Source organism: Oncorhynchus nerka, linkage group LG7 (assembly GCF_034236695.1).
Source record: "Oncorhynchus nerka isolate Pitt River linkage group LG7, Oner_Uvic_2.0, whole genome shotgun sequence".
In the NCBI taxonomy this organism is placed as follows: Eukaryota; Metazoa; Chordata; class Actinopteri; order Salmoniformes; family Salmonidae; genus Oncorhynchus; species Oncorhynchus nerka.
Window position 1 is genome coordinate 38,778,725 of NC_088402.1, and position 102,130 is coordinate 38,880,854.

The 102,130-nt window shown below is 42.7% G+C and overlaps 2 protein-coding genes and 1 long non-coding RNA gene across 6 annotated transcripts; 2 read left to right on the forward strand and 1 right to left on the reverse strand.

Annotated features, from left to right (window-relative positions):
- Positions 1-10,316: 10,316 nt before the first annotated feature.
- LOC115132742 (uncharacterized) lies at positions 10,317-16,064 on the reverse strand. Its single transcript, XR_003864109.2, has 4 exons — positions 14,772-16,064; positions 12,945-13,015; positions 12,469-12,509; positions 10,317-10,864 (listed from the first exon to the last, which is right to left on the reverse strand). It is a non-coding gene; the product is annotated as an uncharacterized LOC115132742 (long non-coding RNA).
- A 32,282-nt stretch (positions 16,065-48,346) lies between these two features.
- On the forward strand, positions 48,347-56,167 carry LOC115132574 (chitin synthase chs-1-like). The gene is made up of 14 exons (XM_029665321.1): positions 48,347-48,399; positions 48,501-48,659; positions 49,406-49,580; positions 49,766-49,867; positions 49,981-50,122; positions 50,554-50,754; positions 50,851-51,135; positions 51,286-51,465; positions 51,646-51,975; positions 52,844-52,908; positions 53,093-53,203; positions 55,429-55,643; positions 55,827-55,908; positions 56,057-56,167. The coding sequence occupies exons 1-14, from the start codon at positions 48,347-48,349 to the stop codon at positions 56,165-56,167; spliced, it is 2,211 nt and encodes a 736-aa protein (XP_029521181.1).
- Positions 56,168-61,223: 5,056 nt separating this feature from the next.
- LOC115131606 (retinoic acid receptor RXR-beta-A-like) lies at positions 61,224-95,950 on the forward strand. 4 transcript variants are annotated; one of them, XM_029663438.2, is made up of 13 exons: positions 61,224-61,341; positions 61,873-62,018; positions 72,903-73,132; positions 78,294-78,441; positions 79,198-79,377; positions 79,988-80,011; positions 82,713-82,879; positions 83,135-83,264; positions 86,325-86,457; positions 88,190-88,231; positions 88,851-88,942; positions 89,057-89,162; positions 89,263-95,950. In XM_029663438.2, exons 2-13 carry the CDS (start codon positions 62,003-62,005, stop codon positions 89,408-89,410), a joined length of 1,416 nt encoding a protein of 471 aa, XP_029519298.1. In that variant the 5' UTR covers positions 61,224-61,341; positions 61,873-62,002; the 3' UTR covers positions 89,411-95,950. The 4 variants fall into 4 exon arrangements, with proteins under 4 accessions (XP_029519298.1, XP_029519300.1, XP_029519299.1 ...); XM_029663439.2 differs by having other exon boundaries at positions 61,225-61,341; positions 82,713-82,873; XM_029663440.2 differs by lacking the exon at positions 88,190-88,231.
- Positions 95,951-102,130: the final 6,180 nt, after the last annotated feature.

A 102,130-nucleotide genomic window follows, 5' to 3' on the forward strand; every position in this document is an offset into this window, starting at 1 on the left:
GAGGGTGGGGGCGCATGCGAGGAGTCTGAGCTAACACCACAGTACGGGCTGTGTATACAAAGATAGAAATAAACACCACACAAAGGACTGACTAAAACTTAGATAAACGCATTATACACATTATCAGACGACTTAGATAAAATGTCTGCAGCCACCACGCCCAAACAAATGATTGCAGTAGAAACTCAAGACCAAGGGGAGCAGCCAGATAACACTCAGATCGTAGCACAGACTGTCTCTCAGATGATCCAACAGCAGGCAGCCCCACCACCCCAATACCCTCCCCCACAGCGGTATATCCTGCAACAGCAACGGGCTCAACGAGGCCCCTACACTGGACCATACAGAGGGGGAAACTACCAGTGTTATAACTGCGGAATTCCTGGTCACTTTGCCAGAGATTGCAGGAAACCACTCTCCCCGCAGCAACAGCAATGGAGTGAAAGAGGAGGAGGAGCACCTCCGTCACACTACAACCAACCAGGACCTCAGCAGTCAGCACCTGCATACAACCACCCCGGACCTACTCACATGCAACAGCAGCAGCCAGATTACAACCAACCACAGTTCCAAGGCATGGCAGGGAACACCATGCCCTGGCCATAAAAATGCCCACCACCCACGGCAGGAGAAGAGAGACAACACTTTCAACAGCACACTGAACCAACAATGATGTGCGAAGTTGAGGGTGTCCCCCAGACACAGGATGCACCTATTCTGCTATCAAGTTCCCCCAAATGCTGTCATCTGTTTCCATATACGTTGACGATCTACTACTAGGCGCTCCTACATCTGACCTCTGCCTAAAAATAACAAAAACACTGCCAGACTTCCTAGCCACCAAGGGCTACAAGGTCAAACTGAGACCAGACCTGAAGAATGAACCACTGACCAATCCCGACCAATGGCTGTACACTGATGGCTGCTGCTACAAAGGAAAAGGAGGAAACATAGCAGCCTATGCGATGGTGCAGCAACTCCCAGACGGCTCACAAGTTACCCTTGAATCAGCCATCATCCCTCAACCAGCACCTGCCCAATTAGCTGAAATCATCGGATTGACGCAGGCCCTCATCAGAGGAAAAGGAAAGACTGTGAATATCTATACAGACTCAGTCTATGCCCATGGACCAGTCCACACTGATGGACCCAGAACTTTTACGTGAAGCACATAGCCACACACACGAAGGCAAACTAAAGTCCCTTCAAAAGGTCTCGCACATCTGGTGACACCCTCACATGAAAAATAACTGATTTATTTTGTAACGAATGCAACATATGTGGCAGCCACAACCCAAAGAAACCATATCAAACACCAATGGGCTCATACCCATTACCTAATGCATGTTTTCAGGATATTAGTATAGACACCGACATGGGCCCCGACAATGTAATCTAAAGGCAAACACTATCTCCTAGTTATGGGAGATAGGTTCTCCAAATGGGTAGAAGCAATACCAACAGCGAAGGAGGATGCTAGGTCAGTCGTTAAGTGGCTACAAACCAAACTAATACCCAGGTATGGCATCCAAAGAAAAATCAAATTTGACAAATGGCTCACATTTGAATAACAAACACCTGAGACAGGTGGAAGAAAGATTTGGCATAACACACAGATTCGGTTCTGTGTACCACCCCCCGGTCCCAAAATCTGGTGGAACGTTAAACCAAAAGCTGAAAGCTAAGATAGCTAAAGTATGTGCAGGTACGAAGTTGACATGGGTTGAAGTCCTGCATCTGGTGTTGATGGCCATGAGAGCCTCACCAGGAGCAGGCACCCATCTCTCTCCTCATGAGATAATGACTGGTAGAGTCATGCCTGGTCCACCAAGGGAGGGAGGTCATATGCCCGCCCTTGATGTACAACAAATTGTAATGTCTAATTATGTGAAAAAACTGACGGTTCTCTCTGCAGCACTCTCTACCCAGGTTCACAAGGTCCAGGAGGGGGAGCTGCCGGGGGACACGCCACCACTGAAGGTAAAGGTTGGTGACTGGGTGAGGGTTAAAGTCCACAAGAGAAAGTGGCTGGAACCCAGGTGGACTGGACCGTACGAAGTGAAGGAGGTTACTTCACACTCAGTAGTCCAGGTCAAAGGTAAATCAGGCGCACCTTGGCAGCACCTTACACATTGCACCCCAGCCCCAATTCCTTCTAGAACACTGACTGAAATCAGAGCTGATTTGAGCGGCCTAAATTCGATTCCAAATGAAGACACTCCTTACTCAGGTGATGCTGAATCAAACTCCGCCTCCCCTGAAAAAGGAACCTCGCCCAGTTAGAGGGACATTTCACCCTCTCTGGGTGAGGCTGGGGATATCTGGTCCCTTATTTGTGATATTCCTACTGATATTTGGAGTAACCCTAGGACTCTCACATGGTTAATTGAACAACTATCTCACCCTGCCACATCACGTACACTTACCCCTACCCATGTCCCTAACTCCGTTCCTGATGTCACTCACTCCAATCACTCCCGTCCCAAAACGCAGCACTACACCTACAGACCCACCATGCACACCAGACAAGGTTAGGAGCACCACCTTATGTATACCCACGAATGCAACCGCCACCATTATGCTATAGTTTTCACGTCTTAAAAGACGTGAAGAGGGGGACTCAAAAATGTGGTTCCTACCAAATTGTTTGTTTTGCTTCATATTCTAATTCTATAGTTTTCACGTCTTAAAAGATGTGAAGAGGGGGACTCAAAAATTTGGTTCCTACCAAATTGTTTGGTTGCTTCATATTTTATTTCTATTGTTCACGTCTAATAAGATGTGAAGAGGGGGATTTGTTATATAAATAATCTAATATAAAGCGTTACTAGCAGACCAAAGCTCTGGTTAAACCGGATGCCCTCAGATAACTCTGGGCCCAGTGTCCTCAGTCAAGTCTAGAGCCTGTGTGCAATAACATGATTATCCGAAGGACACACAGCTGCCATCACGCAAATATACTCCCCTGTAAACTACAAAGAGCAGCCTGCAACACTAACGAGCTTAGAAGTGCCAAGCTATCTCACTGACATTGACCCTTGCATGCACTCCTGCAAAGACAGGAAACACCTGAGCCTAAAGCAGACATTACCAATATCCACGCTTCCTTGACACACATACATCTCATGAAGCACTGTACACTCACACTCTACCCCCCCCTACTGGTCGGGTGCCAAGAGCAAAGGACTTTGCTGTGCACCAATGGGGCCCGCTCTGGCTAGAGCTTCCGGCGCCGACAGAGATGGCCGCCTCGCTTCGAGGGAAACGTAGCGGTCTTCTGGTCAGACTCCAGACAAGGGCACATCGCGCACCACTCCCCAGCATTCTTCTTGCCAATGTCCAGTCTCTTGACAACAAGGTTGATGAAATCCGAGCAAGGGTAGCATTCCAGAGGGACATCAGAGACTGCAACGTTCTCTGCTTCACGGAAACATGGCTTACTGGGAAGACGCTATCCGATGCGGTGCAGCCAATGGGTTTCTCCACGCATCGCGCCGACAGAAACAAACATCTTTCTGGTAAGAAGAGTGGCGGGGGCGTATGCCTCATGACTAACGAGACATGGTGTGATGAAGGAAACATACAGGAACTCAAATCCTTCTGCTCACCTGATTTAGAATTCCTCACAATCAAATGTAGACCGCATTATCTTCCAAGAGAATTCTCTTCGATTATAATCACAGCCGTATATATCCCCCCCCAAGCAGACACATCGATGGCTCTGAACGAACTTTATTTAACTCTTTGCAAACTGGAAACCATTTATCCGGAGGCTACATTCATTGTAGCTGGGGATTTGAACAAAGCTAATCTGAAAACAAGACTCCCTAAATTTTATCAGCATATCGATTGCGCAACCAGGGGTGGTAAAACCTTGGATCATTGTTACTCTAACTTCCGCGACGCATATAAGGCCCTGCCCCGCCCCCCTTTCGGAAAAGCTGACCACGACTCCATTTTGTTGATCCCTGCCTACAGGCAGAAACTTAAACAAGAGGCTCCCACGCTGAGGTCTGTCCAACGCTGGTCAGACCAAGCTGACTCCACACTCCAAGACTGCTTCCATCACGTGGACTGGGACATGTTTCGCATTGCATCAGATAAAAATATTGACGAATACGCTGATTCGGTGTGCGAGTTCATTAGAACGTGCTTTGAAGATGTCGTTCCCATAGCAACGATAAAAACATTCCCTAACCAGAAACCGTGGATTGATGGCAGCATTCGCGTGAAACTGAAAGCGCGAACCACTGCTTTTAATCAGGGCAAGGTGTCTGGCAACATGACCGAATACAAACAGTGCAGCTATTCCCTCCGCAAGGCTATTAAACAAGCTAAGCGTCAGTACAGAGACAAAGTACAATCTCAATTCAACGGCTCAGACACAAGAGGCATGTGGCAGGGTCTACAGTCAATCATGGACTACAAGAAGAAACCCAGCCCAGTCACGGACCAGGATGTCTTGCTCCCAGGCAGACTAAATCACTTTTTTGCCCGCTTTGAGGACAATACAGTGCCACTGACACGGCCTGCAACGAAAACATGCGGTCTCTCCTTCACTGCAGCCGAGGTGAGTAAGACATTTAAACGTGTTAACCCTCGCAAGGCTGCAGGCCCAGACGGCATCCCCAGCCGCGCCCTCAGAGCATGCGCAGACCAGCTGGCCGGTGTGTTTACGGACATATTCAATCAATCCCTATGCCAGTATGCTGTTCCCACATGCTTCAAGAGGGCCACAATTGTTCCTGTTCCCAAGAAAGCTAAGGTAACTGAGCTAAATGACTACCGCCCCGTAGCACTCACTTCCATCATCATGAAGTGCTTTGAGAGACTAGTCAAGGACCATATCACCTCCACCCTACCTGCCACCCTAGACCCACTCCAATTTGCTTACCGCCCAAATAGGTCCACAGACGATGCAATCTCAACCACACTGCACACTGCCCTAACCCACCTGGACAAGAGGAAAACCTATGTGAGAATGCTGTTCATCGACTACAGCTCGGCATTCAACACCATAGTACCCTCCAAGCTCGTCATCAAGCTCGAGACCCTGGGTCTCGACCCCGCCCTGTGCAACTGGGTACTGGACTTCCTGACGGGCCGCCCCCAGGTGGTGAGGGTAGGCAACAACATCTCCTCCCCGCTGATCCTCAACACGGGGGCCCCACAAGGGTGCGTTCTGAGCCCTCTCCTGTACTCCCTGTTCACCCACGACTGCGTGGCCACGCACGCCTCCAACTCAATCATCAAGTTTGCGGACGACACAACAGTGGTAGGCTTGATTACCAACAACGACGAGACGGCCTACAGGGAGGAGGTGAGATGACTTAAATGTAAATGTAAATGTGAGGGCCCTCGGAGTGTGGTGTCAGGAAAATAACCTCACACTCAACGTCAACAAAACTAAGGAGATGATTGTGGACTTCAGGAAACAGCAGAGGGAACACCCCCTATCCACATCGATGGAACAGTAGTGGAGAGGGTAGCAAGTTTTAAGTTCCTCGGCATACACATCACAGACAAACTGAATTGGTCCACTCACACTGACAGCGTCGTGAAGAAGGCGTAGCAGCGCCTCTTCAACCTCAGGAGGCTGAATAAATTCGGCTTGTCATCAAAAGCACTCACAAACTTCTACAGATGCACAATCGAGAGCATCCTGGCGGGCTGTATCACCGCCTGGTACGGCAACTGCTCCGCCCTCAACCGTAAGGCTCTCCAGAGGGTAGTGAGGTCTGCACAACGCATCACCGGGGGCAAACTACCTGCCCTCCAGGACACCTACACCACCCGATGTTACAGGAAGGCCATAAAGATCATCAAGGACATCAACCACCCGAACCACTGCCTGTTCACCCCGCTATCATCCAGAAGGCGAGGTCAGTACAGGTGCATCAAAGCTGGGACCGAGAGACTGAAAAACAGCTTCTATCTCAAGGCCATCAGGCTGTTAAACAGCCACCACTAACATTGAGTGGCTGCTGCCAACACACTGTCATTGACACTGACCCAACTCCAGCCACATTAATAATGGGAATTGATGGGAAATGATGTAAATATATCACTAGCCACTTTAAACAATGCTACCTTATATAATGTTACTTACCCTACATTATTCATCTCATCGCATACGTATATCTCATCTCATCGCATACGTATATACTGTACTCTACATCATCGACTGCATCCTTATGTAATACATGTATCACTAGCCACTTTAACTATGCCACTTTGTTTACTTTGTCTACATACTCATCTCATATGTATATACTGTACTCGATACCATCTACTGTATGCTGCTCTGTACCATCACTCATTCATATATCCTTATGTACATATTCTTTATCCCCTTACACTGTGTATAAGACAGTAGTTTTAGAATTGTTAGTTAGATTACTTGTTGGTTATCACTGCATTGTCGGAACTAGAAGCACAAGCATTTCGCTACACTCGCATTAACATCTGCTAACCATGTGTATGTGACAAATAAAATTTGATTTGGACCAGTCAGAAGACCAACACGACGAGACTCCACCTACATTATTCTGTGTATACATTCTGCTGTAAACTCTGGCTGAGCAGCCTAATTATTCTGACTCTTCACAGAGTCGCATTGCTTAGGTCCGTGCACGATAAACGGCAGGACAAGATAGCTTTGACCAATAAACTGCCTTTTTGATACACCTGATTCCACTCTGTCCAGCGTCGTTGTTTTGCATTCCCTCTCCAGTATGAAACACCAACAAAACCGGAAAAGTTGTGAGCTGCAAATGTGGCGCCATTTTGTACGGTTTGTTCTTTATCAATATCTTCGCCGATATCATTCTAATTGATGTGTAGAATTATATGTACAGTCATTGGGACATACATAACGCTGTCCTGCATCAGCAAATGCCAATTCAATGTCTGAAGTACTGCACTTTTTTAAATGTGCTTTTCGTCATAAATAGTTAAGCTTGACATGTGTGATTCTTTTGATTTAATAAGGTCCCCTTACTAAACCTTAATGTCAAATAACGTTCGGATATGTTAATCTGTTCTTGAATTTAAAAAATCATAAAAGTTTGGGGAAAAGTCTACTGTTGGTGGCGCCACTGAGCCCCCCATGGCCACCAGGGGTATGAGATTGCATAATTATGTCTAATTCATGTAAAGGATTATTTGTGCCAAGCCATAAAACTGAACTACATAAAACAAAAACATATTTTTGGGGAGTCTATGACCAGACCTGACCTCTTACAAAGGTTTCCTAGGGTTGTATAAAGGTTAATGGCAGAAAACAAGTGTATGTATAGAAATGCTTATATAAACGTTGTTACACCGATATTGACGCTTCTAGAAGTTCAAAAATAGACATTCAACAGTCTATATATGTGGCCTTTCAACCCATATACCCATTACCCACATTGCCTTATAACCGCACCTCTATTGCCATGGTCCCCGGCACATCATATTCCAGATAAGCAACATGAAAATGTATTCTCATTGCCTATTCAAAAAAAGCATTTGTGGAATGATTTGGCTTTCACCCTCATTAAATATTTCCCGCGGACAACTAGCCTAGAGCCCAAGCAGATAGACGGTCTGCCTCTATGCGCTAAACATGCTGCGTGTCAATATGACTCGAGGGTAGGTCTATATCCAACAGACAAAATGCAGGTAAAGTAATATAGGTAATAGCATTATATATACTAAATATATCATATAAATATATCATCGTGATATCATGTAAGCTATGTTGATATACACGTAGGCCTATGTATTATAATATATAGCCTAGCTACGTCAGCCTAATGGGCCTATAATAAACTTGGATATGAAGGTCAGTCGGCCAAAATGCAACATTCTCATCACTTTGATGATTATTTTCTCATTATTCATAAGACATTCACTAAGTACTAAAGTTGATCAGCACAATCCACTGCTCATAACTAATATATCAACATTGTACTATGTGCCTAGGCCTCTGGTCAAAAGTAATGCACTTTCAAGAGAATAGGGTGGCATTTGGAAATAAATTATCCAGTACCTTTATCCATGGAACTAACATTCTTCCAGTAGAAAGACAGACGGAAACAAGTGACCTTATAGTCTCAGATTTGCATTCATTTGTTCCAAACAGAAAGTTGTAGCTTTACTATATAGGAAAAGGCCCAGGTAACATGAAGAACTGTGTATGTTAACCTGTGCTCTTTTTCTAATAGTGCGCCGTCGTTTTATTTCAGGACCACGGACAGCTACTGTTAGCTCGTGCGGGAGAAATGCAAGGCATGCCGTGGCGAGTTCAGGACCACGGCAGTGGAGACTGGAGAGTGTGACTAACAACAAATACGAAGACCAGTACCTCCAGGAAAGAAAAATATATATACAGTGCCTTGCGAAAGTATTTGGCCCCCTTCAACTTTGCGACCTTTTGCCACATTTCAGGCTTCAAACATAGATATAAAACTGTATTTTTTGTGAAGAATCAACAACAAGTGGGACACAATCATGAAGTGGAACGACATTTATTGGATATTTCAAACTTTTTTAACAAATCAAAAACTGAAAAATTGGGCGTGCAAAATTATTCAGCCCCTTTACTTTCAGTGCAGCAAACTCTCTCCAGAAGTTCAGTGAGGATCTCTGAATGATCCAATGTTGACCTAAATGACTAATGATGATAAATACAATCCCACCTGTGTGTAATCAAGTCTCCGTATAAATGCACCTGCACTGTGATAGTCTCAGAGGTCCGTTAAAAGCGCAGAGAGCATCATGAAGAACAAGGAACACACCAGGCAGGTCCGAGATACTGTTGTGAAGAAGTTTAAAGCCGGATTTGGATACAAAAAGATTTCCCAAGCTTTAAACATCCCAAGGAGCACTGTGCAAGCGATAATATTGAAATGGAAGGAGTATCAGACCACTGCAAATCTACCAAGACCTGGCCGTCCCTCTAAACTTTCAGCTCATACAAGGAGAAGACTGATCAGAGATGCAGCCAAGAGGCCCATGATCACTCTGGATGAACTGCAGAGATCTACAGCTGAGGTGGGAGACTCTGTCCATAGGACAACAATCAGTCGTATATTGCACAAATCTGGCCTTTATGGAAGAGTGGCAAGAAGAAAGCCATTTCTTAAAGATATCCATAAAAAGTGTAGTTTAAAGTTTGCCACAAGCCACCTGGGAGACACACCAAACATGTGGAAGAAGGTGCTCTGGTCAGATGAAACCAAAATTGAACTTTTTGGCAACAATGCAAAACGTTATGTTTGGCGTAAAAGTAACACAGCTCATCACCCAGAACACACCATCCCCACTGTCAAACATGGTGGTGGCAGCATCATGGTTTGGGCCTGCTTTTCTTCAGCAGGGACAGGAAAGATGGTTAAAATTGATGGGAAGATGGATGGAGCCAAATACAGGACCATTCTGGAAGAAAACCTGATGGAGTCTGCAAAAGACCTGAGATTGGGACGGAGATTTGTCTTCCAACAAGACAATGATCCAAAACATAAAACAAAATCTACAATGGAATGGTTCAAAAATAAACATATCCAGGTGTTAGAATGGCCAAGTCAAAGTCCAGACCTGAATCCAATCGAGAATCTGTGGAAAGAACTGAAAACTGCTGTTCACAAATGCTCTCCATCCAACCTCACTGAGCTCGAGCTGTTTTGCAAGGAGGAATGGGAAAAAAATTTCAGTCTCTCGATGTGCAAAACTGATAGAGACATACCCCAAGCGATTTACAGCTGTAATCGCAGCAAAAGGTGGCGCTACAAAGTATCAACTTAAGGGGGCTGCACGCCCAATTTTTCAGTTTTTGATTTGTTAAAAAAGTTTGAAAAATCCAATAAATGTCGTTCCACTTCATGATTGTGTCCCACTTGTTGTTGATTCTTCACAAAAACATACAGTTTTATATCTTTATGTTTGAAGCCTGAAATGTGGCAAAAGGTCGCAAAGTTCAAGGGGGCCAAATACTTTTGCAAGGCACTGTATATATTTTTGCCTACTGTAAACATTGTCATTTCAAATCACGATATGAATCTGTGATTTTCAACCATCTGACCTAATACTGTCTGATTCATATAGCCTGATTTTTTTATGTTTGTTCTTTATTATATCAACTGATTGCTTCTGTATGTGGTGCTTTGGCTGAAAGACCAACACGTTTGATCTGGAGCCCATAGACTATTAAACTTGCAAATGAACTGTGTCTTTAGTAAATATAATTGTATCTACTCCATAAGATAATCAGCTATGTGCATTGTTATAGAAATAGGCATAGACTAAAGGTAAACAATTAGAGGGTGAAATTAAATGTATATATTTAATAACATTGTAAAATGAATCAATGCAAACATAAAATACAAAAATACTCAACTTCTGACTACTTTAATACACATATAAATGAATATCACAATACTTTTGGTCCCCTAAAATGGGGGGGCTATGTACAAAACGTGCTGTAATTTCTAAACAGTTCACCAGATATGGATGAAAATACCCTCAAATTAAAGCTGATAGACTGCACTTTAACCTCATAGTCATTGTATATTTTCAAATACAAAGTGCTGGAGTAGAGATCCAAAACAACAACAAAAACGTGTCACTGTTGCAATACTTTTGTAGCTCACTTTATATCAATATCTAAATGTATATTCTCATGAAACTGATTGAGATCAAATGGTTGGCATTGTGATGCTCCATGAATGTTTCAATGGTAAATCATGGCGAATTTGGCCAACCATTTATGATTAACAGGGATACATGTGAAGGGAGAGTGAGGAATAAATTTGTGCATAAAGTAGGTTAAACTGGAGAAACCTGGTCCTCGGCCTTGATCCAGTCACCGTCCCATTTCTTGCCACTGTAAGACAAGAAAGAAAACATGAAAAGGAATGTCATGTTTTTAAGCAGAAATAGAAAATAAATAATTCACTATATAATCGTGAGCAAGGGTTGCACCTATATTCCTTTAAAAGGGTTTTATGATTTTTGGTTGCACCTAATCTCACGTTGGCCTTCTCATCTCAAATATAATATTTCAACTACATAAAGTACCTTGCAAAAGTATTCATACCCCTTGGATTTCTTCACGTTTTATTGTGTTACAACGTTGGATTGAAATTGATTTCATTTCGATTTTTTTTGTCAAGTAACTCAAAATGGTGTAAATGTAGATTTTTTTTATAAAGGGATGCCTAAATTAGTTCACGATTTAAATTTGGCTTAACAAATCACATAATATGTTATATGGACTCAATAGGAGTTTACATTATTTTTGAATAACTACTTATACCTCTGTACCCCATACATAGAACATCTGTAAGGTCCCTCAGTCAGGTTTTGAATTTCAAGCACAGATTCAACTACAAAGACCAGGGAGCTTTTCGAAAGCCTCATAAAGAAGGGCTGTGATTGGTAGATGGATAACAATAACAAATCAGACATTGCATATCTCTTTAAGCATGATCAAGTTGATAATTATGGTGTGGATTATGTATTAAACCACCCAGACACATCAAAGATAGTCATCCTTCTGAACTGAGCTGCAGGACATGAATGCAACTGCTCAGGTGTGTCACCATGAGGCCATTGGTGATTCTACAGTTACAGGCTGTCCTGGTAGAACAACTGAGGATGGATCAACATCATTGTAGTAACGCCACAAAAATGACTTAAATTACAGTGAAAAGAATACAAATATACAGAATAAAAAACAATCTAATCATGCATCTTGTATGCACAATCCTGGTGTGTTAAGCTCTAAAATACTTACCCAAGAAGACTCACGGCTGTAATCACTGTCAAAGGCTTTTCCAAGGGCGATGACTACTTTTGCAAGGCACTGTAACGTTCAATACCAAGGTACAGCCAAAACCATATGTATTTGGAGAGTGAAGCTAAAATGTTACATTTGGATCTATACTCCAGAATTTCGTTTTTTAAATAAAAGGTTTCATGTACTATAACTTATACACTTTAAGTGGATTTGTCCAAATACGTATGGCTTCTTCAAATTGGGGGGGACTATATACATAAAGTGATTTTATTTCTAAATTGTAAAAAGGTGACCTGTACTATTGTCTCATATGAAACATTTGATCTCAAATCCAAAATGCTGGAGTTTAGAGTCAAATTGTACATTTTAGCTTCACTGTCAAAATACATATGGTGTTGAGTGTACAGCATATCCTCAATACATATGGTGTTGAGTGTACAGCATATCCTCAATACATATGGTGTTGAGTGTACAGCATATCCTCAATACATATGGTGTTGAGTGTACAGCATATCCTCAATACATATGGTGTTGAGTGTACAGCATATCCTCAATACATATGGTGTTGAGTGTACAGCATATCCTCAATACATATGGTGTTGAGTGTACAGCATATCCTCAATACATATGGTGTTGAGTGTACAGCATATCCTCAATACATTCTAGGAGATTAGTTGAAGTAAACATACCACCCAGAGCATGGCTTCCACCTCACTTTCTGCTCCTGACCCTTTATTACACAACAAACACAAATGTATGTTTTATTTTAAAGCTGCACTATGCAGAAATCGCTCTGCTAATATCAGCTGTTTGAAGCTGTTGTACAAAACCAAAGTAAAAGACTCAATAACAAAACTTAGGAACGGGAAGCATAGAAATAACGCAAACTGTAGAACAGATCTACAGCTTCTTAGACTTGCTTTCAAGTATAATGATGATCTGTAACTAACATTTCTATGTGAATTTGGTCCAATTTGTAAGTCGCTCTGGATAAGAGCGTCTGCTAAATGACTTAAATGTAAATGTAAATGTCGGGCCACCGAAAAAGTTACATATTGCTACTTTAACTACAAGGTCTATGCACTGCAAGTTAACTACAATCGGTGTTGCACTATGATTAGCCTGTAAATACAGTCACAGGAATTTAAATGTTCTGCAGATTTACCTCCTTTGAAGTTCTATTGGCAAGAATCTTGAGAATAGGGAAAATCGTTTGCTCCTGGTGCACTGGACACTCTGAAACAATAAATGCATGTATTTATTTAATCACCACCCACCAGAACATGAATAAAGTCAAGTTAGCGGGACAGTCATTTGAATTATTCAGTTTACATCTATACTTAGCCTTAGACGACACTCTTATAAATCATTATTTGGCTGTCACCACAGGAGAACCCTTTTGGTTCCATGTACAACCCTTAAGACAAAGGGTTCTACATGGAACCCAATAGAGTTCTACCAGGAACCAAAAAGGGTTCTCCTATGGCGACAGCTGAAGAACCCTTTTGGAACCCCTTTTTCTAAGAGTGTACAGTATGCCTGCCTCCTGAAAAGTAGGGGACCATCAATCACTGGAATTGTTTTATTAATTTATGAAAAACATAATTTAAGTTATTGACATCATTAACATTTATGAATAAACAATATAAGTTAGATACTGATTTACATTTTTGCATGTGGTCATATTTCCTCTTCCTTGGTCGGGGTTGGATGGGGTTGGCTATTTCATACTCAGCGAGTTGGAGGGTTTTTTGAGGGTGACAGGACTTTCTCCCCGTCTTCTTTGGTTTGGGTGTAGCTGGTCTTCTGGGTGGTGGGGATTATTGGGGGTTCAACTTGGTTGAGGATGGGGGTGTAGCTGGAAAGGGTGTGATGTGTGAGTATGTGAGTGAGACAGCAGGTGAGTGAGTGAGCAGGTGTTGCGTGTATGTGCGAGTGTGTGAAACAGAAGAGGTGTGTGTGGGAATGGTGGAGGGGGAGGTAAGGGTAGGCCATGGTGAAGAGGTGGGTTTTTAGGCAGGACTGAAAGATGATGATGGAGCCAGGAGCCATTCTGCATGAAAGGTGGATAGGTGGGCCTCCCGGGTGGCGCAGTGGTCTAAGGCACTGCATCGCTAGCTGTGCCACCAGAGACTCTGGGTTCGAGCCCAGGCTCTGTAGCAGCCGGCCGGGACCGGGAGGTCCATGGGACGACGCACAATTGGCCTAACGTCGTTCTGGTTAGGGAGGGTTTGGCCGGTAGGGATATCCTTGTCTCATCGCGCAGTGCACACTGACCAGGTCGCTAGGTGTGCGGTGTTTCCACCAGCTTGGTTGGGTTGTGTTTCGGAGGACGCATGGCTCTCGACCTTCGTCTCTCCCAAGCCCGTACGGGAGTTGTAGCAATGAGACAAGACAGAAACTACTAACAATTGGATACCACGAAATTGGGGATAAAAAATAAATACAACAAAAAACAAAACAAAAGGTAGATACGAAAGTGACAGAAAGAATAGTCCTATACACATAACATTGACTGATGGAATGCACCAGGGAGGTCCACTCTGGCATGGGGCTTGAATTGACAAGAAGAACTAGAGATTGTGATATAAAAACTATACTAACAATAGCAATTAATAAAGAGAGTTTGGACAACTAAGGTGCTGACGTTGAGTTCACATTAAACATCAAGCCCTGACCCTTCTCAAACCCACTAAAGAAGTGCTGTGTGTGTGTTTGAAGGTGACATGGGTTTCAATGACTCAATCATATGGGTCAGATCTGATAACTGTAACGTAATGTGTCATACTAACAGTTGACTACTATTGTAACCTAGATGTAGGCTACCTGCCATAGGTGCACAGTACCTGAGCCCGTGGGATTTGCTTACGTATTTTAAGCTACAATTTTTAAATCATTACATTACATTACATATCATCTCCTCCACTTTGATTTTTGAAAACACAAGAAATGGGAAGAAAGCTGAATGAAAAGAGAAAAAGTTCCCACTTACTTAAAATGCAGCTAGAGGATAGATCAAGAGATCTGTATCAAGAGGATGGAGAGAAAGAGAGAGAGAGAGAGAGAGAGAGAGTAACGGTGTCAGCCGTAGGTGTAGGTCTGAGTGGTCTGAATAGAAAGGTGGTAGGTGTAGGTCTGAGTGGTCTGAAGAGAAGGGTGGTAGGTGTAGGTCTGAGTGGTCTGAATAGAAAGGTGGTAGGTGTAGGTCTGAGTGGTCTGAAGAGAAGGGTGGTAGGTGTAGGTCTGAGTGGTCTGAATAGAAGGGTGGTAGGTGTAGGTCTGAGTGGTCTGAATAGAAGGGTGGTAGGTGTAGGTCTGAGTGGTCTGAAGAGAAGGGTGGTAGGTGTAGGTCTGAGTGGTCTGAATAGAAGGGTGGTAGGTGTAGGTCTGAGTGGTCTGAATAGAAGGGTGGTAGGTGTAGGTCTGAGTGGTCTGAATAGAAGGGTGGTAGGTGTAGGTCTGAGTGGTCCGATAGAAGGGTGGTAGGTGTAGGTCTGAGTGGTCTGAATAGAAGGGTGGTAGGTGTAGGTCTGAGTGGTCTGAATAGAAGGGTGGTAGGTGTGAAGGGTCTTATTTGGAGCTGCAAAGTAAAGAGAATAGAACAAGTTTAGAATTGTATTTCACCGCTGTATATGTAGGATACTTATTTTAATAAAACATTTTAACTGAGCCTTAAGATGTACTTCATTTGTAAGTGGATTACATCACAAACACTACAGGTGGTGTACACAAAGGTAAAGAATGTGAATGATGGATAATAAGATGACCATTGGATAGATACACATTCACTGTGGATGGGAGCATTGCTGTCTGGTGGTCCCAACTCATCCATTGTTCGGAATTGTTTTCTCCACAAGATCTAAAACAGTCTTTGGAAAGGCTTTGCAAAGACAAGTTGAACTATCTCTATTAGGCAGGGGTGTCAAACTCATTCCGCAGAGGGCCGAGTGTCTGCAAGTTATTATTATTATTATTTTCATTTCAATGAACATCTGGACAACCTAACCAGGTGAGGGCATTTCCTTCAGTCATTTGTGACCTTCATGTATCAATCAAGGGTGGAGAAAAAACCTGCAGACACTCGGACCTCCCATGGTAGGAGTTTGACACATGTGGATTAAAGTAATTAACCACTCAAACTAGTTTAATCAGGGGTGAAGATGTTGCCCAGAACAAAACCCTGCGCCCACCATGAAACTCCATAGACTGTAGCCTAGCTCGCTGCTAGCTAGCTAGCTGAAACTGTTGAGTAGGCCTATAGCTACGATTTTCAATTGAAAACCTTGACAGATTAGTGAAAATGTATAGTGGTTTGACAAATGTCGTAAAAAATATATAAATCAATCTCCATAACATTACATACTAGCGATTACAACCACATTGTTTTATTGCATACTTCACTTACCGGGAAAGAGAATGATCGCATGGGAGGATCGGGTACGGTCCAAGTTGCCTTCTTTGTTGAAGTCATAATGCGCATTTGTGTTGTAGGTCAACATACACAGATTCTGCACAGAATACGAATATACATTCAAACTGCATGGAAAAGCGTTTCTTAGATTAATTTAATACTCTAATATAAACCGAACAACGCAGAAAGTAACCTCCCCTTCAGCCAATTGTGTTGACGAGCTGGAACGCGCTCCGCATTACATTGTGTTGAAGTTGCCTATCTACAGTACTGATCTTGGGTCAGTTTTCCGTTATTTTCTCGTACGACTTGGGGAGAGAAAGCAACATCACCCGCAAGGGTTTTGATCGGCCAACATATGTTTTCTGACTGCAATGAGCGCAACAACACCCACAAACATTAAGTGAAATCAAGCATAGAATACAGTATTTGCCATTGACAATGTATTTAAATGTTCCCCGGCAAAGAACCCAAAGAGTGCCATTACTTGGAGTAATAAAATGCCTACCTGTTGCCTATCTGCAGCAAATAAATGTATTGGATGAGTGGAGTGGAAGATTAAATTAAATTTCTTTCAATGGAAAAATCACCCATAAAATACATCTGAAGACAGATGTAGACTATGTATGTAGGCTAAACATTGGAACCGCTCCAATATTATTGTGTAGACATACCAACGCTCGTCGGATGTGGCATGGCTTGCAAACTATTACAGACTACAAAGGGAAGCACAGCCGCGAGCTGCCCAGTGACACGAGCCTACCAGACGAGCTAAATCACTTCTATGCTCGCTTCGAGGCAAATAACACTGAGGCATGCACGAGAGCATCAGCTGTTCCAGGCGACTGTGTGATCACGCTCTCCGTAGCCGACGTGAGTAAGACGTTTAAACAGATCAACATACACAAGGCTGCGGGGCCAGATGGATTACCAGGACATGTGCTCTGGGCATGTGCTGACCAACTGGCAGGTGTCTTCACTGACATTTTCAACATGTTCCTGATTAAGTCTATAATAACAACATGTTTCAAGCAGACCACCATAGTCCCTGTGCCCAAGAACACAAAGGCAACCTGCCTAAATGACTACAGACCCGTAGCACTCACATCTGTAGCCATGAAGTACTTTGAAAGGATGGTAAATGGCTCACATCAACACCATTATCCCAGAAACCCTAGACCCACTCCAATTTGCATAGCGCCCAAATAGATCCACAGATGACGCAATCTCTACTGCACTCCACACTGCCCTTTCCCACCTGGACAAAAGGAACACCTATGTGAGAATGCTATTCATTGACTACAGCTCAGCGTTCAACACCATAGTACCCTCAAAGCTCATCACTAAGCTAAGGAACCTGGGACTAAACACCTCCCTCTGCAACTGGATCCTGTACTTCCTGACGGGTCGCCCCCAGGTGGTGAGGGTAGGTAGCAACACATCTGCCACATTGATCCTCAACACTGGAGCCCCCCAATGGTGGAACAAACTCCCTCACGACGCCAGGACAGCGGAGTCAATCACCACCTTCCGGAGACACCTGAAACCCCACCTCTTTAAGGAATACCTAGGATAGGATAAAGTAATCCTTCTCACCCCCCCCCCCCCCCCCCCCCTTAAAAGACCTAGATGCACTATTGTAAAGTGGCTGTTCCACTGGATGTCATAAGGTGAAAGCACCAATTTGTAAGTCGCTCTGGATAAGAGTGTCTGCTAAATGACTTAAATGTAAATGTGTGTGCTCAGTCCCCTCCTGTACTCCCTGTTCACCCACGACTGCATGGCCAGGCACGAGTCCAACACCATCATTAAGTTTGCAGACGACACAACAGTGGTAGGCCTGATCACCGACAACGACGAGACAGCCTATAGGGAGGATGTCAGAGACCTGGCCGGGTGGTGCCAGAATAACAACCTATCCCTCAATGTAACCAAGACTAAGGAGATGATGGACTACAGGAAAAGGAGCACCGAGCACATCCCCGTTCTCATCGACAGGGCTGTAGTGGAGCAGGTTGAGAGCTTCAAATTCCTTGGTGTCCACATCAACAACAAACTAGAATGGTCCAAACACACCAACACAGTTGTGAAGAGGGCACGACAAAGCTTATTCCCCTTCAGGAAACTAAAACGATTTGGCATGGGTCCTGAGATCCTCAAAAGTTTCTACAGCTGCAACATCGAGAGCATCCTGACCGGTTGCATCACTGCCTGGTAGGGCAATTGCTCGGCTTCTGACCGCAAGGCACTTCAGAGGCTAGTGCGTACGGCCCAGTACATCACTGGGGCAAAGCTGCCTGCCATCCAAGACCTCTACACCAGGCGGTGTCAGAGGAAGGCCCTAAAAATGGTCAAATACACCAGCCACCCCAGTCATAGACTGTTCTCTCTACTACCGCATGGCAAGCGGCACCGGAGTGCCAAGTCTAGGACAAAAAGGCTTCTCAACAGTTTTTATCCCCAAGCCATAATACTCCTGAACAGGTAATCAAATGGTTACCCGGACTATTTGCATTGTGTGCCCCCAAACCCCTCTTTTACTCTGCTGCTACTCTCTGTTTATCTTATATGCATAGTCACTTTAACCATACATCCATGTACATACTACCTCAATTGACCCGACCAACCAGTGCTCCCGCACATTGGCTAACTGGGCTATCTGCATTGTGTCCCACCTCCCACCAACCCCTCCTTTTACGCTACTGCTACTCTCTGTTCATCATATATGCATAGTCACTTTAACCATACCTACATGTACATACTACCTCAATAAGCCTGACTAACTGGTGTCTGTATATAGCCTTGCTACTCTTACTTTTATTTCTTTACTTACCTACACACACACACACACACACATAACTTTTTTTTCGCACTATTGGTTAGAGCCTGTAAGTAAGCGTTTCACACACGTTTCACAGGTTGTATTACACCTGTTGTACTCGGCGCACGTGACAAATAAACTGATTTGATTTGATTAGTCTTAAAGCAACCAAACATTTGCAAATGTTGTATTTTTTTTGTTGCATTTATTTCATTATTACTTTATTGACTTTAGTGTCTTAATTCTATAGTTATATTGTTTGTTGTATAGCCTGTATCTCAGACGACCAGAACCTTAATAACAATCCCCATACTTATGTCACAAACAATAATTACACGAGTTGACTGCACGGACACATAGCAGGATACTGACACTCACTACGCAGTGGTCGTGAATGGGTATGCGGGCTGGACACGCCGCGAACCAGACCCTACTGTTGTCTATTACACATACCAATGCCTCGTTCAGGTGCTATCAGAGTTCTCGGGAAATTCCTAGTTCCGACTGGGAATTTTCACTTGAATGACCCTCCAACTAGGACTTACAAGTGGGAAATGAGAAAATTATGTTGCCTATCTTATTGGTTTAAGAATTGTTCCGACTTCAAAAGCACTTGAACACAATCATGTCAGAGTTCCAACTTTCCATTTTCCCATTTCCCACGAGAATGTGAAGCCAGCATAATACTGCATTCAAGTGATATTCGGTACTAGGAAACTGACATTTCTGACTTGCTAACTTGTCGAACGCGTTACAGTAGCCTAAGTATATAACATGATTGACATGACTGTAATAATCATAATGGAAAGGCCTTGGAAGTTCCATAAGTGTAAGCCAACATAATTCATTATTTTACATTAACCTGTTTAACATGTAATAAATGCATTATGAAGAAATTGTGTAATTTAGGCTACACTAAATATGAAATGGGTTATGAAGAAAATCGTGAACTGTTGCCTACACGACAAAAAGGCCTTTCTGATTACAAGTGCACCAGTATCCAGTATTAAGCTAAATCAAGCACAAACAACAGCATTGGTATTAATAAAACAATTTCTTCACACGAATTAAGTCGCACATAAATGTGTCCCTGTACTGACGCTTAGCTTGTTTAATAGCCTTGCGGAGGGAATAGCTGCATTGTTTATATTCGGACATGTTACCAGACACCTTGCCCTGATTAAAAGCAGTGGTTCGCGCTTTCAGTTTCACGCGAATGCTGCCATCAATCCACGGTTTCTGGTTTGGGAATGTTTTTATCGTTGCTATGGGAACGACATCTTCGACGCACGTTCTAATGAACTCGCACACCGAATCAGCGTATTCGTCACAAACAAGACCGTACGCTACGTGTAGGTATGTACGGCAGGACCAAATCAGAAAGATAGGTAGGAGCAAGCCCATGTATTGCTTTGTGGGTTAGCAGTAAAACCTTGCTACATGTGTGATGTGTGATCAATTGTTGTATCTTGTATTCTTCAAACCAATACAGATTTCGATACAATTTTAAAATCTATTCTACAAGTGACTGTTTGCCAGTTTAGAAAAGGTAATATAGGTGTGATAGTTGTGAGGGAAATTTCTGTTAAACCTTACTGACGCTTGTGTACTAGAAAATGTTTCCTTAAGCCTAGTTTCTTAGGCATTAAGGTTGAGATTGTTAAAGAAACTAGATCATATGAGATGGAATTGTGCGTGCATTAGTATAGGCCTGTTGTAACTGTTTTGTGTGTGTAGCATGAGATGTATGTCCCATTATGTTCTTGGGACACAGACAAGAGCTGACAGGTGAGACCAATGGTTTCCTGTTAGTCTGAAGGGAAATAACTGGTTCTTCTTAATCAGGGTTATCATGTAATCAGGGTCTAAATGTAATCTGTTACAGTTACTAGTTACCTGACAGAAATTGTGGATTACCCAAACTGAGTAACGTAATCTGATTACACTCTGTTACTTTTAGATTACTTTCCCCTTAAGAGGCATTAGAAGAAGACAACATGTTACCAATTGAGCGACATCTATTGCAGGGTAAATCAATGTTAAAGTTTACATAGCTGGCCATATATGGATGTTAAATGTTACTTTATGGGTTGGTTATTTAGGCTTCTTCTAACCCATCGCTGTCATATTCTGACCTTAGTTCCTTTGTTTTGTCTTTGTTTTTGTATGGTCAGGGCGTGAATTGGGGTGGGTAGTCTGTTTGTTTTTCTATGTTGGGTTTTGTGTTCGGCCTAGTATGGTTCTCAATCAGAGGCAGGTGTCGTTAGTTGTCTCTGATTGAGAATCATACTTAGGTAGCCTTTTTTCACCTGGGTTTTGTGGGTGTTTATTTTCTGTGTTTGTGTTACGTGTGGATGTCACCAGACAGGACTGTTTCGTTTTGTTCGTTCATTTTGTTATTTTTGTATTGATTCAGTGTTCAGTGCTTTCTTTAATTAAAATTATGAACACTTACCACGCTGCGCTTTGGTCCTCTCTTTCTCCCGAAGACGATCATTACAATCGCTTTCTACTACATATAATAATAATATTCAATTATATATTTACGTTAAAAAACAAAGTCTATCAGAATTCCAGCCATTTCAATAAATGTTATACCCCCTGATCTTCAAGAATAGGACTTTGAAATATGGATGTATAGGTTAGCCAAATTGTTTTACCTGAGCATTACACAAAAACGAAGGACTTATTAGCCAGCCCTATTCTGTTGATTATGATTTTGTTGTCACGGAGGACTAGTAGGGCTCATTGATTCGAGTTGAAAAATACATGCTGAGCTCATGGAATGGCATGCTTTAAGCACTACTGAAAAGTGCTATTTACATGTGAAAAATGAATACCATATGCCGTATTTTATATAGGCCTTTTAGTTGGTGACACTTTATCTTGATAAAAGGCAGCTGTTTAAAGGGCAAATCCACAGATGAAACAATAACAAAACGGACTCCCCGCCTCTGTTTTGGTAAAAAGCTGAGGGATGGGCCTGGAGAAATGTAACCACTCTCAGATTAATAGACAGAGCTATGCATGCAAGGACGGACCATCCATGATACCACAATTATTGTTTTAACCATGTTATGAAGCTATACAGTGTTAGTTTACAATTACAATGTTTAAGAACATTGGGGGAAACTAGCTTAAATTTTGGGTTCTCATGGAGTGTGACAGTCGAACTATAAGCTCATAAGGCATTTATACGTTGTATTCTTCAAGAATCAATATATATATATATGTCACCCATTTATGTGTCACACATGTCACCCATTGAGAATGTTTGGGATGCTTCCAGTTCCCGCCAATATCCAGCAGCTTCGCACAGCCATTGAAGAGGAGTGGGACAACATTCCATAATCAACAGCCTGATCAACTCTGTGCGTAAGAGATGTCGAGCTGCATGAGGCAAATGGCAGGCACACCAGATACTGACTGGTGGTCTGATCCACACCCTTACCTTAGAAAAGGTATCTGTGACCAACAGATGCATACAGTTGAAGTTGGAAGTTTACATACACCTTAGCCAAAAACATTTAAACTAATTTTTTCACAATTCCTGACATTTAATCCTTGTAAAAATTCCCTGTCTTAGGTCAATTAGGATCACCACTTTATTTTAAGAATGTGAAATGTCAGAATAATAGTAGAGTGAATGATTTATTTCAGCTTTTATTTCTTTCATCACATTCCCAGTGGGTCAGAAGTTTACATACACTCAATTAGGATTTGGTAGCGTTGCCTTCAAATTGTTTAACTTGGGTCAAACATTTCGGGTAGCCTTCCACAAGCTTCCCACAATAATTTGGGTGAATTTTGGCCCATTCCTCCTGACAGAGCTGGTGTAACTGAATCAGGTTTGTAGGCCTCCTTGCTCGCACATGCTTTTTCAGTTCTGCCCACAAATTTTCTATAGGATTAAGGTAAGGGCTTTGTGATGGCCACTCTAATACCTTGACTTTGTTGTCCATAAGCCATTTTGCCACAACTTTGGAAGGTTGCTTGGGGTCATTGTCCATTTGGAAGACACATTTGCGACCAAGCTTTAACTTCCTGACTGATGTCGAGATGTTGCTTCAATATATCCACATAGCTAGCATTAAAGCTAGCTAGCATTAAACTTATCTTATAAAAAAACTATCAATCTTCACATAATCACTAGTTAACTACACATGGTTGATGATATTACTAGGTTAACTAGCTTGTCCTGCGTTGCATATAATCAATGCGGTGCCTGTTAATTTTTTATCGAATCACAGCCTACTTCGCCAAACGGGGGATGATTTAACAAAAGCGCATTCACGAAAAAAGTACAATCGCTGTACGAACGTACCTAACCATAAACATCAATGCCTTTCTTAAAATCAATACACAGAAGTAAATATTTTTAAACGTGCATATTTAGTTCAAATAAATTCATGTTAGCAGGCAATATTAACTAGAGAAATTGTGTCACTTCTTTTGCATTCATTGCACGCAGATTCAGGGTATATGCAACAGTTTGGGCCGCCTGGCTCGTTGCAAACTAATTTGCCAGAATTTTACATAATTATGACATAACATTGAAGTTTGTGCAATGTAACAGCAATATTTAGACGGTTCCATATTTCACTGAAAGAATAAAGGTTATGTTTTCGAAATTATAGTTTCCGGATTTGACCATATGAACGACCAACGGCTCAAATTTCTGTGTTTATTATATTATAATTAAGTCTACGATTTGATAGAGCAGTCTGACTGAGCGGTGGTAGGCGGCAGCAGGCTCGTAAGCATTCATTCAAACTTTACTGCGTTTGCCAGCAGCTTTTAGCAATGCTTGCTTCACAGCGCTGTTTATTACTTCAAGCCTATCAACCCCTGAGATTAGGCTGGCAATACTAAAGTGCCTATTAGAACATCCAATAGTCAAATGTATATGAAATACAAATGGTATAGAGAGAAATAGTCATAATTCCTATAATAACTACAACTTCTTATCTGGGAATATTGAAGAACTGGGAATATTGAACTAACAGCTTTCATATGTTCTGAGCAAGGAACTTGAACGTTGGCTTTTTTACATGGCACATATTGCACTTTTACTTTCTTCTCTGTAACGGTTTTCATATAGTGAAGGAGAGTCGGACCAAACTGCAGCGTGTCGATTGCGATCCATGTTTATTTAAACAAACGTAAACACGACTAAACACGAACACTACAAACAATAAACGAAACGAAAACCGAAAACAGCCTATACTTGTGTCAACTAACATCAAACAATGACATCAAGACACTCAGGACAATCACCCACAATACAACCAAAGAATATGGCTGCCTAAATATGGTTCCCAATCAGAGACAACGATAAACACCTGCCTCTGATTGAGAACCACTCCAGACAGCCATAGACTCTGCTAGATAACCCCACTAGCTACAAACCCAATACATACACACCAAAACCCCCAGACAAAACACACCACAATACAAAAACCCCATGCCACACCCTGGCCTGACCCAATACATAAAGATAAACACAAAAATACTTAGACCAGGGCGTGACATTCTCCAACACTGTGTTTTGCATTATTTAAACCAAATTGAGCATGTTTTATTATTTATTCGAAACTAAATAGATTTCATTTATGTATTATATTAAGTTAAAGTAAGTGTTCATTGTTCATTCAGTATAGTTGTAATTGTCTTTATTACAAATATATTCACATATCTATATATATATATATATATATTTTAAATCAGCCTATTAATTGGTACAAGATTTTTTTGGTCCTCCAATAATCGGTATCGGTGTTGAAAAATCATAATCAGTCGACCTCTATCTCTGAGCCTCTCTCCGTTCCTGGAATCCACCAAATGCTGCACTGTGTTTTCCCCCACATTTACAGCACTTAAACCTATACATTGCTTCCAGATTCACCATAATCATGTGCCCCTCCACACTTGGCACATATTTTATTTCCTTTACACTGAGAAGCTATGTCCCATTCTTTGGTATTTAAAACACCACAGTGCATATGGGACAAATTCTCAAACATTGAAAGTAAGGAATCCTATCTGTACTTTTCCCAACAAGACTTTCTCAAACCTCAGCATCACTGATAAGCTTCCACTTCTTTGACCCTCTTTCCTACTGATGAACCTTTTGGCCTCAATCACTCTGCCTCCCTTCACATGTTCTTTAATATCATCCGTTGACATAGATATGGGGACCCCAGTGATCACCAATGTTGTTTCATGATTGTCAGTTGGCAAATTGCCACCAACTGACAGATACATACACTGCCACGTACTGGAGTGTGAGGCAGGTCACCACTTCTCTATACAACTAAATTCTCTTAACTGACCCTGAATTTCTAATAAAATAAAATAATAATCTTTACCCCTGCCCAAAATACCACCCACTCCCCATTCCCATCCGACCTCTGACCCTATCAAACAACCTCTCCCTTTCCACAAAATAATAATATGTGTTCAACTGTTACCTCAACCATACAGCCATTACACATTCCAGTACCATGTTTCAAATAGGAATTCAATCCCAGGATGCCCTAATCTCATCCTACACAACAACCTCCTCCCCTCTGTTCCAATTATATGACACCCTCTCCCGTACAGATTTACTTGTACAAATCCTTTTTTACCCTTACTACTTTCATCCCATTGTGTCAAGGTGTGTGCTACTGGTGGAGAAGTCAGGTGCAGGAGAGCAGAGAGTTGTGAACAGGCACACACTTTATTAGGCAGAGGCAATAAAACAGACATACGCCACTCCGTCAAAAAAAAGTGAAAGGCGTGAAACAGTCACAAAAATGTGCAAATGTTACAATAAACATCCTTCGTGAAAATCCATGGAAATAACGGTGAAAACCCCAGCCTGGCGCGTACACACGAAACAACAACAAAAAACTATTCCACACAAAGACATGGGGGGAACAGAGGAATAAATACATGCAGTGTGATTAGGGAATGTAAACCAGGTGTGCGGGGAACAAGACAAAACAAATGGAACAATGAACAAATGAGCGGCGATGGCTAGAAAGCCGGTGACGTCGACCGCCAAACGCCTCCCGAACAAGGAGAGGAGCCAACTTCGGCGGAAGTCGTGACACATGGTCTCTGCCAGCAATCTAACCCATTTCTCCAAATCCTTTTTTTTCTCGACCTGACTGCACCTGTATATCCACAATATTCCTTTTCACAGCTCTTTTTGTTATTATATCTGCTATATCATTTCCATAAACACTTGTATGAGCCGGAATCCAACATAACTGAATTTCAATCCCATTTCTTTGTAACCCTAACAACAGCATCATTCTTTCTACACATAAATCATCACGTTCTGACGTTCCAGATCTTAAACTACACTAAACTGATACAGAATCCCATCATATTAATACTCTTCTTGGTTGCACCTCCTCTATCCATTGCAATCCAACAATTATTGCAACCATTTCTTAACATCAAACTCAGGAATAAATACACCTGCTCCTGTCTTACCATTCATTGGATCCTTTGAACCATCTGTATACGCTGCAAGACAAGAATAAAACATAAAACAAACAATATAATATATTGATCCACTATTATTCCTACTTTCTCTTCTTCACAACAGTTTATTTTCTTCTATCTATCAGGCTAAGGTCAACATGTTGTCACGCCCTGACCATAGAGAGCCTTTTTATTCTCTATTTTGGTTAGGTCGGGGTGTGACTAAGGTGGGTAATCTAGGATGTTTTTTTCTATGTTGGCCTGGTATGGTTCCCAATCAGAGGCAGCTGTTTATCGTTGTCTCTGATTGGGGATCATATTTAGGCAGCCATTTTGCCACCGTGTTTTGTGGGATCTTGTTTCTGTGTAGTTGCCTGTGAGCACTGCTTGAGTTTCACATATTATTTTTTTAGTTTGCGTTTTGGTCTGAGCATGATTACAACGACGAACGTGACACGTGGTCTTATAAAACCACTGTGGCACATTTCCTATATTTCCATATTCATCAACCCTTTTTCCAATCTCTGGGCCAAAACCCCTCTTGATATTGTTCCTATTCCCAGCAGTCTTCCATTATTGTCAGTGTAGGATGATCTACCATACTACCCTTCAGTCTTGCCCAGTATGCCAGGGCTAGTGGCATTTCCCCAGCATCTACTTGTAAAACCTCAACCTGTGTTGTTTTAATGCACCATTGCACATCATGAGTGCCCTCACTTGCATCCTATCAAGGCGCAACAGTGATGTAAAAGCTGCAGAACCATACACAAAGCACCAATAATCTATGGATGATCTCATCAAAGTACAATAAATATTCAGTAAAGATTACCTATCTGCCTATCCCCAATCATGACCAACTATTATCCTCATAAGATTGAATACTTCCTTACATTTAGTCTCAATACATATAATATGTAAGTCTCCATGTAAGCTTTTCATCAAACAATAGCCCCAAATACTTCAATTATCTTACCCTTTCCAACCTGAGTGCAATTTTAGACAAATAGAAACGTATATTTGAGTTGTGTCACGCGGAACAGGTGAACCCAAGAGCAGTCTCAGTCCGGAGGGGAATCCAAGGGAGCGTAGAGTGGGTAATCCAGGACAGAGTAGCAGGACTGACGAGAAGTCGGAATGGAGACAGGGACCAGAGTCAGAGTGGGCAGAACTGTAGCGGAGAGGAAGACAGGCACAACAGGAACAAACGGCTAGAAACATGGACTGACTGAGCAGAGATTACGATCTGGCAGTGTGGAAGTGGCAGGACTGAGTATTTATAGAGGTCTTTATTATGGAACAGGTTGCAGCTGGTGGGGATGTGCTCTGACTCCAGCACACCTGTCTCCGCCCACACACACACACACACACACACACACACACAGAGAGAGAGAGAGAGAAAGAGAGGGAGAGGGAGAGATCACTGATGGAATGGCGGAAGGTCAAGGAGAAACCGGATGAGCACTAGAGGGCGTGGCAGGAGCAGATGTGACATTATGAAAGTATTGTATACAGCCTAATATTTCCAAAACCGTAAATCAATCGAAAATCAATTCACTTTTTGATGAAATAATAAAAATAATAATAACTTTATTAGACGATGGAGAGATTTCTGACTGAGATAGGTATAAAAATACTTACAGTAATCTAGGCGTGAGGAAATAAAAGCATGTATAAGTTTCTCCAGATCAGTGACTGAGACAGAAGACTGAGATGACTTTAGCTATATTTCTTGGATAATTAAAGCAGGACTGGAAAACCTTTTTTACATGCAGCTTTTGGTCAGGGTCAAATAAGACAAAACGGTTTCTGCCCATAATCTTTACATTTGTGGAGAAATTACCAAAGTTATCTACAATCTGAGTTTCAGCAAGGTGGGGTTCAAACACAACAACACCAGATTTTTATCATTGAGCTAGAGGCAATTGTCAGACATCCAACATCTGATGTCAGAAAAACACTTGTGAAGGGAAACTACGCTAGCTTGGTCACTGGGTCTGATTAGGAAGCAGAGCTGTGTTATCCGCATAGCAGTGAAACTGAAAGCTATGATTGAGGATGATGTCACCAAGGTGAAGCATATACAGGGAAAAAGTCACATTGCTGCATACTTTAGGGGTGAGTATGCCAGTAACGCATTTGTAATTAGTGAGTGTGTGCTCCTACCTGGAAGACATGTAATGTCCTGCCATGGGAGGGTTTCTGGGGAAATCCTCACCTCTCTATTCCTTAATATTTATCACTGCCTACCTTTTGAGTTGGGTGGATATAATAATAATAACTTTATTTGTATAGCGCTTTTCAATACAAGTAACAAAGTGATTCACATCATAAAATAACTTTTTTAAATGTATTTTGTATTTATTTCACCTTTATTTAACCAGATTAGCTAGTTGAGAACAAGTTCTCATTTACAACTGCGACCTGGCCAAGATAAAGCAAAGCAGTACGACACAAACAACAACACAGAGTTACACATGGAATAAACAAGCATACATTCAATACCACAATAGAAAAAAGAAAGTCTATAAACAGTGTGTGCAAATGGCGTGAGGAGGTATGCAATAAATAGGCCATAGTAGCGAAGTAATTACAATTTAGCAGATTAACACTGGAGTGATAAATGAGCTGATGATGATGTGCAAGTAGTGATACTGGTTTGCAAAAGAGCAGAAAGTAAATAAAAACAGTATGGGAATGAGGTAGGTAGATTGGGTGGGTATTTACTATGTACAGCTGCAGCGATCGGTTAACTGCTCAGATAGCTGATGTTTAAAGTTAGTGAGGGAAATATAAGTCTCCAGCTTCAGCAATTTTTGGAATTCGCTCCCAGTCACTGGCAGCAGAGAACTGGAAGGAAAGGAGGCCAAAGGAGGTGTTGGCTTTGGGGATGACCAGTGAGATATACCTGCTAGAGCGCGTGCTGCGGGTTGGTGTTGTTATCGTGACCAGTGAGCTGACATAAGGCAGAGCTTTTCCTAGCTTAGACTTATAGATGATCTGGAGCCAGTGGGTCTGGCGGCGAACATGCAGCGAGGGCCAGCCGACTAGAGCATACAGGTCACAGTGGTGGGTGGTAAAAGGGGCGTTGGTAACAAAACAACATACAAGTACTAACAAAGAAACAAAAACAAGGGGAAAATTCAAAAAGATGGCTAATTAAAACCATACATTCAAATCATACATTAAATGCATCTGTATAAAAGTGTGTCTTCAGCAGGGATATAAAAAGAGGATCTGAATCTGCAAGCCTGATCTCCTCTGGCAGACCATTCCAAAGTCTAGGGGCCCGAATGGCAAATACCCAGGCTCCTTTCGTTTTCAACCTAGACTTTGGAATGGTCAACAGTGCACTGCCAAAGGATCTCAGGCTATGTCCTGGCTTTTAAAATATATTCTAAAAGTCCTGGTGTCGAGCTGCAGCATTTTGAACTAACTTTAGATGATGGAGTGATTTCTGACTGAGATAGGTATGAAAAGACTTACAGTAATCTAGGCGTGAGGAAATAAAAGCACGTATAAGTTTCTCCAGATCAGTGACTGAGACAAAAGACTTAACTTTAGCTATATTTCTTGGATAATTAAAGCAGGACTGGAAAACCTTTTTTTACATGCAGCTTTTGGTCAGGGTCAAAGAAAACAAAACGGTTTCTGCCCATAATCTTTATATTTGTGGAGAAATTACCAAAGTTATCTGCTATCTGAGTTTCAGCAAGGTGGGGTTCAAACACAACAACACCAGATTTTTATCATTAAGCTAGAGACAATTGTCAGACATCCAACATCTGATGTCAGAAACACACTTGTGAAGGGAAACTACGCTAGCTTGGTCACTGGGTCTGATTAGGAAGCAGAGCTGTGTTATCCGCATAGCAGTGAAACCGAAAGCTATGATTGAGGATGATGTCACCAAGGTGAAGCATATACAGGGAAAATGTCACATTGCTGCATACTTTAGGGGTGAGTATGCCAGTAATGCATTTGTAATTAGGGACTGTGTGCTCCTACCTGGAAGACATGTAATGTCCTGCCATGGGAGAGCTTCTGGGGGAAATTTTCTTAAAACATTTTGAAAAATCCAACCAGGTGTGTTTCCATCAAAATGACTTGTTGCAGATGAAAAGCTGGCACGTTATGAGTAGGGTGACCACATGTCCCGAATTGTGTGTGTCAGTACCACATTTTGGCCCCTTTGTTCAAACACCACTCATTTACGACACCGATGGTTCTGCTCACACTGCCCTACCCTGTGCTCTGACCTCTTTCTCCCCTCTCTCTCCAGATGACATCTCGCGTCTTGTGATGGCCGGCCGCCCAACAACCTGCCCGCTTGACCCTATCCCCTCCTCTCTTCTCCAGACCATCTCCGGTGACCTTCTCCCTTACCTCACCTCGCTCATCAACTCATCCCTGACCGCTGGCTACGTCCCTCCCGTCTTCAAGAGAGCGAGAGTTGCACCCCTTCTGAAAAAACCTACACTCGATCCCTCCGATGTCAACAACTACAGACCAGTATCCCTTCTTTCTTTTCTCTCCAAAACTCTTGAACGTGCCGTCCTTGGCCAGCTCTCCCGCTATCTCTCTCAGAATGACCTTCTTGATCCAAATCAGTCAGACTAGTCATTCAACTGAGACTGCTCTTCTCTGTATCACGGAGGCGCTCCGCACTGCTAAAGCTAACTCTCTCTCCTCTGCTCTCATCCTTCTAGACCTATCGGCTGCCTTCGATACTGTGAACCATCAGATCCTCCTCTCCACCCTCTCCGAGTTGGGCATCTCCGGCGCGGCCCACGCTTGGATTGCGTCCTACCTGACAGGTCGCTCCTACCAGGTGGCGTGGCGAGAATCCGTCTCCTCACCACGTGCTCTCACCACTGGTGTCCCCAGGGCTCTGTTCTAGGCCCTCTCCTATTCTCGCTATACACCAAGTCACTTGGCTCTGTCATAACCTCACATGGTCTCTCCTATCATTGCTATGCAGACGACACACAATTAATCTTCTCCTTTCCCCCTTCTGACGACCAGGTGGCGAATCGCATCTCTGCATGTCTGGCAGACATATCAGTGTGGATGACGGATCATCACCTCAAGCTGAACCTCGGCAAGACGGAGCTGCTCTTCCTCCCGGGAAGGACTGCCCGTTCCATGATCTCGCCATCACGGTTGACAACTCCATTGTGTCCTCGTCCCAGAGCGCTAAGAACCTTGGCGTGATCCTGGACAACACCCTGTCGTTCTCAAATAACATCAAGGCGGTGGCCCGTTCCTGTAGGTTCATGCTCTACAACATCCGCAGAGTACGACCCTGCCTCACACAGGAAGCGGCGCAGGTCCTAATCCAGGCACTTGTCATCTCCCGTCTGGATTACTGCAACTCGCTGTTGGCTGGGCTCCCTGCCTGTGCCATTAAACCCCTACAACTCATCCAGAACGCCGCAGCCCGTCTGGTGTTCAACCTTCCCAAGTTCTCTCACGTCACCCCGCTCCTCCGCTCTCTCCACTGGCTTCCAGTTGAAGCTCGCATCCGCTACAAGACCATGGTGCTTGCCTACGGAGCTGTGAGGGAACGGCACCTCAGTACCTCCAGGCTCTGATCAGGCCCTACACCCAAACAAGGGCACTGCGTTCATCCACCTCTGGCCTGCTCGCCTCCCTACCACTGAGGAAGTACAGTTCCCGCTCAGCCCAGTCAAAACTGTTCGCTGCTCTGGCCCCCCAATGGTGGAACAAACTCCCTCACGACGCCAGGACAGCGGAGTCTATCACCACCTTCCGGAGACACCTGAAACCCCACCTCTTTAAGGAATACCTAGGATAGGATAAAGTAATCAATACTTTCCATTATGAAAGTATTGTATACAGCCTAATATTTCCAAAACCGTAAATCAATCGAAAATCAATTCACTTTTTGATGAAATAATAAAAATAATAATAACTTTATTAGACGATGGAGAGATTTCTGACTGAGATAGGTATAAAAATACTTACAGTAATCTAGGCGTGAGGAAATAAAAGCATGTATAAGTTTCTCCAGATCAGTGACTGAGACAGAAGACTGAGATGACTTTAGCTATATTTCTTGGATAATTAAAGCAGGACTGGAAAACCTTTTTACATGCAGCTTTTGGTCAGGGTCAAATAAGACAAAACGGTTTCTGCCCATAATCTTTACATTTGTGGAGAAATTACCAAAGTTATCTACAATCTGAGTTTCAGCAAGGTGGGGTTCAAACACAACAACACCAGATTTTTATCATTGAGCTAGAGGCAATTGTCAGACATCCAACATCTGATGTCAGAAAAACACTTGTGAAGGGAAACTACGCTAGCTTGGTCACTGGGTCTGATTAGGAAGCAGAGCTGTGTTATCCGCATAGCAGTGAAACTGAAAGCTATGATTGAGGATGATGTCACCAAGGTGAAGCATATACAGGGAAAAAGTCACATTGCTGCATACTTTAGGGGTGAGTATGCCAGTAACGCATTTGTAATTAGTGAGTGTGTGCTCCTACCTGAAAGACATGTAATGTCCTGCCATGGGAGGGTTTCTGGGGGAAATCCTCACCTCTCTATTCCTTAATATTTATCACTGCCTACCTTTTGAGTTGGGTGGATATAATAATAATAACTTTATTTGTATAGCGCTTTTCAATACAAGTAACAAAGTGATTCACATCATAAAATAACTTTTTTAAATGTATTTTGTATTTATTTCACCTTTATTTAACCAGATTAGCTAGTTGAGAACAAGTTCTCATTTACAACTGCGACCTGGCCAAGATAAAGCAAAGCAGTACGACACAAACAACAACACAGAGTTACACATGGAATAAACAAGCATACATTCAATACCACAATAGAAAAAAGAAAGTCTATAAACAGTGTGTGCAAATGGCGTGAGGAGGTATGCAATAAATAGGCCATAGTAGCGAAGTAATTACAATTTAGCAGATTAACACTGGAGTGATAAATGAGCTGATGATGATGTGCAAGATAGTGATACTGGTTTGCAAAAGAGCAGAAAGTAAATAAAAACAGTATGGGAATGAGGTAGGTAGATTGGGTGGGTATTTACTATGTACAGCTGCAGCGATCGGTTAACTGCTCAGATAGCTGATGTTTAAAGTTAGTGAGGGAAATATAAGTCTCCAGCTTCAGCAATTTTTGGAATTCGCTCCCAGTCACTGGCAGCAGAGAACTGGAAGGAAAGGAGGCCAAAGGAGGTGTTGGCTTTGGGGATGACCAGTGAGATATACCTGCTAGAGCGCGTGCTGCGGGTTGGTGTTGTTATCGTGACCAGTGAGCTGACATAAGGCAGAGCTTTTCCTAGCTTAGACTTATAGATGATCTGGAGCCAGTGGGTCTGGCGGCGAACATGCAGCGAGGGCCAGCCGACTAGAGCATACAGGTCACAGTGGTGGGTGGTAAAAGGGGCGTTGGTAACAAAACAACATACAAGTACTAACAAAGAAACAAAAACAAGGGGAAAATTCAAAAAGATGGCTAATTAAAACCATACATTCAAATCATACATTAAATGCATCTGTATAAAAGTGTGTCTTCAGCAGGGATATAAAAAGAGGATCTGAATCTGCAAGCCTGATCTCCTCTGGCAGACCATTCCAAAGTCTAGGGGCCCGAATGGCAAATACCCAGGCTCCTTTCGTTTTCAACCTAGACTTTGGAATGGTCAACAGTGCACTGCCAAAGGATCTCAGGCTATGTCCTGGCTTTTAAAATATATTCTAAAAGTCCTGGTGTCGAGCTGCAGCATTTTGAACTAACTTTAGATGATGGAGTGATTTCTGACTGAGATAGGTATGAAAAGACTTACAGTAATCTAGGCGTGAGGAAATAAAAGCACGTATAAGTTTCTCCAGATCAGTGACTGAGACAAAAGACTTAACTTTAGCTATATTTCTTGGATAATTAAAGCAGGACTGGAAAACCTTTTTTTACATGCAGCTTTTGGTCAGGGTCAAAGAAAACAAAACGGTTTCTGCCCATAATCTTTATATTTGTGGAGAAATTACCAAAGTTATCTGCTATCTGAGTTTCAGCAAGGTGGGGTTCAAACACAACAACACCAGATTTTTATCATTAAGCTAGAGACAATTGTCAGACATCCAACATCTGATGTCAGAAACACACTTGTGAAGGGAAACTACGCTAGCTTGGTCACTGGGTCTGATTAGGAAGCAGAGCTGTGTTATCCGCATAGCAGTGAAACCGAAAGCTATGATTGAGGATGATGTCACCAAGGTGAAGCATATACAGGGAAAATGTCACATTGCTGCATACTTTAGGGGTGAGTATGCCAGTAATGCATTTGTAATTAGGGACTGTGTGCTCCTACCTGGAAGACATGTAATGTCCTGCCATGGGAGAGCTTCTGGGGAAATTTTCTTAAAACATTTTGAAAAATCCAACCAGGTGTGTTTCCATCAAAATGACTTGTTGCAGATGAAAAGCTGGCACGTTATGAGTAGGGTGACCACATGTCCCGAATTGTGTGTGTCAGTACCACATTTTGGCCCCTTTGTTCAAACACCACTCATTTACGACACCGATGGTTCTGCTCACACTGCCCTACCCTGTGCTCTGACCTCTTTCTCCCCTCTCTCCAGATGACATCTCGCGTCTTGTGATGGCCGGCCGCCCAACAACCTGCCCGCTTGACCCTATCCCCTCCTCTCTTCTCCAGACCATCTCCGGTGACCTTCTCCCTTACCTCACCTCGCTCATCAACTCATCCCTGACCGCTGGCTACGTCCCTCCCGTCTTCAAGAGAGCGAGAGTTGCACCCCTTCTGAAAAAACCTACACTCGATCCCTCCGATGTCAACAACTACAGACCAGTATCCCTTCTTTCTTTTCTCTCCAAAACTCTTGAACGTGCCGTCCTTGGCCAGCTCTCCCGCTATCTCTCTCAGAATGACCTTCTTGATCCAAATCAGTCAGACTAGTCATTCAACTGAGACTGCTCTTCTCTGTATCACGGAGGCGCTCCGCACTGCTAAAGCTAACTCTCTCTCCTCTGCTCTCATCCTTCTAGACCTATCGGCTGCCTTCGATACTGTGAACCATCAGATCCTCCTCTCCACCCTCTCCGAGTTGGGCATCTCCGGCGCGGCCCACGCTTGGATTGCGTCCTACCTGACAGGTCGCTCCTACCAGGTGGCGTGGCGAGAATCCGTCTCCTCACCACGTGCTCTCACCACTGGTGTCCCCAGGGCTCTGTTCTAGGCCCTCTCCTATTCTCGCTATACACCAAGTCACTTGGCTCTGTCATAACCTCACATGGTCTCTCCTATCATTGCTATGCAGACGACACACAATTAATCTTCTCCTTTCCCCCTTCTGACGACCAGGTGGCGAATCGCATCTCTGCATGTCTGGCAGACATATCAGTGTGGATGACGGATCATCACCTCAAGCTGAACCTCGGCAAGACGGAGCTGCTCTTCCTCCCGGGAAGGACTGCCCGTTCCATGATCTCGCCATCACGGTTGACAACTCCATTGTGTCCTCGTCCCAGAGCGCTAAGAACCTTGGCGTGATCCTGGACAACACCCTGTCGTTCTCAAATAACATCAAGGCGGTGGCCCGTTCCTGTAGGTTCATGCTCTACAACATCCGCAGAGTACGACCCTGCCTCACACAGGAAGCGGCGCAGGTCCTAATCCAGGCACTTGTCATCTCCCGTCTGGATTACTGCAACTCGCTGTTGGCTGGGCTCCCTGCCTGTGCCATTAAACCCCTACAACTCATCCAGAACGCCGCAGCCCGTCTGGTGTTCAACCTTCCCAAGTTCTCTCACGTCACCCCGCTCCTCCGCTCTCTCCACTGGCTTCCAGTTGAAGCTCGCATCCGCTACAAGACCATGGTGCTTGCCTACGGAGCTGTGAGGGGAACGGCACCTCAGTACCTCCAGGCTCTGATCAGGCCCTACACCCAAACAAGGGCACTGCGTTCATCCACCTCTGGCCTGCTCGCCTCCCTACCACTGAGGAAGTACAGTTCCCGCTCAGCCCAGTCAAAACTGTTCGCTGCTCTGGCCCCCCAATGGTGGAACAAACTCCCTCACGACGCCAGGACAGCGGAGTCTATCACCACCTTCCGGAGACACCTGAAACCCCACCTCTTTAAGGAATACCTAGGATAGGATAAAGTAATCAATACTTTCCATTATGAAAGTATTGTATACAGCCTAATATTTCCAAAACCGTAAATCAATCGAAAATCAATTCACTTTTTGATGAAATAATAAAAATAATAATAACTTTATTAGACGATGGAGAGATTTCTGACTGAGATAGGTATAAAAATACTTACAGTAATCTAGGCGTGAGGAAATAAAAGCATGTATAAGTTTCTCCAGATCAGTGACTGAGACAGAAGACTGAGATGACTTTAGCTATATTTCTTGGATAATTAAAGCAGGACTGGAAAACCTTTTTTACATGCAGCTTTTGGTCAGGGTCAAATAAGACAAAACGGTTTCTGCCCATAATCTTTACATTTGTGGAGAAATTACCAAAGTTATCTACAATCTGAGTTTCAGCAAGGTGGGGTTCAAACACAACAACACCAGATTTTTATCATTGAGCTAGAGGCAATTGTCAGACATCCAACATCTGATGTCAGAAAAACACTTGTGAAGGGAAACTACGCTAGCTTGGTCACTGGGTCTGATTAGGAAGCAGAGCTGTGTTATCCGCATAGCAGTGAAACTGAAAGCTATGATTGAGGATGATGTCACCAAGGTGAAGCATATACAGGGAAAAAGTCACATTGCTGCATACTTTAGGGGTGAGTATGCCAGTAACGCATTTGTAATTAGTGAGTGTGTGCTCCTACCTGGAAGACATGTAATGTCCTGCCATGGGAGGGTTTCTGGGGGAAATCCTCACCTCTCTATTCCTTAATATTTATCACTGCCTACCTTTTGAGTTGGGTGGATATAATAATAATAACTTTATTTGTATAGCGCTTTTCAATACAAGTAACAAAGTGATTCACATCATAAAATAACTTTTTAAATGTATTTTGTATTTATTTCACCTTTATTTAACCAGATTAGCTAGTTGAGAACAAGTTCTCATTTACAACTGCGACCTGGCCAAGATAAAGCAAAGCAGTACGACACAAACAACAACACAGAGTTACACATGGAATAAACAAGCATACATTCAATACCACAATAGAAAAAAGAAAGTCTATAAACAGTGTGTGCAAATGGCGTGAGGAGGTATGCAATAAATAGGCCATAGTAGCGAAGTAATTACAATTTAGCAGATTAACACTGGAGTGATAAATGAGCTGATGATGATGTGCAAGTAGTGATACTGGTTTGCAAAAGAGCAGAAAGTAAATAAAAACAGTATGGGAATGAGGTAGGTAGATTGGGTGGGTATTTACTATGTACAGCTGCAGCGATCGGTTAACTGCTCAGATAGCTGATGTTTAAAGTTAGTGAGGGAAATATAAGTCTCCAGCTTCAGCAATTTTTGGAATTCGCTCCCAGTCACTGGCAGCAGAGAACTGGAAGGAAAGGAGGCCAAAGGAGGTGTTGGCTTTGGGGATGACCAGTGAGATATACCTGCTAGAGCGCGTGCTGCGGGTTGGTGTTGTTATCGTGACCAGTGAGCTGACATAAGGCAGAGCTTTTCCTAGCTTAGACTTATAGATGATCTGGAGCCAGTGGGTCTGGCGGCGAACATGCAGCGAGGGCCAGCCGACTAGAGCATACAGGTCACAGTGGTGGGTGGTAAAAGGGGCGTTGGTAACAAAACAACATACAAGTACTAACAAAGAAACAAAAACAAGGGGAAAATTCAAAAAGATGGCTAATTAAAACCATACATTCAAATCATACATTAAATGCATCTGTATAAAAGTGTGTCTTCAGCAGGGATATAAAAAGAGGATCTGAATCTGCAAGCCTGATCTCCTCTGGCAGACCATTCCAAAGTCTAGGGGCCCGAATGGCAAATACCCAGGCTCCTTTCGTTTTCAACCTAGACTTTGGAATGGTCAACAGTGCACTGCCAAAGGATCTCAGGCTATGTCCTGGCTTTTAAAATATATTCTAAAAGTCCTGGTGTCGAGCTGCAGCATTTTGAACTAACTTTAGATGATGGAGTGATTTCTGACTGAGATAGGTATGAAAAGACTTACAGTAATCTAGGCGTGAGGAAATAAAAGCACGTATAAGTTTCTCCAGATCAGTGACTGAGACAAAAGACTTAACTTTAGCTATATTTCTTGGATAATTAAAGCAGGACTGGAAAACCTTTTTTTACATGCAGCTTTTGGTCAGGGTCAAAGAAAACAAAACGGTTTCTGCCCATAATCTTTATATTTGTGGAGAAATTACCAAAGTTATCTGCTATCTGAGTTTCAGCAAGGTGGGGTTCAAACACAACAACACCAGATTTTTATCATTAAGCTAGAGACAATTGTCAGACATCCAACATCTGATGTCAGAAACACACTTGTGAAGGGAAACTACGCTAGCTTGGTCACTGGGTCTGATTAGGAAGCAGAGCTGTGTTATCCGCATAGCAGTGAAACCGAAAGCTATGATTGAGGATGATGTCACCAAGGTGAAGCATATACAGGGAAAATGTCACATTGCTGCATACTTTAGGGGTGAGTATGCCAGTAATGCATTTGTAATTAGGGACTGTGTGCTCCTACCTGGAAGACATGTAATGTCCTGCCATGGGAGAGCTTCTGGGGGAAATTTTCTTAAAACATTTTGAAAAATCCAACCAGGTGTGTTTCCATCAAAATGACTTGTTGCAGATGAAAAGCTGGCACGTTATGAGTAGGGTGACCACATGTCCCGAATTGTGTGTGTCAGTACCACATTTTGGCCCCTTTGTTCAAACACCACTCATTTACGACACCGATGGTTCTGCTCACACTGCCCTACCCTGTGCTCTGACCTCTTTCTCCCCTCTCTCTCCAGATGACATCTCGCGTCTTGTGATGGCCGGCCGCCCAACAACCTGCCCGCTTGACCCTATCCCCTCCTCTCTTCTCCAGACCATCTCCGGTGACCTTCTCCCTTACCTCACCTCGCTCATCAACTCATCCCTGACCGCTGGCTACGTCCCTCCCGTCTTCAAGAGAGCGAGAGTTGCACCCCTTCTGAAAAAACCTACACTCGATCCCTCCGATGTCAACAACTACAGACCAGTATCCCTTCTTTCTTTTCTCTCCAAAACTCTTGAACGTGCCGTCCTTGGCCAGCTCTCCCGCTATCTCTCTCAGAATGACCTTCTTGATCCAAATCAGTCAGACTAGTCATTCAACTGAGACTGCTCTTCTCTGTATCACGGAGGCGCTCCGCACTGCTAAAGCTAACTCTCTCTCCTCTGCTCTCATCCTTCTAGACCTATCGGCTGCCTTCGATACTGTGAACCATCAGATCCTCCTCTCCACCCTCTCCGAGTTGGGCATCTCCGGCGCGGCCCACGCTTGGATTGCGTCCTACCTGACAGGTCGCTCCTACCAGGTGGCGTGGCGAGAATCCGTCTCCTCACCACGTGCTCTCACCACTGGTGTCCCCCAGGGCTCTGTTCTAGGCCCTCTCCTATTCTCGCTATACACCAAGTCACTTGGCTCTGTCATAACCTCACATGGTCTCTCCTATCATTGCTATGCAGACGACACACAATTAATCTTCTCCTTTCCCCCTTCTGACGACCAGGTGGCGAATCGCATCTCTGCATGTCTGGCAGACATATCAGTGTGGATGACGGATCATCACCTCAAGCTGAACCTCGGCAAGACGGAGCTGCTCTTCCTCCCGGGAAGGACTGCCCGTTCCATGATCTCGCCATCACGGTTGACAACTCCATTGTGTCCTCGTCCCAGAGCGCTAAGAACCTTGGCGTGATCCTGGACAACACCCTGTCGTTCTCAAATAACATCAAGGCGGTGGCCCGTTCCTGTAGGTTCATGCTCTACAACATCCGCAGAGTACGACCCTGCCTCACACAGGAAGCGGCGCAGGTCCTAATCCAGGCACTTGTCATCTCCCGTCTGGATTACTGCAACTCGCTGTTGGCTGGGCTCCCTGCCTGTGCCATTAAACCCCTACAACTCATCCAGAACGCCGCAGCCCGTCTGGTGTTCAACCTTCCCAAGTTCTCTCACGTCACCCCGCTCCTCCGCTCTCTCCACTGGCTTCCAGTTGAAGCTCGCATCCGCTACAAGACCATGGTGCTTGCCTACGGAGCTGTGAGGGGAACGGCACCTCAGTACCTCCAGGCTCTGATCAGGCCCTACACCCAAACAAGGGCACTGCGTTCATCCACCTCTGGCCTGCTCGCCTCCCTACCACTGAGGAAGTACAGTTCCCGCTCAGCCCAGTCAAAACTGTTCGCTGCTCTGGCCCCCCAATGGTGGAACAAACTCCCTCACGACGCCAGGACAGCGGAGTCTATCACCACCTTCCGGAGACACCTGAAACCCCACCTCTTTAAGGAATACCTAGGATAGGATAAAGTAATCCTTCTCACCCTCCCCCCCCCTTAAAAGACCTAGATGCACTATTGTAAAGTGGCTGTTCCACTGGATGTCTTAAGGTGAAAGCACCAATTTGTAAGTCGCTCTGGATAAGAGCGTCTGCTAAATGACTTAAATGTAAATGTAAATGTAATTTAGAAAAAGGTTCATTTGTCCCATATTTCAGTCAGTCATTCCAACCAGACTCATTAACTCACATTGAGCTTATGAATATATACATATTCTGTATCGTAAGGATGTGGTACTGGTGATGTTGAACTCTTCATTGAGATCTGATATTCTGCGAAGGCGCAAGACAAAATGTACTGTAGGCCAATATCATAGGCCTAACTTCAACAAATCATACATTCCAGTCAAACTTGGAGAGGACAGTTAGGCCTAACTACATACAAAAAGAGAGTGCTTCTGATAATAAGGGGGCCGCTAATGGCCTGGTACTCAGGGCTCTATTGTCCCTCTAACCACTCTGACATCAATTCTGATGCAATCGAAAATCACATCAAACACATCATCAAAACAGTATGTGCTTTTAAAACTCACCTCACTGTGATTGATCAATTTTGAAACGGGTTGAAACTGAGTGGAAAACATAGTAGTTGTGGATGTAGTTTCAAAGCCTAACACAACTAAATGGACAGTGCTTTCTAAGGTGATGATTAATTCAAAACACCCATATGCATAGGCCTATATATGAACCCAAGCCCAAAAAATAAAACCTGAATTTAAATAATGATTGTGCTTTTATACAATACATGGCCTACCTTATATTACAGATGGCAGAAATACATTTAAAAAAATACTGATTTAAGATATCTTTGGTACATAATTGGTCTAGCCTAAATTAAACATATTCAGTTAGCCTACAACTATAGTGAATTTGTATTTGATTTTTAGCTACAATATATCTCACCACCGTGCATTTCCATCTCCTCCCCTCTCTCCTTCATTCCTTTCTTCATCGTGCAGAGAGAGGGGCTGTCAACAGTTTCATGAAATATGTTTAGTTGACAATGTTCCCGAACAGTTTTCCCAAATTTAGCACTGGGTAGCTGCAGAAACAGGGTTGAAGAGCCCATGGCATACAGAGTCTTGGTGGAATCAGCTGTCGAGCAGCAAAATAACCGGAGTAACCTACCTGACATCAGTAAAATGAACCGCAGACCCCATTCGCTATTCGAGTGCATAAGGATGACATGTCTTTTTACTCTTGCCCCTGTTCCTGCCCATTTGATAATGGGCCATTCTAAATGTAAACTAATTTGACATATTATATAGTAAAGATAATATTAAATTGAGAATAGTCTAATAGGTGTAAATATGATCACTTGATAAGAGAACAGCTTGTTTAAAATGATCACGTTTACACAACAAAGCCACTTCATATGCCTCCAGAATGGGAAATATATCCTTTATATTTTATTCAGCAAAGTTAAATTCTATTCTTCTTACTATAAAATTATAGTAAGAATTATATAATATAAAATAATGGTACAGGACTTAAAAGCATATCTTGTCTTTAAAAAAAAGTACTTTTATTTAACTAGTCAAGTCAGTTAAGAACAAATTCTTATTTAGAATGGTGGCCTACCCCGGATGACCCTGGGCCAATTGTGTGCCGCCATATGGGACTCCCAATCACAGACGTTTGTGATTCAGCCTGGAATTGAACCAGGGTCTTTAGTGACGCCTCTAGCACTGAGATGTCGGGAGACCAAAATATTGTCTTGTTAATTAACAGTGAATTACCGTGAGACCGGCAGTCTTTTGCATGACAATATCCGGGTGGCAACATTTCAGTACTGCCAAAGCCATTCCTGAGATCAATCAGAGATGTTGGCCATATATTCCCATATTTTAATTTATACAGCAACACATGTGGTCTCTCATTTCTGCATCTCCAAATGTTGCACTAGGCTAAAGAAAAGGCTAGGTGCGCTTCAATTATCTCATTTGGTGCTATTCCTACCACAATGGGGAAACCACAATTAAACGTTGTTTCCTGCCACATACAATTCTAGGAATTGGCGATGAGACATTCTAGTCATTCCACTCTTCTGTGTTACCTATTGGGATACGGCCTGGACCGGTCGTTACTCACCCACTAATGTTCTACTCAGTGGAATGCTTTGGATGTCAAGGAAGATTATGAGCATGCATGCATGATGATGCTGATCAGAGGCTGCTTCATCTGTTATCAAGAAATACTAATTAGGTTTATTTATCCTAAATCATCCCATTGAGATGAAAAACTCTATTTATGGGAGACGTGACAAGATAGCATCAAATCTTTACAATAAGCAATGGTGCAAAAACAACTGTGGTGGTGCACTCTAATAGGTAAAAACTGTGAGGCCATGTAGACATGGTAGCTCTTTGAAAAGGGTAGGCTATGACTGTCAGAAAATAGACAAATGTCTACCAAACAAACACCAATGCATTTCGGCTGACTTCATCAGGGGGAAAGGTTTGAATACAACTTTTACGTCCTGATGTAGGCAGATACCAAGCCAAAACATGTCGGTGTTTGTTTTCCATGTTGTTTAGATTTCTACCGAAATGCCAGGACAATAAAGGCTTTTTACATCAACCAGTTTATCCCTCCATTTTCTTCAGGAGTGCATTGATGCGAAAAATAAACCTCACAATAAATTGTTCTACTTGTTTCGATAGAAAAAGGGTGGCCATCATCCCTTTTGTTTTAAATGGTGGCCATCATCCCTTTTGTTTTAAATGGGGGCCATCATCCCTTTTGTTTTAAATGGTGGCCATGATCCCTTTTGTTTTAAATGGTGGCCATCATCCTTTTTGTTTTAAATGGTGGCCGTCATCCCTTTTGTTTTAAATGGTGGCCATCATCCCTTTTGTTTTAAATGGTGGCCATCATCCCTTTTGTTTTAAATGGTGGCCATCGTCCCTTTTGTTTTAAATGGTGGCCTTCATCCCTTTTGTTTTAAATGGTGGCCGTCATCCCTTTTGTTTTAAATGGTGGCCATCATCCCTTTTGTTTTAAATGGTGGCCATCATCCCTTTTGTTTTAAATGGTGGCCATCATCCCTTTTGTTTTAAATGGTGGCCATCATCCCTTTTGTTTTAAATGGTGGCCATCATCCCTTTTGTTTTAAATGGTGGCTAACCCTACCACTAAACCCTTCCCACACTCTACTGCTTAAACCCATGCACCTGACTCATGTCCTAACCTTACCTAACACTCATCCCCTCAATAAGGAAGTTGGAAAAGTTCAGCTGAAAGTACCTTCACCCTGATGACATGCACATTTCTACCCACACCCAGACTGCACTATAAATATAAGCCTGGTGGCTTCTAATGTATGCATGCATACAAACAGCACAAATATGGATGAGATTAACATGGATGAAGAGCATGTTCTCAGGTAATTCACCATAGTATTAATTGTTTTACTCTGCTAAATTGATGCTCTATCTAAATGTAATTAGTGATTTTAAGAAAGTATCAAGTTTGAGTAGGGTTAATTTTGAGTTAAATAATTATTCCATCACCACAGTTAATTTTCAACATTCACTTTTCTCTCTGCCTTTTAGGAGATCTTGGGATGTGGGAAAAGATGTCCCTGTCATCCAGGATGAACAGACATCCCGAAAACTAGTGAAACTTCTGCAATGGCTTTCCTTCTTCATTGTTGCCCTTCTTGTATTTGCTCTTGCGATATTTAGTAAGGTAAGATGTTTTGGTTTATTGTTAGGATATCTGTTGGTAACTATTGGTAAAACTTCACATTTAAGGAGCCTTTAAGAGGATTGCAAAGGATTTAGAAGTAGTTAGAACAGTTCATTATTACATAATATGTAGCTCATATATAATTGAAAACAGTTACACTGTAACTCATAAACACGTCAATTGATTGATTGAGTTTATTTGCCAGTAATAAAAATCCATATACACACAGAACATGCATTTTAAAAACATGACAGCGATAGCACAGTGCTTGTTGCAAAATGTATTACATACATACATTACATAGATACAGGTATGAAAATGGTTCTATTGTTCAATCATAGTCAGCTTTTGACATAAAAAAATAAATAAATGAAGTTATGGTCAGAAAAGCTTTAAGTTGCTGTGGTAGTTTGTGCCACTCAAAAGCACTGGTATATAAAAAATGTTTTTTTACCAGAGTCATCATCCAGTCTCTAGCTCTGGTGTTGAATTGTTGGACATCTCTAATAAAAGTAATTGGATAGGTACCTGGGCGCTGAGTCAGTAATAGTTGGGTACCATACCAAGTTGGAATTAATACATCCCTTATCTCTACAGACAGCCAGCCTAGATGATTAAAACGCTTGGCCTGCTGATGGTGGAATTGTCATTTGGGGTGTTTGTCAAGAGTGAGCTTTATGTGCTAAAGCATACCTTTTTGTAAATTATTCATAAACGACGTATTAACTAAATAATAACTGGCTATAAACTGGTTTATAAAGCGGTCTCACAGATCTATGTCTACACATAGATGTAATCTATCCACCTATTTTTATTTAACCGTTGTTTTCACAGGGAAGTCCCCATTGAGACCATGTCTCTTTTGCATTGGAGCCCTGCTTCACGCAATCTTGTCAGATTACAAAACTGTGTATTTATTATCTTTGTACATGTTTTTTAACAACTTTTTTGACTCGTAAATATCAAGTCTTGAAGACTTACCAATACTATCCCAATTTCATATCTCTATTATTTTTTTGCAGGGATCCTTTCTGCTCCTGATAACACTGTCAAGTAATGCCACCTATACAGTCCCAGATGACCAAAAGCCATGCGCCCTCCTCAGTGTCAGCTGTGCAGTGATTGCGCCAAGTGTCTTGCTCCTCGTCAAAAGCGTGTGGAAAATATTCTTCAAAGACTCAGAGAAACCATCAAGGAAGACGATTGTGTGGGTAAGCACCAGATGTTCAACATTTTCATGATTCATTAATTGTTCCCCTAGATGACGTATCAGGGACAGATCTGTTAACTTGTTTTGTCTTGGTGAGCAGTGCCAGTAGATTGAGCCAGGTTCACGCCCTTTAGTTTGGGAATGAAGATTAGATGCTGCAGGGGAGCGTAGGAAAATGTTTCCCTTTTAAAGCTAAAGGGATAGTGTGCTGGGTTTTTACCGCTATCTTAATCATGTTCTTACCTTGAGAGACGTTTTGTTTGTCCGTGTGCTTTTGTAAATGGCTTAATGATTACATTTGTATGTTAAAATACTGACAATTTGTGAAAACACTGTCGTCAAGTTTCGGCTTAAAATTACAATTCATTGTATGTTATGAAAGGGGAAAAGCATCGGAGGGGTAACATCTCCAGCCCTGTCATAATTTTTTTTTAAAGTCTACACTGTTTTAAGATGGTCAAAACATGGATCACATTTAGCTATTTGATTTGGATTTTTAGGACACTTTAGGCATAATTTTTAAATGTATTTATTTATATATATATATATATATATATATCGCTCTGCCACCTTCCACTGCAGATGTGTAAGAGCGATATCGGTGTCAGGGCTATGGGTACTGGTGAAAGGAGTCAGGCGCAAGAGAGCTGAGATGTGTGGACAAGGTGAAAATACCGGTACCACTAAACACACGGGCATAAGAACACAACCCGGCAACAAAATAACCAGCCGTCAGTCACAGCCTGAACATATCAATAAACATGCACACAAACATGTGGGAAACAAGAGGGTTAAATAATGAACGTGAAATTGGGGAATAGAAACCAGGTGTGTAGAAAACAAAGACAAAACAAATGGAAAATTAAATGTGGATCGGCGATGGCTAGAAGACCGGTGACGTCGACCGCCGAACGCCCCCCCGAACAAGGAGAGGAGCCGACTTCAGTAGAAGTCGTGACAATCGGTGGATGCGGTGGATTGAGATCCAATGCAAAAAAACTTAACTGTATCTCTAGTTTAAACTGACAGATTTTTATGGGAATTGTTTTACTATGCTAATTAGATTTCCGCAGGCGTGTACATTTGGGTTTAAGCCCAGATCGTTGTATTTCCTTTTTTGTTTTTTAGGAACAGTATGGGTTATATTATGTTAGTTTCCCTCAGAATATTTTTCATCCTTTAGCATTACATTTGCTTGCATTTAATGATACTATTGTAATTCTGATAATGTACAATTTTCCAGGTGCTGTGTGTCGAATTCATGGTGTCGCTGGGGACAGCGGTTCTCACTATTGTTGCCATGCCATTCTTCGGCATTGTGACCAATGTGACGATGCTGAACAGCATCAGCATCCTGTCCTCCATCTTCCAGGTGGGCGCTCAGTGCATTGCGAGGGAGAAGAAGCGATTCATAGTGCCCCCACTCATCTCATTAGTCCTCATACTGTCAGGCTACGTGCTCTTCATCCTCAGTTACCTGCTGAAAGAAGATAGGGGGATGAACGTCTGGATCGGATTGGCAATAATGGGGACCATCTTTGTCTCGCTGAACTGGTGGGAGAACTACAGCACCCTCTTCAAAAGCTCCTTCCTGAACAGTATATCCGAAGACATAGCGAGGTGCAGGAATGTGGTGAGCATCCTCTCTAGTCTGGTCCGGATTATGGTCACTGCAGCCGTGGTCGGGGCATATATCCCTCTGTCTGGCAGAGTCTGGTCGTCGGTGACATCAGTTCCAGGAGATGTGAGGTTGGTGATCCTGATCTTGGTGGCCGTCCAGATAGTGTCCTCCGCTCTGTGCCATTGGTTCGTGGTGGTGGCTTGCAAAATGCACGCCATGCGGCGAAGCTTCCTGTTACCCATGTACCTGGCCTCGTTAGGTGTTCTGGCAGCGTTCGTCGCTCCTGTCATTATCTTCTTCCAGAATTCAAGTGACTCCAGAGGTGCTAACTACACCATCACAGAGTACTGCAATGATATCACATATGGCAGGGGCCTAAGCGGCGATACTTTCTGGTTTGAGAGGCTAGTCAGGGACATCACCCATACCCTCTGTCCCCAGCACATGACCGACCTAACAGAAATGGGCCTCTTGGGAGGCTCTGCACTCTGCTGGTGGTTGGGTTGGATGCTGTGCACAATGCACATCTGGTTCCTCCAGCTTCAGCGCATCGAGAGGACACAGAATCTGTTTGTGCGGAGGATGTACGAGGGGCCCTTTCTGGAGCAGTCCATGCTGCTCAACATGCGTTTTGAGATTCAAAGGAAGAAAACAATGTAAGATTATTGCAAATTCTGTGGAGGGTGGGTAGAGTTTTGTATGCATGTGCATGAGAGAAAGTGTCAAATTACGATTCTAACGTTTCCTCCAGCCACAGGCAAACTGACCCAGTCACAGTGTACCTGTGTGCAACAATGTGGCATGAGAGCTATGACGAAATGATGAAAATGATCATCTCAATGTTCAGGTACAGTCTGACGTTTTTACATGGTTGAGAACGACACAATTGGCAGAGTTAGCAGCTTTTAAATGCAAATGATGTGTTTTTAAAATGTGTTTCTTTACCAGACTGGACAAATACAGGCCAAGGAAAGACACCAACAATGATGTGAGCTTCGAGTCTCACATTTACTTTGATGATGCTTTTAAAGACGTGAAAAGTAGTAAAGGCCGGCATGTGAACGAATACGCAGAGGACCTGGTGGAGGTTATCCGAGAGGTTTACAAGTAAGCAGCGTAACAAATGTTCACAAATGATGATCCAATGCGCACAAAATTAACTGCATATATACTCCATGTAATATTTAATCTGTAAAGAAATGAATACACAATACGTATGATATCATAATATAGATGTACTAGAAAAAAAACAAGACATTTATCAAGAAGAAGTTTTTTTTAAATTAACCACATATTCCTCTGAAAACCACCAGGGGATGCTCTACCCACATTCTCCACCATTTGTAACAAAACGCCATCAATGTCATTATTTGTTAAAGTGTGTGCCTGATAAATAAATACAAATCAGGAGAACTGGAATGATGGCCAAACTAAAGATTTTAATAACTCTTACGCAATCAGTAATGTCATTTTTGTCCAAGTAGAAAACAAACACAGACAGTAGGGAAAAACATGTTTTAAAAAAGGGTCAAAAGTTGAGCCTTAAAGTAAGCATAAAAACCTAATGAGACTTTCCATGGCAATGTCATCAGGGTAAATTGTCACTTCAGGGAACTCACACAGTTGACATCTCCTCTGACAGCAGACAGGTGCTGGATTGAGGCCAAAGCGCATTTGGTGTAGTGAAAAATACCTCTGCATGCGTGAAAGCAGCGAGTTAGGTCCCCACTGCTGGGGTGCTCAGTGTGCTAATGTAACTCAATCCCAGCACTGCTAACCTAGTGTACACTGCAGATTTAACAGTATGGGTGAGGATAATAATGTACATAAACTTTCCCTCATTTCATCCTCAGTATCTTCAATGAGAAGGATTCATGCATCTTCAAAGAGAGCCCACCCCTTCCATGCCAGAGGATCCTGCACACCCCTTACGGAGGTCGACTGGAGTACACCCTCCCTAAAGGCAACCTGCTGATGGTCCACTTTAAGGACAAGCTACTGATCCGCCACAAGAAGAGATGGTCTCAGGTGAGACAACGCTGTCAATGTACAGTTCACCACGTGTCTGTGAAAGGTCTAACACTATTTCAATTGTGATTGTACAATCACGATGCTACGATTCCATTGAAAGTGATATACCTGAATTAAAGTCGGATGATGAAGTTGAATTAGACATGAAACCACAGACTTGATTAGTTCACTCACTGTTACAGATTATGTACTTGTACTACATTCTCGGCTGGCGACTCACCAGGAAGTATTTCGAGAAGTTTGAGCAGGGTGAAGATGAGCATGAGTTGAGGGAAAAGATGATGGTAACAATTATTTATTATAATTCTAGCATCCTGACTTGGATAAATTGTTGTTCTATTATTGTTATACTGTATATTACATAAGAAATGGGACTGATACTCTTGTACTTTGTTAGAAAGAGAAGGACAATACCTATCTCCTGGCTTTGGATGGGGACACCGACTTCCAGCCCTATGCTGTAATGCTCCTAATAGATCGGCTGAAACTTTATCCACGTGTGGGTGCGGCATGTGGGAGGATTCACCCGACAGGCACAGGTAGGTAAAGCTTTCGTGTGAATCGTAATAGGAATCAAATGATTGTTCGGGAGATGTCATATCTCATAGACAGCCACAACTGAACAATGTACCCGGATCATCTTTTTGGTTGAATTGTTTATTGGATGTACTCACCAACCAAGACTACTTAAGTTTAAGTTTGAGTGCAATGGTACCTGCTTTTTTCACTATATGTACCCGGGCCTAAATCAACATTGTATGTGAACACTATATGTACAGTTAGGGTATAATATACATCATTTATGGCCCCTATTATACAGATATCTACTCAGGTTATATGGTCGAATGGAATAAAATGTGTTTAAAGTACATTCATAACACTTTTTACAATATAACACTAGACATAAAAGGCAAGAATATACCCTATGGTGTGCTATCCCACGTCGGATCATTCTGTTATATTGCCCCAGGTCCTATGGTATGGTATCAGAAGTTTGAGTATGCGGTGGGCCACTGGCTTCAGAAGACTGCAGAGCACGTGTTTGGTAGCGTGCTCTGCAGCCCCGGTTGCTTCAGTCTGTTCAGGGGCACAGCCCTCATGGACGACAACGTCATGAAGAGATACACCACTAAGGCCACGGAGGCTAGCCACTACGTACAGTACGATCAAGGTAAATCTTTATTCCTGGACAACAGTCACTCGAAGAACAGAGCTACTTGTCTGTGTAGTACTCTCGTCTACAGTACCTCCCTCTGCTCTGTTACAGGTGAAGACCGCTGGCTGTGCACTCTCCTGCTGCAGCAGGGCTGGAGGGTGGAGTACAACGCTGCGTCCGACGCCTACACCAACGCCCCCCAGGACTTCAAGGAGTTCTATAACCAGCGTCGGCGCTGGGGGCCCTCCACCATGGCCAACACCATCGATCTGCTGGGCTCAGGGTCTCTGACCTCCCAGAGGAACAGCTCCATCTCCAAACCCTTCATCCTCTACCAGATTCTCAGCATGGCCGCCTCCATCCTAGGCCCGGCCACAATTTGCCTAATGATCTCAGGTATCCACGGCAACCTGCCTGTCAGGGGCCTCATACAGCTCTAGCTTTGGGGTAGTTTGTTGTTGGAATGTAACAGGATACAAACATTTTGTAAACCGAAGGAAGAGGAATATCGTTCATAATAGTTCTGGTCCTTTCTCTTTTTTTTAGGAAGCTTGTCGTTCATACTAGACATCAATCCCAACGTTGCTTTGGTCCTTGCAACAGTGCCCCCTGTGGTGTACCTGTTGCTGTGCTTCAAGCTGAAATCGGACACACAGATCGCCATAGCAGCCGTCATGAGTGTCTTGTACGCTTTCCTCATGATAGGAACCGCTTTGTCCATCGTAGGTAAATGATGACACTAGACTAGGACTTCATCTCAATCAACATAAAGTAGAACCTCAAGAATACAAACCTCAGCGTTACGGACTGACCGTTCAACGTAATGGGCAAGATCAAACTGGGACATTCATTAAATACAAAACGTCAATTCTTTGTCATTATGTTAACTATCTCTGTTCATCTCAGGTGCTATGGTTGAGCAGCAAACCATTTGGACTCCTAGCGGCCTGTTTATCATAGGCCTGGTGCTGATGAACATCATCACAGCAGCGCTCCACCCCAAGGAGTTCCATCTGGTCGTCTACGGCCTCCTGTACTTCATCTCTATCCCCAGTGGCTACCTCCTGCTGACCATCTACTCCATGGTCAACATGAACAATGTGTCCTGGGGCACTCGGGAGACAGGTGTCCAAGTCGCTGCGCCACCACCAGCCAAGGCCATCACACAGCGCATCTTACAGGCCAAGTGCTGCAAGTTTCTCTGCTGGGACAGTGGAAAAGTGGCAGACCAGAATGGTCAGTTGCCAGAAACAGTTGTGTTGGCTAATGAGCCAAAGGTGAACCCTAATCTGACCACTCAGGACAATAACAGGTATTTACATTTTGAGTGTCTGGAGTGTTTACATGATTTCTCCACTTCTGTGTAAACCGTAAGCATAGTATTTGGATCTGTATTTTTTTTCTCGAAGCATAACTCCAATATACTGTACTACGTTCTAAGTAAAATAATTGACAGGTACCAATTCAATGATAAGTCTTATACTCCAAGGCTATATGTGGCATTCCACAAGGCTCCGTTTCGGGAGTCATTCATTATTTCCATACACAATATATTTTCATCTAATGCCTTTAAATCTTTCTCTTAAAGTGTGTATTCTTCATTTTCTCCTATTTTGAGGTGTGTATTGAGAAAGCAGTGTGGAATGCACACCAAATAATGTTTGATTTCTTTCAATCTAGGAATGTGGAATTCTGTTCTCATCAGTCTACTGAACAAAGTGAGTATATTTTTTAATAGATCTATTACAATCTTTCCACTGTGTGACTTTAAAGATGAAGACATTATGATATTATCTTACAAACGTGAGAAAGTAACACACACATTTAGACTTCACCTAGTAACCTCTGCTCTGCACACTGTGTTAACTATGTCCCCTCTTCATTGTACTGGTACTGATACTCCCTGTATGTAGCTCAATTTTAGTGTATTTTATTTTGTTTTTCTTGTGGAAGTTACTATTTTATTTTATATATATTTTTTTTAACTGCATCACTGGGAAAGGTTCATAACCAAGCATTTCTCTGTAAAGTTTACACCAGTTGTAATTCGGCGCATGTGACTAATAAAATAACTAAGATTTGATTTGATTCTTTGTATCTACAGACTTTGTAACACAACTGCAGAAGAAGTCCTATGACTTCCCTCTAAATGAAGATTTTCTTGTGAAGGTAGATTTCCTATTCTGTTACCAACATAATATTATGAATGACATAAAAGCTACAGGATACATATAAAGTTGTCTAACCGCTTCACGTTGTTGGTATGTCACTACATCCAGAATCACATACGTTTCACTATACACTGAAGATATCTGACTTGACTATTTAATAAGTGCCTCTTGGTGTGCTTCAGGAAGAGGAGGACTTTTGGAGAGACCTCCAGAAGCTCTATTTGGAACCTCTGGCTGAGGATAAAGAAAAACAGAAAAAGATCACAAATGACCTAAAGGAACTGAGAAACAAGGTATGCTGTGTATGCATAGCTCCTGTTTTGAGTGGGCGGTGCTGGGGGGGGGGTCCCCTTTATGATAAAGCATTGCATGCATCTATAAATCACATTTGTGTTACGGCATACAGTTTAGAAGATGCGTTTTTAGGATTTCCACATACAGCTGTATGGGCTTTTTTGTTGTTGTTGCAGGGTCTGGGAAGAAATTGACCTTTTTATAAACGCATTTCAACATTTACATGAAATAAGACATTAGCATTATCTTTTTTAATACCACACAAAAGGCAGAAATGAGTGGCTACTCTGACAGTGTCAAACTGACAGCAAGATGCTTTTGTGAAACTGGGTCTAGATTGCAAACAGTAGCCCAGGCCAATAAAGAGACACACAGATTGTACAATATTAATAGCAATACAAATAAAAATTGGAAATACCTTATTTAAATAAGTATTCAGACCCTTTGCTATGTGACTCGAAATTGAGCTCAGGTGAATCCTGTTTCCATTGATCATCCTTGAGATGTTTCTACAACTTCATTGGAATCCACCTGTGGTAAATTCAATTAATTGGACATGATTTGGAAAAGCACACATCTGTCTATATAAGGTCCCACAGTTGACAGTGCATGTCAGATCAAAAACTTAGCCATGAGGTCGAAGGAATTGTCCGTAGAGCTCCGAGACAGGATTGTGTCGAGGCACAGATCTGGGGAAGGGTACCAAAAGAACACAGTAGCCTCCATTTTTCTTAAATGGAAGAAGTTTGGAACCACCAAGACTCTTCCTAGAGCTGGCTGCCCGGCGAAACTGAGCAATTGTTGGAGAAGGGCCTTGGTCAGGGAGGTGACCAAGAACCCGATGGTCACTCTGACAGAGCTCAAAAGTTCCTCTGTGGAAATGGGAGAACCTTCCTGAAAGACAATCATCTCTGCAGCACTCCACCAATTAGGTCTTTATGGTAGAGTTGCCAGACGGAAGCAAATGACAGCCCACTGGGAGTTTGCCAAAAGGCACCTAAAGGACTCTGAGATTCTCGGGTTTGATTAAACGAAGATTGAATGTCAAGCGTCACGTCTGTAGGTAACCTGGCACCATCCCTACGTTTACTACCCTGCATGAATCTGTAGCTAGAGCCAACCAACTAGGTTCAATGTCAGCCAACTAGCTAACATTGTGCTATATAACTAGAAATGCAAATGGCTCTGAGATACAAATAATATTACTACACAGATCATACATCTAACATTAGCTAGCCCTGCCAGCCAGGTAACGTAAGCTTTAAATTGCAATGAAAATTATTTTCGGACAAAATTAGAAACGTATAATATCTGAAAATGTCACTAGCTAGACTCTCGTACCCATATACTCGGATGAATGCTTCTCCCTCTCTGTCACAGATGCCATGGTTGCCCTTGGTTTGAAGATGTAATCTGGAGTCAAATGTTTTATACAACAGCTTTCTGTGTGTTCTCTTTTTGACTCCCTCCACATATTTGCAATCCAACGCCATACTTTTCTTCATCTCCTTAGCTATCGTACTCTGCTTCCACTGGGCATTCCACTGATCTCAAAACTGAGTCCTCCAGAAAGTGGAAAGCATTAGAGCTAGATTTTTGCAGTTGTTCATGTTTTTCAAAAAAGGTGGATTAGAAAGGATTACCTACACATACTGAGCAGCTCATGTTATAGACCGAATCTTGCTACATGGCAGACCAATCCGAACTCATCTCTCGGCATGTCCAGCCCATACATTATCTCAGCCAATCACGGCTAGCGGGAAGGTTCCTGACTTTTTCCTTGGCTAAACCAACTAGGCTCGTAATTTAACAACTTTCTTAGTATTTACAAAATGCATACAAGTTTGTTATTAAGGCACATTAAAGTTCATATTCTGCCACAAAACACATTTTAGTAATGATGCGCAACATGACCTCCTGTGAAGTAATGATGCGCAACATACGCCTTGTTTCCTGAAACAAGTTTTTATTTTATTTTAGCTAAATTATTTCAATTTATCAGCGGGTGCTGCAACACTTCTACTTCCCTGTGGCTATGGCTATGGCTGTATGCTGTCTTTTCATGTCAATGTACATTATATTAGCATGAAGTAGAAGGTGAAGTACTTTGTCTGTCTCTGGTATTAAAAAGATTGTTTCAATAGCACTAAACTATCACTAGTTGGAGAAATCCAAATGTCTTGTTCATATCCCTTTAATTGAAACTCATCTCCTCTTCATACAGGTGACTTTTATCTTTTTCATCTGCAATGCCATGTGGCTGGTGGCAACGTTCACTCTTCAGGCCATTGGAACCTCAGTCACCATCAAAATCCCAAAATCCAATCTCAATCTGACTCAGACTAGAGAGTATCTATTTATCGATCCAGTGGGACTGATGTTCCTTTTGGGATTTGCATCCTTACTGCTGATCCAGTTCTTTGCCATGTTCTACCACAGGTGATTATTTAAATTAATTATGTATTTATTTATAGGCAGGATCACCAAATTCTAAACCACATTTTCAAAAGACTATTTTCTTAAAGTAATTTAGTTTGCCTTTATATTATGATAAATTAACCCATGAAGTCGTACCCATTTTATAGCTATTGCATGATTATTATTTTATTTTTGTTCCTTTAGAATTTACACTCTGATCCATTTCGTGGCATTTGTGAACACGGAGTCCAAGACTGAGAAAAGACAATCAGACGATGGCATGCAGGTAAATTAACATAATCTTATTGACGATGAAGAGGAAACATCTCGAAGGGCACAAAAGGAACTAACACTTTGTTTTCATTTTATATCATATCAATGGCGTTCCTGTAACTAAAGATGTGTCTCTGTACCTTCTGACTCCAACTTCACAGATTTCTGACATGCTGGAGATTGAGCTCAAAGACGACAAATACTTTGACACATTTCTGTCTATAGAGAATCCAGCAGCAATCCAGCAACAAGGCCAAGAAACTCCAGTGTGAGGTCTTACTACTGAGTGTCCCTTAGTGGTAGCAGTTGCAGCTAAAATAGTAATAGGAGTCGGATACTGCAGTTTTGCGTTAGATGTTGCACAGTTAGATATAGTAGTATTGAGGGAGAATGTTCCAAATAGTATAGATTATAGAGAGTATTTATTGGATTTGAAAGAGTTAACCTTCGTTTAACCAGAAAAAGACCCGTGATGAACCTCTTTTGCGAGGGCAGTGTGAACGTACAATACAAGAGCAAAGACGGGGACAAAACGTTAAAAACATTTGCAGCGGTCAACAACATGTATTATAGCATAACGGAGTATAACAATTGAATGTGAGTTAAATCTCAGGGAAATGTGATATAATGTTCTCATATTGTGCTATTTCATGTGTGATCAATTGTTGTAGCTTGTAATCTTTGTTTGCTCTTTGTGTGCTTTCCCTTTTTTTAATCAAATGCTTTGTTGTGAATCACTTCCTATTAGTATTTTGGTTAGCAGTTATACATTTCCCTTTTGAGTGAAGCACTTTATCTGTATATTGCACTGATATATTGAGATTTTTTTAGTGGAGTTTATGTGTGCTATGTATTTATTATGTAACTGAATAGAATGTATAATTAGAGTATTTTTTTGTTATTTAAGTAGGCAAGACAGTTAAGAACAAATTCTTATTTACAATTTATAAGCCCTCTCTACCGATAACATTGTGCTTTGTTTCATTCTGGTATCTGTATTCTAATCCATGCGTAATACAACTATATACATACTGTATTACTCTCATAGTTTCTGTGTACGTCTGATTCATTTGATCAAAGTTTTGATTGAAGACAGATAACACCCGTGATGAGGGCGAATAGAATCGGATGCATGCTGGGGAGTAAGAGGATCGTGTAAAACCTCTCTGGGATATGTGGGACGGTAGCATCTCACTTGGCCAAAAGCCAAATAAATTCCTGTAAAAATCTAACTTTCATGAAATCACACATGTAAGATACCAAATTAAAGCTACACATGTTATGAATCCAGACAACATGTCAGATTTCAAAAAGGTTTTTCAGTGAAAGCAAACGATACTATTATCTGAGGATAGCACCATTGTAAACAAAAGAGAGAAAACATTTAAACCCTGCAGGTGCAACACAAAATGCAGAAATAAAAATATAAATCATGCCTTACCTTTTTGACAAGCTTCTTTTGTTGGCACTCCAATATGTCCCATAAACATCCCAAATGGTCCTTTTGTTTCGATTAATTCCGTCCATATATATCCAAAATGTCAATTTATTTGCCGCATTTGATCCAGAAAAACACTGGTTCCAACTTGCGCAACGTGACTACAAAATATCTCAAAAGTTACCTGTAAACTTCGCCAAAACATTTCAAACTACTTTTGAAAATACAACTTTAGGTATTTTTTAAAGTAAATAATTGATCAAATTGAAGACGGGATGATCTGTGTTCAATACAGGAAGAAAACAAACTGAAGCATGCTTTCTGGTCATGAGCCTCTATCAAACAGTACACATGAAGTGACCCTCGTTCAAGATGGCCGTACTTCTTCATTACACAAAGGAATAACCTCAACCAATTTCTAAAGACTGGTGACATTCAGTGGAAGCGGTAGGAATGGCAAGCAAGTCCCTTAGAAATCTGGATTCACAATGAAAACCCATTGAAAAGAGGGTGACCTCAAAAAACGGGGTTTCGCCTGCTACATAAGGTCTGTTATACTCACAGACATGATTCAAACAGTTTTAGAAACTTCAGAGTGTTTTCTATCCAAATCTACTAATACTATGCATATCTTATCTTCTGGGGATGAGTAGCAGGCAGTTGAATTTGGGAAAGATTTTCATCCAAAATTCCAAATGCTGCCCCCTATCCTAGAGAAGTTTTTAAAGGGGAATTTCACCTGGTGGGATCTGGGCTTTTATTTACATCATGTCTGAAGCATTTCTTGAACAGTGAGGGGGTGGGGTCTAAAAAATACATGTAGTCCTGCTTTGTGGCATTTCGTGAAGGCTATATGTTATACTGATCGGATTATACATTTTTACGGGTGTAGATATGGTTGTCCTTGTTCGATAAAGCCATTGTACGTCTTTCAATTATGTTCCTATCACTGGATTCATTGCTAAATATACAAGCAGACACATTTTACCCAGTCTCTGAAACACTACAACTTGGGATGGTCCTTGTTCTCTGTCCCCCAAGGCGGGCTTTTTTGAAAAGGAGGTGGACACTAACAACAATCCTTTGGGCACAACTGAAAGAACTGACCAGACGAAATGGCTTCAAGTGATTCCTCTCATCAACACATCTTGGACGATGGAACGTCTATTAGCTATATGGTGACATCCATGTTTCAATCGGAATATAGCGATGAGGATTCGAAACAAAGAGTTTAGATTTAGCTAACGTTAGTAGCTCAGCTACAGCCGATGCCAGCACCAAGAGGGCAGATGACAAATACGGTGCCTAGCTATTTATATAAGTAATTTTTCGTGCAAGCCACCTAGCTAACTTTAGTTTATCTACCAAACCCACATTGTGCACTGCTGGCTAGCATACAGTTACAGTGGGGGGAAATCAAATAATTTTACTGTTTGCCAACTTAGCTAACTAGCCTCAAGGTGTGTGTATTTTGGCCAACTTACCTTCACCCTGTGCATGCTGGTGGAATCAGATTCTGTATCACCTACAACCAGGGCTCTAAAATGTTTATAGTCCGTTAAAAAACTTTCAAAAATATGTCTGGGACGGTTCAAAACAGACTTTGGGACAGTTGCGAGACAATAGGCCAGAAAAGTGGTTCCATACTAAAATGTTTAACAGTGGTTCCATACTAAAATGTTTAAACACAAAGATGAGGCTGATAAAACAGATCACAACATTAAGCTTGATAAAATATGAATAATTCCCATTCCAAGGTCAACAATGTGTTCACTTGTCTCGGCCATATGTGTGAACATTCCAAAATGCTATTATGTGAGAACACCATTCTCAAACTCGCATCTGATGAGAGCGTTTTTTATAATGTGACAGTGATGGATATATATGTCTATGGTCAGATTTTGGCTGTACACTATTCATTACTTGATATTTGTTTATTGAACCTTTATTTAACTAGGCAAGTCAGTTAAGAACAAATTCTTATTTACAATGACGGCCTACCCCGGCCAAACCCTAACCCAGACGATGCTGGGCCAATTGTGCGGTGCCCTATGGGACTCCCAATCACGGTCAGTTGTGATACAGCCTAGAATCGAACCAGGGTCTGTAGTGACGACTCTAGCACTGAGATACAGTGCCATAGAACGCTGAAGCCACTCGGGAGCCCAAGGTTAGATAGGCTATGTAAAATGTCCAGGTTTCAAACAATGATATGCTTGGCTAGGCATCGTATATTAATTATTTAGGTTATGGAAATGTATAATATTGAAATATCATTCCAATGTTGGGTAAATAGGCCAATTAGAAGGCACATTTTAATCTCTCCCAGCCTGTCTGCGGGCCCGCCGGACAGGAGCTGAGGTTTTGTGTGCCGGGAGTTGCTGTGGTATTTACATTGTCTGTAGACTATGGCTACCTACTATGATATTCTAGAGAATATGTATCTCCCTGACCTGAACCAAACGCTCTGTAGGGGGTGCGAAATGGCGGCAGAGAAGTCTGGCGCAGGAGAGCAAAAATGGATTTACAACGGCGCAGTTTAATAAATAAAACCACTGTAAACAGAACAATAAATTAATGAGTAAACAAAACCCGTTACACACCAGCATAACGTGCACAAGCAATTCCGGACAAGGACATGGGGAGAACAGAGGGTTAAATACACAACATGTAATGATGGAATTGAAACCAGGTGTGGAGGAAGACAAGACAAAACAAATGGAAAATGAGAGGTGGATCGTCGATGGCTAGAAGACCGGTGACGTCGACTGCCGAACGCCGCCCGAACAAGGAGAGGGACCGACTTCGGCAGAAGTCGTGACACGCACAGTGTAAACTGTGCAAAGTATTTCTGCCTTGCGCTGCAACACTGCCTGGCTGGGGACTGTCCCTTACAAAAATGTACCATGGTACTACTATCGTACTTTCACTTATACCATGGTTTTAGCTTTGAAGTATGATGGTACTGCCATGCGCCTAAATAATGCCATGGTATGGTCTCATTTATAACCTGGTATAAAGGTTCTACAGCTGCACCATCGAGAGCATCTGGTTGCATCACCGCCTGGTATGGCAACTGCTCGGCATCTGACGATTTTTATGAATTGTTCAGCAGTCGAATGAATTGGCGGTAGAAACTGTTGAGGAACCTGTCCTAGATTTGGCGCTCTGGTACCGATTGCCTTGCGGTAGCAGAGAAAACAGTCTATGACTTGGGTGACTGGAGTCCGGTCAGGATGCTCTCGATGGTGCAGCTGTAGAACCTTTTGAGGAACTGGGGACTCATGACAAATCTTTTCAGTCTCCTGAGGAGGAAAAGTTTTGTCGTGCCTTCTTCACGACTGTCTTGGTATGTTTGGACCATGATAGTTTGTTGGTGATGTGGACACCAAGGAACTTGAAACTCTCGACCCGCTCCACTACAGCCCGTCGATGTTAATGGGGGCCTGATCGGACCACCTTTTCCCGTAGTCCACGATCACCTCCTTTGTCTTGCTCACATTGAGGGAGAGGTTGTTGTCTTGGCACCGCACTGACAGTTCTCTGACCTCCTCCCTATAGGCCGTCTCATCGTTGTCTGTGAACAGGCCTACCACTGTTGAGTCGTCAGCAAACGTAATGATGGTGTTGGAGTCATGTTTGGCTACGCAGTCGTGGGTGAACAGGGAATACAGGAGGGGACTAAGTACACACCATTGAGAGGCCCCAGTGTTAATATTCCCCATGTAATGTTAATGGGGAACCTGGCTGCATGTTATTAAAGTGTCATGTAAATGTATCATAATGCTCATTACAGACGTTCAGATTTATGGTATTTTTAAAATGACAAAACCTCTTCAGACTGTACTGTCTTTGGTACAGTAGCTACCGTTACTCAGTCAACCACAGGCAGCAGGGCAGGGGAAGGGAGGACTGACGACGAGGGAAAGTGGGGAGAGAGGAAGAACTCGTGGCCTGCCTGACCTACTACCATATATTTTCATGCGAAGAAACTGCACGATCAAGAACGTTAGTAGCTGGCTATAATTATTGTTGATGCATAGCATAGTTTGTGTTAGCATTAACGCTATATCTTACTGTTGGGGAAATGAATAGCTAATATGAATTGTTTCCAAACTGACCAACTAACGTTATCACTTGCGAGTTCTCTCTGGTTGGTTGTTGCACTACGCTAGCCAGCTAGCTCGGTTGCTGTACCAATGATACAAAACGCTCATTCCTTTATGGCTGCACTGTCTACAGGCCAATATTTTGTCGACTCGGCGTTTGTAGGAATCTAGTTAGATAGTAATTGTAGATAGCTAACGTTAGCTAGCTAAGTGGTTTGTTATTAGCTTGTTTTGTTACCCAGTCGGGCTAAGCTAGTTAACCAGCAAACGATAACGTTATGCTTCTTGGTCAAAATGCACACATACACTAATGAGTATGGGTCCTCGTGGCTCATGTTAGGAAATACTTGGCTGTCAAACGCACGGGTCTGATTACAAATTTAGACATTTGCGGCTGTTATTTCATTATTTTGTTTTGGATTTTTTTCAGCTCTGTTTTTGGTCCCCCAAAACGACTCTGGCCCGGGCCTCACTCAGTCCGCGGTCTTGAGTTGGGTAGCAGGGTGATTGAAGCACGTCTATCGGTGTCACAGCGCGTCTTTTCCACCAAGGAGGCAGTCATGGGCGACAGCAGAGGTAAGAAGGCCATCGGTATTTTCGAATGAAGTTCGCTAGCTGTCAATCCACGTTTACACTTTGTCTTTATGTTCCAGTGGTTAACTATACTAGTTAGCTAGTGCATTAACGATGCTTGCTAACTATTTGACTTGCCTAGTTAAATAAAACATTGGCTCAAGGCATAACAAGTTACTAAGTTACCTTACTGAATAGCTTAGTTAGCTATAGCTACCAGGATGCGCTCACAAACACACAAAAAACCCATATCACCCCAATTGTGTCTGATTATTTAGCATCTAATACACAATTATTGGTATATACTGCTTGAAAATAATGACTGCTAAATTGTGTAAATGTTCCTTTCAAGCCAGAATGTTGAATTAAATATATTTGAATATACCGGTTGTCTGTGGTAAGTCCTTCAGATGATCGACATTTAACAGGAAAGTATTGTTTACCCAACTGTTTAGAGTGCCGGTACTGAATGAGAAATGTCTATCAGCTGGCACATGCACAAAACCATGTAAACACCCGCTGACACAAGTATCAAATCTATTTATGTAGCCCTTCTTACATCAGCTGATATCTCAAAGTGCTGTACAGAAACCCAGCCTAAAACCCCAAACAGCAAGCAATGCAGGTGTAGAAGCATGGTGGCTAGGAAGAACTCCCTAGAAAGGCCAAAACCTAGGAAGAAACCTAGAGAAGAACCAGGCTATGAGGGGTGGCCAGTCCTCTTCTGGCTGTGCCGGGTGGAGATTATAACAGAACATGGCCAAGATGTTCAAATGTTTATAAATGACCAGCATGGTCAAATAATAATAATCACAGTGGTTGTCGAGGGTGCAACAGGTCAGCACCTCAGAAGTAAATGTCAGTTGGCTTTTCATAACCGATCATTGAGAGTATCTCTACTGCTCCTGCTGTCTCTAGAGAGTTGAAAACAGCAGGTCTGGGACAGGTAGCACATCCGGTGAACAGATCAGGGTTCCATCGCCGCAGGCAGAACAGTTGAAACTGGAGCAGCAGCACGGCCAGGTAGACCGGGGACAGCAAGGAGTCATCATGCCAGGTGGTCCTGAGGCATGGTCCTAGGGCTCAGGCCCCCCGAGAGAGGGAAAGAAAGCAAGAGAGAATTCGAGAGAGCACACTTAAATTCACACAGGACACTGGAGAAATACTCCAGATATAACAGACTGACCCTAGGCCCTCGACACATAAACTACTGCAGCATAAATACTGGAGGCTGAGACGGGAGGGGTCAGGAGACACACGTACATAATTGGGACCGTGTTCCCACCCATCCAGGACGTCTACTCAAAACAGTGCCTGAGGAAAGCCATCAGCATCAAGGACCACAGCCCCGAGCTGTTCACTCCCCTACCGTCGGGCAGACAGTATTGGAGTATGTCTGATATCAACGGGCTCCGAGACAGTTTCTTTCTACAAGCCTTGAGACTGCTGAACGGGATGGACCACCTGCACTGACTCGCCGCACACATGCACTCACACACAGATATCCACTCATACATCACAACTGCTGCTACCAGACTCTTATTACGAGTACTAAATACTGCGCAATTTAAACACTTGCCCCCAATCCTCCCTTCCCCTGAACACGTGGAAATAATGGACTATACATTGTGCCTTCCTGTATTAACTATTCTACTGAGCCTTTGACTTTGTATTCTTTTATTTTATTATTTCTTATTGTTGCATTGTCGAGACGGAACCTGCAAGTAAGCGTTTTAGTTGGAATGTGTACGCCTTACCTTACATAATACCAATAAAACTTGACTTCAGTAAGTATGCGGGCTTTGCATTCATGTACTTCCATCTTGTGCACATGCCTTCGGTCATGAGCAAACGTGTGCGCGTGATGCATGCATACGAACTGAAGTCATCAGGTATTTACATGGTTTTGCACGTGCCAGGTGATAATAGAAACTTCACTACGGGCGCTCTTAACAATAAACAATTACTTTCCAGTTGGTATTTTGTGTCGTATTTCGAACATCTGAAGGACCAACACCACAGACAACTGGTAGATTAAGTTCCAATGTAATTTAATTCAACATTCTGGCTTGTAAGGAACATTTACACAATTTTACAGTCATTAGTTTCAGGCTGTATATACCAATTAATTGTTTAAATACTAGATTAATCAAACTACTCTGCTTTATTCAACCTCCATTGGCTTCCTGTTCAATACAGGCCCTCAAGGGTGATGCACCTAAATACAAATGCCAACGTATAGAGAACTATTCTCCTGCACGCTCACTACGATTGTCAGACTCAAACAGGCTGGTCACACCAGCTACAAGCCTGTGCATCATGGGTGTCCTACACATGTCAAGGAGGCAGCTTCAACTTCCTTTTTTAAAACACAACTAAAGACCTACCTATTCGAGCTAGCATTTGATGTTTTATGATGGTGTAGGCCATCATTGTAAATAAGAATTTATTCTTAACTGACTTGCCTAGTTAAATAAAGGATACATAAATAAATACAAAATGAATTGCTTAATCTCTTGTTTTGTATTAGTAGGCAATGGTTTGATGTATTGTGATTTTCTTTCTGTACATTTTACTGTATTGTTGCTGAATTTAGTTTTCTAACAGTGCCTTCAAAAAGTACCCCACCTCCCCTTTACTTTTTCCACATTGTGTTACAGCCTGAATTTAAAATGTATTACATTTAGATTTTGTCACTGATCTACACATAATACCCTATGTCACAGTGGAATTTTGTTTTTCGAAATGTTTACAAATTAATAAAAAATGAAAAGCTGAAATGTCTTGTCAAGTATTCAACCCTTTTATTATGGCAAACCTAAATTAGTTCATGAGTAGAAAGGTGCTTAATAAGTTGCATAGACTCCATCTGTGTACAATAATAGTGTTTAACCTGATTTTTCAATGACTGCCCCATTGCTGTACCCCACACATACAATTATCTGTAAGGTCCCTCAGTCGAGCAGTGAATTTCAAGCACCGATTCAACTACAAAGACGAGGGACGTTTTCCAATGGTTTCCAATGAAGGGCACCTATTGGTAGGTGGGTAAAAAATAGAAGCAGACATTGAATATCCCTTCAAGCATTTATTAATTACACTTTGGACAGTGTGTCACTACAAAGACACAGTGAAAAAACGCTCAGGGATTTCACCATGAGGCCAATGGTGATTTTAAATCAGAGTTTAATGGCTGTGATAGGAGAAAACTGAGGATGGATCAACAACATTGTAGTTATTCCACAATACTAACAGAAATAACAGGGAAAAGGAAGCCTGTACAGAATAAAAATAATCCAAAACATGCATCCTGTTTGCAATAAAGCACTAAAGTAAAGACTGCAAAAAAGTTGTATTCAGGACACAAAGTTATGTACGGGGCAAATCAAACACATCACTGAGTACCACTCTTCATATTTTCAAGCATGGTGGTAGCTGCATCATTTTATAGGTATTCTTGTCACCGGCAAGGACTAGAGAGTTTTTTAGGGTAAAAAGAAATTGAATAAAGCAAAGCACAAGCAAAATCCTAGAGGAAAACCTGGTTCAATCTGTATTCCACCAGACACTTGGAGATACCTTAGTCATGGACTGTTCCCTCTGCTACCGCACGGCAAGCGGTACCGGAGCGCCAAGTCTAGGTCCAAAAGGCTTCTTAACAGCTTCTACCCCCAAGCCATAAGACTCATGGACAGCTAATCAAAGGGCTACCCAGACCCCTCTTTTACGCTGCTGCTACTCTCTATTATCTATGCATAGTCACTTTAACTCTACCTACATGTACATATTACCTTGAATAACCGGTGCCCCCCGCACATTGACTCTGTACCGGTACCCCTTGTATATAGCCTCGCTATTGTTATTTTACTGCGGTTGTTTAATTTTTTGCTACTTTTATTTGCTATTTATTATCTATTTTTTTAGTTCACTTTTTTTCTTAACTTCTTAAAAGCATTGTTGGTTAAGGGCTTGTATAAGCAAGCATTTCCCTATCAGGTCTAAACCTATTGAAATCGAGGCATGTGACAAATAAAGTTTGAATTGATTTAAACAATGTTATGTTACTTTCAGCAGAACAATTACCTAAAACACAAGGCCTAATATAGATTGGAGTTACTTACCAAGACGATATTGACTGATCTTGAGCGACCTAGATACAGTTTTGACTTAAATCTGCTTGGAAATCTATGGCCAGACTTAAATGGCAGTCTATCAGTGATCAACAACCGACTTGACAGAGCTTGAATATTTAAAAAAAAATTTTTTGTACAATCCAGGTGTGCAAAGATCTTCGATTTAGAAAGACTCACAGCTGTAATAGCTGCCAAAGGTTATTCTATCATGTATTGACTCGGGGTTGAATACTTATCTAATCAAGATATATCAAGATATATTTGTTTTATTTTCCATTGATTAAAAAAAGTTACTTTTTCTTCAACTTTGACATTACAGAGTATTTTGTGCAGATCGTTGACAAAAAAATGACAATTCAATTCATTTTTATCCCACTTTGTAACACAACACTGTGGAAAATGTCAAGGGGTCTGTATACTTGGTGATGGCACTGTATGTGCAATGAGCGTCGGAAATGCGCTTTACAAAATGTATTATTATTACTAGCTAGGTTTCCATCCAATTTGTGACAGATTTTCATGCAAATATTCTAAAATCTGCATAAAACAATACGTGCATTTTACACGCCAGAGATGTTTCCATTAAACTTCGTTTTTGTAGCTCAAAGCCTGTGCATGATGACGTAGTGCACATGAAAATAACTGCCGTCAAATTCCCATGTACAAGTAAAAAGTTAAATTGGTTTCGATCGCATTTTCAACTGATGGTTTTGTCACAAACCCTTATATAGCAAATGTGCCCTCTCTGGTCTTGGTACATACGCTCTAGCCAACAGCTCGCAGATACAGTACGGGTAGGCTACCTACAATGAGATTATTATGGATAAGAGCGACATTATTTGTATATATCAAACGGCAGCCAAGCATCGATCATCATGTCATCAGAATAAGACCCTCGATATTTATTCAAAAGGAGCATCAAACTCGTCATCACCTTGCACATTCACCACCCTGTGAATGTATTTCATCTGTAGCCTAATAAACTGCATGCTTTCCCGAGTTGTAGTGGGAAGACCACATTATATCTGCACACAAAAAGATCCCACCATGTTAAATGAACAAATTGTCTGTCGGCATTTTAAATTTGTAACAGCATTTCATGTTTCCATCAGCCGGTCATTACTTTTTTCTTGTCAGGTAATTCATCCGCATTAAATGGTTGGATGGAAACGTGGTTGTTGTTATTAATTATTGCTTATACATAATTATTCCCAGAGATATATAAGGCCTAGCTTCATTTCAGCTAAACCTAGGGTATGGCAAAGTGACATGGGAGGGGTTGGAGGGGGGTTATTATAAAGTTGAAGCTCATTTATTGTATTTCTACACTGTAAAAACTCCAAATGCAAAAAAAATATGATAATAAATTGACTCCAGCCATTATCACATTGGCTGCTGTAACTTCATTCACCTCAGTTGATAGGGAACTTAACATTCTACAACACGTGTCATATAGCAATTAGCTGCTAATTAGCTCAGCACCGGGTTAAAAAACTCTAGTTTCATGTCAAGTCAAACAGCAGTTAACTAGCCATCTACTGCCATCTTCACCTCCGCACTGTTTTGAGAGAAGTTGCACTGTTTAATGCAGAGCTGCATCTATGCGCTGTCCTAAAGCCAGCCAGCCGGGCAAACAGCCTTCCTGCCATGCTCTGAGCCATCCACCAGCCAGCTGGGCAAGCAGACTTCCCGCCCTGCTCTGAGCCGTCTGCATGGTCCTGAAGCCAGCCAACCGGTCAGTCAAAAAGCAAGCCGTGGGCCTCCTGGGTGGCGCAGCGGTCTAAGGCACTGCAGTGCTAGATGCGTCACTACAGATCCGTGTTTGATCCCGGGCTGTGTCGCAGCCGGCCGCGACCGGGAGACCTATGAGGCCCAGCGTCGTCCGGGTTAGGGGAGTGTTTGGCCGGCTGGGATGTCCTTGTCCCATCTCGCTCGGCCTGGTGCATGCACGCTGATTTCGGTCGCCAAATGTACGGAGGAGACGTATTGGTGCAGCTGGCTTCTGAGTTAAGCAAGCATGTGTCAAGAAGCAGTGCGGCTTGGCGGGGTCGTGTTTCGGAAGACGCATGGCTTTCGACCTTCGCCTCTCCGGAGTCCGTACAGGAGTTGCAGCGATGGGACAAGACTGTATATTGGATATCACGAAATTGGGGAGAAAAGGGTGTAAAAGTACCAAAAAGAAAAAGCCAGCCGAGATCTATCGCTCAGATTTCTTTCTTTAAAAATGTAACATTAACTTAATTTAAAACAGTTCTGTAAGAATGAGGTTTGTGCAGTCTGCCTAATACATTATCACAGCATATTGACTATATGCCTGGCCTAATACATTATCACAGCATATTGACTATATGCCTGGCCTGCCAATATTGTCCTTCTCAGACCATATTATATTTCAAAACTCGATCTTTGATAACAAAATAGATCAGTTGGTGTAGCACCTGTGAGCCACAGTTGAGCCAAAATTGAAATGATTCGCAAATAATTAGCTTTTTTATTTTACTGGATTGATGGTACCACTCATCTGATGGTCATGGTGCTTTCAAGACAACTGGGAACTCGACTGAGAACTGGGAACTTTTTTTCCCTGAGTTCCCAGTTGTCTTGAACGCACGGAAGTCTGAGATTTCCGAGTTGCCAGTTGTATTGAACATGGCATTAGTCTCAGCAGAGGAAGGGAGAGAGCAGCAGTCCCTGCTCTCTCCTTTTTTGCGGAGCTCCTATCACATCCAGCCGTGATTGGGAGTCCCATAGGGCGGCGCACAATTGGCACAACGTAGTCCGGGTATGGCCGAGGTAGGCCGTCGTTGTGAATAAGAATTTGTTCTTAGCTGACTTGCCTGGTTAAATAAAGGTGAGACTGACCAGAGAGAGGGGATATCATCTTCCACCTAATGGCTAAACTTGAGTCGCACCTCATCTTCCTTCTGCACAAATTCATGTTGTTCCCCAATGACCAGAAAAAGTGAAATATTTATTAATATTAAAATAGACATACGGGAGCCACTAATAATAATAAAAATGCAGGGTTATTCCTATACTAAAGGGCTGAAGAGAAAACACAGTGCGGAACTGAGTGCCCTTGAATCTGAAATCTCTGAGCTAGAGAGAACCTACCAAAGAGGCCCGACTAAAGATATATATAGGCTTTTGGTAAATAAAAAACTGAAATATAATATTCTGAACACATATCAAGCTGAGAGGGCCATCAATAAATCAAAACAGCATTATTACAAGCTTGGAGAGAAAGCTCACAAAGTATTGGCATGGCAACTGAAAGCAGAGGAAAGTAAGAGGACGATTAATGCTATAGAAACTCTTACTAATGAGATATCTTTCGACCCTACTGAAATTAATAATACTTTTAAAAAATACTATGAAGACCTCTACACTTCCCAATCAAGCAATCAGAGATAGACTCCTTTTTCTCCTCTCTCAACCTCCAATGCCTGTCAGAGGAAGACAGAGAGCGCCTGAGTGAACACTTCTCAGTTCCTGAATTGTTGGAGGCCATTAAATCCTTACCTTCTAATACATCTCCTGGGGAGGATGGCTTCCCTCCAGAGTTCTATAACAAATTTAGGGAGCTGTTGGTCACCTATCTTATGGAGGTACTTTAAAAAGCTTGGGAAGACAACCGCTTTCCAGAGTCTTTCTCTCAAGCAGTGATTACTGTAATCCACAAGAAAGGGAAAAACCCGCTAAAGTGCGCCTCCTATAGAACAATCTCTCTCCTTAACACGGATTGTAAACTGGTCAACAAGATGCTATCTAAGAGAATGGAGTCATGTCTTCCCCTGTTGGTCAACCCAGATCAGACTGGCTTCATAATTAATAGATTGTCCTCCAATAATCTCAGAAGGTTCTTTGATATAATTCACCTTGCTAACAAAAACAAAATACCTAGTGTCGCAGTCTCCCTCGACGCTGAAAAGGCCTTTGATAGGGTTGAATGGCCATACCTCTTTCGCGTCTTGGAAAAGTTTGGTTTAGGTACCGTGTTTGTAAATTTGATAAAATCACTCTACAAAATCTCCTAAAGCTAGGATTGCTACCAATGGGATTACTTCCTCCTCTTTCCCTCTTTATAGGGGGAACAGACAAGGTTGCCCAACTAGCCCCCACCTCTTTGCCCTCGCCATCAAACCGTTGGCTGAGGCTATTAGAACGTGCCCTGACATACATGGCTTAGAGGTGGGCCCCCATACCCATAAATCATCACTCTTTGCGGATGATCTTATTTCTAACAAACCCAGAACATTCCCTCTTTCACTTGCAGATCCTACTACAGTGTTATAGTTCTTTCTCTGGATATAAGGTCAGTTTTGATAAAAAGCGAAATCTTACCGTTGTCTGTCTTTGACCATCATACCATCAAGCACAAGTTTCCTTTTAGATGGTCGCCTATGGGCTTCACATATTTGGGCATAATGGTGGATGGTAATCTGAACAACCTCTATAAACTCAATCTGGCCAGTTTATTGCAAAAGGTGGAAGGTGACCTTTGTAAATGGATGGACTTGCCGCTCACTCTACTGGGTAGAATCAATGTAGTTAAAATGAATGTTCTGCCCAGATTTCTATATTTGTTTCAATCTCTCCCTATCCCTGTTCCCGCAGCATTCTTTTCCTCTCTCGACAAGCTGACCAGACGGTTTATCTGGCACGGCAAAACCCCTAGGGTTGGCCTGGATAAACTGACACTTGAATTACGGTCAAGGGGGCTTAAACCTCCCCAATTTTAGAATGTACTACTGGGCTGCAAAGTCTAGGCTCAGAGGTTTGACAATGGTCCCTCTCCCTCATGGTTGAACATTGAAAAGTTTGAGGTAAATGATGACACTGGGGCAGAATTGTTTTACAAATGGGACAGAAAATCTGTAAAAATCATCCCAGACAACTATACATTCTGTCCTGTCATGGTGCAAACTGCATGAGCTGTTCAGACGAGGGGGATTCCTTTCCCCTAAAACCCCTTTATGGAACAATATTGATCCCTATATTTTTCCAGAATAGTAACTTTAGACCATGGTCTGATAAGGGGATCACTCTTCTGGAACATTGTTACGAGAAGGGAGTTCTTATGTCTTTTGATCAGCTGAAACAGAAATACCACTTGCCTAACAGGGACTTCTTTAGCTACCTACAACTACGAAACTTTATTAAGGGGACTCTGAAGGGACAATGGAACCTACCTAAGATGTCACCTATTGAACAACTCTGCCACGCAAGACCATTTCCCGTGTTTACGATGCTCTTATGTCAGGACTAACACTGCCTGAGCTAGATAAACCCCGACTTAGATGGGGAAAAGATCTGGGTATTGATCTTGATGAGGATCTATGGAGTGACCTATGCAGGGATGGTGTTACATCCACATTGAACTCCAGTTACAGACTGATCCAGTTTAATTTCCTCCATCAGCTCTATATCACCCCATCTAGACTGCACAAGTTCAACCCTGATATCTCCTCCCTATGTTTTAGATGTGGCTCAGATGAAGGAACATTCCTCCATTCCACTTGGCAGTGTTCAAAACTACACGGTTTCTGGCAGGGGGTATGCGATACCATATCCACAATTCACGGGGTTGCATTCCCTTTAGACCCGGAGGTCTGTCTACTGGGTAACTTTACTAACACCAATCTTAGGCAAAGCCATACTATAAAGCTAACAGAAATATTGCTAGCGATTGCCAAGAAATGTATTGCCTTGAAATGTAAATCGGATTCCTCCCTGCCTATTGCAATGTGGCTATCGGAAGTTAATAGTTGTATCCCATTGGAGAAAATCACTTACTGCTTGAGGAATAAGTTAGACATTTTACAGAATTTGGCAACCTTTTATTGACTCTATGGAGAATCTCCCCCCACATCACATTGATTGAATCTCTTTATAATCCTTAAATAATGTTTCACACGTAATGTATAATCTGTAGTTTACGGAAGGTGACCATATGATCCAATGTATCATTATTCATTTTTATTTTACTCTTTATTATTACTTATTTATTGTATGTTTGTATATATAATTATAATTATTTTTGTTCTTAATTGGAAATCTTTTAAGAATAAAAAAAACGCAGGGTTATCGGATACACTTGGCTACTCATAGTAGGGAGAAGCTCGTTGTATGTTTTGGAATAGTGTTGACAGTGCTGAATAACCTTCGACATGAACTCGCTCATAGAAACAGATGCTCTTTGCTGTATTCACAGTCTCTCTCTGGTCATGGTTTTAAAGTGATGAAATCTCATGTAGGCTTGTATAAAACTTTGCTCTGTGGCCAGGGTCGTGGAAGCCGTACACGGTGTTGTGAGCTATCCGATTGGCCAGCGCAGAAGACACACTCGATTTAGCCACGGATCTGCCGGCTAGGCAGAGTTAGTCTTTTCAGACAAATGAAATGGTTGGAAATGGGAACACTTTGCCTACCTGTTGCGCAGGGCTTTTGACCGCCAACACCGCATCACCGCAACAAATAAAAGGAGTGGACTTTTCTACAGAAATGTTTGTTGATTGACTAGGAAGGCATTGAAGATCTACCAGTTGGTGACCACTGCGCTATACTGTATTTGTCTTTTAGTCGGGATTGGAAGTATTTTGGTGGCCTATTTTAAATGGTTGGTGTTGAGCTAGGTTATGGCGACTAACTTCATTGTAGCTAGGAAAACTATCAATAATTATATTTTCTTAAACTTGAGTTGTATGTAGGGTATCATCACTCTCTGCCATGTAATCCCTGTCATTTTCACCAGATTCCCGCAGCCCAGACAGCTCCTCCGTGTCCTCCCCTCCCTCGGGCCTGCACTCACCCCCCCTGACCCCCACAGCTGCCGCCATGACGTCTCTGCCGCCCTTCATCTCGGACGTCAACAGCCCCACCAGCAGCATGGGCTCGCCCTTCTCTGTCATCAGCTCCTCTTTGGGGTCGCCATGCCTGCCCGGGACACCCTCGGTGGGCTACGGCCCCATTAGCAGCCCCCAGGTGAGCCCTGAGTTCCAGACAGGTAGCTAACACTTCTATTCTACCACTCCTCTCCTTCTGCCTTTATCTTTCATCCATCACCTCTCAGGGCCATTCAGAGATGGGAAGTTAGCATTATGGGTCAATAAATGCTGCTTTACACTTAGTGGCCTGTGATAACCAAGTGTGACTATATAGGCTGCATTCAACATGTGCGTCTCTGCCAGCACTTGCCTCTTTGGTGATTGGTTGAGAAGAATATCACTTGTTGAGAGCACTTTTATGGTAAATATACATTGGCTGCTATTTTATGGCCCCCAAACTTTGCTATATACTGTGATTTATGTTGTAGGGCAATGGTGATGGGGGACAAATTGATAGTTACATATCGGGATATTATTTGTGACGATATATTGTATTGTTTTGGCAATATCGCGATATATTTTTTGTGCACTAGTTGGCTATACCTGCACCAAAACCCCAGTATTCCATATTTTAGTTTTCCGCACTTTTATTCCCATGACTGATCGTATTATCATGGCTCTGTCTTGTCCCTCTGCAGCAGAAATATGCTGAGCAATATGTTTGGAACATTGAATCGCAATCAAAGTATCTAATTTAAATTCGTATTGAATCGTGAGAATCTCAATACATGTCGTATCGACAGCTTAGCGTCGTGATAATATCGTGAGGTCCCCGGCAATTCCCAGCCCTGTAGATCAAGTGAAATTGCGGAGAACTACCAAAGGCTATCGTGAAACAATACATATCTACACTGAACAAAAATATAAACTTAACATGTAACAATTTCAATCAGTCCATTGAAATAAATTCATTACTCCCTAATCTATGGATTTCACAAGACTGGGAATACAGATATGCGTCTGTTGGTCACAGATGCATTTAAAAAAGGTAGGGGCGTATATCAGAAAACCAGTCAGTATCTGGTGTGACCACCATTTGACTCATGCAGCGCGACATAGATTTGACCTTCGCATAGATTTGATCAGGCTGTTTGTGGCCTGTGGAATGTTGTCCCACTCCTTCAATGGCTGTTGCGAAGTTGCAGGATATTGGTGGGAACTGGAACAACCTGTCGTACATGTCGATCCAAAACTTCCCAGACATGCTCAATGGGTCTGGTGAGTATTCAGGCCATGGAAAAACTGGGACATTTTCCGCTTCTAAGAATTGTGTACAGATCCTTGCGACATAGGGCCTTATAGTGCATTATCATGCTGAAACATGAGGTGGGCAGGGATTCAAAATCAAATACAAATATAGGACAAAACACACATCACGACAAGAGAGGCACCACAACTCTACATAAAGAGAGACCTGAGACAACAACAGCATGGCAGCAAAACATGACAACACGCACACCTATTTAGGGGAGGTGCTGGCTAGCGGAGTAGAAAATTAAAGAGAGCCGCACACTCTAGGAGCTCAGATGCAAAAATGTAATTACCGACGCTTCGACAGCGAAGACAGCTTAGCTGTTGAAACGTTGGTAATTACATTTTTGCATCTGAGCTCCTAAAGGGTATGTAACAACACATCCACCACACTGATCCTCAACACAGGGGCCCCTCGGTGGTGCGTGCTCAGTCCCCTCCTGTACTCCCTGTTCACTCATATGACTACACGCCCTGGCACGACTCCAACACCATCATTAAATTTGCAGATGACACAACAGTGGTAGGCCTGATCACCGACAACAACGAGACAGCCTATAGGGAGGAGGTCCGAGACCTGGCCGTGTGGTGCCAGGACAACAACCTCTCCCTCAACGTGATCAAGACTAAGGAGATTATTGTGGACTACAGGAAAAGGAGGACCGAGCACGCCCCCATACTCATCAACGGGGCTGTAGTGGAGCAGGTTGAGGGCTTCAAGTTCCTTGCTGTCCACATCAACAACAAACTAACATGGTCCAAGCACACCAAGACAGTCGTGAAGAGGGCACGACAAAACCTATTCCCCATCAGGAGACTGAAAAGATTTGGCATGGGTCTTCAGATCCTCAAAAGGTTCTACAGCTGCACCATTGAGAGCATCCTGATTGCATCAACGCTTGGTATGGCAACTGCTCAGCCTCTGACCGCATGGCGCTACAGAGGGTAGTGCGTAGAGCCCAGTGCATCACTGGGGCCAAGCATCCTGCCATCCAGGATCTCTACCAGGTGGTGTCAAAGAAAGGCCCTAAAAATTGTCGGACTCCAGCCACCCTAGTCATAGACTGTTTTCTCTGCTACCGCATGGCAAGCGGTACCGGAGCGCCAAGTCTAGTTCCAAGAGGCTTCTAAGCAGCTTCTTCCCCCAAGCCATAAGACTCCTGAACATCTAATCAAATGGCTACCCAGACTATTTGCAATTGCCCCCCCCCACCCTCTTTTACACCGCTGCTAATCTGTTATTATCTATGCATAGTCACTTTAATAACTCTACCAACGTGTACATATTACCTCAATTACCTCGAGTAACCAGTGTCCCGCATATTGACTGTAACGGTACCCCTCTATATAGTCTCGCTATTGTTATTTTATTGCTGCTCTTTAACTACTTATTTTTATTTCTTATTCTCATTCATATTTTTTAAACTGCATTGTTGGTTAAGGGCTTATAAGTAAGCATTTCCCTGTAAGGAATACCTGTTGTATTCGGCTGTGACGAATAAGATTTGATTTGAACAATACATCACGTGAAGCAGCCACAACTGTCAGTGTGAGTATGCACGGTTGAGTCTTTGAATGAGGAGATGTAGATAAAACTGTCCAGTTTGAGTGTTTGTTGCAGCTCATTCCAGTCGCTAGCTGCAGCGAACTGAAAAGAGGAGCGACCCAGGGATGTGTGTGCTTTGGGGACCTTTAACAGAATGTGACTGGCAGAACGGGTGCTGTATGTGGAGATTGAGGGCTGCAGTAGGCATCTCAGATAGGGGGGAGTGATGCCTAAGAGGGTTTTACAAATAAGCATCAACCAGTGTGTCTTGCAAAAGGTATATGGAGATGACCAGTTTACAGAGGAGTATAGAGTGCAGTGACGTGTCCTATAAGGAGTATTGGTGGAAAATCTGATGGCCGAATGGTAAAGACGATTTAGCCTCTCGAGAGCACACTTTCCTGCCTATCTATAAATTACATCTCCATAATCTAGCATGGGTATGATGGTCATCTGAATCAGGGTTAATTTGGCAGCTGGGGTGAAAGAGGAGCGATTACGATAGAGGAAACCAAGTCTAGATTTAACCTTAGCCTGCAGCTTTGATATGTGCTGAGAGAAGGACAGTGTACCCTCTAGCCATCCTCTGAAGTATTTGTATGAGGTGACTACCTCAAGCTCTATACCTTCAGAAGTTACACCTGTGGGGAAAGGGGCATTCTTCTTACCAAACCACATGACCTTTGTTTTGGAGGTGTTCAGAACAAGTTTAAGGGCAGAGAAAGCTTGTTTGACACTAAGATGGCTTTGTTGTAGAATGTTTAACACAAAATCCAGGGAGGGGCCAGCTGAGTATAAGACTGTATCATCTGCATATAAATGGATGAGAGAGCTTTATACTGCCAGAGCTATGTTGTTGATGTAAATTGAGAAGAGTGTGGGGCCTAGGATCGAGCCTTGGAGTACACTCTTGGTGACAGGCAGTGGCTGAGACAGCAGATGTTCTGACTTTATACACTGCACTCTTTGAGAGAGGTAGTTAGCAAACCAGGCCAAAGACCCCTCAGAGACACCAATACTCCTTAGCCGGCCCACAGGAATGGAATGCTCAACCGTAGCAAAAGCTTTTGCCAAGTCAATAAAAATAGCAGCACAACATTGCTTAGAATCAAGGGCAATGGTGACACATCCATAACCTGAGCAGAAACCAGATTGCATACCAGAGAGAATACTATAGACATCAAGAAAGACAGTCAGTTGATTATTGACAAGTTTTTCCAACGCTTTTGATAAACAGGGCAAAATAGAAGGTGAGCATTTTATTGTCCCCAGCACAAGGTGCACCTGTGTAATGAACATGCTGTTTATCTTGGCAAAGGAGAAACGCTCACTATCAGGTATGTAAACTAATTTATTTCAGCTCATGAAACATGGGACCAACACTTTATATGTTGCATTTGATATTTTTGTTCAGTATAGATATTGTAATTCTTAAAAGTCCAGGTAACAATTCAGTTTTTGTCTGCAAAATCAACCATGAAACAGTATTATCTGGGTCCTTTTTTAACATGTTGCCCTGCTCTTAATTGTATGGTAGAAGTAGGCTATTTGTCTTTCGGCCGTACACTTTGAACGTGTTCTGACTTTTAAAACCTCCAAAAATATTAAATGAATTCAGTAACGATTCATTTCTGACATTTTAGATGATGGGTGCCAGTGGATGAATCATTGGTTGCCCTCAAAATCACACATCAAAAGGTCAAACTCTCCCTGTCCTCCTGTGTATGTCTGGAAAATAGAGAACATGTTCTGCAATATTTCAATGAAAGATATACATAAAAAGCATAAATTCACCGTTTTTTAATCTACTTTGAATGTATGTGCATCTGTGAACATTGTAATTTAAAAAATAATAATACATTTCATTAAGGGGCTCGCAGTGGCAACACTGTAGTGAATATGCAAACAAATTTGTTTTATTCCCTCTATCTTCTCTCATGTCAGATGGTCCTTCTCAGTGTTATTTTTCCTCCTTTCCCTCCCTGGCATTTTCACTTTCATTCTCCTCCCCCCCATTTCACTTTTTCCCTCTGATTCTACTCGAACGTCCTCATGATTTAATCAGGCTATGAGGATGCCCTGAGACTTAACCTGCTTAAGCTGGTGTTGGTGAGAAGTGCTCTGTAATCTCTACTGCATTGAGGGAGGCAAGGCCCAGATGCTCCTTTCTCAGCCGATGGTGCCTGGAAGGGGAGAACAGGAAATTTAATGTTGCTTTAATACTGATCAATCAGCCGACTCAAAGAGAGAACTAACAGTTTGTATGTCATTGTTAAATGCATGAAGGTAAAATTGTTTTTTTTAATGACAACTCTGCATCGATGACTCCAAGTAATTGAACTAATGACTGATGTGCTACCAGTACGTCACACATAAGTGACTTTTCCTCCCAACCCCCTTCAATTCAGTAGTTCCCCTCTCACTTCTGCCCCTATCCTCCCCCCTTTCTCTCGGCCTCCAGATCAACTCCACAGTGTCCATGTCGGGGCTGCACGCGGTCAGCAGCTCGGACGACGTGAAGCCTCCGTTCGGGCTGGGGGGCCACAGCCCAGGGGGCCCCATGCTCTCCCAGAAGCGCCTGTGTGCCATCTGCGGCGACCGCTCCTCCGGTGAGTCCCAAATTGGCCCCTAGACCCTATGCACTTGTGGTGGAGATCGGAGAGAAATTGAATGGTGTAAGCAATATGGCAAAAAATCCCACCCAGCCTGTGAGAAGACAAGTTGAACTATTTACTCTTCGCTCTTTAGGACAGGCTGGGGTGGGATTTTGATTTGGGATTGAGGGTCTGTCGGAGAGAGAAGCACATCTGGTGCGATATGCTTGGTTTATTAAAGGATTGTTCTGCCCGAAATTTGACAGGCGTTGAATGAAATTTAGTTAGGTAGTGTGTGTCGACTTTCTTTTCCCATGAATTTGGGATTGACACCCACAGATTTCTGCTGTGCATAGTGGGATCTACACAACAGATGGCATTGGCTACATGGACTTATACCACTTGAGGTATGGAAACATCAGATAACCCTTGATTTTGGGGTGAACTACTCCTTTCTTCTTCATAGAACATTTTAAAAAAGCTGCATAAAATAAAAAAAAACCAGCAGGGAATTGTTCTTCTTCTCTCCCTTGTTTGTGCGAAGCATTTACTAAAACGGACCGAAACACTTCATGTACTTTCATTGCCATCACACCTGAAGAACTATGTGCTGTAGGCTTTATGCCTGAATTATTAAAAGTGGTTTGTTACTGAAGTTACCTTCCCTCCTTTTTCTATCCCCCTCTTCCCTCTCTTTCTGTCATGTCTTTTTACATTCCTCTTTCTTGTCTTTCTCTTCCTCTTTGTTTCTCTCTCTCTCTCTCTCTCTAGGTAAGCACTACGGAGTGTACAGCTGCGAAGGCTGCAAGGGTTTCTTCAAGCGCACGGTGCGTAAGGACCTGAGCTACACCTGCCGGGACAACAAGGACTGCCTGGTGGACAAGCGCCAGCGCAACCGCTGCCAGTACTGCCGCTACCAGAAGTGCCTGGCCTGTGGCATGAAGAGGGAAGGTAGGGGGGGGGGGGCTGGCAGTCTGCTGTCCTCAACTCGCGCTCAATATATCTTATTAAAAGGGCAACGCTATCACCAGGTGGGGTAAAGGCTTGACATGGAGGGAGAGACTGAGAGGGATGCAATGGGAGATCTAGAGAGCGAGACTGAGCAAGGGAGAGGAGAGGCTGATAGAAGAGGGAGGGAGGGCTAGGATCCTTATTGAAATTGGGTCTGACTTGCTACAGTAAGAAAGTATAAAGAAGATTGATGGGACACCTTGTGTGTGGTCAGGTGGACCCTAACCGGAAAACCTCCACTCACCAACCGTCCTGCTGTATTAACATTGTACAGGCTACTTGCTATGAAACTATTTCAAATATCTGTTTTAAATCCACTGGAATCATTTATGTATAATAAAGATGTCTAAGAGCTGTTAAGATTTGATTCGAATATTGTAATATACATTTCTGAGGGGGGAGTATTGATTGCACTCAAAGGGGATGGAAAGAGCGAGAAAAGGAGGTGGAGAGAGGGGGATGGAGAGCCTTGTAAACACTAACCCCTGCCCCCCTCTCTCTCCCCTCTTGTTTCCTCTCGTTTTCTCTCTCCCTCTCCCTTCTTCTGTAGTGGTCCAAGATGAACGACAGAGATGTAAGGAGGAAAGAGGGAGGGAAGGAGTGATGGGGGAGTGTGAGAAACAATATTTGATGTTGTTTTGTTGCGATGGCCCATTTCTGTGTGAGGTACGTTGCAGAATGTATTGTTGGTATGAAACGGGTCTGAAACTCAAATGATCAGGCGCAAAGTAAGCCTTATGGCCCTGCTACACTATAGCCATCAGTCGTCCGGCATTGCCGTCAGCCGTTGAGGAAATGGTTCCTTTTAAATCAATGAAAGCTGCTTCACTGCCCGTGTTGCACTCACGTTGCATCACATCCAATGTCAGCGTCCAAGCTCAAGAATCGCAGAGGTTCAATACTTGCCGTTCACTCTATCTTGTGATTTGGGAGTAATGAGAAATAAAGTTGATTTTGGTTGCATATGGCCTCGACTATACACCACTGGTTATTGTACAAAGATTTATGAAGTCAAGAGGCTAATAAACTCAGCAAAAAAAGAAACCTCCCTTTTGCAGGACCCTGTCTTTCAGAGATAATTCGTAAAAATGCAAATAACTTTACAGATCTTCATTGTAAAGCGTTTAAACACTTTCCCATGCTTGTTCAATGAACCATAAACCTGTGGAACGGTCGTTAAGACACTAACAGCTTACAGACAGTATGCAATTAAGGTCACAGTTATGAAAACTTAGGACACTAAAGAGGTCTTTCTACTGACTCTGAAAAACGCCAAAAGTAAGATGCCCAGGGTCCCTGCTCATCTGTGTGAACGTGCCTTAGGCATGCTGCAAGGAGGCATGAGGACTGCAGATATGGCCAGGACAATAAATTGCATTGTCGGTACTGTGAGACGCCTAAGACAGCGCTACAGGGAGACAGGATGGACAGCTGATCATCCTGGCAGTGGCAGACCATGTGTAACAACACCTGCACAGGATCGGTACATCTGAACATCACACCTGCGGGACAGGTACAGGATGGCAACAATAACTGCCCGAGTTACACCAGGAACGCACAATCCCTCAATCAGTGCTCAGACTGTCCACAATAGGCTGAGAGAGGCAGACTGAGGGCTTGTAGGCCTGTTGTAAGGCAGGTCCTCACCAGACATCACTGGCAACAACGTCGCCTATGGGCACAAACCCACCGTTGCTGGACCAGACAGGACTGGCGAGTCGCGGTTTTGTCTCACCAGGGGTGATTGTCGGATTCGCGTTTAAGGAATGAGAGTTACACCGAGGCCTGTACTCTGGAGCAGGGTCGATTTGGAGGTGGAGGGTCCGTCATGGTCTGGGGCGGTGTGTCACAGCATTATCGGACTGAGCTTGTTGTCACTGCAGGCAATCTCAACACTGTGCGTTACAGGGAAGACATCCTCCTCCCTCAAGTGGTACCCTTCCTGCAGGCTCATCCTGACATGACCCTCCAGCATGACAATGCCACCAGCCATACTGCTCGTTCTGTGCGTGATTTCCTGCAAGACAGGAATGTCAGTGTTCTGCCATGGCCAGCGAAGAGCCCGGATCTCAATCATATTGAGCACATCTGGGACCTGTTGGATCGGAGGGTGAGGACTAGGGCCATTCCCCCCAGAAATGTCCGGGTACTTGCAGGTGCCTTGGTGGAAGAGTGGGGTGACATCTCACAGCAAGAACTGGCAAATCTGGTGCAGTTCATGAGGATGAGATGCACTGCAGTACTTAATACAGCTGGTGGCCACACCAGATACTTTTGATTTTGACCCCCCCTTTGTTCAGGGACAAATTATTCCATTTCTGTTAGTCACATGTCTGTGGAACTTGTTCAGTTTATGTCTCAGTTGTTGAATCTTGTTTTCTTCATACAAATATTTACACATGTTAAGTTGGCTGAAAATAAATGCAGTTGACAGTGAGAGGACGTTTCTTTTTTTGCTGAGATTAGCTAGCTAGCTACATTGACCAGCTGGGTTCACAAGTTAAACAAAAGCAACTTGTGTAATTACACAATAATTTAGTACAACCACTAGCAACAATGTGCTTGTAGCAGGAACAACATCACATTGACACAACGCTAATGGCAAAGCAGTGCAACACTTCTAGTGGAGCGGAAGTGTTAGTGTTGTCAGTATTACTGACATTGTGGTTTTTGTGGTCTGGGGTGACTCCGAAGATATATAACTTGTAATGTGCCATAGGAAGAAACCTTTTTGTGGGTTGATTCTAATTGGAAAATCCTCTTGAGGGCTGATGGAAATCAGATATCAGTTTTGGGGCCATAAGAAAGCAGCTTGCGAGCCTGATGTGGCCCCCAAGCCTTGAGTTTGAGACCCCTGGTGTGAAAGGTGAAGAAAGCATTGTTGTTTGAACTAACCGGGAAATGTACATATCTGTGTATCTCGCTCTCTCTTTTTCACTACCTGTCATTCTTTATTCTCTGCTTTACTTACATTCCCCTCTTTCTCCACTTTTTTTCTTGGTCTCTTTATTTTTTTCCCTATTTCCTCTCCCTTTTTTATTTCCCCTCCCTTATCTCTCACCTTTCTCTTTTTTTCTTCACTTTGCTTCCCATTTGCTCTCTCCCCCTCTCTCCATCACTCTGCCTTTTCCTGCCCTTTCTTCCTCTTTTCACCATCCGTCCTACTCCCTCCCTCTCTTTCCCCGCTCACCCTCCATCCCCTCCTGTGCTTTTCTCCTCCTCGCTCCGCCGACTCTCTTCCTCTCCTTCCCTCGGCCCTTCCTGTGCCCCTGTAGCCGTGCAGGAAGAGCGCCAGAGGAACAAGGAGCGGGAGAGTGAGGCGGAGTCGACCAGCGCCGTCAACGAGGAGATGCCCGTGGAAAAGATCCTGGAGGCCGAGATGGCCGTAGAGCAGAAGACCGAGGTTCATGCCGACGGGACCTCCGAGGGCAGCTCGGTAAATGTGTGTGTGTGTTTCTGTGTGTGACTCACCATATGGCCCTGCGATGCACACATAGCAATTTCTCTTACTTCGTTCCTCACACTGTCTATTATTATTTCTAGACATGGGATTGTGCGACTGCACCAACAATTTTTTGTGATACAGTAGATTCTGAGACCACAGACCCACTTTTAAAAAATGTGATCCAAAGGCCTGTAGTCTCTATTTTGTACCCTATGTTGAAGCCAGTCTCTCTCCCTCTGTTTCTCTCTCCAGCCCAACGACCCGGTCACCAACATTTGCCAGGCTGCAGACAAGCAGCTGTTTACCCTGGTGGAGTGGGCCAAGAGGGTCCCCCACTTCTCTGAGCTGGCCCTGGATGACCAGGTCATCCTGCTACGCGCCGGTACGTTCAAAAAGCCTTCGCCTTTCATGTTCATTGCCACCAAATGGAAGAAAGCAAACTGAAGCAGGGAGGAATACCTGAACATATCCAATAAAAAGTTTGTTTTCCATTTAAACAGTTTATTTCCTGCACCCTAATGAGCACGGCCCTGCTCAGCTTTGACCTCATTAAAACACAGCCGTACATGGATAGGCTGATAACCCTGTCTCTTTCCTCGTGGACTATCTTTTATAATACAGTAGCCTCACATTTTGACCAGATACAATGCTATTTTACAGTAAACAAATTGACAACAGACTTTCAGCACACTTATAGGGAAGGACGGCACATGCACGGCACTTACACAAATGACTGATGATTGGCTGAGAAAAAATTTCTGAATACTTTTCGAAGGCACTGTATATTCCATTTAATAGTAAAGTAATTAATAGCGTTTCATCATTCCGTCCCATTTCGACATTTCTGTTTCATGTTTGATTGGCCTACAACACATTTTCATTTAGCCAACCATTTCTTACCCTGCTCTGAGCAGGCAGTGCACTTTATAGTGCGCATGAACGTTCGCAAGACTCATGAGGTAGATGTTCTGTTTACTTAAATAAATATATGGTTTCCTTTGTTCATATTTTCCTGGTCATGTCAGAGTTCGGTGTGTCTGTGTCCTATATTTCTGTCATTTCTGTTGTGCGTAATTGAAGCGCACGCGCCTCGGAGCGCATGGAACGCTTTGGAGTTGAATAAGAGAAAATGATTGTTCCATGTATGCGTGGGTTTGAAATAGTATTAAATCTGATTAAGACGATTGTAACAATTGATGTGGAAATGGCCAGTTGGGTAATTGTATGGTCCTGGGAGACAAGTTCGTATATAAATGTAGGCCTACCTGTTTGAGCTCCTGTTAGACAGATTACATTTGGTTTCTCCAGGAGAGGCTGCACAGTCTTGCCCTCTACCTGTGTCTGTTAAGATAGAGCAGGTTAAGCCTGATACAGGGACCGAGGCTATTTCTTTTGGGCTATTGCCCGTGTATATTTGGTAAATCTACTTGTATATTTGGTATGATACTGCGCTTTCACCATTGGATCACCAAGACCTGTAAATAAATCTACACTCTGAGCAGTCAACCTGCCTTGCCTTCTGCTGTTTTCATGCCTGCTACAAGGTCCCTATTTTACAATTACATAGTCAAAATGTGTTGTAGACAAAATAATGAAAATGGCTGTCTGGTAGCCTCAATAAATAGACAAATTTGTATGATTTTTAATTAATTAGCATTTTATTGCATGACATAAGAATTTGATACATCAGAAAAGCAGAACTTAATATGTGGTACAGAAACCTTTGTTTGCAATTACAGATATCATACGTTTCCTGTAGTTCTTGACCAGGTTTGCACACACTGCAGCAGGGATTTTGGTCCACTCCTCCATACAGACCTTCTCCAGATCCTTCAGGTTTCGGGGCTGTTGCTGGGCAATACGGACTTTCAGCTCCCTCCAAAGATTTTCTATTGGGTTCAGGTCTAGAGACTGGCTAGGCCACTCCAGGACCTTGAGATGCTTCTTACGGAGCCACTCCTTAGTTGCCCTGGCTGTGTGTTTCGGGTCGTTGTCATGCTGGAAGACCCATCCACGACCCATCTTCAATGCTCTTACTGAGGGAACAGGTTGTTGGCCAAGATCTCGCGATACATGGCCCCATCCATCCTCCCCTCAATACAGTGCAGTCGTCCTGTCCCCTTTGCAGAAAAGCATCCCCAAAGAATGATGTTTCCACCTCCATGCTTCACGGTTGGGATGGTGTTCTTGGGGTTGTACTCATCCTTCTTCGTCCAAACATGGCGAGTGGAGTTTAGACCAAAAAGCTCTATTTTTGTCTCATCAGACCACATGACCTTCTCCCATTCCTCCTCTGGATCATCCAGTTGGTCATTGGCAAACTTCAGACGGGCCTGGACATGCGCTGGCTTGAGCAGGGGGACCTTGCGTGCGCTACAGGATTTTAATCTATGACGGCGTAGTGTGTTACTAATGGTTTTCTTTGAGACTGTGGTCCCAGCTCTCTTCAGGTCATTGACCAGGTCCTGCCGTGTAGTTCTGGGCTGATCCCTCACCTAACTCATGATCATTGATACCCCACGAGGTGAGATCTTGCATGGAGCCCCAGACCGAGGGTGATCGACCGTCATCTTGAACTTCTTCCATTTTCTAATAATTGCGCCAACAGTTGTTGCCTTCTCACCAAGCTGCTTGCCATCCCAGCCTTGTGCAGGTCTACAATTTAACCCTGATGTCCTTACACAGCTCTCTGGTCTTGGCCATTGTGGAGAGGTTGGAGTCTGTTTGATTGAGTGTGTGGACAGGTGTCTTTTATACAGGTAACGAGTTCAAACGGGTGCAGTTAATACAGGTAATGAGTGGAGAACAGGAGGGCTTCTTAAAGAAAAACTAACAGGTCTGTGAGAGCCGGAATTCTTACTGGTTGGTAGGTGATCAAATACTTATGTCATGCAATAAAATGCAAATTAATTACTTAAAAATCATACAATGTGATTTTCTGGATTTTTGTTTTAGATTCTGTCTCTCACAGTTGAAGTGTACCTATGATCAATATTACAGACCTCTACATGCTTTGTAAGTAGGAAAACCTGCAAAATCGGCAGTGTATCAAATACTTGTTCTCCCCACTGTATTTTTTTTTTACTTGACTTAAATAACATGACTCAACTTGATTTGCTCTTAGAATGCACGACTTGGACTTGACTCGAGTCTTGACTTGAGACTTGGACCTTGTGACTTGAGACTCGGACCTTGTGACTTGAGACTTGCTCGGGACTCGAATAATAGTGACTTGTTCCCAACTCTGCAGGTCCTACGGGCCCTGGTTTTGTCGTGTGGTCAGGTGCCACTTGTTATGAAATGCAAAGTCATGTAATATTTGTAATTGTATATAACTGCCTTGATGTTGCTGGACCCCAGGAAGAGTAGCTGCTACCTTGGCAGCAGCTTATGGGGATCCTTAACAAATACATGGATGACCCAGTCTCTCTCTTCTCTCCAGGTTGGAACGAGCTGCTGATTGCCTCCTTCTCTCACCGCTCCATCAGCGTGAAAGATGGCATCCTACTGGCCACCGGCCTGCATGTGCACAGGAACAGCGCCCACAGCGCTGGCGTTGGAGCCATCTTCGACAGGTAACAGGCGCATACACACACACACACACGTGCAATGGACCTGAGTGAAGGACATAGAAGCAACCTTTTGCATGTTCATTTTCAAAGAGAAGGTCATAAACTTCAGGGAGAAAGATTGAAAAAAAGTGCCTCTGAATGATTAAAGCATTCTTCATTGGTTTAAACAATAAATGTCTAGTGTTTTTGTAATGGCCGTTTGATTTATTTGATCATACACGCCGTCATATATTCACTTTACCATACATGTGTTTGTAAAACATAACTTCCAGTCATAGGAATTCATTGAAGCATTGAAATGGTGTCCAATTATGCCTGTTGCAGTTTACTGTTCATTAAATGTCTGTTTCTCTTTGGAGTCCAGATGCTTTGTTGAAATGAGCTGAATTAAGGGAGAATGGAGAACGTTGCACTTTTTTTCCCAGGGTTCTGCTGGCTGCGTGTCTGGCTCTGACTAGCTGAGCCTTTACTTCTTAGTCTGCCTCTAGAATGACACAGCGTGCCAGGACGCTGACGACTAATGCTTCATGTAGACGTCGCCCTTGATTTTACTAGGATACCCCCACCCCCCACCCCAATCACAGCCACACATTCATCTATTCTGTTTTACATTGGCTGATGTCAGTATTTTATTCAGTAGCATGGCACCTGTCTTGAGTAAAATCCTGCGCTCATCGCAGCTCTCAAGGAACAGGCCTGCCCTCCCCAACTCAGTAGAGTAGCCACATCACATGGTGTGAATTCATTGTTTATTACACAGTAACCTACATTTTTATGAATAGTTCATAAGCTGCAAGACTCCCAATTCCCGCAGGAATTTAAGCATATCTTGGATTAACCGGTTGCAGGCTTTTGTTTCAGATTCATCGCAATCTAGACCTCCTTGTGGTCCAGTGAATGTTATTTTATTTTATTTTTGTTGACATTTCTCAATACTCATGTTTTTATCCTCACTTCTCTTTTTTTGTTTGATTCATTACAATATTATTTTCTTTGCATTATTTTATGATTTATGCAAAATCAATTGAATTAACATGATTAAACTGCCCTGATCATATTACTGCATTGTTCCTTTGATGCCTATTTATTACGCTCCTCTATTTTCCTATTCTTCTGCTCTACTGTCATTGGCTCATGCTAATACACATAACCCTTTTTGTGCTGATTTGGATAAACCAGTTGCATTTAGAATTTTTTAAATGATGCGTACTTACCCAGGAAGTTGTATATGACAATTATCGATGGTACAAGGAAGTATGCCTAAAACACTACAGTAGTTAAGTTAAGCAGAGGTCTTGGGTAATACTGCATAGAACTATTTATCTTGTTTCAATCTGAACCAATAGGAACGTTTTCTCCTCGAGATCTTGTCTCTGCTCAAACGTCTCAGATCTATTTGTTGCTGTGTTACATTGTCATATCTTTGTATTTTTGTCATTCCTCAAGCTTTACTTCCTGTAGTTTTGGTGCTTTACTTCCTGTAGTTTTAGTGCTTTACTTCCTGTAGTTTTAGTGCCATCTTAAACCTTTTCATCAGGTCAAGTCTCCATCAACAAGAGCCTGTAGCCTGTTACTCCCAGAAGTGGAACCGGGCACCGGTTCACCGGGCACCAAAATGCACTGCAGAGTCTAACTTACCTGTTCCTCTGGGCCCAAACCAACGCAGGGGGGACAATGTAATAACAATGTAACTGTGTAATAACATTGTAATAACACATTGTAATTGCATACACAGGGAGAGTGCGCACAATGCAGAGGTTGGGGCCATATTTGACAGGTAATGACATCACTACACACCCACCTTCCCCTATCAACAACAAACAAAACAAATAACGCCACCGCCCCCCCCCCAAAGAAAATGTATCTTGGCCCAGTTGTTGAGAATGAGCGAATCTGGCAAAGAAAGTGCTGTAATATGCCCAGGTAAAAGAGCGGGTCGTGTGTATCTTGTCCGCACGTGTTTCCAGTGAGTGTTGTGTTCTGTTTCTCCTCTTTTCTGTCGGACCTTAGGCTCGACTGGTCACTGGCGCAGCGTCGACAAAACGCAGGCTGCTTACTTTCCTCCCTTTGTGTTCCTTCTCTCCTTATTGAACTATTACACTACCCAACATTATTGCGATGTGCCGTAGTCTATAAATACGTGGTGGTTTGCGCTATTGCTTTGTTGCAATTTCTATCATTCACAAGGTTACGTGTGGATTGTGTGTAAAGTGTAAATACAACGTGTAAAGAGGATGTTAGACTTGTATCCCAGCCCCCCTGCCCTTGTTAGTTTCTCTATTGGACTGCTGCATCGTTGAGTGGAACTGTGGTGAACCCTAGAGGAGATGCTAACCCATCTCCTCCCGCTCTCTCGTCCCTCTTCCACACCACCTTCTCCTCGACCCCGGTTGTAGAGTTCTCACTGAGCTAGTCAGTAAGATGAGAGACATGCAGATGGACAAGACCGAGCTCGGGTGCCTCCGAGCCATCATCCTCTTCAACCCGGGTAATGATTTGAGACAAGATAAGCCATTTCATCCCAGATATAGCATGATGTCAGGAAGAGTCACACGTTAATTCATCTCAGTGCTATAATGCCGGTGTTTGTTCCTGCGTTCAGATGCCAAGGGCCTGTCCAGCTCCAGTGAAGTGGAATTGCTGAGGGAGAAGGTGTACGCATCGCTAGAGTCTTATTGTAAACAGAGATACCCCGACCAGCAGGGCAGGTACAAGAGAAACACACAGACATACTATAGCACTTATCCACACAATACTCCCACATCACCGTCATGATTGACCTCACTCGTTCTCCCCCATCGCCCCCAGGTTCGCTAAGCTCCTCCTCCGGCTTCCAGCGCTACGCTCCATTGGCCTGAAGTGCCTGGAGCACCTGTTCTTCTTCAAGCTGATTGGTGACACCCCTATCGACACATTCCTCATGGAGATGCTGGAGGCGCCCCACCAGCTGACCTAGGAACCAGGTTCTGCTCTGGTCCATCAGGGATTCCAGTTCTGGCACCCTGGTTCTGGGACTTCACCATGTCTGCTGGTTTTGACGTCCCACTCACACAAACCCCACAACCCCTTCTTCACTCATTAAATCCCCCCCAAGCTGATACAGCTCTCCAAAAGACCATATGCTGTCAAAAACAAACACTTTTTCCAACACGCACACAGAAACACATACTTTTTTTCACAGTAGGTTAAGACACATGGAAATATCTCATTTTTAACCACAAGTTTTATCATGAGTTAGCATTCAGTTTGTAGCCTTCAGCTTTGTGTGTAAACGCTTCTGCGATATCCGGTAGACCTCTTAGCTTCTTGTGGGGTTCGTAGGTTATTCAGATTCATTGCTGTATGCATAGATATGACGAGTGGCTTACTCCCCCTTTGGTTTTACTCTTGGGTTTACCCCAAACCCATCGTAATCAGGTGTGTAATATTTCAATCAAGTCTCCCAACTTTTCCAGCTTGTATTGGTCGGGACACAACCAACGGAGGCAGACGCGCCCCTCTCAGTTCACCAACCCGAATGTGATTTGAATACTATGCTTTATTCACGCAGAAATGCGCTGAATTTGTTTTGAAGTACTGTACTCATAAAATGAGACCTTTTTAAGGCATTGAAATCCAAGGGGGGGGGACTTTGTTTGGCCCTTCTTAAAGCTCACACCAGGTTTTCAAAGAAATCAAGTGACTTATAGGATGTTTTCTTTTCTTTCTTTGTGGTGTTTGGTCTTCAAGTCCAAACAAGGGCCATTGGGCACAGAAAGTGCAACCTTGTTCAAGAGCACTGCGTTCGTTGGTGCTGTTGTAGATCTTTCTTTTGTTTCATGCCCTATCCTTGCTAATGGTCATTTTTGCACTCTGAAACGTTACTGTGTAAGGTGTAAGTAAACATTTAGCAGAAATCCTTCTGCCCATCTTTAAGAAACTGGGGGCGATCACAACACACGCGTCATCGAACGAACCGCTCCCCATCTTTCATCATATGTCTTCTTAAGAACCGATATGTTAATGGGGGTGCTTCATTCTGTGAAATGGCCGTCCGTTCTAAGAAAGCCAGGATATCATTGGATATCTTGTTCTATTGGCCTACAATACCCCTACAAACCCCCCTTCTGAATCCTCCGCTTGTTTCGTTCAGTGCTTGCAGCCTCTTTCCGTTAACTTTTTACAATCTGTAAATAAGATGACACATCTACTCCTTCACTAGAGTACGATTGGGCGATCCCAGTCGATGCATAGAGTAGGGAAGACACAGGCGTTAGCGAGCATATTAATACCCACACACAACAAAAAGTATGCACCGATAGCACTAGCTACAGTATGAACAGCTATTGTACACATTCAACATGTACTGTAAAAAAAACTTTAAGGGTTTTACCAATAGACTGGATTTTAAGCTTGAAAAACCCACCTAATTGTCACTGACTAGAAGGTTGCTAGTAGTTGTACTAGTAGTTGTGATGGTATTCTTTCGGGCAACTGTCAGCAGTGTCACGGGCAGGGCGATAGACCCCGCCCCCTTAGGCTGACCAGCCTCAGACGATACTTCCTGTTTATCGTGGAGCTGATTGGCAGGCTTCAGCGGATGTAATGTGTGGTCTGCTTACACAAAGCTATGCACCAGGGGCTGATTCAGCTCCCCATAACAGAAATGGATGTCAACACATTAGATACAAACAAAGCATCATTACACACAACATAAGCAATATCGGTGGATGCATAAAGAATGAGACCATATACAGTGGCTTGCGAAAGTATTCACCCCCCTTGGCATTTTTCCTATTTTGTTGCCTTACAACCTGGAATTAAAATAGATTTTTGGGGGGTTTGTATCATTTGATTTACTTACACAACATGCCTACCACTTTGAAGATGCAAAATATGTTTTCTTGTGAAACAAACAAGAAATAAGACAAAAAAACAGAAAGCTTGAGCGTGCATAACTATTCAACCCTCAAAGTCAATACTTTGTAAAGCCACCTTTCGCAGCAATTACAGCTGCAAGTCTCTTGGGGTATGTCTCTATAAGCTTGGCACATCTAGCCCCTGGGATTTTTGCCCATTCTTCAAGGCAAAACTGCTCCAGCTCCTTCAAGTTGGATGGGTTCCACTGGTGTAGAGCAATATTTAAGTCATACCACAGATTCTCAATTGAACTGAGGTCTGAGCTTTGACTAGGCCATTCCAAGACATTTAAATGTTTCCCCTTAAACCACTCAAGTGTTGCTTTAGCAGTATGCTTAGGGTCATTGCCCTGCTGGAAGGTGAACCTCTGAAACAGGTTTCCCTCAAGAATTTCCCTTTTTTTAGCACCACCCGTCATTCCTTCACTTCTGACCAGTTTCCCAGTCCCTGCTGATGAAAAACATCCCCACAGCATGATGCTGCCACCAGCATGCATCACTGTGGGGATGTTGTTCTCGGGGTGATGAGAGGTGTTGGGTTTGCGCCAGACGTAGCATTTTCCTTGATGGCCAAAAAGCACAATTTTAGTCTCATCTGACCAGAGTACCCTCTTCCATATGTTTGGGGGGTTTCCCACCTGCCTTTTGGAGAACACCAAACGTGTTTTCTTATTTTTTTCTTTAAGCAATGGCTTTTTTATGGTCACTCCGTAAAGCCCAGCTCTGTGTACGGCTTAAAGTGGTCCTATGGACAGATACTCCAATCTCCGCTGTGGAGCTTTGCAGCTCCTTCAGGGTTGTCTTTGGTCGCTTTGTTTCCTCTCTGGTTAATGCCCTCCTTGCCTGGTCCATGGGTTTTGGTGGGCGGCCCTCTCTTGGCAGGTTTGTTGTAGTGCCATATTCTTTCCATTTTTTAATAATGGATTTAATGGTGCTCAGTGGAATGTTCAAAGTTCCAGATATGTTTTTATAACCCAACCTTGATCTGTACTTCTCCACAACTTTGTCCCTGACCTGTTTGGAGAGTTCCTTGGTCTTCATGGTACTGCTTGCTTGGTGGTGCCCATTTGCTTAGTGGTGCCCCTTGCTTAGTGGTGTTGCAGACTCTGGGGCCTTTCAGAACAGGTGTATATATATTGAGATCATGTGACAGATCATGTGACACTTAGATTGCACACAGATGGACTTTATTTAACTAATTATGTGACTTCTGAAGGTATTTGGTTGCACCAGATCTTATTTAGGGACTTCATAGCAAAGGGGGTGAATACATATGCACCCACCACTTTTTCGTTTAGATTATTATTATTTTTTTTAAGTAATTTTTTTTAAATTTCACTTCACCAATTTGGACTATTTTGTGTATGTCCATTACATGAAATCCAAATAAAATCCATTTAAATTACAGGTTGTAATGCAATAAAATAGGAAAAACGCTAAGGGGGATGAATACTTTTGCAAGGCACTGTAGGTATCCCTTTCCATATTGTGGCCATAAAAAAATGTAGATGGGTGATTTCTGGAGTATATTTAGAAATTGGTATTATTTACTATTCAGAAATTATGATGAAGAATAGAGGTTGGACAGAAGTTCAGCTGGGGCGGCAGGGTAGCCTAGTGGTTAGAGCGTTGGACTAGTAACCGGAAGGTTGCGAGTTCAAACCCCCGAGCTGACAAGGTACAAATCTGTCGTTCTGCCCCTGAACAGGCAGTTAACCCACTGTTCCCAGGCCGTCATTGAAAATAAGAATGTGTTCTTAACTGACTTGCCTGGTTAAATTAAGGTAAAATAAAATTTAAAAATGTCCTAAACTGGGTGCTACACGACTCATATGGTCTTACAATTATAGACATTATTGTTTACACCAGAGGAGGCTGGTGGGAGGAGCTATAGGAGGATGGGCTCATTGTAATGGCTGGTACGGAATCAATGGAACAGAGTCAAGCATACTTAGTACCATTGCAATGAGCCTGTCCTCCTATAGCACCTCCCACCAGCCTCCTCTTGTTTACACCAACGCAGACACACACACAAACACAAGGCTAAGAGTGTGCAAGTACACACACACACACACCCTCCACCGTTTTCCGTCTTGAAACCGAGGTCTACTTAAAATTGGATTCCCACTCTTTTCAGCCGATCCCCTAGATTTACTTGCTGTCAGCCCTTTCTGGCGAGAGGAACACCTCCCCCATGTAATATATGGATATGGAGGATTATACCTGTGTGTCCTACTCCAAGCCTGTGAACAGGCAATAGGAGCACTGTAGACTATTGACATACCTGTTGGTTTATGTATGTCTATACATGTGAAAATGCTCTGTTCCTCAGTGTCCAGATTGTGGACGTACAGAGAAGAGGTGCGGTTGCTTGTTGTCGCATCACGGTTTCAGAGTGGCACCTCAGGGTAGACTATCTTATGTGTGCATCCCCAGTGTGAACCATGATCTTGTCACACCTCCACGATGCTGGCAACAGCCCCCTTTCTGCAATTCCCTCATGTTTTTTTGGAGCTTCCTTAGTTGAATGTGAATGCCTTGCATCTCCCATTTCATTAACACTAGAAAATCCTGGCCTCGAGGGACCAAACGAGTCCATTTTGACTCCCAACACTCTTATGTCTAACAAGTACATTTCATATAGGCTATCGAATAAATAATATTTTGGTTGTGTTTATGGATGTCTTAGGTAACATTAGAATACGAAAAAAATTATAATTTCAAAGAACAAAATAGAATTTGTATTCGTTTATGTTACTTGTAGGCTATCTGTTGCCTAATGTTCAAGTGTGGAGCTCACGGAACAGTGGTTCTTATTGGGAACAGTGATATTTTGAAATGGAGCTAATTCTGGATACTATATAGAAATAAAAACATCTTACCTGCATATGACTCTGTAGGAGGATTTGAAAAAGTCACTTTTTGGCACTCTGAAAAAGACATGTCCTCTTAAAACTGCTTATAACACATTCTGTTTGTGATATCGAAATGATAAAATAAGTGTGTTCAACAGACTTATTTAGGAAAAGTCAAGGACAGACTTTACAAATGGCAGAGATATTTCAATTTAAAATTCATATTAAGTCAAAAGGGCTCACTTGCCTCTTCTAGTGCTAAAACAGTGCATTTAAAGTGAATCCCTTGCTGTGCTGTGTCTTGTCCCATAAAATGCCATTTTGCTATGAGCAGGGATGTATTTAGTACAGTACAGTATACGTATAACAGCTCTATGCAAATTCTACAGGTTTTATAAGATAAGAATTTTCAAGTTGTTTGGCAGACAGTTTATCAGAAGATGGTCCCAAAGTATTCTTTTTTTTTTAACAAAAAAAACATGTATTTTGATATGTCACTGTGTTGATAAGTCGCGATGTTGATATGTCACGATGTTGACTGCGTACAATGAAGCCTTGTTCTGGTTATACCAGCAGGCTCGGGTCTGCTGCAGCATGGAATAGCAAGGCGCAAGCGAAGGGGTGAAAATTGGCAAACACGTTTCCTGGCCCCTTCCTCTTCCCTTGCCAACGGAGTGCAATGGTCATTTGGTATTACTTGATGGCAGTGCGGCGGTGGTCGTCGCCCTTGGAGACAGACCGCCGGCGTGCGGCCCAAAGATGCGTGTCCTTCGTGACCGCGTGCACTCAAGGCAGACGCCTGGACCTTTGATTACGTTCAGTATCTCCAACTTTTGAAATCACTTGCTTTAAATCAAATTAAAACGCTTCTTTATTAAAACTGAGGCTGTGAAGCTGTCATGTATTGGTATGTAGCGGGGCGCAATACATATTTACATAGGCACCCTGGAGCAAAGGCCCTCTGCGATGATCTAAACACCCCATGCGGTTGGCTGGTTTGCGCCACCCATGTGATGATGCAACACTGCCAAACAGGTGCGAAGGCCAGCGTTGATGCTGTGTCATGCTGAGGGGTGTGCTTTGTCACAAAAAGGCCCCTTATAAGAAGGATGTCACAGCAAGGGGGAGGGCCAGTGGCCCCTATGGTGCTAATGCTGTACATTGGTGGGTTTTTTTTTAAGGGCCGACCTTGCTTTGATTGCCAAGAGGGCAGAGTTACAAGCTAGGAACGTGCACAGATCATTCGGCTATTTGGATCACGGTTCTATCTTCCGTGTCCAGCGCAAACAGGAGTGTTTACGTTGAAAAATATGCGTTGGGGCACTGCAGCAAACCTTGGCTTCGGGCCGAAGAAAAAAAGAGGAGCCAATGCATGGACTCCAAAGGTGCGCGCTGAAATCACGCCTCTGGATAGTGTCCCATTACATGGAATGAACTTGAGGGAAGGGCCAACTCAACATGGTAGACGCCACTCTTTATAGGAGGGAGGTCGTGCTCTCCAGTTGAAAGAATGCTTTCAGAGTTGAAGTGCTTAGGGTGGGGCATATGGTGGGACACTTTGACTTGATCAGATGATGGTTTGTTGGTCAAGAAAAGCTGTTTTTCTTTTTAATTAGATCTAGAGATGTCCTGTCATTGACTCCCACCACAATACACTGCTTCTTTGTCTGTGTTTGACTCTTTCCCATGACCAGGCTGTTCATCTTTCTGTATTCAGGAGTATTAAACAAATGCAAAAACTTATTCACGTGGGTTTCCTTTTTCTCATGTTAATTCTTTGTCTAGTTTTTATCTCTGACTCCAGCATACATGTGCAAATTATATACTATTTTGTGTGTTTTGGGGAAGGAAATCAACAAGAAATTGTCATTCGGAATCTGCTTCTGATTGTTGTATCATTTCCAAGTAAAGTTTTAATACTGGACCATTCCTGTCTTGGTGGATTTAGTCTTTCTCCATGGTTTTCAGTGCATGTTTCAAAAGAAGCATTCAAAGAACAATGCGGAACATTTGACTTGTTGGAAACTTGACAACCATTTACTATTGGACAAAAAAAAAAAGTGTATTTAGATAAATTATACATTCTGATCTTCTGAGTTGATGTAAATCAGTGTAAGCATTTCCCCAACCTTCATACATAAAACAACTTGTTGTCCAATAAATGTAATGTCCCGATTGGCCTTTGTAGTCCCCCATCCCAATAAATCGGATGGTATGGTCCTCAGTCCAGCAGGACCCCCGGGCCTCGAGTGACCAGTGGCGCTGTAGTTTAGTGATGAACCCAGCAGAGGGAGCGCTGACCTATGTCCGCCCATTCATTCAACTATATGGTGTCCTTTCTACCCCGGCCTGTAACCAACTGCCCAGTCGCGGAGTGTCTTGTCAGTCGCTCGTCGCTGTTTGGCTATGACCGCTTCTCTTTACAGGTTTATTTTTTGTTCTCTCCCCCCGCCTCTGTCTCCTCCCTCAATTTTGACTCATTGGTTTAAATTTCTTCTCGGTCAACAATGGTTTGCCTTTCCCCTCAAAATTACAAAATAGTTCTAGAACGCTATGCACAATTAACCCGAGGATTTGGGCCCATTGACAGTACATTTCGACGCGGTAAAATGCCGAACATAAATCACAGGCCACGTCAATAACCTAAATAGCAGACTATACAATATAATTGAAAACAAGTCCTCGGACTATACAACTTTCTATAAAACATTTTGGTCTCCATTTATTGAGGCTACAGTCCCTCAGATTTATCTACCGTGTTACAATTGAATTCCCCATTATTTTGAAATAGTTTCAAAAATGTCTTGTTCAAAGTCACGTTTTGCAGGTTTGGTCAGCGTTAAAGTAGCCTAATGGTAAATGGCGATATGCTAGTCTAAACGTCTTAGGTCACTAACTGTCACGCAGCAGCTTTGACTGAAATTGAAAAGGCTTTTTGCTATGTACTCGCGTTATTTCGGCACCATACCGAGTCAAACGTTACGTTACACACGCAATACAAATGTTCAACTTTATTGTGATTCGGTGGAATTTGACTGAAGAGGATGGAGCCTGTCCTCATTTGGTAGTAGGTCTTCTCAGGAAGCTGCGTCTGTTGTTTCAATTGTGTCCGGCAGAGGGAGCACGTACAATAAATAACCTCTGACATAGAGACATGATGAGCTTGATGTCAAGCAGTGGTTCAATTGTATTCTAGGCCTATGTGTGGACCCCCAAGTACAGTTGAAGTCGGACGTTTACGTACACTTAGGTTGGAGTCATTAAAACGTTTTTCAAACACTCCACAAATTTCTTGTTGACAAACTATAGTTTTGGCAAGTGGGTTAGGACATCTACTTTGTGCACGACAAGTAATTTTTCCAACAATTGTTTACAGACAGATTATTTTACTTATAATTCACTGTATCACAATTCCAGTGGGTCAGAAGTTTACATACACTAAGTTGACTGTGCCTTTTAACAGCTCGGAAAATTCCATAAAATTATGTCATGGCTTTAGAAGCTTCTGATAGGCTAATTGACATAATTTAAGTCAATACGAGGTGTACCTGTGGATGTATTTCAAGGCCTACGTTCAAACTCAGTGCCTCTTTGGGAAAATCTAAAGAAATCAGCCAAGACCAAAGAAAAACATTGTAGACCTCCACAAGTCTGGTTCATCCTTGGGAGCAATTTCCAAACGGCTGAAGGTACCACGTTCATCTGTACAAACAATAGTACGCAAGTATAAACACCATGGGACCACGCAGCCGTCATACCACTCAAGAAGGAGACGCATTCTGTCTCCTAGAGATGAACGTACTTTGGTGCGAAAGGTGCAAATCAATCCCAGAACAACAGCAAAGGACCTTGTGAAGATGCTGGAGGAAACAGGTACAAAATTATCTATATCCACAGTAAAACGAGTCCTATATCGACATAACCTGAAAGGCCGCTCAGCAAGGAGGGAGCCACCGCTCCAAAACCGCCATAAAAAATCCCGGCTACGGTTTGCAACTGCACATGGGGACAAAGATCATACTTTCTAGAGAAATGTCCTCTGGTCTGATGAAACACAAATAGAACTGTTTGGCCATAATGACCATCATTATGTTTGGAGGAAAAGGGGAGGCTTGCAAGCCGAAGAACACCATCCCACCCGTGAAGCACAGGGATGGCAGCATCATGTTGTGGGGGTGCTTTGCTGCAGGAGGGACTGGTGCACTTCACAAAATAGATGGCATCATGAGGTAGGAAAATGATGTGGATATATTGAAGCAACATCTCAAGACATCAGTCAGGAAGTTAAAGCTTGGTCGCAAATGGGTCTTCCAAATGACCCCAAGCATACTTCCAAAGTTGTGGCAAAATGGCTTATGGACAACAAAGTCAAGGTATTGGAGTGGCCATCACAATGCCCTGACTTCAATCCTATAGAAAAGTTGTGGCCAGAACTGAAAAAATTTGTGTGAACAAGGAGGCCTACAAACCGGACTCAGTTAGACCAGCTCTGTCAGGAGCAATGGGCCAAAATTCACCCAACTTATTGTGGGAAGCTTGTGGAAGGCTACCCGAAACATTTGACCCAAGTTAAACCATTTGAAGGAAATGCTACCAAATACTAATTGAGCGTACGTAAACCCACTGGGAATGTGATGAAAGAAATAAAAGCTGAAATAAATCATTCTCTCTACTATTATTCTGACATTTCACATTCTTAAAATAAAGTGGTGATCCTAACTGACCTAAAACAGGGAATTTTTACTAGGATTAAATGTCAGGAATTGTGAAAAACTGAGTTTACATGTATTTGGCTAAGGTGTATGTAAACTTCCAACTTCAACTGTATCTTTGAGCCATATTTAGTAACGTTTTGAATGCATCGGCTGAAATTCTTGAATTAAGGGAATATATACAACGCTGTTAAGGCCAGTGAATCATTATTCAGAATCTGCAGTGGCTGGTTTTTCACAATACCTTGCTCTCAGCTGCACACACTGTGGAGGCCTCTTACAAATGGTTTCTTCACCTCTCTCAGGTTATTTTTAACACTTTGCCTTTCCATCTCCCAGTCCCTCCCCAATCCTGTTCCTCTCCTCCCACCCCTGTCCCTTGTCTCCTCCTTGTCCATTTCCATATGTGTTAAGGGTGGCATAATGGGGCCTTCATGGAGGGACGGAATTCCTCATTCTTTTTAAACTCTCATGCCTGTATGATTACTTTAAATTCATATTATTGCTGAGTTTTGAGAACTAAGCAATTTGTTTGAAGTCATATGCCAGCATTTTGGTGGGCAATGTGTGGTTAAGGAACTCCCACACCTAGCTGCATGCAGTCATAACTTTATTGAACCTGTGTACTGATCACTTAGTCCCAGCAAATATTCACATATGGAAAGGCTTGAGGTTTCTGTACTGTTTGAATGCTTTAATCACAGTTCAATTTAAGAAACACTATACTCACATTTGAGATATTGAAGCATGTATTTGCATGTTATACACACTATCACTGAAGAACTTGGTTCGAAGGTCATGCTCTAATATCTATTTTAATCAGCGTGGCTGTGTCTCTTAAATCTCATTTCTTTCTGTTATCCCCCCTGTGTTGCTTTCTGTCTAAATCATCTGATTTAGGACACTGGCTTCGTTCCTCTCTCAGTATTAACCCTGCCTTCATTCTATCCCATTATCGCTCACAAAGCCTACATGTTTTTTCTTCTTTCGGTCCCATCCTGTTTCTTTCTATGACTATAAGGTCAAAAGTGAAAGATGCAGGTAGACTTGAGGAAGGTACGGTGCCTTCCCGAAAGTATTCATACCCCTTGACCTATTCCACATTTTGTTGTTACAGCCTGAAAATGGAAATTAAAACAAAAAATGTCACCCATCAACACACAATACCGCATACTGACAAAGTAAAAACAGGTTTTTAGACATTTCCGCAAAATGTATTTAAAATTAAATACAGAAATATCTCATTTACATAAGTATACACACCCCTGAGTCAATACATAGAATTACATTTGGGAGCATTTACAGCTTTGAGTCTTTCTGGGTAAGTCTGTAAGAGCTTTGCACACCTGGATTGTACAAGCTCTGTCAAATTGGTTGTTGATCATTGCTAGACAGCCATTTTCAAGTCTCGCTATAGATTTTCAAGTCGATTTAAGTCAAAACTGTAACTAGCCACTCAGCGACATTCAATGTTGTCTTGGTAAGAAACTACACTGCAGATTTGGCCTTGTTTTAAGTTATTGTCCTGCTGAAAAGAGAACTAGTTTCCCAGTGTCCGTTGGAAAGCAGACAACCAGGTTTTGCTATAGGATTTTGCCTGTGCTTATAGCTAGCTGTATTCCGTTCTTTTTATCCCAAAACATTCCCTAGTCCTTGGCGATGCCAAGCATACCCATAACATGATGCAGCCACCATCATGCTTTAAAATATGAAGAGTGGTACTCAGTGATGTGTTGTTGGACTTGCCCCAAACATAATGCTTTGTATTCAGGACAAAAAGTGAATTTCTTTGGCACATTTTTTGTGCCTTGTTGCAAACAGGATGCATGTTTTGGAATATTTTTATTCTGTACAGGCTTCCTTCATTTCATGCTGTGTCATGTATGCTCCCTGGCCGGCCTCTAGGTCATCAGGCTGCTGATTATCCCGCACACCTGTCACCATCGTCTTGCTCACCGGTGCCTCATGACACTCACCTGGACTCCTTCACCTCCTTGATTATCTTTTCTATATCTGTCACTCCCCTTGGTTCTTTCCTCGGGTGTTATTGACTCTGTTTTCATGTCAGTGCGTTGTTTGTGGCTCGTATTCATTGTTTCTTTTACTTATTAAAACACTCACTCCCTGAACTTGCTTCCCGGCTCTCAGGGCACTCGTTATATGCTGTCATTTAGGTTTGTATTGTGGAGTAACTACAATGTTGTTGATCAATCCTCAGTTCTATAATATTACGACAATTAAACTCAGTAACTGTTTTAAAATCACTATTGGCCTCATGGTGAAATCCGTGAGCAGTTTCCTTCCTCTTCGGCAACTGAGTTAGAAAGGACGCCTGTATCTTTGTAGTGACTGGGTGTATTGATAAGCCATCCAAAACGTAATTAATAACTTCACCATGCTCAAAGGGATATCCAGTGTCTGCTTTTGTTAATTTTTACACATCTACCAGTTGGTGCCCTTCTTTGCTAGGCACTGAAAAACCTCCCTGGTCTTTGTGGTGGAATATGTGCTTGAAATTCAGATAATTGTATGTGTGGGGTACAAAGATGGGGTTGTTTTTCTAATCATGTCAACCACTATTATTGAACATGGAATGAGTCCATGCAACTTATTATAATTTTTGTTAAACATATTTTTACTGCTAAACTTATTCAGGCTTGCTATAACAAAGGGTTTGCATACTAATTGACTCAAGACATTTCAGCGTTGGATTTTTAAAATGTTTTTATTTTTTAAATCTACCAACTATATTCCACTTTGACATTATTGAGTATTGTCTGTAGATCAGTGGCACAAAATCTTAATTTAATCAATGAATAAATGAATTCAGGCTCTAACACAACAAAATGTTTAAAAAGTAAAGGCATGTGAAGGCACTGTGGGCCAAATGTACTCAGATGTACATTTACTGGACATCGAGGGCCTCTAAGAATAGCTTAAAGAGGGCAATAATGAGAATGGAACACAGCCCATAGGGTATATTTCTAGATCTGAGAGAATTCCGTTCTGCTCCAAAAAGAAAAGTACACACATCACAAAACCAGCAGTATTTAGAGGCCCAATGTGATGAAGTTGCATAAATGAGCAGAATGTAAATGTGAAACCAGAAAACAACAGAGACACACATATATTTTGTCCCATTATGCAAAATAACAATGAGATTCTAGTGTAGACTAAAATGTGGATAAAACATTTACGGGGAAAAAAACAT

Excerpts from the sequence above, each read along its gene's own strand:
- LOC115132574 (XM_029665321.1), top strand. The coding sequence starts at position 48,347 with ATGTGGCATGAGAGCTATGACGAAATGATGAAAATGATCATCTCAATG. Across the intron at positions 49,581-49,765 it reads ACAAGAAGAGATGGTCTCAG|ATTATGTACTTGTACTACAT; the intron begins GTGAGACAACGC and ends TCACTGTTACAG. Across the intron at positions 50,755-50,850 it reads CTACGTACAGTACGATCAAG|GTGAAGACCGCTGGCTGTGC; the intron begins GTAAATCTTTAT and ends GCTCTGTTACAG.
- LOC115131606 (XM_029663438.2), top strand. Across the intron at positions 88,232-88,850 it reads GTTGGGGCCATATTTGACAG|AGTTCTCACTGAGCTAGTCA; the intron begins GTAATGACATCA and ends CCCCGGTTGTAG. Across the intron at positions 88,943-89,056 it reads CATCATCCTCTTCAACCCGG|ATGCCAAGGGCCTGTCCAGC; the intron begins GTAATGATTTGA and ends TCCTGCGTTCAG.